This window comes from Hypomesus nipponensis, chromosome 13 (genome assembly GCF_054491055.1).
Source record: "Hypomesus nipponensis isolate SF chromosome 13, ASM5449105v1, whole genome shotgun sequence".
NCBI lineage: Eukaryota > Metazoa > Chordata > Actinopteri > Osmeriformes > Osmeridae > Hypomesus > Hypomesus nipponensis.
Window position 1 is genome coordinate 7,475,286 of NC_140373.1, and position 121,061 is coordinate 7,596,346.

The window sequence follows — 121,061 nt, forward strand, 5'->3', positions numbered from 1 at the left end:
CAGGCTCCAGTCTGTATGAAGAGTCCCAGTCCCTACTGTCTACATTCCAGACCCCACCCCCAGCCCCTATCTCCAGGCCCCAGGCCCCAGCCCCCCAGGCTCTATTCACCGTTCCCCAGGCCCAAGAGCCTATTTACTGGCCTCCAGGCACCAGGATACATTCACCAGGCCCCGGGCTGGGCTACCTGGAGGCAGGCCTACCTCCGGGCCAGAGAAGCATGTCCGCCGTCTCCCCGGACGACTGTAATGAGTTTTATCGGGCTGTAAGCCTGGCACTGAACAGAGAGCACCAAGCACCTCTCCTCTGCAGCAGGTGATCAGAGCACAGGGAGCAGGGATCGTACCGGACTCATTCCCTCTCGTACTGGACTTACACCGCGCTCATTCCCTCACACAAAGGCACGGAGGAATGGGAGCAAGGCCCCTGTGCTGCCCTCCCTCCCCCAGCTGAGGGGCTTTGGCCTGGCTGGGGATGCCCAAGACTATCAACCTGTCCTTCAGGACCGGGGAGACCTAAGACTATCAGCCGCTCTCAATTGGCGGAGCCTGGACTGGGCTTGACGGCTGTCTCTGTGGATCTCCTCCTCCTCCTCCTCCTCCTCCTCCCGCTCCTGCTCCTACAGGGCCTCCACATCCTTCTCCTCCTCCTTTTTTTCTTTCGCTCCCCCATCCTTTTCCTTCTCCCAGTCCTGTTCTTCCTCCTCCTTCTCCTCGTCAGTAATGAAAAGGGTCTGGAGGTTTGGGGTGGGTGGGGTTGGGAGTGCTATTCATCTGAGGCCCAGCCTCATTTATTGTGGAGAACGAAAGAGAAAGAGAGAGAGAAAGAGAGAGAGAGAGAGAGAGAGAGAGAGAGAGAGAGAGAGAGAGAGAGAGAGAGAGAGAGAGAGAGAGAGAGAGAGAGAGAGAGAGAGAGAGAGAGAGAGAGAGAGTCCACTCAGACCCCATCCTGCTCTGTTCAGGCCTCTGTTATTATATAAGGCTGTTTTTTTTGGACATGGAGTTACATAAGCGGGGCTGTAATTTAGATATGCAAATTGCACTGAGGGGTCCAATCCAAAAGCTCGGGCAAGGTGAGGCCTGGGGGAGTTCACCAATGAGAGCGCCACTCCCCTACATAACGCTGTGGTGGTTGCCCTGAACGGTCTATGACTGAAGCCCTTAGCAGAAGACTCATCACCATCAGCCAGGGTTCATCTATATTTCATGTTTGCTTGTTCTCCAAAGCACTTTGCTGCTCCTCTTTGATCTCACAATACAGAGTGCTCTATTCACATCCGTGAGACGCCTGCTCATCCAATATCAGCAGTGTTTAGAATAGAATAGGATAGGATAGAATGGGATAGAATAGAATAGAATAGAGACGGTTTAATATAACTTTTCTAAAGTTTAGCTTTCTTTCATGTGGACATTGTGGTGCTCTCACAGTTCTTAGAACATATTTATTGTAGCTATTCTTTTTAACATGACTTTCAGTCTCATTGTTAGAACTTCATGTTATTCCTTAGATGATGTTAGATATAATGTGACAGAAAATTAAATCAGTAACATCCAGTGAATTTCTAAAGATTAAAGTTTGAAATGTTGATCTTCTAAGCAAATGAGTTTGCCTGATGTGTTCTGATTCTGCAGAGGACACAGCAGGAGTTTTACATGGTTCAACACTGCCACCCTGTGGCAGAGTTAGTGGCACTCCATGTCAGCTCCCTCAGTATATTTAAATATTTACTGTGCAGTATGTATATTCATACAAATGACCATTAATACAACGGCAATAGAAGAAGATAAATTAGAATATAAATAGAAAAGCCAAAGCAAAGTTAGACCAAGGCCAAGTCACTTTGAGAAAAAAATCTACATCAACTGTGCACTGGAGGTGTGTATTTTTGTGTCTGTGTGTGCGTGTGTATTTGTGTGTGTTTGTGTGCAAACTAGCCAGGACGACAGTCTAAAGATCACCTGTCTGCCTTTGTCAAGTTAAAAGTCTAGAATGAACGCCATTTCAGACGCTGTTAAATTAGCACTGTTCCCAGAAGGGCTCAAATCAAATAAACCACCACCGTCGGAGTCCAAACAAGTTAAAAGAACGTCCTTGCAGGCTTTATCCACTAAAGCAATACTATCTGCAACAACCTTCTCAAAGGCTAAAGGCTCCCTGTGGAGAATCACTCAATACAGATTTGGCTCCTTAAGAAGCAAGAAGAAGCCCTGCAATTGGTCGACAGGACCCAGACACGGCCCAGCCTATCACTCACCCCGACCTGATTACCTTGACCTGATTGGCCCTGCTCTAAGGACACATAGCTGCGATTGGGTGATTTGCTTAGGCTAATGCAACAATGTAAATGACCGCCAGCACCATATATCTTCATCACACACACATACACATGTACACACCATGCATCTTTATCATGCACACACACACACACACACACACACACACACCAGGCTGGGGTCCTAACCCCCTGGAGACTGTCTCATTCAGTTTCCCAGCCCTCCATCTCAGGGTCTAGTGGGTCTGAATGCTGGCAGATTGTATTAGGGCCACTCTGAGCATTGAGGCTATTGATCATAGCAGAAGTTCTCACTTCAGCATGGTGATACAATCCTCTTTGAATCCCAGACTCAATACTGAGGTCATTCTTTTTCTTCATAGTGTTTTGTTGCTCCACCAGATCTCTCTCACACACATACACACAATACTGGCGGAAAGTATGGACTACTACCCCCATCTAGTGGTTCAAAGTAGACACCAAACAATAAGCAGTAAAGTACAATAATTCCGTTCTCAACTCAAGGACGCATGAGTTGCCTTCACACAAATTAGGACACAAAGTTTTACTATTGACAAAGCAGAATCTGCTCATCTCAACAACTACTGATGCATAAAAGTATTTACTATATATATAACATAACATACTTTTCCAATGTTGTAGTGAAACAACAATATGCTTTTACATCCACATGGTGGCAATGATTCCTAACTTTCAGTCAGAAGTTGTTGTAGTCAAAGTCCTGTTTTCCCCATGGGACCACAATTCCCATGAACACTTGCGGTTCTCCCTCATTCCCAAACGCTCTCCCTTAGTAGTGGAGGTCAGAAAAAAAAACTTTGGGAAAGAATCCCTGGAATTTGTTTCCTGTGAAATTTGGCAAGAGTAGCAGTGGACGAGCGGACGGCCAAGAACAGGGTCGCATTGAGCAAGGTCTGAGGAGATGGGAGCTCAGAGCAGCGCAATTACAGACGGAGTGGGGAGAAAGATGAGAGCGAGCAGAGTCTAGGAAAGTTTACTTCTACGGGAATTACCCACTTTCCAACCTCGCTCGGAGCGGACAGACTTGAGGGATTTAGACATGGCTGAGCCCTTGCTGAAGCGAACCTTCTCGCGGCTGCGGGGAAAGGACCGATCCCGGCGGAAAACGGACACCAAACTCAATGGTAACTTTATAGCCACATTTAAATCCCCAGGCTTTTATAGGTGTTCTGATGTATAAGACATGTACATAGTGTCGCTCACAAGCCGTGGATTGTGGGAATAAATATCCAACAGATATGTTGTATACATGGCAATACCGCCTATTCCGAGGTTGGGACATGATTTGTTCAGTAGCATTAGATCGTTTTTCACACATCAGTTAATAATTAGGCAAGAGCGGTTGGTGTAATTAATGGGCGCTAACCAGAGACGACCTTAGTGATGTAAATAATGTGGAATGTATTTGTACAGTTTTTGCAAAAGAAAAGTCTGTTCTTGCATTGTTTACATTCCCGACCAGACAGACGGACAAGGCTATCGGCAGAACGGCACAAAGAGGGAGGGAAGGAGGAGGGGATGCAACATGAGAAAGAAAAGGGCTACCGGTATCTGGGAACGGGCCAAAAGCAGACATCGTTTGCATAAGTGCGAGCATTACATAATTGATCCATTCAACTCCTGTAGCAATACTGAACTCCGACAGGGTGGGGCTGTCCGCTTCAGACCCGGGAACCCGGGGTCTTCCGCTTACCGCATGTGCCGGTCTGGCAGGTCCTGACCCCTGACCTCTTGGAGAGCGCTTGAGATGGTGTCCTAGACTCATGAATCCACTCCTTCCTCCTACTTAGAATAGATGTATGAAAACCATTGTGTGTGTGTGTGTGTGTGTCTGTGGTGATGTCCATGTTATCACCACTTATGGTTGGGTGTGAAAGGGGGCCTTGGGACTAAGAGTGCATTATTCACTGAGTCACTACTACAACACATGGAGTTGTGAATCCAGTCTTTCTGAATAGTTGGCTGGAGTTTCACCATGTAGGGCAGGGCCAGAAGTCAGCACCAGGCACTGACTTGGCACTGCACTACTGTTGGGTGGGCCTGGGACAGAAAGACCTGTGTTTGCCCCCAGGTTGATCGGGGCAGTGACAAACAGTAGTGGTGTGTGTATGTCTGTGTGTGTTTTTTCTCCTTCGTTCTCTTTAATTGCAGCTGACAGGCCAGACCAGGGAGTGACATCAACATTACCCCCAGTCAGGAAAGCGTTGGCCTGCCTGTCTATCTGCCTGTCTATCTGCCAACCTGCCTGTCTATCTGCCTACCTGCCTGTCTATCTGCCTACCTGCCTATCTATCTGCCTACCTGCCTGTCTATCTGCCTACCTGCCTGTCTATCTGCCTACCTGCCTGTCTATCTGCCTACCTGCCTGTCTATCTGCCTACCTGCCTGTCTATCTGCTCGCATTCCTGCCTGCCAGTCAGTCCATAGTCTTCTATAATTATTGAAGCATCCCAGTAACAGCCTGCTGAAAAGTTTTGTTGAAGGCAAACTTAAAGAATTCACAGCTGGCAGCATTTCTCTCTTTCTTTACTTCTTACTCTTTCTTTTCTTCTCCCCTTCTCTCTCTCTGTCTTCCTCTCTCTCTCTCTCTCCTTGGACTGGAAGCTTCCAAGACAGTTGACTGCGAAGTGCTGAGCTTACATATTTTTCTTTCACGCGTGTCACCGTCAGCCATGTGCATGTTTGAGAGAGGGGCAAGCTGTTTCTGCAGCCAGACCTGAGTGAGTTTTGTTAGTTAGCTGGTTGATGTGCTAGGCTGCCAGAGGGTCAGTGTTAAGGTCAGGGGTCAGGGGTTAGGGTCAGGGGTTAAGATCCGGGGTACTGTGAGGACAGCAGTCCTCGCCTCCGCAGTGTTCCTGACCCCAGAACTCAGGGGAATGTTAGCCTCTGTATCACATTTCTGCCCTCATCTCTCAAGTCTCTCCACCCCCCCCCCTCTCTGTCTCCTGCTCTTGTTGTTGTCTTTCCACATTCTAGTGTCCTTGCCTCCGATGCCCTCTATCCTCTCCCCCTGTCCTCCTGTCTGCCCTATGTCATTCCCCTCTGCCTCCCTGTCCTCCTGTCTGCCCTATGTCATTCCCCTCTGCCTCCCTGTCCTCCTGTCTGCCCTATGTCATTCCCCTCTGCCTCCCTGTCCTCCTGTCTGCCCTATGTCATTCCCCTCTGCCTCCCTGTCCTCCTGTCTGCCCTATGTCATTCCCCTCTGCCTCCCTGTCCTCCTGTCTGCCCTATGTCATTCCCCTCTGCCTCCCTGTCCTCCTGTCTGCCCTATGTCATTCCCCTCTGCCTCCCTGTCCTCCTGTCTGCCCTATGTCATTCCCCTCTGCCTCCCTGTCCTCCTGTCTGCCCTATGTCATTCCCCTCTGCCTCCCTGTCCTCCTGTCTGCCCTATGTCATTCCCCTCTGCCTCCCTGTCCTCCTGTCTGCCCTATGTCATTCCCCTCTGCCTCCCCGTCCTCCTGTCTGCCCTATGTCATTCCCCTCTGCCTCCCTGTCCTCCTGTCTGCCCTATGTCATTCCCCTCTGCCTCCCTGTCCTCCTGTCTGCCCTATGTCATTCCCCTCTGCCTCCCTGTCCTCCTGTCTGCCCTATGTCATTCCCCTCTGCCTCCCTGTCCTCCTGTCTGCCCTATGTCATTCCCCTCTGCCTCCCTGTCCTCCTGTCTGCCCTATGTCATTCCCCTCTGCCTCCCTGTCCTCCTGTCTGCCCTATATCATTCCCCTCTGCCTCCCTGTCCTCCTGTCTGCCCTATGTCATTCCCCTCTGCCTCCCTGTCCTCCTGTCTGCCCTATGTCATTCCCCTCTGCCTCCCTGTCCTTCTGTCTGCCCTATGTCATTCCCCTCTGCCTCCCTGTCCTCCTGTCTGCCCTATGTCATTCCCCTCTGCCTCCCTGTCCTCCTGTCTGCCCTATGTCATTCCCCTCTGCCTCCCTGTCCTCCTGTCTGCCCTATGTCATTCCCCTCTGCCTCCCTGTCCTCCTGTCTGCCCTATGTCATTCCCCTCTGCCTCCCTGTCCTCCTGTCTGCCCTATGTCATTCCCCTCTGCCTCCCCGTCCTCCTGTCTGCCCTATGTCATTCCCCTCTGCCTCCCTGTCCTCCTGTCTGCCCTATGTCATTCCCCTCTGCCTCCCTGTCCTCCTGTCTGCCCTATGTCATTCCCCTCTGCCTCCCTGTCCTCCTGTCTGCCCTATGTCATTCCCCTCTGCCTCCCTGTCCTCCTGTCTGCCCTATGTCATTCCCCTCTGCCTCCCTGTCCTCCTGTCTGCCCTATGTCATTCCCCTCTGCCTCCCTGTCCTCCTGTCTGCCCTATATCATTCCCCTCTGCCTCCCTGTCCTCCTGTCTGCCCTATGTCATTCCCCTCTGCCTCCCTGTCCTCCTGTCTGCCCTATGTCATTCCCCTCTGCCTCCCTGTCCTTCTGTCTGCCCTATGTCATTCCCCTCTGCCTCCCTGTCCTCCTGTCTGCCCTATGTCATTCCCCTCTGCCTCCCTGTCCTCCTGTCTGCCCTATGTCATTCCCCTCTGCCTCCCTGTCCTCCTGTCTGCCCTATGTCATTCCCCTCTGCCTCCCTGTCCTCCTGTCTGCCCTATGTCATTCCCCTCTGCCTCCCTCTCTACCAATCCCCCACCCGCTCTTTGTCCTCTCTCCTGTCTGCACCCCCACCCCTTAGAATGTCTCTGTGTTATGTCTAAAATAGGAAAAGTTGCATGCTCGACGGTTCACTGTGTGTGTGTGTAAACGCCATGCCACTTGAACACCATAGTGTGTGTGTGTGTGTCTGTCTGTATAAACGCCATGCCCCTTGGACACTAAACTCTGTGTGTGTCAGTGTGTTGATACCTCTCCATATCCTAAGAGGACTTATCAGATTGCGAGCCAAAATTAGAAGCATTACAGACCAGAGAAATGTGGCAATTTTCTCCAAACCTCAGCTTCGAACACTGACTGAGGTGTGTTTGTGTGTTTGTGTGTTTGTGTGTGTGTGTGTGTGTGTGAAAGAGAGAGAGAAAGAGAGAGAGAGATCTTAAGGCTGGTGTTAGCATGTTGACCTTGCTTGTCTGTCCAGCTGCAGGTCAGAGCAATAGAGAGGTGTAAGCATGTGCTCCACAACAAGTCTGCTGGCCTTGGTACTGAGCTTTTCGTGTGTGTGGTGCTTGTGATTCTTAGCTCACCAGGAACTGTCAATAGAACTCTTTATCTTTGACCATCTGTGAACCACATGAGTTCTGACACACAGAAGACTCTTTCTCTCCGTTCTCTTTCTTCTCTCTCTTTCTCGTCCTCTCTCGCACGCTCTCTCTCGGTCTCTCTAATGCTCTATCTCCCCCCTCATTTATGCTTGATATCCTTTTCATGCGTAGGGAGGGACTGTCTTTCTGAAACCGTTATAAGTCCAGATCCACAGCCCTCATAGTGGCCAGTGTCTCTCTATGACTCACATTCCCATAGTTCCTATGGTCTTTGGCCGTCACACTGGGCCATGAACTACTGTTGTCACTCAGCTTCTGTCCCCGCACTCCCAGTGTGTGCTACATAAGACCTCCAGCCAGGTAAATGGGGAGGGCTGAGAGTTAAGACTCTCTGCTTGGGATCAGAAGCTTGCTGGTTCCTTCCCCAGCCTTGTCACCCAGCCCAGTGCCCCGAAGCAGGGCCCCAGCCTGATGAGCTGAAGTGGGGGTGAGACCCAGCAGCAGATGTCAGGGTCCTGTCCCGGGTTTGGACCCATACACCAGGCTAAGGAAACAGGCTTACTCCACAGTAGAGCAGCCTAAGGCCCACCGCCATTATGCAATGAAAACAAGAGGACTGGTCAGACACAAGCTCACTTCCTCTACTCCCTGCTTCCCCTCTTTCACTATCGAAATATTTATATTTGCAACTTTTTTTTCTCTTTCTTTTTTTACTACTTCCTTTTCCTTTACTTCCTGTCGGCTGCTCTGTTATAGTCGTTACACTTTTTTTCTACCCCATTAGGGAGAGACAGACAGACAGGAGCACAGAGGAGGTGGTAAAACATTGTTTCTAACTCATGAAAAGGCACACATGTACAGTTGATGGTTTTGTTTGTCTGGTCAGCGAGACTTAGTCAAGAGACACTGACCATCATGTTTAGGCTTGGTCTCACGTGCTACATTCAGAAGTCTCTGGGTTGATATTGATACAGCTCTTGTCTGTCATCACTGACCTCTCTGGAGCTCCTTTATTAACCCCCCTGGGAGGTCAGATGACCATTTCTTTTTTCCAATAACGACCTGGCCTGGAGGAAAAACTCAGCAACACAACATCACATGCAACATCTTGGATAATGTACCGTATGTTCTTTTGGCAGGGGGGAGGTTCAAATGCTCTACCGCTGAGCTTTACCCAACCCCAGGAATCTGTTTTGTCCCCAGTAAAACAGGTGGAACAGAGGTTAAGAAGGTACTGTGCAGTCCTTGCACGCATGCAAGGTCAGAATGTTGTTAGTCATAAGTGGGTCAGTGTGTGCGTGTGTGTGAGGTTTAAACGTTGGGATGCTAGGGAGTTTCTCTGTCCTGTATCTGATGATCATCCACACGGTTCCTGTCATTTAGCCCGTACAACTTCCTCTCTAAGAGCATCCCTGGAGGGTGTGTGTGTGTGTGTGTGTTAGTGTATTTGTTTGTTTACCGTATATCTTTAGGATTTGGAACCAGGGCGTGACTGAATGCCCTCTGCCTGGACTAAGACAGAGCAGTGGGGCAGTGACTGAATGCCCTCTGCCTGGACTAAGACAGAGCAGTGGGGCAGTGACTGAATGCCCTCTGCCTGGACTAAGACAGAGCAGTGGGGCAGTGACTGAATGCCCTCTGCCTGGACTAAGACAGAGCAGTGGGGCAGTGACTGAATGCCCTCTGCCTGGACTAAGACAGAGCAGTGGGGCAGTGACTGAATGCCCTCTGCCTGGACTAAGACAGAGCAGTGGGGCAGTGACTGAATGCCCTCTGCCTGGACTAAGACAGAGCAGTGGGGCAGTGACTGAATGCCCTCTGCCTGGACTAAGACAGAGCAGTGGGGCAGTGACTGAATGCCCTCTGCCTGGACTAAGACAGAGCAGTGGGGCAGTGACTGACACAACTCACTTGTCAGTCTCTCTCAAACATGCACATGGCTGACATACTGTATACACACATTTATTGCAAGTCTAAAACACAATAGACATAGTATAGGGATTTAGTGAATGATACACGTAGTATACAGAGAATAAGTAGAAAAGTATTTATGATAGACTTCCATCTGACTGAAGCCAAATAAGGAAACTTTATCCAGCCAGCCAGCCATAAGGAGTTCTATTGTGGTCACTGTGCAATGCATTGTGGGAAGGCAGTAAAAGGATTTTGGTAGAGCCACCGATCTGCTGCAGGCTGAGAGAGATGTATGATCTCTCCTCTCACCCACCTCCATCTCTCCCTCTCTCACCAAAGCCTATCTCTGCATTTTTCCTATTGCTCTCTCTCTCTCTCTCTCTCTCTCTCTCTCTCTCCTCTTTTAACCACAAATTTGCCCTATGTTGAGATAGAGAAATAGAGCGAGAGAGAAAGAGAATCAACAGTAAATCCCTTTTTATTTTCCCTTCATTCGTTATTTAAGGCTTCTTACACAGGACAGGATGGAAACTTCCAGAACCCCAAAAAATCCAACCAGCATTTGGAAAGTGGCTCAGTTTCCTGGCTAGGTTGGCCAGAGAGTAGAACGATTATTACTTTACTGGTTATAGCCGGGAGGGAGAAATGTGGAGTTGAGAATATCATCGAAAGGGAAAAACAGAAGTTGGAGAGAAAGAAAAAGAAAGGGGGGAAGATTTTAAAAAAAAAAGAGTAGAGAAAGAAACATGGCTGTACTGTGGAGAGTCTAGGTCACCGGGGCTCTGCAGTCTGTGGGGACTTCAGTTCATGACTGCAGACCTTGTGTGTGTTAGTGGGACTTGGTGTGTATCTGTGTATTTTAAGGCACTGCCATGAATGGTGAATGGATGCATGTGTGTATGGATGTGCATTTGAGTGTGTGTCTGGGGGGATGGTGTGTGTTAGAATTTGTGTGTGTGTGTGTGTGTGTGTCTGTCTGCAGCTGTGCAGAGGCCTAAGCACAGAGCGGTCATTGACATCTGCAGGACGACAGCTGTTTGTTCAGCTAAGGCCTTAGACCCGTTCTCCCTCTCCCTCTCTCTCTTTCCCTCTCTGTCTCTCTCTCTGTCTCTCTCTCTGTCTCTCTCTCTCTCTGTCTCTCTATGTCTCTCTCTCCCTTTAGTCGTCTAGACCAATCTATCAGAGAACAAGAAGTGTGTGTGTGCACTCTGATAAGAAGCTCCACATTAGTTCCAAACCTCAGCACTTCGTGCCTGTTTGTTAACGACAGAGATCTATTCTTGGACTGTTTTTTTAACTTTTAACATCACCAAACACACACACACACACCCCTCTAAGGCCCTCTGATCCTAGCGTTGGCCCTGAGCACAGGAAGTGGTGTGCAGTCTTAGTCCCCGCCTCTCTTCCTGTGAAAAGGAACAGCCAATCGGGCTAAGTGTCAACCCAGGAAGTAGTCTTTTCCCGCCCATGTGTCTATATTTTGCTGGAGCTCTGCCTAGTCTGCACTAAGACTCCTACACTTATCCAGGTCTAATGAGATCTGTGGATTTAAGTCAACAAAAGCACATAGAACAGCAATCCTGGACCCCACTTGATTTCTTTTTACAATGATATGTTTGATTGATCTGTCATTTACATTTATTCATTTAGCAGACGCTTTTATCCAAAGCGACTTCCAAGAGAGAGCTTTACAAAGTGCATAGGTCACTGATACTAACAACAAGATAACCCCAAAGCATTGCGAGTAGCCAAAAAAAGAAGTACACATTGTGAACAACCAAAAAATAAGTGCTAAAGGGAGGAAACCATAAGAGCATGTAGTTAAACAAGTTACAATTAAACAACATGAAACTCTAAGTGCAAGTGTATCTGTAGGAAAGCAATAAAATTAGGATTAACTGAAATAGAAAACAGTTTAAATCAGCTACCACTAACAAACAAGAGCAACAGTCTAAGCAAGAGTCATTGTGATCCTTGAGGAAACCAGCGTTGGGTTCAGCAAACCATTCCTAAGTACCGTTGTACTCCCGGTTGTACTCCTGTCATTGAATGAAGACAGTCACAAGGTACACACACACACACACATACATGCACACATACACAAACACATACACACACACACACACACACACAGCCAAGAGGGAAAAGAAAGGGAGGATGAGGGCAACAGGAAAGAGAGCAGAGAAGAGGCAGGGGGAAGGAAGGAGGGAAGAGAAAAGAACAGTATGCAGAGAGAGAATTCCAGATGTGCAGGATGTCAGATGGAAAGGGAGAAAGAGGGAAAGACAGGGGAAGAAGGAGAGAAATGGGGTGAGGGTGGAAGAAATATTTATCCAACTAACCACTAAACTTCTCTCCATCACTCCCTCTCACATTCTCCCTGCCCCCTCCTCTCTTTCTTGGTTAGTGCCTCTTCATTCCCTGGCTCTCTTCTCCCCTGCTTATGGTCATCATGACTCACAGCAGAACAGCAGGCTCTGCAGCAGAGACGAGCATGTTTTTCTAGAGATTCAATCACAAAGATTCATCATCGTCATTTTCGCCCCTACCTTCATTTGACCAGTCCTGCCCTGCTCCAACCAGTTCTGCCCCCCCTAATGGGATGTGATTAGTTCAGCCCACATCTGGGCAACTCAAAACCAATCAAACGTGATTTCTCATCTTTCTATTCACTCTTGAGCAGGAGGATGATGATGATGATGCTGATGACGATTTTTGTGTGTTTATTCTACAGACATACAAGGGAAGAGCGACACCACTCAGACCTCGTCATCATCATCAGCGCTGGTGTCTGCACCCCCCCCGGCAGAGGATTCCCCCCCCCCTCGGACTCAGATCACCGTTGCCAAGAAACAGCAGTGGGCCAAGCAAGCTTGCTCCTTCAGGGACCCCCATGCCCAGGCCTCCGGTCTGGCCTACAGGTCTCAGGATCGGGAAAGCAGCTCAGGAAAGGCCCATGCTTCTCCACAGGCCTGGAACCAGAGGACAGTGACTGAGGATGGCTTGGAGAGGGGGCGTGCCAACTCAGGCTGTGAGCAGCCACTCTCTACGCCCCCCTGTGAGTCTCCCAGCGTCGGCACAGGCCTCCCAGAGCTCACCCCGCCGCTGGCTGGCATCCCTGAGATCTGTGTCCCCTGTAGCACGGTCAAGCTCTCTGGCCAAGGAGCCTACCTTCAGAGCCTGGACAGGAGTAGCCGAGCCTGGATACTGTCCACAGGAAAGTCCCAGGCCTCTGAGGAGGCCAGGTGGCTGCTGCCCTCTGGCTGTTTGTCAGAGGGGAGGCAGCAGGGCCTGGAGGGGGACAAAAACATCTGGTACAACCCCATCCCCGAGGAGGAGGACTCTGGGGGGGGGGCAGGCAGGATAGACAGAGAGAGGGACAGAGACAGAGAGAACCCCTGGCGAAGGAGAGGAGAGGCGGAGGGAGGGGGGGACAGTGTGCTAGACCCCCAGACCAGAGCGCAGAGGCGGGCAGGGCTGGTGGTGACGGCCGACATCAGTGGAGGGGCAGCGTGTCTGGAGCGCCATGCCACCCAGTGTCCATCAGGTGGAGCCAGTCCAGGGAGTGCCCACCGCACCTCTGACATCACAGCAGAGAACACAGGTAGAGAGAAATCACTGACAGTAACAGGATGGTAGTTAAATCGTCTTTAAGGTTTGGTTGATGTTGAATTTGTTTTTGTTTTGTTTTTCCATTTATGTTTAATTCCACCCTTTTCTCTCTCCTCCCCCCCCCCTACACTCCTCTCAGACCTGCTCCAGTGTGAGCCTATGGTGTCCGCGTCCTCAGACAGCCCCGCCTCTCAGAAGAAGGGAGGCGGGGCAAGCACCAGCGGAGGCGGGGCCTCAGAAAGCCCCGGCTCTCAGAAGCGTGGGGGTGGGGCCAGCAGCATGATCGACAGGATCAAATCTCCGGGCACCGTCAGGAAACTCTCCATGAAGATGAAGAAGCTTCCGGAACTCCGACGCAAACTCAGCCTGCGCTCGTCGCGCTCGGCCCGTCAGACCGCCTCCAGCGCCTCGGCGGCGAGGGATGGCGAGGGGTCGTCGGCGCCCCACTCTCCCTCCGGCGGTCACAAGGAGGCGTCCAGTAACGTCATCAGCCGCTACCATCTGGACACCAGCACCCCAGCGCGCCCGCAGAGACGATCCTCCAGGGGGCGCCACACCAGCAAAGGGGGATACCTGAGTGACGGGGACTCCCCGGAGCTGCTCCCCAGGCAGGCCTCCTCCTCCTCAGCCTCCCGGGGCAGTGGGGGGGTTGCAGGCCAGGAGGGAGGGGTGAGGGAGGTGAGCGGGTTCACCCTCTACAATGGAGCCGACCAGCCCAGGTGTGTCCACCGGGTGTCTGGCCTGCTGACTGTGCACCTGCTGGGGCTAGGCGAGCTGCTCAGGTGCCCTGTCTCCCAGGGCCCTGGTTCTGTTGTCCCCGGTCATGGTTCCACTACCCCACCAAGCCTTGCTCCTGGTTCGACTGCCCCCTGTAGGACGGAGGCCAGCAAGGAAGTGTTCTGTGCCATCCAGGTGGACGGGGTGACCCGCGCCCGCACCTCCCTCCTCACCTGCCGTGGCCCCGCCCTCCCTCTGAACCACACCTTCCACCTGGAGCTGGAGAGGGCCAAGCTGCTCCGTCTGGTGGTGCTCAGCCCACACACACCCAGTACCAACCAGGGCCAGGGCCAGGGCCAGACCCGCAACCGGGTGTGTGGCCTGGGGGCCATCTCCATACCTCCTCTGTTCAAAGGTAGGCAGGAGGTGTGTGTGTGCTGCTATTCATTTGGAAGTACTGCTGAAGCGTGCGTAGCTGAGGATGGGCTTAGTGACAGCAAAAATTCATCGAGGACTTTACTTCCAGAAATGACAAATAACCACTCACTCTTCTCTCCTCCCCTTTGTTCCTCCCCTCCTCCTCTCCTCCCCTCTCCTCGCCCCAGCGAGTCGTTCCCAGCAGCTGTGTGTGCGTCTGGAGCCCCGGGGCCTGCTGTATGTGAAGCTGACGCTGCAGGAGCAGTGGGACCCTCCGTCCCCCCGCCCCTCCGACCAGCAGCCCCCTGCCGTGTTCGGCCTGGAGCTGCGCCACCTGGTGGACAAGGAGGGCTCTGCCTTCCCCGTGCCACTCCTCATCCAGAAGTGTGTGGCTGAGATCGAGAAGAGAGGCCTTAAGGTAAGTCTGCACGGAAAGTGTGTCACTGTATGTCTGTCTTTGTCCATGTATATGTGTCCAATCAGTTGTGCGTATGCGTGTGTCTAGGGGGTGGGCCTGTATCGTCTATGTGGCTCAGCTGCCGTGAAGAAGGAGCTGAGAGACGCGTTTGAGAGAGACAGCGCCGCCGTGACCCTTAATGAAGACCTGTATCCCGACATCAACGTCATAACTGGTCAGCACTCACACACACACACACACACATCCTACATCATACACGAGCAGGATCTCCTTCCTGTATGAGTCCATGTGTTTAATGTTTCTGGGCAGGCATTCTGAAGGACTACCTACGGGAGCTGCCGTCGCCCCTGATCACCAGGACCCTGTACGAGGTGGTGCTGGAGGCCATGTCATTGCGTCCCTCCCGCGCTGCAGACCTGCGTGCTGCAGAGTCCTGGGCTGCAGATCCCCAGCTGTCCCAGAGCACTGTGGCCTTGCTGCAGTGCCTGCCCGAACCTGAAAGAGTGAGTTAGTCTGCGTGTATGTGTGTTCCTCTCTCTCTGCCTTTCTCTGTCGCTCTGCTTCTCTCTTTATATCTCTTTCTGTCTGTCTGTCTCTCTCTCCTTACCCATCCCTCAGGGAAACAGAGATGTCCTCTTCTTGTTGCCTCCTCTACAAATCCCCGGGGAGATCCGGGGGAGACGGCTCGTCCTGCTGGGCGGACGGAGGGGGGGCGAGGGGAGGGGCGGAGGGGTGGAGAGAAGGCAGAGAAAAGAGGAGGCATGTGTCTGGCTCGGGGCCACAGAACAGAATGTTTCTCCCGCTCTCGACCTCTCACTCTCCATGTCTCTCGTAGGCTCTCCCCCCTCTCTCTCCCCCCTCTCTCTCCGCCCTCTGCGAGCTCTCTGATGGCCGGTCCCTTGTTTGTTTGTACGACGCAGGGGCTGACAAGTTTCACCTTCTGTTGGCCACTTCCTTCCAAGATCAACAGAATGAGATGGATCCTCCCCCTTCTGTTCCCTCTCTAAGAGGAATGCTGCAGCTCGATCGCGGCTCGAACATACTAGAACAGTGTCCTCTCTGTGGTATTTCCATCACCCAGCGAGTGTTCTTGTTGATCCTCTTAGAAACTCTGAGGTCACATGTGGTTTAGCTTCCCCATCCATCCTGAGTGAGGTTCTGGGGTCAGAGGTCAGGGGTATGAGTTAGGGAGGCTCTGGCGGTGATAGTTGCGCACCAGAAGGCAGCTGTACCAAAGATACCACTACTGCTCCAAAGCATGACTCTTCCCCCCTCTGGTGATGCTGTGTAACCACCCCTTGGTGTCATCTCTCCTGGGTGAGACTGTGATGCCACCTGGTGGACAACCTGAGTAACGGCCTTCTCTCCTCTCTTTCCCCCTCTGTCCTCTCCTCCAGGCCACTCTGTCGGTACTGCTGGACCATCTCAGCCTCGTTGCCTCCTGCAGCCAGAGTAACAGGATGACCCACCAGAACCTGGCTGTGTGTTTTGGCCCGGTACTGCTGACCCCTACCCAGGAGGCCTGGAGGCCCTATCCTCCTGGAGGGCCTGCTGGGTCTGGGGGGTCTGTGGCGCCGGCGGGCCGAGGGGGGCGGAGCTTTGCACACAGCGAGGAGATTGCCAGTGCAGTGGACTTCAAGAGACACATAGAGGCCCTCCACTATCTGCTGCAGCTCTGGCCAGGTGTGGGAGTTGGAGGGGTTGCATGCGAGTTGATGATTATGTAAACCACATGGCTCAGTTTTAATCCTTGTTTTTCCCCTCCTCTCCCTGCTTTCCTTCTCTCCAGTCCCTAGAGCCAGAGACAGCAATGAGCCCCAACCCCCTCCCTCCTTACCCAGCCCTGTTACCCAGAACCCCTTGCAGCGGCATTGTCAGCGTCTTCCCCTGCGCCTCGACCTGCCGCAGGATGTAGTGGTGTCACGGAGGGGGCGTGGCCGCCTGGAGAGCCCGCCTTGCAATCGTTACGCTGGCGATTGGAGTGTGTGTGGTCGAGACTTCCTGTCTGGGGAGGAAGCTGATTATGACGAGGTGGCAGGTAGCGAGAGTGACCCAGAGGAAGAGGAGGAGGAGGAGGAAGAAGAGGAGAAGAAGGAAGAGGGATGGTCCTCGTATGTGGATGACTTTGCCCTGGACTTTGATGCTCCATTCAGCTGCAGACTAAGTCTGAAGGACTTTGATACACTGATCTCTGACCTGGAGAGAGAGCTGTCTAAACAGATCAATATCTGTCTTTGAGGAGAGGAGACAAGACAAGATGAGAAGAAAGGGGGCAGATAGTAACAAAAATATATATACTAGTCAAGTACCAGAGAAAGACGACAAGCAATACTCATTGCTTCAGTAATGTCCACACGATCTTAAAGTCTTGTTATATAATCTTATTAGAAATCTTACTCCCTGTCAGACTACCACAAACGAGAACTATTCTGCACCAATAGAGGGCAACATTCCAGTTCCCTTGGCAAACATCATGTGTGCATCAGCTACTTGGTAGACCAGTTTCTGTGCCTTTTGAACAGGTGCCAGTCAGTTTGACTTGCATACTGGCATTTGTTCAGTAAAGCTTGTACCAAAAAGTATTTATTTATTTGTCCAATCCAAAGAAGTTCAGTTGTTTATCCTTAGCAGAAGGATTTGAAGATGTAATTCTATGAGAATTACTTTGAGAAATCCCCAGGAATATAGAGGGCCGATAAACAATATTATTGTTCTAATTTCTGACTAAGAACATTGAAAAATCTGACATTTGATGATGTCAGAGATGCTGTGTGTTTCCGGTCTTTTGCACAGTAGATGAAAGCACACTCACACATGCACACACACACGCACCATTCCGTACCAAAGATCCCTGTTATGATCCAGGTTGAGTGTTATACCTGAATGATCCAGGTTGAGTGTTATACCTGAATGATCCAGGTTGAGTGTTATACCTGAATGATCCAGGTTGAGTGTTATACCTGAATGATCCAGGTTGAGTGTTATACCTGAATGATCCAGGTTGAGTGTTATACCTGAATGATCCAGGTTGAGTGTTATACCTGAATGATCCAGGTTGAGTGTTATACCTGAATGATCCAGGTTGAGTGTTATACCTGAATGATCCAGGTTGAGTGTTATACCTGAATGATCCAGGTTGAGTGTTATACCTGAATGTGAATTGATGTGAGTTTGATTGAAACGTAAGCACAACACTCACTGTGGACACACACACACTTCTGCTTTAGAATCACATGCTCTGACCAAAAGCTCCATTTACAAACTGTGTTGCACTTGAAATTAGAAGGAACAAAACACCCATCTGTTGTTTAGTGATGTTTTGCTGCTTACTGTGTTATGATGCAGTACACAAGGTAGTCAGCGTTTAGTATGTTGATGTGTGCACGGTACAATATTTGATCAACTGTGACATTTGAAGCCACATAAGGAATGCTATGGCCATAAATTGGAGCTGTCGCTCCAAAAAAAAAGAGACAGCTTCCTTTGTTTGTTTTTGTACTTTGTTATTGAGTTGCATTGTTGTATGAACAGTATTACTTGGTATTGCACAATTACAATAAGCACTTATGTTCTTTTCTATGCATATCTGTAACCAAGGCTTCCAGTTCACTTTCTGCCTGGGCCTTGGCAGCAAGCCAGTGTTATATCAACCCCCAAAAAAATAAAGCACATTGCAAACCTCCCATGTGTATTTGTTATTCGTGTGTGCATCTGTGTGTTGAATTATCCTTGAGGGGATATTGAAATTGTAGGCTATGGAGAACTATTTAAAATAATGTCCATTGATCAAACAGCTGCCATGATTGTTTCACCAGACTTTAGATCCATGGGTCTTAGCAAATCTTAATAAAGTATAAATAATGCCAGAAATAATTTGAAAATTACCATCAGAATAATGTAAACATTCCTCTCTAAGATTAACTTAAAAAACAACCAGCAGAGGTCTCTCCAGTGTTGATTTTGCACCACTGCAGCCAAAACTCACCAACAGATGGCAATGTTGAGCAATAACATGATTAAGGGCCAAATACAAATTTGTGAAATACGTAATAAAGAGGCCCCTCATCCACTAAGATGTTTTTTTTTTTTTTTTTTTTGCGACGATTAGCTGTGTTAACGATAGCGTTAAACTCTGCCACCTTCAACCACCACCCGCTGTACCTATCTAAGTGGTTCCGGTCTTGTGGCCCTCAGCGGTGTTTTATGGAAATGACAGAGGCGGCGTATTTTTGCTCAAGTGCTAACATTCTGTGGAATAGGAAGGGTATGAGCCACTGTGTTTGCCCTCTAGCGGTCGCTTCATGTTTGTTTTTTTCTGCTGGTTTGAAATGTTCTATTCTAAGTCATTCTGCAAGCTACCTAGCTAGATGAACTCTGCGTTTCTCCCTTGCCTGCTCCTCAGTCGTTACGGTATGCCTTTACTCAAACTGCTACCTTTTCTGCAAAAAAATCTAATAAGTTGTCAATTATATATTTTGTTTTGGTACATTGTTGCACAAATTCTTGTTTAAAGCTTATTGTTATGTGTATTGAAATGTTATGATCTCGCGAGTTAGGCTAACCATAGCAGTCGATAGGCACTTAGTAGTGCATTAAATGTTTTCATGACAAATCAATTCAATTTCGTTTAGTTTGTGTGATTAGGTAGGGGCCTAAAATAAATTTGTGCTAAAGGACTGCCACACTGACACTTTAAGGAATGAGAATTGTAGGCTACTTTAGGGCATTTAATTTCTGACGTGCATTTTGGAGTTAGCTGTTGTGCACTGAATATGGGTATTTAGCAACTGCTAACCTAATTGGAGTTGCGCACGTACTTGTTTCTTGGTCACAAAGATGCATCTGGCAGTGGCAGTGTCCTATCTAACTATAAACATTTTGTGGTTTAATCGCCACTGGTTGTGACCCTTAAACGGAATGTATGTCAAATGTTCATTCTCTCCCCTCCCCCATTCTGCAACGTATAGCTCAGCTGAGTCCTATACACAATAGAACATGTTAGACGGTGCTGATTGCTTGCAGCTCCTCCATTGGATGTCATCCGTGGCGCACGTAAAAGCATGCAAATCGACCGCTAGGCTACTGGTCTCCAACTCAACGCGTTGTCAGTGGGGCTCAAGCAAGGAAACCAAGGGGACGGGGGCAAGCAGTGCAATAATCCGGTTCTTCAGACAGAATAGAAGTGAGATGGCGTTATGAATGTTTTCTTTCGTTACCACTTCATCAAGTCAGTTGGTTTAACATCATACAACATTCCAGTTTCTTGGAACTTTTGAGAGTTTCAACGTTTTCCAATGAATTGTACCAGGTAAGCTTGCCCGTAACGAGTGACAGTAGTTGTCTTTAAATGCGCAGTAGGTAAAAAAAAGATTGTCAAGTGTCAATTTTAGACAGTTTTAAAAGTCATCTGCTGGGCATTGACCATTTTGTCATTTGAAATAGTCATTTTAGTTGGACAATTGTTCCCAATTACGTTTGTTTTAATATGTTGTAATCTTCAAATGCATGGTAGGCTATATAATACCGATTATATTGGATTCGTCGGTGCACATATATTTACACTTGCAACTAACAAACTTAAGATCGGGATATGGCTGAAATTGTATTTCTTATTTGTGCAATACGCCCCTTTTTATAATTAAATGTATAGGTCTTGAGTCACATATAATGAGCGATTGGTGTTGTTTTCTTGTATTGTGGAGACATTTAAGTCATTACACAACCTAATAATTACGTGTGACCTTTCTGTTTTCCTACATCCTTATAGAAAGCAAATATTTGTAGTTTCTTTGGGGTCTGATGTCCTATAGCATTGATTGCGTGCAAGCAATTGTGTTTGTTTTCCTCCCTGCCCCTTGCTCTCTCGCTGTCACTTTCTTTCGGGCTATCTGTTCTTCTCCAGGGTATTTTATAAGCTAGACTTTTTGCCAATGCATAGACCTACCTTTGAACTCACATCTCTCCCTGTCTGTGTCTGTACAGGGTTCTCCACATACTGAACCCGAGACCCCTCTCAGGCCCCATCATGCCAGTGGACATGGCCATGCGGTTCTGTCTATCGCACTCCCCGCCCGTCCGCAGCTTTCTGAGCTCCTACGAGGACTGCCGCTCACTCTCCAATGCACCCCACGCCACCCTGCGACCCTGCATTAACACCCGAGGAGGGGCAGCGGCTGCCAGCGACCCCCCTGGTAGCCCCCGCCAGAGCAGGGGCAGCCCCACCACCAGGCCCAGGACCATGCCCAAGAAGAGGGTGGTGTTTGCAGACTCCAAAGGCATGTCCCTCACGGCCATCCACATTTTCAAAGAGTTTGAGGAGGACCCTCTGGCTGAGCTGCAGTTTGACCTAGCAGACCTGGAGAAAGCCACCGCTGGCCTGAAGATCTCCATGGAGCGCAGCCTGGTGTTGGACTTCGCCCAGCCTGCCGCGGACTACCTGGATTTCCGGAGCCGGCTAAAGAAGAACCAGGTCTGTTTGGAGAACTGCACTGTCCAGGACCGCACGCTCACCGGCACAGTCAAGGTCTGCAACGTCAGCTTCGAGAAGTCCGTCTCCGTCCGGATCACGCAGGACTCGTGGGCGAACTTCCAGGACGTGGAGTGCAGCTACATGAACAACGTGTACGGTGGGCCTGACACCGACACCTTTGCCTTCTCGGCGGACCTGCCGGCCGCCCCGGCAGCACAGCAGTGTGTGGAGTTCTGCGTGCGCTACCACACCAAGGAGCAGACCTACTGGGACAACAACGACGGGAGAAACTACCGCTTGGTGGCGTCGGATGGAGACGGAGAGCAGGCCAGCGGAGGGCTCTGCTCCGGCCTTGCCTCCTCTGCCGCCATCCCCGCCCCGTCATCGCAAGAGTTCAAGCGGGACATCAAGCAGCCGGAGATGGAGTTTGATCAGTTTGGATCGCCCAGGACGTCCAGCGGCTTCTTCCCAGAGTGGCAGAGCTGGGGCCGGATCGAGAACACCACCATCTACTGGTGAGGAGGCCTGGCCACAGGCGTCCTTAACATAACCACCTGACCCTGCAGCATCATCGACTCGAGGAAAAGAGGGGGTGTTGTTTGAGTGCTAAGCCCTCAATACCCTTGCGTTATCCTTACCACCACCCTTCCTAAGGATAAAGTGATGATACAAACCGTCAAGTTCAAGAAAATCAAGACCTCCGACTCAAGGACACTCCGAGTTGAGTCCTATTCACTTGGGGCCCCCAGTAACAGAGATCAACATGTTGTTCATTTTTTTTTCCACTTTTTGTAAAGGAAAAAGGAATGGACAAGTGGATAAGAAGAATGGGCCTGTCTGTTCATGTTGAAGGTGAACAGAACAGTATGTGTATGTTAATATGCTGAGAGATCTTCAACAGTGGTTAGATCCTCTAACTATCCCTGCCTCACAGTTACCCTGCCGTCACTTTGAGCTAAAAACCACAACCACAGCAGTGGCAAACAAAATGGTTGTGACACAAACTGTTATAACTAAAAGAGATTATTAGGGCATTGGGAGTTTTAGAAATGTCAAGACAGTGGGGTTTAGGCTTTAATCATTTTCCTAAATTTATGTGCGTGTACTAAATCATTTTTATAGACTTAAGATGAATCACAAGTCTTTATAACATAGCCTAGATGCCTTCCTTTGTAATCTGATATTGATTGTCAGTTTAGCTGTATGTAATATGCTGGCAATACTGCTACACCTGAGCACAAAAAGCAAGTTGTTTCAGGAGGCCAGCTCTACACATGGGAGTTTGCACTTAAGTCAATCTTTTTCAAGGGTGTTTGTTCAAGGAGGTTTAATCATGTTTTGTATGTGGAAACTGTCTATGGCAGATTTCCATCACTAATTCGAACGTGCCGTTTGTGCCACAAGTTGTTTTACTGGCCACAGTCGGTGTGTGTCGGCATGTAGTGTATGTAATGTAGCCCTATCATGGGTGGCAGTCAAAGCAGGTGGCTTTGCACTGACAGTGAATGATGGAAACCCTTGATATGTGAGAGAATGAATGGAGACTAATGTAATGGATGGGTTCTCGTGGTGCAAGAAGAGGGAGGTGCTTCATATTGAAGTTGGCATAGCAGGTTGTACCAGTTTTCAGGAGTTCCAACAGAGATTTAGGTGAAATCGCTTGATGGCAAAGCTATCCCAGTCACCAAATGAGAGTTTATTTGCTGTGAAACTGAAGAGCTCATGTTTTCTTATGTCAGCCATAATTCTGTTCAGCCTTCTTTACGTGCAAGCTTGCACTCCCTTACCTTCCTGTCTATGTTGCTGCTGGAACATGTCCGTGTGTGTATGTGTGTGTGTGTGTGTGTGTGTGTGTATAAGTATGCATCTAGACTATAAGCTGCTTGTCTGCAGTCACATTCATGGACTCAAGGAAGGCAGAGCTCTTCTCTGTGTGAAACACTGAAATCTGTAGATGGATGGGGAGGGGGGTGAGGGATGGGTTTGAGGAAAGAAGACAGTGTGGGAGGTGACAGACATTTTAAGTATAAGGGGAGGAAGGAAGACAATGTAATGGGGAAGGATAGTGAGTAGATGGGGGGGGGGGTGCGTTGGAGGGAGGAAGTAAAGGGGGGAAAATGTGAAGTGGTTGGGTGTAAGGAGACGAAGGAAGAAAGTGATCGGGGGATGGAGAGGGAGGGAGAAGGAAAAAATGTTATCTGAGGAATGCAATAGCAACTACAGGAAGTTGGAGAAAGGAAATGACACGGGACAGTGTTCAGGACAGAGGATCAGGGTCTCAGTCCAAGTCTGCGTGTGGTTGTCAGGGGCGACTGCCCGTAAGGATTGTGATGTAAAGAGTAGGTGTGATGTAAAGGGCTATGACCGGACACCTGATGACAAAGCATTTTTTGTACAGAAAGCAGATGTCTTTGTGTGAAGAGTTTTAATGTAGTTTTCTGTTTTTCAAAAATAAATACATCTGAAAATAAAGAATGTTTATTTTGCGAGAGAATTGTGTCTTGATCTTTCAGATTTGTTCAAAAGATTTCTGAATATGACATCCATTGAAGCAAGGCCTATTTACAAGTGTTCATGAAAAATGTGAATACATGGGTGAGCTTGTAAGCACACATGGACCATAGCTAAACACAATTATTAAGACAGGTGGTCTAGAGTAAGACTGGAGGGACTAGGAGGGCAGACAGGTGGTCTAGAGTAAGACTGGAGGGACTAGGAGGGCAGACAGGTAGTCTAGAGTAAGACTGGAGAGACTAGGAGGGCAGACAGGTGGTCTAGAGTAAGACTGGAGGGACTAGGAGGGCAGACAGGTAGTCTAGAGTATGACTGGAGGGACTAGGAGGGCAGACAGGTAGTCTAGAGTAAGACTGGAGGGACTAGGAGGGCAGACAGGTGGTCTAGAGTAAGACTGGAGAGACTAGGAGGGCAGACAGGTGGTCTAGAGTGAGACTGGAGGGACTAGGAGGGCAGACAGGTGGTGTAGAGTAAGACTGGAGGGACTAGGAGGGCAGACAGGTGGTCTAGAGTAAGACTGGAGAGACTAGGAGGGCAGACAGGTGGTCTAGAGTGAGACTGGAGGGACTAGGAGGGCAGACAGGTGGTGTAGAGTAAGACTGGAGGGACTAGGAGGGCAGACAGGTGGTCTAGAGTGAGACTGGAGGGACTAGGAGGGCAGACAGGTGGTGTAGAGTGAGACTGGAGGGACTAGGAGGGCAGACAGGTGGTCTAGAGTAAGACTGGAGGGACTAGGAGGGCAGACAGGTGGTCTAGAGTGAGACTGGGGGGACTAGGAGGGCAGACAGGTGGTCTAGAGTGAGACTGGAGGGACTAGGAGGGCAGACAGGTGGTCTAGAGTGAGACTGAGACCACATTCAACACTGCTGACTTGAAAATATTGTCCTGCCTTGACATGGGAAGAAGAGACAGTTGCTAGCAAGGTCACATCTTCAAAAGGAAACCTAGAAACCTGGATGTTCTGTGACAGCCTGTGGACGGTCTCAGGGTCACCACATGTACACACATGCTAATATATGTTTTTCTGCCAGTTCAAATACAATACATTGATAAAACACAGAACATCTGTTCAGGGCAGGGCATGTCCTGAGAGGTACCTTAGACTGGTTCCAATATTCTGTTGTCATGTTTTGATGGTATCTCACTGTACAATATAGAATGTATGCATACTAAATATTGCTCTATACTAATAAATATAGATACAAGAAGCAGAGAATGAACTCAGACAGTAGATTGTATGTGAGCTAGACTGTCATGGTCACACTGTGAAGGAAGACAGACTACATTTTCTCCTCAGACCTGCAAGTCCTGTGGTGATGTGTGCACGCGTGCATGTGTGTGACTCATGTGGTGCTAATGGTCCTGATGCTTCTGAAAATAGCCCCTCCTTTTTGGAACAACCCCTCCAGGTCAGTGAGCAGAACAAAGATAATCCTCTGGCACCCTCGGAATCGCAACACTGCTCTACGCCACAGCCTAACATAGCTACCTGACATACCTACCTGACCCTACATTCAATCCCAACAGGTAGGTAGTTCTAGAACACCCAATGTGACACATGCGGGGTTCAACCCCTCATTTCCTTGAATGTGATAGAACATGAAATGAGATGAACATGTTATGTGCATTGTGATAACAGTGCTGACACATGACAAATCCGTCTGTTTTTCATGTGCCTACCTCTTCTAATTGTCACGTATTTCCCTGTTAAACCATTACTTTTTAAACATGCTTAATTTTCCTCTTTCTTAAAGATCAGATACAATTCCAAAGCAAAGTTTTCTTATATTTACAGTCCGGTTTGCACCAGTTTGACTGTGCATGTTTGGGCCCAGACCACTGGGGACTGAGTACCAGAGTGCGAACAGCTGTCCAGTCACCCCACTAGCCCATGCTGTTACGTCAAACATTCCAGCTAACTGGAGCCTGTGTCTTTGCCTCCCTAGCCCCGGCCCCGGTCCCCATTTGCAGACACACACACTGGCACATACATAGGGAGATGCACACACACATAAGCAAACGGTCATGGAAGCCAACTTAAGGAGATCCACACATGCGCGTACCCATTGCTGTCCCCTCACACATCCGTATCCCTGTCTTACTATTATTAGATTGGGAGTCAGGGGTCGAGCGGGTCTGACCACAATCTCCAAATATGTAGCTCACTGTGCGGAGGAAGAGGAAAATATGTAGGCAAGAGCTACATGTCTTAGCTGAGTCTGCTGGTGTTAACCCTGGGCTAAACTAGGTTAACCCGGGTTAGTCTGGACTGTGGGTCTGTATATGGGGTTTACCTGGGTTAGTCTGGGCTGGTGTCAGAAATATTAATCTATCAAGCATTGCACTGTCAGTCGGTGAACAAGTTTAAGAAAGCTTTATTGCTTGCGGCCGGCCCACAAGGAGACAAAAACATCACACGCCATTGTGCCACAAAGTTTGTCTGCGAACATGTTGTGCTAGCTAGCTATTTAAGCAGCCCCGCTCTTTACAGTCATTGGTTAAGACAAAGGCATGCAAATGTCCCATGACTCTTCTTCATTGGCTCCCTTGCATAGACCTGGTGTGCGTGTCTGCATGCGTGTTTGAGTGTGTGCGAGTGTGCACTCTTTGACCCTTGCAAGCTTGGCCATATGATTCACCCAACACAGATAAGACCAGACATGTTTTATGGCCTCTCCAGTAAGAGAGAGTGGTCAGCCCAGGTCACCTTGTTTACATATGCTTGTGTTACCCAAAGTTAAGATTTAGGGGTAGGCCTCTCTCTACACACAAGGAATGCTGAACACAGAATCATTCTTATACAGGATAAATGTGTTACATCTTCAATTTTCCAACAGATGTGAATCTGTATAGAGGTTTACCTGGGTTAGTCTGGGCTATGGGTCTGTATAGCCGTATATATAAATCTGTATATCTGGGTTAGTATGCAGGTTAGCCTGGTTTAGTCTGGGCTGTGAGTCTGTATGTAGGGTAACTTGGGTCAGTATGTGGGTCTGTATGCAGGGTAACTTGGGTCAGTATGTGGGTCTGTATGCAGGGTAACCTGGGTCAGTATGTGGGTCTGTATGCAGGGTAACCTGGGTCAGTATGTGGGTCTGTATGCAGGGTAACTTGGGTCAGAATGTGGGTCTGTATGCAGGGTAACCTGGGTCAGAATGTGGGTCTGTATGTAGGGTAACTTGGGTCAGTATGTGGGTCTGTATGCAGGGTAACCTGGGTCAGTATGTGAGTCTGTGTGCAGGGTAACTTGGGTCAGAATGTGAGTCTGTATGCAGGGTAACCTGGGTCAGTATGTGGGTCTGTATGCAGGGTAACTTGGGTCAGAATGTGAGTCTGTATGCAGGGTAACTTGGGTCAGAATGTGAGTCTGTATGCAGGGTAACCTGGGTCAGTATGTGGGTCTGTATGCAGGGTAACTTGGGTCAGAATGTGAGTCTGTATGCAGGGTAACCTGGGTCAGTATGTGGGTCTGTATGCAGGGTAACTTGGGTCAGTATGTGGGTCTGTATGCAGGGTAACTTGGGTCAGTATGTGAGTCTGTATGCAGGGTAACTTGGGTCAGTATGTGAGTCTGTATGCAGGGTAACTTGGGTCAGTATGTGAGTCTGTATGCAGGGTAACTTGGGTCAGTATGTGAGTCTGTATGCAGGGTAACTTGGGTCAGTATGTGAGTCTGTGTGCAGGGTAACTTGGGTCAGTATGTGAGTCTGTGTGCAGGGTAACTTGGGTCAGTATGTGAGTCTGTATGCAGGGTAACCTGGGTCAGTATGTGAGTCTGTATGCAGGGTAACTTGGGTCAGTATGTGAGTCTGTATGCAGGGTAACTTGGGTCAGTATGTGAGTCTGTATGCAGGGTAACTTGGGTCAGTATGTGAGTCTGTGTGCAGGGTAACTTGGGTCAGTATGTGAGTCTGTGTGCAGGGTAACTTGGGTCAGTATGTGAGTCTGTATGCAGGGTAACCTGGGTCAGTATGTGAGTCTGTATGCAGGGTAACCTGGGTCAGTATGTGGGTCTGTATGCAGGGTAACCTGGGTCAGTATGTGGGTCTGTGTGCAGGGTAACTTGGGTCAGAATGTGAGTCTGTATGCAGGGTAACTTGGGTCAGTATGTGAGTCTGTATGCAGGGTAACTTGGGTCAGTATGTGAGTCTGTATGCAGGGTAACTTGGGTCAGTATGTGGGTCTGTATGCAGGGTAACCTGGGTCAGTATGTGAGTCTGTATGCAGGGTAAACGAGGAGGCTAACAGTGGAACTGCTCGGTCATGAGTGGGTGGGGACGATGACAGAGGGTTTGACACAGACAGTGAGACACATTTGAAATTCAGTTTCTCACATACATGGCGAATTCGTCACTCGGCTAAACGATACTGAATGACATTAGTACTGTATTGTGTGTGGGCGTCATCTGAAGAACATTGAGCAATAAGTACAGTGTGGTTCTGACTTGTATCTTCCTGCCCCTGGTCCTGCCCCTGGTCCTGCCCCTGGTCCTGGTCCTGGTCCTGGTCCCGGTCCTGGTCCTGGTCCTGTCCCTGTCCCTGTCCCTGGTCCAGTCCCTGGTCCAGTCCCTGGTCCTGGTCCTGGTCCTGGTCCTGGTCCTGGTCCTGGTCCTGGTCCTGGTCCTGGTCCTGGTCCTGGTCCTGGTCCTGGTCCTGGTCCTGGTCCTGGTCCTGGTCCTGTCCCTGTCCCTGTTCCTGGTCCTGGTCCTGTCCCTGTCCCTGTCCCTGTCCCTGTCCCTGGTCCTGGTCCTGTCCCTGGTCCTGCCCCTGCCCCTGGTCCTGGTCCTGGTCCTGTCCCTGTCCCTGTCCCTGTCCCTGTCCCTGTCCCTGTCCCTGTCCCTGGTCCTGGTCCTGGTCCTGTCCCTGGTCCTGTCCCTGGTCCTTTCCCTGGTCCTGGTCCTGGTTCTGGTCCTGTCCCTGGTCCTTTCCCTGGTCCTGGTCCTGGTCCTGTCCCTGGTCCTGCCCCTGGTGCTGCTCTCACTCGGGGTGAGAGGAACGTCCAGGATGACTCAGTGTTGCACAGCAGGATGTTTCCTCATGGTTCACTCACTGCCAACGTTGGGACACATTCCTCCTTTACTGTAAAACTTTGTGTCATCTGAGCTTTCTCAACCCTGGGGCTTGCAGTTCTAGTGTAACACATCTACCCCTGGGTTTACATCAGTGACTTCTCATGAGTGTAGACAACAGTGGTTTTCTCCTGAGATGATGGAAGTCTGCATTCTGCTACTAAAAAGACCATTGTTGGCTGTTGTGCTTTGTACAGTGGTGTTGTCACCTGAATTGCTACATTGTGTTCCTAGTCTGTTTGGTCAGAGGAACATACAAGTTGTTCTATGAACCTAAAGTTGGGCTCAAGTGACGATGATGTTCTTGCTGTACCTGTGTGTGTTTACCAACCAGAGCCCAGACTGGTAATGGTGAGGTTGTTTGATCAAGCAGTGAAAAAGTGTTCAACTGTTCACATAGCATCAGCCTGTCTCTTGCACATCCTTTCCCACACCTCTTCTCCTCCCACCCACCCCGCCCCTCCCCACCTGCTCCCACCCTCCTCTGATGAGAAAGGAGGGTTGTTGTGGTGATTGCCTAATCAGACATGACACCCTGGCAAACCGAGGCTTGATCAACATTCCGTTCCATTATCTCCCCATTACAAAGATGGCTGCCGCTAGGCAAGGAAATCACCCCGTCCAAATACCAGCTCTGATCTGTTGAAATGGGTTCTGAGTGCTCTATTTGTTGTCTGTATTTGCTGTGTTTTTGGCTCTGGTTTGTAGGCCAATGCTGACAGCCAGACAAACGGCGTTGTGTTGTGGTGAGGGGCTCAGTGTGTTCTCTCCTCCTCCTGGGATGGAGGATGTATGCGTGGGAGGCCTCTCCTGCCCCTGAAGGTGTGGCTGGGAAGCCCTGTGTTGCTGACCCGGGGATGGTAATAATGTGTTCTTTCAGCGTCAGGGCATGCCTGTCTGGCTCAGTCTGGACTGGGTTTACAAACTCAATTTAGACCCAATTTAGAACTATGTTTAGACAATCGTACTATGACCTCCATTAGTCTAAGTTGGTGTGCGTGGAAGTGAGGATTGAATCCCTGTCACTGTGAAGGGAATCAAATCTCAACCTGTTGCGACATTGTACAACCCACACATCTAACACAGAGTGGTTGGCTGATGGGTGGAAGTTGATAAGATAGGCACGTCACCATGAGAGGGACATTTCCGGCCTTCACTCGTAATCTCTCGTTAGCAGACTAAAAATCCCCATGGCCTCAGCCAGCAACCCTGCTTTAGCTTCTTTCCGAGCTTTGATCCTTGTTTCTCTTACACTATTTCTGGACGGCCGCTCATGCCAGACTTGAACCAGAGTGGCAGCCGTCCGTCACCTGGGTCCAGCTCCAGGCTGCAGGAAGCCTCTACATGGACCCACCACTGGCAGTTACAAACAGAAAAATACAGGGAGAATGTTTGTGTAGCTGTATGCAAGTGCTGTCCAAATTCGTTTTGTATTGCCATGTGGGTCGTCATTGTCCTAAATGGGTAGGATAAATAGTTTACTGTAGGTTTACTGTATACGGTACAGGCTTTTAAAACACAGGAAGTGACGTAAAGTCTTCATGAGGAAAGTGGAATAGAACATAATAAAACGTTGCAATGTTAACTATGGATGATATAAGAAAGTGCCCAGCAGCAAGTGAGCAGAAGAGAGAGACAGTAAGATAGAGAGAGCGAGATAGAGTGAGACCGTAAGAGAGAGTGAGATAGAGAGACAGTAAGATAGAGAGAGCGAGATAGAGAGAGACAGTAAGAGAGAGTGAGATAAAGACAGTAAGAGAGAGTGGGATAGAGAGAGACAGTAAGATAGAGAGAGCGAGATAGAGAGAGACAGTAGGATAGAGAGAGCGAGATAGAGAGAGACAGTAAGAGAGAGTGAGATAGAGAGAAACAGTAAGATAGAGAGAGCGAGATAGAGAGAGACAGTAAGATAGAGAGAGCGAGATAGAGAGAGACAGTAAGATAGAGAGAGCGAGATAGAGAGAGACAGTAAGATAGAGAGAGCAAGATAAAGAAAGACAGTAAGATAGAGAGAGCGAGATAGAGAGAGACAGTAAGATAGAGTGAGCGAGATAGAGAGAGACAGTAAGATAGAGAGAGACAGTAAGATAGAGAGAGCGAGATAGAGAGATACAGTAAGATAGAGACAGTAAGATAGAGAGAGACAGTAAGATAAAGAGAGCTAGATAGAGAGAGACAGTAAGATAGAGAGAGCAAGATAAAGAGAGACAGTAAGATAAAGAGAGCTAGATAGAGAGAGACAGTAAGATAGAGAGAGCGAGATAGAGAGAGACAGTAAGATAGAGAGAGTGAGATAGAGGGGAAGAAAGACAGCCTCAGAGCAAGAATGCAGCCTTGTTGCTATGAGGAAGAAGACAGCAGCCAGAGGAGCAGTTTAAGCGTGGCATGACTTTGCAACTCGGCAACTCAGCATTCCCTCATCTGCCATGGATAGCCACTTAAACTGCATCCATGGAAACAATAACATCTCACATTAACTATAATATGGTTTGTCAGATCAACCATGTGGATTCACATCAGTGTGCCCAGTCAGCTGTCCTGAGAGGGGGAGGAAGTCTGGCTGGGGGCACAGTGTCTGATCAGAGGGTGACTGGTGCATGTGTGCATGCATGTGTGTGTGCTGAGAGAAGAAGGACATTCTGTGTGAGACAGGGACTTCCTTGACTCCATAGAACTGTCATCAAACAATGTGATGTTGAAGAGAGGAACTAATGTACTATTTCTTGTCTTTCAATGCTCTGACATGTTGTGTGTGTCTGGTGTGTGCGTGTGTGTGTGCGTGCGTGCGCGTGTGTGTGTGTGTGTGTGTGAAAGAGAGTGAGAAACTGACAGGCAGACTGACCTTTCCTGTGATGCGTTCCACAGAGAGGGAGGCTCTGTAAGCCACATCAGAGTGGGCAGAGGAGAGTGTGTGTATGTGTGAGAGAGAAAGAGAGATAGAGAGAGAGAGAGAGAGAGAGAGAGAGAGAGAGAGTGTGGGGGGAGACAATCAGGAAAACAGGAAGGGATTAATCCCTATTTCAGATGAACATACATTAGCTTTTTAGATTTGTTTATCTAACTGTCTACAAGCCAGAGAGTGCAGACTTGTTTATGTACAGAACATGTATGTCAATGTATCCTCTGTTTGACCCATGTGCTATGTGCAATGTGTTCATATAGCAGACACTTTCATAAAAAAAAATAATCCCAAGAGGGATGGTGTCATTGTGTTGCACAATGAGCCGGAAATCGAAAAGCTTGGCATGCAGTGTTGGACAGTACTAGTGACCTTAAGTATGAGTGTGTGTGTGAGAGAGAAAGAGAGATCCTGGGCAGGTTCACAAGGTGAGGGGTCATGTAAAGAACGACCTTCCTGACCAGCACCCAGGTGTGTCTTAGTGATGGTCGGTTTGATCACACAGCTTTGGCTCAGAGTGGACATGGAGCCTTACATCAACAAGGGGAAATTGAAACACGTCGTTCAAAGACTTTGACTTATTAGTTTCTGTGAAATAGCACGCTCTCTTCAGACTCAGTCTCATCCTCTCACGATGATACGCTTATAACTGCCTCAGGGCATCACTGCCCTCTCCGCACATCCCTCCATCCGTTTACCTGCCATCTATCCAGAGCTCAATCTTTTTCTCCCCTCCTTTTGTCCCTCCTCCTCTCATCAATGAGACGACATCCCACCCCATGAAAGAATAACAACGTGTTATCCTTTTAGATGTTGGTCTTTATGACAAAGTCCAACAGCCCTGGAGAGATATACAGTACAGCCAGAGAAAGGAATGAAGATATGGATGGAGATATGGACAAAGCTGTACAGACCCCTGGAAGCCCCTCGATCTGCTTTGACCTGAGGGTCAGAGGCTGCAGGTATTGAGGTTGAGTTTGCCGGAGCGAGAGCCTGTGTGGTGATTGGCTGATAGGCCTCAGGGTGCCACTCACCTCCTCTGTTGTTGAGGAGAAGAGACGAGGAGAGAGGAGAGGATAAGGGTGGAGAGGAGAAACTGGCCCAGCACCCTCCACATTGTGTACATGAGGCCAGCTTGTTTACAAGATGAGTGGGCATGATGCCAACCTGGCCACAGTGCCACCTGGACATGTGATTTACCACTTTAAGACCAGGGACACGATAGGAGGCCGTTTGTACGTGTTCAAAAGGTATCTGATGTGAGCTGAAGTAACTTCACATGCCTGCCAGCCTCCAGCCTCCCCTCCGTTAAGCCTGTCTGATAACAAAGCAGGGAGAGAATGAGGGATGAATTATCAGTCTATCCACTGTAACCAACGTCTCCTTAATGATGGCTGACGCTTGAATGGTCCAGGGTGCTGAGCGGTCAGCTGACAGACTGGATCTGTATCTGGCTCTCTCAGTGACTCCAGGGAAGCACGGTGTCACAACACTGTGACAGCAAATGAAAACACTTCCTCATTTACCTGATAAAATCCAGTGCACACATACATACACACACTATTCCAAGTTGTGCCTTTTTTAAAACCATTGTAGGGGGGTAAATATTGTCCAAACAACCTAAACTAATTCCCCTATGGTTTAAAGGAAGATGGGAAACTGAACAGTGTATTAGCATGAACCAAATAATGCCAATACCAATAGAATTCCAGGTATTTGACTCTATGGGTTAAATCAGAGCAAGAATGGTCAAAGTACGGTTAAGTGAAATACGCATTTAATAACTTTTCAAATGAATGAAATCAATTACAAGGCAAACATGTTACAATATGAAAGTTTTCAATCTTACCTACTCTACCATGATCATTGTAAATCAGAGAGAAAGAAAGAGGTGAGGAAGGAGTAGGACAGTAGGACAAGGCAGAACTGAGGAGAAGGTCTCAGGAGATGAAGAATCCAAAGAACAATGCATTACAATTCCCTTTATACACAAGAACAACCAATCAGACCACATCTTGAATGGGGTGTGAGAGCCATCAAGTTGAGACCGTCCAGAAGACTTTAGCATATGAGAGGTGGGGGCGGGTTTGACACCCAGCCTTACACCATACTGATGGTTCACCAGTTAAGCAAGTATAACAAAATATGTTTTTCCAAAACACTCTGGCCATCTTTTCATGCAGGTGTGGTTGGTAGGAAAGTCAAACAAAACAATGGAACGGTGATGAATTATCTCAGCATCATGGTGTTGTGTGAGCGAAGGTCAGAGGAACAATGGACTGTTGATTGTTCTGGCAGCCTACCAGAGCCACTGACCTGCCACAGCTGAGCGGACCAGAGAGACAGACACCGAGACACTTTTATGTACTGCACGTTCATTGGCTCTCCCGGCTGGCCTTTAATTGGCTGACAAAGCTTGGTTCCTCAGCATTCCATCCATGTCTCTGAGTACTGGTCCAAATCCAAATTAGGTCAAGAACCAGGGGCTGGTTGCATAACAGAATGTTCAAATGTTTGAGTTCAATGTTCGTCAGTGCCTTGCTTTAGGATTTAGGATTGTTTTGTTGGTTTTATCTATTATGCATACTATACGTAAGTCTGCAGGTCTAACAAGATATTTATTGTATATTCTAATCTGCTTCCTGTTCAGCTTTATTAAAACAGGAAGAGGAATGTAAGATTAGACTGAAACACAGCCTCAAGTTCAGATGGAAAGAGAGACAGAAAGAGACACAGACACAGAGAGAACTCTTACCTAATCTCATTTTAGATGTTCTGGCCTGTCTAGTGAGTTCCCGTCTACCCAGATCTGTGTGTGTGTGTGTGTGTGTATTCATGATATGTATAGAACACCATACAGGCATGAGCCAGCAGAGTCTATCTATACACCCCCGCTGGTGATGAGCTGTCGCTTAGCCTAGCTGGTGGTTAGAGTGGTTTGTGAACGTGCTCACTGCTTCGTACAGAAGCAGAGAGAGAGAGAGACAGGTCTGCTGCTCTTGTATGACCTGCTGCTGCACTGTTTGGAGGAGGGGAAGAGAGAGAGAGAGAGACAGGGGACAGGGAAGAGAGAGAGAGACCCGGGGGGGAAAGAGAGAGAGAGAGAGAGAGAGAGAGAGAGAGAGAGAGAGGGAGAGAGGGAGAGAGAGAGAGAGAGAGAGAGAGAGAGAGAGAGAGAGAGAGAGAGAGAGAGGGAGAGAGGGAGAGAGAGACAGACAGACAGACACAGAGAGACAGAGAGACCCCGGGGGAGAGAGCGCATGTGATGACTTTTCAAAACTGAATCTGAGAGCTTTCTGTCTGCCCCTTGGGTCTGCCTGTGTGTCTGTCCTCGTGTCTGCACAAGCTTTTGTGTTTTGTGTTGTTGTGTGTGCCTACCTGCATCCATGTGCATGCATGTGTACATTCCTGTGCATGCATATGTGCATGCATATGCATGAGATTGTATGTGTGCGTGTTTGTGTGTGTGTGACGGTGCAGCAGGGACAGAAGCTGGAAAGTGTGTGTGTGTGTGTATGTGACATTGCAGAAGGGGCAGAAGCTGGGGCGTGTGTGTGTGTGTATGTGTGTGTGTGTGACGTTGGAGCAGGGGCAGAAGCTGGGGCAGACGAGGCCTCAGTCAGACTGATGGATGAAAGCTGACAGCTTTGCTTCCCCACCTCGTCCCTGTGAAAGACATGCCCCAGATGCAGTCAGAGAAGGCCCTCTGCGTTCCATAAACACACCCACACAGACACACACACACACACAGACACACACACAGACACACACACACACACATGCCATTCTCTCTTGTCATTGAATCATCCTGTTTGGGCATGCTGAAGGGAGGCTCTCTTTATTAGCTGTTTAGTTTCAGTAGGATTCACATGATGTGGTTTGTCAGAGAGAATACCTACCTCTGCCTGTGTAGGCAGTGTGGCATATATTTAAAATGAGTTGTTGGCAGCATGACATTCCATAGGTGTCTCATGCAACGTCCTGACACCCTGGTCACATGACTTGTGTCTAGTGTAACAGTGGAAATGCTATGGGTGCGGCAGGCAGGTTCCATGCCACGGATAAAGCTTGCTCAACATGCGTGTAGCTGACTGTATGCAATCTACCTTGCAAGTGAAGGGTCAGCTGGATTGTGCAATACTGTCAACTTATCTGCGAGCCAAGTAGTTAAACAGGCAAAAATCAGGAGACAAGAGTTGAGATTGAGCAGAACCAATCGATCTGTTTTCTCTATGCTTCTCCCTTCTTTGTTCCTCTCCTCCCCTTTCCTCTCTCCCCCTTTCCTCTCCTCTCCTCTCCATCCTCTCCTCTCTTCTCCTCCTCTAGTTTCACACAGGACCGATTCCTCTTCCACCAAATGTGGCTTATATATTATTATTATTATATTAATCTCTCTTTCTCTCTCTCTCTCTCTCTCTCTCTCTCTCTCTCTCTCTCTCTCTCTCTCTCTCTCTCTCTCTCTCTCTCTCTCTCTCTCTCTCTCTCTCTCTCTCTCTCTCTCTCTCTCTCACTGTCTGAATCTCTCACTCTGTCTGACTCTCCCCCCTCCCTCTCTGTTGTTTTCCACTCTCCAGTTATCATGGATTATGCTGTTATGGTCATCGTTTCAGGGAATCCTCCCTGTGACAGATGTGTGTGTCCCATGGCATGACTCAGAGCTTTTCACGTTGACAGGACTCATGGCATAACATGTCTGGAACACTGGCTACCAACCTCACTGTCCCGCAGCAAATCACTAGGAACTGTGTGACAGAGACCGAGAGATGAAGACAGAGTGAGGCAGGAAGGAGGAAGCAGCCATTTACACACGTATACGATATATAGCATATTGTAAATGCCGTAGTCTTGTTTGAGTTGGTTTTTACTGTGTCTGTACGATGGCCATTCCTACTTGACAGCGATCAAATCATCTCTAAGACCAAACTCCATTCATTAGACCAAGAAGAGGCTTGACCGTGGTATTTGATTTAGCCATGCTAGCTTGTCATGATAGCATGGTTCCACACATAGTACTTCACATTGCTTCCCTACGTTTCTAAAGGGAGGTTGATGTACCCGTGTGCCTGGTTTGTCAGCTTCAGACTTAGAATGTTGTCAGTACACATGTAGCCAGTCATCTTATATAAGAATACTGAGAGAATGGAGTGGAGCGTGAGGTGGGTAGTTTTTATATTTCCTGTCACATTCTCCACTTGTAGCTGGGGTCTAAGACGGCATGTAGGTTGTAAGCTGTAACTTGTGACAACAAAGTAAGTGGTAAACTGGTAACTTCAAACTGTTCCAACCCCTCTCATTCTCCCTTGCACCTCTCTATACCTCTCTTCCTCTTTCACTCTCTCTTTCCCTTTCACTTGCTCTCTCTCTCTCTCTCTCTCTCTCTCTCTCTCTCTCTCTCACACTCTCTCTCTCTTTCTCTCTCTCTCTGGCTCTCTGGCTCACCCTCTGTCACTTTAAAATAGATCCCATCAAAGAACATTTTGTCTCGAGCCAAGGTTCCACAGTTGATTTACTGGATCTCTTCACCGTTATGTAAAGCATGGGAAGATCACTGTCCCTGAGAAGCAACAGTGACTGTTTAAGGGTAAACTCTGAGGTTCCTATATATTTGTAGCATTTGACATTGTGGTATTTCTGTTTGTGCAGACTGATGGGAATCTTGTTCCTGATGCCGCAGTGCAAATACTCACATGTGCATGGGTTAATTACCCAGGTCAACAAGAATGTCCTGTTGGCCTGATGTTGGATGTTTGGGTTGATATGCAGGAGACCATGGTTTGATATCCGGTCAGTCAGATCAGCATTCTCTGTATTATGGTCTGGCCATGCTTCCTGACCCCAATCGCAACCCCAGGATATAGATATGCACAGGGCTATGTACATCTGAGAGTTTAATTTCCCTTTCTCCCTCCAGTGCCCCTCCCTCCCTCCCTCCCTCCCTCCCTCCCTCCCTCCCTCCCTCCCTCCCTCCCTCCCTCCCTCCCTCCCTCCCTCCCTCCCTCCCTCCCTCCCTCCCTCCCTCCCTCCCTCCCTCCCTCCCTCCCTCCCTCCCTCCCTCCCTCCTTCCCTCCCACTCTCTGTCTCTCTCTTCTGATATCCTCCACTCTTCCCGCCCTCTCGCCCCACTCACCCCTCTGCTCCCGCTCACCCCTCTCTCCTGCCCCCCCCTCCGTCCAGCATGTGGACGGCACAGAGCACAGACGGCAGGTTTGGAGACGGGGGAGGTGTTGTATTTTGGAGAGGATGGAATTTAGAGTGAGAGAGTCAAAAGAGAGAAGACGTGGGACTGGTGGAGGTAAAGGAAAGGGAACGAGAGATATTAAAGTGAAGAGAGAGAGAGAGACAGACAGACAGATTCAGGCCAGGCTGCAACGCGTTCTTTGTCGGCAGACAAAGACAAACAGCCAGACTACATGGTAGCTGTGGAAACCAACTGTCGATCTAGAAAAAAAGTATTTGAGAAAGGGCAAGTAAACTGCAGATGAAGAAAAGTGTAGATAAAGCCCACAAACTGTTCTGTGGTTGTAGTGTTGGCTAATGAGGAACAGGTCAGGAACCAAACTACTCAAATGTATCAGCAACTTTATTGTCCATGAGGGGTGATTGTGAGGGGTTATTGTGAGGGATGATTATTAGTGCAGAAGGAACAGCCTTCTTCTTGCACAGAGAATTGAGTGCCATAAATCAGGTGATTCCAGCTGCTCTGTAATAGGTTGAACTCTGCTACCATGGGAAATGCAGTAGACTCCGTTCTGTCCGATTCCCTGAGAAAGAATGGATGAATCAGCACAATTTTTTCGCAGATCCTTTTTTAAATATAAATGTATATTTACTTTATAAGACATACAAATACAACTATAATTCATTGTGTATAATGTATACACAGTATATTTATATACTGTACTCAGTAAGTATGTGCTTTACTTCATCTTTGATGACAAAATATATGCAAAATATATGCACTGCACAGCTAACCAATCACACCATTTCCTGGTTCTTTATGCAATGTTTAGTCATGACCCTCAGCACACTCTGGGCCGGTCCTGGCTGTGTTCTGGAACAACATGTACCCAGAAGCATACGGAACATATAGAGTTCATATGAAGCTGCCTGTTGTTGGCTGGGCGGGCAGGGGAGCCCTGCAGCAGTGGAGGAAGGAGAGCTTGGAACAGTCCTTGTTCCTCCGTACAAACACACTTTAGACCTGGTGCTGTTTGCAGGACAGGTACTGGGAAGCATTGCGTGGAACGCTCCTCTTGAGACGATTATAGACCATGAGAGAAATGGGTTAAACCTGAACAGAACGTTTATGGACATGTACTTAATAGTAATTTGTCAACAATGTATGTTCAGCCCCCCAAAAAATGCCTTTAAAGAAGTGTATGATCAGAAGACAATGAACAGCATTGTGCAGATAGATTTAGTCAACAAAGTGGGCTCTTTATGTCGGTATCAGGATTATATTTCTGTTGGTCCGTTGTATCCGGCAGCCCTACCCTGCTATAGACCTGCTATGTTCTACGTGTGTCTCTTCTGTTAGGTGTGCTGGGGCCAGATCATGGACAGCATACAAGCACCAGTGTTGAGTCAATATGTGGCCCTTGCCCCACAACCAGCCTTAAGCACAAATACTGGTCCCTTCCTTGTTGTCTAGTCTCAGCCCCAGCCTTCACCCCCAGTCCCCAGGGCAGCCAGCTGCCCACTACCCCAGCCAAGAGCCCATCTTCAGCTTGTGGCAGGGGCCTCAGCCCTCCCTCCACCCCAGGTAACTTCATTGGGACATACCTTTCTGTCCTCCAGTGACCTTTAGACGGGAAAGGCAGTATCTTGTCACCACACATACCTGCCAATCCAGCATGTGATGAACGACAGCAGTATTTCAGAGCGTTCTAAACTTGCCTCTGGAAGAATGTGGTGTGACAGACATGGTCAGTCGGCCAAAGATAAGAGAGTCTGGCTGGGTGTCCAGTTTTTCTTGTCCACTCTCACACTGGCCAGAAATAACCTTAGATAAGGAATAACTGCATTGTATGTTCCAGTGGTTGGCTTCTTTAATCTTCTTTCCCTTGCAACAGCACATGATTACACACTTCTTAGACCAACTACTAAATGTTACTACATGCAAATCACAACTAGCATGGAAGAAAAAAAAACGTTACTTAAAACCCACAAAAGATTCTTACACAGGACAAGTAAACAAAGAAGCTTTTATTAGCTTGGAAACTCTTTCACATAACCATACAGTTTAGGATGTGGATAACCTGAGAGTGGACGCCGCAAAAGATATTACATATAGAACACCAAGATGCTACATAATAACATGGCTAATAGCAACATGACTGATAACTACTCTATCATGTTCCCATACAGAATTACACATTTGGTGCCCAGTGACTATCAACAATAAATGTTACAGGAACGTTTATATGGCACAACCTTCAGTAACATTTCATATCATCCTGTTTAGCATGACAAACTACTGAACAACTTGGGAGAATAATTTCCCTCTCTGGTCCCAACATTTAAAAGCCAGAAAGGATCGTCAGATCATAATACTCTGGCACACAAACTGCCTCTTTCAATATGGTCCCAACATTTCTGAGGCCAAGAAAATATATATTAGTTTAAATATGTTAAGGTTTATTCTTTATAATTTACCAGCATCAGAGCGTGACTGAGTTTCTTCTTCCAGGCATGCAGGCCTTGGTCAGGGAGAGGCATAACTCTGGTTGGGTAGCTAAGGGTTCTCTGTCTCTTTAAGAAAGTCACACCACCCTCTTGCAGAACGTTCTTCAAACTACTAACACACACAGTTATTCCTACACACACTCACACACCCTCCTACCGGCACACCCACCTACAGTACACACACACACATTCCTATCATGTCCCACATTTAGGTAATGTCTTTAAAAAGCCACGCGGCAGTTCTATTACAACGTGCACCCCCTTCCCTGGGTCCAGTCTGGTATCAATGAGCCAGAGCTTAGTGGAACAGTAGTTAACTACCTGGCAGGGCTGCCAGTCTCTGGAAAGTGTGACCTTGATATGCCTTCGGGGTCTTATGGTAACAGGTGACTTGTTGAGCAATATCTCTTTGTGTCGTGGGTAACAGACAGGTGACCCATGGTATGTCTGGACAAACACCTGCCTGTGGACAGATCTCTACTGCAATCCCTGGCAGTCTCTCAAGGTGTGGAAATGTCTGTGTGCACTTGTGCACGTGTGTGATTGTGTGTCGGTGGGGGTGTGTGTGTGTGCCTGCGCATGGGAGGTTACTCCAGGCCGAAGCCCTCTGAGTTGGACATGGCGATGGTTATTTTGTGCTTGAGCTCCTTCTTGGTCTTGTACGGAGGCAGGCAGATCTGGTTGAAACAGGTGTGAGAGACCGGCAACCTGGGGATGACAGAGGGATGATAAACATGACAGACAGACAGACAGACAGGTGGACAGATCAACGGACAGACAGACAGACGGACAGACAGACAGACAGACAGAGAGGTTTCCTTCCTCACCAGTCCGTGGAGACGTCCATCCGGGAGATCTTAAAGTTGAGGTCGGCCACACCCCCTACTGGCACGCGGTCACTTCCTGTGGAGAAGTGCAGCAGCTTCTTCTGCATCTCGGGCGGAAATGCCAGCACCACTTCCCAGAAGGCCCTGCAGTGTGTGTGGGTGGGGATGGGGGCAGGTGTTACAGAGGCCTTAATTGTCTTGATATCCCATGTATCATTAGTCGTTTCTATTCCTGTCTTGGGCATCAGTACAGCAAGGAGAGTATAGACGTGATGGTGTGATACCTGACAGTGGGATCAGTCTTGCTGTAGCCCTCATACTGGGCCAGTCTCTGCAGGGTGCTCATGTCCAGGTTAGGACTGCCACACACCAGCACCTCCACCTCCTCTGGACGCAACAGCTGGTAGGAGCACAAACGCAATCTCTGTTACAATCTTGACCACACCCCAACCACTATATAACCATTGTTAAAGTCATACAGGTTTAGGTGCAGTTCTATGGGCGTGTGTGAAGCCCTCTGTGACCAATTTTGTAAAAAGGTTGACGCAAATAACATTTGATTTGATTTGATACTCAGACCTCGTGCATGCAGCAGAATGGAATTCAACTTCTTGTTCAGTTTTAGACCCTATTATACCTTAGTCATGCCTCCTCATTAGTAGAGACTCTCTCCATGTAACCTTCACTCTACAAAATATATATATCCTGGCATCAGTTCACTTCGCTAAAGTGGTTAAAAATGGGAGTTTATTTACATTTACTACAATGTATTATGCATCAGATCAGATGAATGCATGGATATAAGATGTGCTTGGCTTTGTGTTCCAGGTCTGATCTGATTGAGTTTTTCCTGTGAGGCGCCACAACGTCCTTGACCAGTTTCGACCCAGCTAGGATGATCCCAACCTGTTATCACCTCCCAGCCCTTAGCCTTATCACTGCTCGGAGCAAGGCTCCGATGGATCCCAACACAGACACGCGCTCTGTCTCTCACCCTGTCTCTCACTCTCTCCCTCTCCCTCACCCTGTCTCTCTTTCTCTCTCTCACTGTCACTGTCTCTCACCCTCTCTCTCCCCCTCTCTCTCAGCCTGACTCTCACTCTCCCCCTGTCTCAGCCTCTCAAATAACTCTCCCCCTCTCTCTCCCCCTCACTGTCACCCTGTCTCACCTTCCCATCCACTCTCACCCTTTCTCTCACCCTCTCCACACAATCTCTCACACTTTCACCAACATACGTCACCCTCCCTCCGCTTACCTTTCCTTTCCTATCCCTATTCCTGTGCCTTGTACCCTACCCCCTCTATCTACCAACCACTTCCCTATTCCTCCATTCCCCTGCCTCATACCCTACCCCCTCTATCTTCTATCCACTTCCCTATTCCTCCATTCCCCTGCCTCATACCCTACCCCCTCTATCTTCTATCCACTTCCCTATTCCTCCATTCCCCTGCCTTGTGCCCTTCCCCCTCCACCTTTGCTCCACTTTCCAATCAAACCATTCTCCTGCTTCAACCCCCACCCCAGTTCCCAATCCCTTACAACAAGGCTTGTTCAGGCCCTAGGATTGCCTATGGCAACATCCCCCCCAGTGGAAGGTCAGAGCAGGCTAGGGTTACCAAACCACCCTTCAACACACCTCCACCTCTCCCTGACACACCCATCCCCCAACCCCTGCCAATTCCCCTCCCCCAAACCTCTTCTGCAGCTGACAGTCGGGTGGATTGTGGTCGCTTATGTCAACACAGAGAGTTTAGACAACTGTTGCATGAGAGGAGGAGGGGAGCTAATTGCTTTCCCTAGTGCTAAAATATGTTCAGCCCTCTATGTCTTGTAACTGACCAACCTAGGTGCTGGTGCATGCCACATGCATATACACATCGATACACACCGCGGAAACACACACATGCACCTCCGTTCACACATACATATACAAACAAGCATAATGCACACTCACACAAACACACACACGTCTGAGAATCAAGGGTATAAAGATAAAGATCCTTTGGTGTGGTTAAACTGATGACATTACAGGCTACCTAATACCAGCAGAGCTACAGGATCTTCTGTCAGGGCAGATAGATGGCCCTGGGGCTAGTAGCCATAACAACAACCCCACAGAAGAGCTCCCCCACCCCCTCATGTCATCTGGTAACAGTGAGGGGGATTAGGTTCTCATTAACCCTCCAAGAGAAACCCTTTTAAACCCTCCTGAAACTCCTTAAGGCTGCAGCACTGGAAACGCTGACTGCTGTCCGTCCAGTTTAGCTGAGCTACTGTGGCACACTACCAAGTGCTTCAGTAGCAGACCCAATAGTGGGAGGGGAGGAATGCTGCTTCACTGGACACTGTGCACACGCACACACCAAACGTTACTTTTCTTACTTAAGGATTCGGTACTTCTGGATTTGCTACTTCTGTACATGCTGGTTTGCCGAAAACCACTGAGACATGAACTGAAAGACACACATGCACACATACAAACAAACAAACTGTGGAACGTTCTCTGATGTTCTCTGAGTACAGCTATAATTAATGTTTAACAGTGCAGGTTTGAGGTTGAGATGGCTGTGGCGCAACAGACAGGCACTTCATGGCGTCTGTCACGTACACACACCAACGCTGAGGGATGATCTAATATTGATCTCTAAGGTGTTGCTTCGAAGCAAAAACCGACAGGAGACTTCCATCAGTCTGACTTCCGTCATCCCTGAGTTAGGTTTATAGAGCGTCACACTGCTGGACCACAGTGAACTGAAGGGTTTGTGTGGAGGAAGAACACCCGCAACACTCATTTCTAACCACACGTTGTGGCAAATCACTTCTCTACGTAGCTACTTTACTCTCACACAAAGCATTATTATACAAGTGGTACAACAACACCAGCCTACAGTGTGTCTCCATGTACAAACACATAGGAGTCTGCTCCAACAGGCAGTCGAGCTGCAGTTCATTAAACAGCGGTCTGACCCAGACCAACCATATGGACAGATCATAGACAGGGCCCGGGCGTAAAACTCAGCAGGGTCGTGTGAGTGTTGAGGCTGTGGCTCTGTGGAGCCTCTGATTGATATGCATGGCTGGGAGTCCTGCCTCTGTACAGTGGGGCGGGGAGCGCAGAGGGTTTCTATAGGGCTCCGACTCTCTCGTTGCTCAGGCCTGCCTCTGTGGTGGCTCCAGCAGCCTGGATACTGATTGGAGACAGAGCATAGACAAACACGCACATGCATGCAGACGCACACACACACTCAAACACTTACCCACAGTTTGCCCACACGATTGCAGTGAGTGAACAGGCATGCATACACACAAGCACATACACCCACACAACTTAGTCACACAACGCGCATGCACGCACACACGCGGGGGTAATGGAGAAAACAACCAATAAACACCCAAGCACGTACACACAGATGCACATAGACAAGAATGCACACGCACAACAGATACACACACCCAATTACGCAGACAACTTCAACCATTAGAAAACGGTGCCAATAGAGGGGGCGGGGTACCCCTGTGAACACATTTAGCACGCCCAGAGAAACAGTAGGCTCTCTCACACACGTGCATGAGCATGTGCGCACGCACGCACGCGCACACACAGACAAACACACACACTGAGTTTCCACTGAAACGAACATGCACGAGTGGTTAGGCACACTCAACACACCCACAAATCCACAGAAATGCCCGCACGCCCTCACTCCCTCACACGCACACACTCACACACAGTCCCCAAGCTCTTTCCCTTCTTTCTGTTCGTCCTACCCAGGCCTCCCTGCTGCTGGATCTGGAAGTTTCAAAGAGCTCTGAGCAGCTAGAGACATGACACCACCTGGCCTCTGTCCTGGGAACGTCCCCCACTCACGGAGAGAGAGGACGGACCTCCACAGGAACTCCTCTCCTCCTCACATTCCCCCAGCAGCCCGTCCCTCAGTAACAAACAAACTATTTCTGTTGTGTTTTTTTGGCTGTTGGATTATATAGTATGCTATATTGTATTGTTTGATATTATATGTAATGAATCTATGATGAATTCACCCAGTATGCAAGAACTCAAATGTTTCCCAAAGTCCCAGACTCATCCAAGCCCTCACCATGAGTGCGTCTGAGGAGCAGACACTGTGGAAGCCGTGGTAGAAAGCAGCAAACTGGCGGTAGATGGACTTGTTCAACAGGAAGTCTATGTACAGCTGAACAAACTCTGCAGGGGCGGAAGACACATCACCACATCATCATCATGAGGAGGTCTATCAGTCCCACTGTATGTCATGAGGCAGTGATCTGAATGAAATGGTTGAGGGATGAGAAATCGCTTTGCATGCAACTGGTTGAGGAGGTGCTTGAGCTCATGGTGAAGCCACCAGCATGGTCCACTTACCTCTCCTGTTCTGGTTGGTGACTGGGATCTTGTCTCCTCCAGACTTCAGGTTGTAGGACTTGACGATTCCCAGTTCCTCATGGCAGACCTGTCACATGATTGTCATCATCACCATCTTCATCTTCACCATTGTTACCATTGTTATCATTGTCACTGTCAACTTTAACTAACACTAGATACAGAGCTGTGTGTGGGGGTGTGCTCCTACCTGGAAGTTCATACAGAAGTCCTCCTCTATGTTGCCTTCATAGTTGAGGAGCTCAGCCAGACCTCGAGCTAGGTCCTGAAACCCATCACCACTGTGTCACTGACATACTGCACCTTTAACCACATCTATGTCCTTGAGCATGTCACCACTGTGTCACTGACATACTGCACCTTTAACCACATCTATGTCCTTGAGCATGTCACCACTGTGTCACTGACATATTGCACCTTTAACCACATCTATGTCCTTGAGCATGTCACCACTGTGTCACTGACATACTGCACCTTTAACCACATCTATGTCCTTGAGCATGTCACCACTGTGTCACTGACATATTGCACCTTTAACCACATCTATGTCCTTGAGCATGTCACCACTGTGTTACTGACATACTGCACCTTTAACCACATGTATGTCCTTGAGCATGTCACTTTAACATTTCACTATATACCCATCAGACAGACATGGACTACATGGAATAACAGTGCTGTCCTAGCATCATGACTTTCTGGATATGCCTGTAACTAGACGCCTGCATCTCTAGTCTACTATTCAAACACTTGCTTTTTATCTTTCTATAAGAACTGTAACAGCACCAGAGTTTTAAAGCATGAGCTGACTTCATAAATCAAAGGAGTTTTAACACACTATGCTAATGTTGCCAGTGGAAACCCCAGCCTGCGCAACATCACCTTTACAGTTTTAACGAAGGGAAAATGTGACTAGCAGATTACTTCACTTATTTCTCTATTCATTAATTCCCTTTTTCATCCCCTGTTCCTTGTTTCTTTGCTGGATCCTACAGCAAAATGTTCCTGGCAGTGCAGTGGAAACAGCACAACTAGAAGAGTGGTTCGTTCTCCCGTACAGTAGCCATGCATAGGTATGTGGGATGGACTGGATCTCGTGAGTCATTACAGTGACTTGGCTTTTCAGAGAGAGGTGGAGAAGGCTAGCCCTTCTCATCTGAGTCAAATCCAGTCCAACAGTCGGTTCACAAAGCACAAAGTCAAACTGACATTGCACTATTTAAAACGTAGTTACATAAGAGTTTCTTCCTAATAAGGTATTTCCAGTGGCAGCTTTATTGTTTTAAATAGTAAGTACAATATACATGTTCTGCTATTTTTCCATGTGATATAAGTTTGTTAAATGACTCCAACTAGAAACCTAATCTAGTGGGATCACTGGACAGACAACTGTTTCTCATACGTAAGAAAAGCTTTTTAACAAAATCATTTGTTTTGGGAATTGTGTTCCAATTCTAGTGGAGAGAGCGTATGCCCAAAAGAGAGATAAACACATGTAGAGGCTGTTATATAAGCCTGGAGGCCCATGGCCAGCTGCCCAGCTACACACACAAACACACACACCAACATCTGGCCTCAGCAAGACTGACTTGACAAATCCCACAATTTGGAGACAGAGTCATACTCTTGTATCATATACAATAAATATGTGACGCTACTCAACGACACAAATGAATAATTAGTATAAGTATCTGGCTTTGTTTAGATAACATCATTGAATCCAGGAAAGCATGACACAACAAATTGTTGCGTGTTCTTAGTTTGTCAAGCTCGGTGTGCAGTTTAAAAGTTAAGCATCAGAGCCCTCTGCTGGTAAGTAAAAGTTAACATACACTATTTATTAATGTATTCATTTATTAAAAGTGATATAATATTAGATGCTGTTTCATGACAGCGTCTGTTTTTATGCTGACTCAGCAGTGAGAGCTGCGAATCTGACACATCAGCCTCAGTGTGTGAGTGTGTTTATGTGTGTACCTGTGTGTGTGTGTGTGTGTGTGTGTGTGTACCTGTGTGTGTGTGTGTGTACCTGTGTGTGCGTGTGTGTACCTGTGTGTGTGTGTGTGTACCTGTGTGTGTGTGTGTGTGTGTGTGTGTACCTGTGTGTGTGTGTGTGTACCTGTGTGTGCGTGTACACCGGCAGATTGATCCTATCTCACTCCTTTGCCATGCTCATACTTCAGCATCTCCTCATGAGTCATCTGCACGTCCCCCAGTCCTATTACCAGCATCACACTCTGCTGTGGCCAGGGACTAATCACACTGCCAGTACAGAACTCCTCCCAGCACCCCCCTCTTGACACCCAGTGGATAATTGTTAACAAAGTGGGGAGAACTTGACTGACTGTTCTACCTTGGGTCAAAACCGGGATCACCCTCTTCCCTTCAATATATTAAGACCAATGATATAATCTCAAAATGACACTGCAACTCTGACCAGTCAATGCACCAACCCAGATACATCAAGTATACTTTCAAGTCAGTATGTTACTCAGAAGTACAATTTGACCTAGGTGGAGCTACATACCGGCATGACCTGCAGCAGGTCATCCAGGGAGAGTGTTGCCATGCCAACAGGAGCGTCTGGATTGGAGGGTGGAACCGGTGGGGTTAGAAGCTTCTTGTAGACACAGGGCGGAAAGCGGATGTCCAAAGTGATGCTGTTGTACACAGCTAGGCCCATCAGCTGTTATACAACCAGTTAAGGTTAAACAACAGTGGCAATGCAACTTGCACACACATACACACAGGAAATAGGGAGGCCACGGGGCAGTTAGGTGGGACTGGGAAGGAGGTGGGAAGGAGGAAGTTAGGCCTGGGAAAGGAGGAGGGGAGGAAGTTGGGACTGGGGTAGGAGGAGGGACTGAGAAAGGTGGGGAGAAGGGAAGAGGTAAGGAAGGGGAGAAGGAGACAGGGGAGGAGGGGAGACTGAGGGAAGGAGTTTGGGACTGGCAAACGTGGGGGTAGGGAAGGAGGTGGAAAAGGAGAGACGGTAGAAAAGGAGAGACGATGGGAGTGGGGAGGGCCTCTGGCAGCTGCTACTGTCTACATGTGGAGACCAGATGGAACTACAGACGAGAGGAAGGGGGAGGAGCTAGTGCTATATACATAGCAGTACATTCAGAGAGAGAACACACTGATAGATGGAAAACAAAAGAGAGAGAGAGATAAAGGAAGTAAGAAGAGACAGACCAAGATTGGAAAGATAGAGAAAAACAATGGAGAGAAAAAAGAGAAATAGAGAGAGGGAAAGAGAGAACGAAAGAGAGAAAGAATATAGGGAGACTCATATGGGAATGAGAAAGAGAAATGAAGGCTCTCCCTTGATTTCTTAAAGCCCGGGGCAGTGTGCTAGCTAGGTAGACAGCGGTTTAGGAACAGTCTGAGGGTTCCTGGCATGGCCATCTGGAACATTCCACAGGATCTGAAGATGAGACTGAGCAGCGGCAGACGCACAACTAGAACTCTCCTTCATCTCTCCATCACACCACAAGCCCCGTCAAGCCCATCCAGAAAAAGAGCACAAACACACAAATGCCCTATGACATCACACGCTGTGTGTTTCTGTCTGTCTATCTCTGTTCACTCTTTCTGCAACTTTTTTTCTACCATCCTCCTTATCCTCTCTCTCTTTCGTTTCTTCTCTCTCTACCCTCTCTCTCTCTCTCTCTCTCTCTCTCTCTCTCTCTCTCTCTCTCTCTCTCTCTCTCTCTCTCTCTCTCTCTCTCTCTCTCTCTCTCTCTCTCTCTCTCTCTCTCTCTCTCTTTCCTTCTGTCTGGCACCCCTCTGACTTTTATTCTGATCTCCCTAAAGTGACATGGCACTTTTTTATTTCTTCACATCATCTGTGTCCCAGACAGTGTGTTACAGACACAGACTGACAGGCAGACACACACACACATTTACACACACATAAACAAAGAGACAAATTCAGAAACCAGAGAGGGATGGACAGAGCCACCTCTGTGAGGGGTGAGGTGGAAGGGAAGTGGGCAGGACAACGTGTCCCAGGAGAGGAGACAGTGAGCAGGGTGATGGCAGGACAGGAGCCCTGCTGGAAGGCTGGTTCCCTCCCTGCCCCTCATCTCTTCTGTTGGGATTGTGCAGCGAAGCAAGGCGGGTCAGCCGCAGAGAGAAACACTGCCACGTGAACACTGCTCCACAGATGACAGGCTACCGCAGAAGACCAGATATACACACACACACACCACCACAGCTAAGATGAGCTCCTGTAATGTTAACATAGTGCCTTTCATCACAACATTTCTCTGTTTACAGTTAAATTCAGTAGGACCATAGACTTGGCAGCATTTAATCTAAAGAGACAGGAACTGGATCTATACATTGATAGGCTGTTAACACTTCCTCCCTCACTGATAGGTTGTAAACATCCCACTATAGAATCAAAGGATACAGCACCAACCAATCGGAACTCAGAGTTGTTGTCACACTTCCAGCTGCTGAACCAGTGACAGTGGGAGTCCTTCTGGAATGTAAACATGCCTGGAGAGAAGGACACACAACAAAAACACATAAAGCTGTAAAACATATGTCCAGATATTACACAGAACCCACACACACAGTCACACACGATCTCTCTCTCTCTCTATCTATCTCTCTCTCTCTCTCTCTCTCTCTCTCTCTCTCTCTCTCTCTCTCTCTGACACACACACAAACACAATCTCTGACCTGGGAGGGAAGACTAACACTGTCAGAGAGCACTAGTTTCTTTTTCCAGAGTCCCTGAGAGAATGAGTGTGTCTATTAATAAAGTAGTCAGCAACGGCTGGACTTCTCTGCCATGGGAACCTTCAACAGGCATGAGAACTAAGTTGTGTGTGTGTGTGTGTGTGTGCCTGTTGAGTGAACAATGTGTGGGTGTGAGAAAGTGAGAGAGCAAATGGGGAAATAATGGCTATTTGTATTCTTATAGAAGAGAAAGAGCAAACATTGTATCGTCTCTCGTACCATAGTCCATGTGAAAAATCTGACGTATGAGGAGGAGGAACCACTCCTTGGTGAGTCCGCCCATGTCTAGCCCCGCCTCTCCGACAAAGGTAACTCTTAGCTTCTTCTTCAGGTCTGCACGGTTTCTGGTCAACTGATAAATAACAAAGCAAGATGGGGGTCAGATGACACATTCAACTCAAACATGAAAACATCACTGTGACAAAACTCGGTAAAGTGGCCAAGATTATTTAAGGTTCTGGTACATCCAAGAAGGGGTTTCTCTGTGAGAATCTAAATTTCCTCTTTGGTTCCAGCCTTCAGAAGACTGATAGAACTGAAGACATGATCTCAGGACAATGGAATCCTCCATGATTCACAATCTGTCTTAGCGTCACTGCTCAGCCCAGCTACAGTTATCATGACATCATTGTTAGCTCCAGACCTCAGCCCCCGCTTCAGGTCTAACGCTCTGGCAGACAGGACCATGAGTGTGCTGCTGTTACCTAATGTGGGTTTATGTGTGCGAGGGTGGGGGTTGCACGTGTGTATGTGTGTGTGTGTGTGTGTGTGTGTGTGTGATTACCTCATCAAGTGAGTCTGCTACCAGCTGCAGCCGCCTGACCCTGATGTTAAGGAAGAGAAGGCTCATGTCCACTCTCTGTCTACGACTCACCTTGTCCACCAGGCTTTGCTGAAACACACAGCAGAAACACTGCTTTTAGCCAGTTGTAACCACAGTGCATACTGTGTGTACAGGTGTGTGTGCGTGTGTCTTACCCTAGCAGTGCTGATCATTTGTTGTTCCGAGTCTCTCTGGATAATGGCTTTCTTCACCCCAGCAGACAGGATGAAGGGGAATTGGCAGAAGGTGAACCTTGGGGACAGATCATGAACACATTGAGACTCAAGACCCTATTTTGCAGGTTAAGAGCAATGAGAAACCTGGAGTACAAGTAATAGTAGAGAATGTCTGAAACAATAGGAGATGCCTTCAATAGGAGAGGCCTTCAATAGGAAAGGCCTTCCTTGTACAGCTGGCAAGAGGCTGCCTCCTATCTCCTGGTGGAGCTAGCAGGAGAGACTGACCTGGTGGAGCTAGCAGGAGAGACTGACCTGGTGGAGCTAGCAGGAGAGACTGACCTGGTGGAGGGGCCCTGGGCCTGCCAGGAGCGGTAGTCCTCCATGTAGTCAGTCAGCTCCAGACTGGGGTTGTAGAAGTCTGCGTAGGGCAGCAGAGGACGACTGGAAAGGCTGTTGGCTGCATCTGCAGAGGCAAAGAACCACGGGGTCAGAGGTCAGGGGTCAGAGTTAGAATCAATGAGCTTGGGGTGGAGGTGGAGGTGGTTCTAGGGACTCACTAAGCAGAGAGAGGACTTTGGTGGCGGAGGGGATCCACCAGGAGCACTTGGCCAGGGGCGGAAGCTCCTCCGGCTTGGAGGGGAACAGGCGAGTGGAGATGAAGAGATGCACACGCTCCACAAGGTGCTTCAAGCGCTTAGAAGACAATCTGGAGCAAAGCACAGCTTGATCAACACTCCTCATCAGCAGCAGAAACATATTACGGACAGGCAGAAGGACGGACAGACTCACTTCTTCAGCCAGTGCATTAAGACATGCAGATCTGCCTCTGCCAGTGCTGCCACCTGTCTCAGTAGATGAGCATAGATGACATAGGTGGCTGGACTGGTACACTGTGGGTTCTGGAAACAAGGGAGGAGGGGGTGACCGACAGTAACAGAGAGAGGCAGAGCGAGAGAGAAAGAGAGAGAGACATTGACAAAGGGTGATAAAGAGACAGAGAGAGCAAGAAAGTGGGAGTAAAAGAAAGAGAGGGTTGTTTAAATAGAGCTCCGTCAGAAAGGAAATATGTGTTTTTCATTGCGAAGGGGCAGAGAGACGTCTGGTTTGTAATAAAGAGGCTGAGACAGATTGCCATGACCGAGCAAACCAGACTGCTCTGCTCCGACATGACCTCATCTGCTACTGCAGGGGACGGGCAGAAAGGGAGAGAGAAAGAGGGGAACATGAGGAAAGGAGAAAAAATAACTGGAGAGGGGGAAGAGAGTGGGAACAGAGAGAGGGGACAGAGAACAGGAGAGGGGGAGATAGCGGGGGTGATTTGACACGGAGATGGGGGAGAGAGGAGTGTAGAAAGTGGGTAGCGGGGGAAAGAGGTACTGGGGTAAAACGAGAAGCGAGAGAAAGAGAGCAGGAGGGGAGAGAGAGACAGAACCAGAGAAGAGAGGAGAGAGACAGAACCAGAGAAGAGAGGGGAGAGACAGACAGAACCAGAGAAGAGAGGAGAGAGACAGACAGAACCAGAGAAGAGAGGAGACAGACAGAACCAGAGAAGAGAGGAGAGAGACAGAACCAGAGAAGAGAGGGGAGAGACAGACAGAACCAGAGAAGAGAGGAGAGAGACAGACAGAACCAGAGAAGAGAGGAGAGAGACAGACAGAACCAGAGAAGAGAGGAGAGAGACAGACAGAACCAGAGAAGAGAGGAGAGAGACAGACAGAACCAGAGAAGAGAGGAGACAGACAGAACCAGAGAAGAGAGGAGAGAGACAGAACCAGAGAAGAGAGGGGAGAGACAGACAGAACCAGAGAAGAGAGGAGAGAGACAGACAGAACCAGAGAAGAGAGGAGAGAGACAGAACCAGAGAAGAGAGGAGAGAGACAGACAGAACCAGAGAAGAGAGGGGAGAGTCACACAGGCCCATACATCCAGATGGAGGGGGGAAGGAGGACGCAAGCTTGAGAAAAAGGTCCGATTTAATAGGAAAAGCAGGTTTCTGGGTGACATCACCACCACACACTTCCACGCAGCCACTGCCCTCTCTGCCTTTTAACATCACACAGAATCGGCTGCTATGTGGGTCAGGCAGACCATCAAGGGCCCACACATCAATGCAGCAGACCACCATAATCACCGTCAGACTACATCTAAACCAGAGAAAGGGAGAGAGAGACAGAAAGAGAGAGAGAGAGAGAGAGAGAGAGAGAGAGAGAGAGAGAGAGAGAAAGAGAGAGAGACAGAGAGAGAGAGAGAGAGAGAGAGAGAGAGAGAGAGAGAGAGAGAGAGAGAGAGAGAGACAGAGAGAGAGAGAGAGAGAGAGAGAGAGAGAGAGAGAGAGAGAGAGAGAGAGAGAGAGAGAGAGAGAGAGAGAGAGCTTGGAGAGCTCAGTTAGAATCACAGTAAAATTGTTTTTACTATTTAACTCACTGCCCTGTTGAATTAAAGGAAACCATGTCTTTTAAGAAACAGAGAAAAGTAGTTTCCATCCTGTCTCCCAGACTCTGAGGCTGACGTTTACGTCCATATTTGGATGTTGCCAAGCCTGCCTTTCTAGCTCATGTGTGAAGTAAACACTTAGCTATCATTATGGAGAGTGTGGTGTGTCTGTATGTGTGTGTGTGTGTGTATGTGTGTCTCTCTGTCTGTCTCTCTGTCTGTCTGTGTGTGTGTGTGTGTGTGTGTATGTGCGCACACGCCTGAATTATGACTGGAGCAAATGGTCCATGTGGTGAGAGAGGAGATCAAGAGTTTCTCGAGTTTCTGACTGCCTTGCCAGTGACTCTGTGACTGCTATACTCAACACTGAATTTCTAAAATGACAGGGCTTAACTGTACAGTACAAAGAGGATGTGTTTAAGTCTGTGTGTGTGTGTTTCATGAAAAAAACGATGTAACTTCTCTAATGAGAAAATTGCAGCTGTTTAAGGAAAGTACTCCATGTTCTACAGTCATAATGGCCTATTTATAGTCTGGCATGTGCTATCAGGCATCAATTTGTCTGTGAGTGTGTGTGCGTGTGTGTGCGTGTGTGCGAGTGTGTGTGTGTGTGTGTGTGCAAGTGTACATGCAAGAGAGTGGTTACCTGAACGAGGATGAAATAGGCCCTGAGATCATCTTTCGTCCGACGCCTGAAACAAAGGCCAGATATTTAAAGAAGCCCTGTCTGCTACTCTAAGTACCCAGACGAGTGTCTACATTTAAGAGTGTAACGATGATCGACGCCCTCACCCCTTCCATTCTCTCAGCAGACAGTTGATGATGCCCTTGAGCACAGCCTTCTGAGTGTCAGGAGGCTGGAGAAGCAGCAAGAAATGTTCTCTGTTATTTAGACCCAGAGTGTGCTTTGCATTGGACATCGAATGCATCGTCGATGACCGAATTCTTACTTTCCCTACCATACGTCATAGCAATCGGTTATGTTAGTGAACGTACTGTGAGAGGTAGTGCATCGTAGACAGCATTGACAAACTTGGTGTTGATTCCTGAGTCCTCCGTCGTGTTGAAAGGAGCATTTGCTTCTTTCTGAAAGGGAACATAAACACATGTTCAGGCAGACACATGGCACAGCCATTTTCTTTACCAGGCTGACTTCTTTACATAGTCCACACCACAGTCCCCCATTCACCCAGTCCAAGTCTCTGCCATTAGACGAATAGTGCATTCTGGGTTTACAGACAGATAAGTCAGCCTCATGGTATAGCTCCAAAACTCCCAGTGTAAATGTCACATTCACTTCCTGTCTGTAGGACTCTGACGGTTGTTAAAGATGTTCTGACATCTCGACTCTCATGACCTCCATCAACTAACAACTACCGCCTGTCACCATAACAAGACATTTTACTAGCTATTACCTGCCCAACCCCCCACACTGCATGACCATCCACTCTCTCTATACCTCTGTGCTTACAAGGAATGATCACCATGGAAACCAGGCACAGGTGCTGTTTTTTTAACGGCCTCCTGAATGACTTCATTCATTCATCTGCAGACTGAATAACAACTCGCTAAATGCCCCTTTTCCTGTGCCTCAGAAAGAGCCCATTCACACACTTAGCCCCAACCGAAACAATGACCACCTTCTGTTCCACCTATCAGCAGTAGATCCCATTTAAAGAAATAATACTGAATTGTGCTATTCCAATTGTACTGTACATCATATATTAGGTCGTATTAAGGTAGGATAAAGTAGAATAAAGCATGGATTAAAGCACACATGATAACTGTCCACTATTACACAATCATGACATGCAGTCAGGATGGACCCGTTCACAGCCAACCAATGGTTTCATCCCACCTTGAAGACAGCATTGAGTTCCAGGAAGGAGCCAAACGTGGTCCTGTAGAACTCATGGACCATCCTCCAGTCTCCTGAGACAGTGGCCCTGTCCATGTCCTCCCTGGACCGAAACACACACACTGTTGGACTGGATAGATCTGATGTGATGATGATGATGATGATGATGTGTGTTTGTGTGCTCACAGGAACTCTTTGGTGGTCTTGGTTCGTAGAGGGATGACAGGGTCGGAGGAGATGCGTGCCTTAACCTCTGGGGACAGGATGTCGATGGTGATGCGGTGTTTCTGTTTGACCTCTGGACAAAGGGGGGGCAGCTCTCTACCTGCAATATAACCTACTGTACATCAGCCACGTACTAAAGACTAGACAGCTATATCATACAAACTGTACTTGACTTTGTATCAACTGCTCCTGTACGGTTCTACACAGTGCTGTATCACAAGCTAATACATTAAATCACAACATCAAAACAGGCTGTGACACTGAAAGGCAATGGGTCCAAGTATAAGTCTCCATGTCTCCAGCAGTTTTCACAACAGCTTGTGTTGTGAAAACACTTCAGTCTGACTCAGCTACACAAGACACAACTACAGATGCAAACACACATTCTGTGCGCGCACACACACACACACTCTCACTCTGTTCATTCAGCTGCCACTATGCACAACAACAGACTTCTGCCTATTGCATCCAGAGCCACTTCCCCTCTGCAAAGAAAGGCCTGCCATGATAGTTGTCCTTAATCCTCTAGTCTCCCTCAGCATCTTTCATCTGAGAGGAGAAGAGCAGCTAACACACATCTGCCTCCCAGTTATTGTCAGTTTATTCAAACCAGACGGCCGCCGTTCACTTTGAAATTCAATAAGACTCTTTTGTGAAACACAGTGAAAGAGATTCATCTTGAAAGCTCCTCACTGATGTTTCTAAATGTCAAAGTGTTCCTCTAGCACATCAGTGTTGTCATTGAGTGGAGCCCAGACAGTTGATAAAAAACAGAACATCTGAATATGAATAAGAGGTGAGTGACCCCGCAGACAACACCTGGAAGGTTCATTAGCTTTAGAAGGAATTAGCCTCGTAACTAAGGCTTCGTAACTAAGGCACCCTTTGTAACTAAGGCTGTTACAAGCCCACAAGCTGCATCCAGAAGCACTTCTTACATCTAATTCCCACAATATAGTGGTGGTTTACTAAAGAGTTTGAAATCCAATAAAGATGTTACCGCCAGCGTATACAAAACCAAGACACATAGAAGAACTGACATGCCATGTCTTGGGTCGTATAAGGGTTTCAAAGTACCTTACTATGTCGGCCATTACGAATGTGTTGTAAACATGTTAACCTGTAGCTACAACAGATGGAACATACCATGTTTGATGCTGGGTAGGATAAAGGGGGAAGAAAGACAGCGACCAGCAGCATCTCTCTTCTGATTGGCTGAAGACATGAGACTGCTGATGGAAGGGTATGGCAGCTTTGGCCCTCGCTCTAAAACCTGTCAGAAAACGCATCAGTAATATCTGATCATTTATCAATTATAAATCAAGATTTTTCTTCTTTATTAGAAGCTCACATTTTATAATATGTTTTGCACTGTCTATAATTAAAACCTGCCATGGCTTTTCCACCATTGGCATGGATAGGTGATTTATAACAGTGATAGATTACCTCATGTGAACCCCCTGGATATACTCATATTTATGTAATATATATCATATATTATAGTATATCATATACTCATATTAATGTATTATTATAACTGCCTTCAAAACTAGTCACCATACTCTAAATTAGGCTACTCAATTAGAAACCACATTAAAACCACTAAAACCACAGCTATTTAGAGACTATTTGGCCCCTTTTATAGACAGCAGTGATAATGTTACTTCATCTGGTAGAAATGATGACTCACACAGTTCCAACAGTATATAGTTAGAGAACACAGAAAGAAGAGTTGGCCAAAACGTCCCACCCTAAAGTTTCAACACTGACACATTCTCCATAAGGCAAGCTCGGATATAATAAGGGGACATTTTACACAGGGTTAAGAATGTCTAGCTCATATTTGAACCTTTTCCAAGAGGCAGCAAATTGAAAGTGAATGCATTTCCATACATCCTGCACTTTAGACGATAACGTTAATTGGCCAATAATATTGCTGCCAATGACACAAATTAGTTAGATTTTTTATTTATTTATTGTTAATCGGATGTCATATAATGTCTTCAAATAGTTTGTTGTCTTATAAGTGGATGCTATAGCCAGGCATCATATATCTATAGTCTTGGTAGGTATGCTATACTTACAGATGTGGAGTGATTGAAGATCGGGGGAAGTCTGTCTCTCTCTTCCCTCTGACACAACGGCGTGTTATTCTCCCTCATATTCAACAGCATTTCTTTTGCTTGTCTCGTTTAAGTTGCAGTCACAGACATTTACGCTAAAGCATATGCCCTAACAAAAAAGATACATAATACCCGCATACTCGTTAACAAAACATTCAAGAATCGGTATCTGTTATAAAGTAACGGTTATGGACCGAAAAAGGTCCAAGTCTTCATGGCAAGCAGGTGAGTACTGTAGGCTCGCTCAAAAGTTGTCGAAGGCGCGCGGGCGGTCTGATGCTGCGAACTAGTATTAAACTCCGACGAGTCCGCGTCCAAATTAAATTATCACTATTCTAACGAATTCTCTATACATACATCATTTCCAATGCAAGGAGTCTTATCGTCTAAGTCTGTAGCGCAGCTGTACACATGCGCCATATTGTTTGAAAAGTTCATAGTTACAAGCTTGGATACCAGAGTTGCCCTTACGTAAGCGCCCGACCCTCTCCGCGCCTCTGTAGTTGCCGTGTATGTACTGAACTTGAGTGAGAACTCAGCCCCTCCTCAGTCCCTCCACCCTGTTGTACTGAGACGGCGAGGAAAATACTAAGAGGACGGACATGTTAATCTGTAGGAAGGTTGGCGGCTGGTAGAGATCAGAGGTCAAAGGCAATCATATAATATATCAAATATTGTTTCTCCCTTACTTTAGACTGTGTAGTGGAAATGTATTCTGCAAACAATTCTAAGAAATTAAAAGCAATTCAACCACTGGATAAGCAGGATGACTGCTCTTGCAAACATATATTAAACTTGGTTCCAAACGTTAACCACTGGTGCTGTGACAGTGAGATCATTCTCAGTTCACATTGCATTTTGCTGATTTAAGTTAATAAGGACACCTGCCTAGTCTTAAGTTGCTCAACTGTGGTCTGTTGGACTGTCTGATACAAGTGCCAGCATTCGTTATTTTGCATTTAGAATCACTGTCTACCTTGGTTCTAGACAGATGAGAAAGTATAAATACAGCCATGGAACAGTCAAACTGGACTTCCCAGGTCCGTAAGGATCCTAGGTCTGTGTTAGGGTCTGACTCCAGCAGGGGGCAGAAGAGACCTCTTTAGAGACAGCCTTCCACCAGTCCAATCCGCGCTGCCCCACAGTGCAGTTTTGTACTGTTCCAAATGGGGCTGGTAGTGTACCTTGAGATAATTCAGTCAATAATTATGGAAATTATTGATGCGTATCATCATCTGAAAAAGAAACAGAAGGTCAAATCAAATAGGACATTGAATTACATTTCCAGAGCACAACACACATGCTGTGCATAGTTCAATCTGGTCCCCTATGGTGAATCAAAACACCAAGGGACATACGAACCCTTAGCAGTCAAATGAATATACCGTTTCTCCTGGCCTCACTCCTGTCAATCACTGCAGTCTCTCACACACACATACAAGCGGGTTTTCAGGCATATGTGTATGAGTGTGTTTGTATATCTGTCTACATTTGTGCATTGATATTTGTATATGTGTGTGTGTGTGTGTGTGTGTTTATTAGTCCTCAACACTGGTTATAAAGTGGCAGCTGGTGCCCATGGGCTGTCTGCAGTCCCCTTGACCGTAGGTCTATTATTCAGGTTGCCACCATGTCGCTAAGCCTAACGCCTAAGGTAACACCATGTCCCTAACTCTAACACTCAGGTTAACACCATGTCCCAATTCCAACTGTGACACTATAAACCATGTCCATATCGTCGGCCTATCTGACAGCGTCCAACACGTTTTCACAGTTAGAAATGTTTATGGATTCAGATTACCGGGGTTTATTAACTTTGCTCTCAACGGCAACCAGACCCTGAAACCGGATCATTATGTTTTAATGAACAAGACCAGCGTTATGGGTTTTTCCATGAAGACACCTGAGAGGCAAAGGGTGTGCTAGTCCATGTTTAGGATCTTCTGTTTTTTAATGAGGCAAGAGGCTGGAGGGTCTCCGCCAACATGTCTCACACGTTTACTTGCCAGGGAGAGAGAGAGAGAAAGAGAGAGAGGAAAAGGGAGAAGGCGAGACCGGACTGAAATCCACATTGGGGCAATGGAATGTGCCATCACTGCACAAAAGTCAAAACAAGGTTTGAGGACAAAGAGAGAAAGAGCGGCTTTCCTTCACCCTGAGAGAGTAGAGGACAGGAGGCACACACACCAACACCTCACACACACCAACACCTCACACACACCAACACCACACACACACCAACAACTCACACACACCAACACCTCACACACACCAACACTTCACACACATCAACACCTCACACACACCAACACCAACACCACACACACACACACACCTCACACACACCAGCACTTCACACCCCAGAACACCCGCTAGTCCACAGCCTATCTGCACCTCATATATCATATAAGCACACCCCACACTCATCCAACACCCACTAAGACTTTTTCATATTGGCCTTCCTAATATATGTGTTTATTAATTACCACCATCAGTGCAACAGGGATTACAGCTAATTGTTACAGTAACTAACTAACTAAATCCTATATTATTTTACAGCATGAATTGTACACAGTTTACCCACATGCTCTGCATGATGTACACCTGTGAATAATAATCACCTCTGGCTCATGTATTATTTATTGTTAATTATGATCATCCCCTGTATGGCTTATTTGTGTGTATTGCTGGTTCTGCTGCCTCGTGTCCTGTCCTCATACTCTTGATGCTTAGCAACCGTGGAACATCACATGACAGATGAATCATGCTCATCACCCCTGAGAGGAGAGGTATGCATGTGTCTGTGTGTGTGTGTGTGTGTCTGTGTGTGTGTGTGTGCCTGTGTGTGTGTGTGTGATAATCTCCACCTATACTTGGCACAGCCATGCCTCAGTATAATAGGCTGTTTTTCTCTAAGTAGGTTGTGAGCTCTTAGTTTACTAACTGTTTTAAGGCTGGGTTTGCCACTGTTTTGTTATGTTAGGTTTGCCAGTTTATGGCCTTGAACTGCCTCTGATGCATATAACAGAATAAGATCATACTGTAGCTCTATGGTAAACATGTGGTTCAACAGGTTAACAGGAACACAATTCACAGTCTGGTTACTGTAACACGTAAATGCAGAAATCAAACCATCACATGTACGCAGATGGTAAGACATGAACAGAAGTCTTTCCTGTGAAAAAAGTAAAAGCACATTTAAAAAAGTAAAATCTACAGGTTTTAGTTTAGAAAAAGAATCTCTTGTCTACTCCGAGGAGAATATTCCGGTATGAGCTACACCCTGCTTAGTTACTCGTCCCTAACCAGGTGTAATGTCGAAACTGAGTGATAACAGCTAAAGGGGTGCGACAGAGAGGAGGGGAGAAGTAAGATTGAGAAAAAGAAAGGCGGGAGAGAAAGACAGAAAAGGGGTAAGAACATAGAGTAAAGGGAGCAGAGGAGAGTGCAGGGACAGAGAGAAATCCAGAGGTGACGTCCTGCTTCTGAGCAATGCTGGTGTCTGGGAGCTTCACTTCAGCTTGGTAATGAGCTCTATCAGTCAGAATCCATCCAGCAGGAACTGACTGATTTACAGTTTTCTTAGTCAAACAACCCTGCTGCGACATGCATCAGCACCAGATTCCATAGCTAATGATAATGTTTTCAGAGACCAGACCTTCCCAATGCCAGGAACCTGATCCATAAGGCATATCAGATGATAAGCTACCATGAACATTCTTTATGATCGATGGTGGCTACCTATAGAAGTCTGAACTTCCTGATGTCATCCATAGAAATGTAGCCTCTGTGTTTTCACTTCTGACAGACGGCTTGTTTATCTTTGTTGCTACATAAAGAGCTCTTTGAACCACTTCCCCTGCCAGCCCTGGCATATAAGAGTGTGTGTGTGTGTGTGTGCGTGTGTGTGTGTGTGCGTGTGTGTGTGCGTGTGTCTGTGCCAAATGTACAAAGCTTTTCCTTGGCTGGCAACCTCATTGCAGAGAGAAAGAGAGAGATCCCTCACCCTCTCTTTTTTGCTATCTCTCTTTCCCTCTCTCTTTCTTTATGAGGCCTAACTTCCTTTTAATGACTTGCATTGTACCTACATGAATAAGATATATGTGATGGGATGGTCATGTGTTGACTTAGTTTGAAAAGTTAACCTATTTTCTGAACTAGCCTACTGCAGTAAAAGAAAAAATCCCCCCCCCCCCCTCTCTCTGTCTCTCTGTGTCTCTCTCGCTCAGGCAAGCATGATAAGCTGCATCAAATACTCCATACATCTCCCTCTGTATCACTGTGACTGGACCTGCCATTCAGCCTGTAGGAATGAGAATATGTCTTTCAGCAAGACTTAAATCTGTCTGCGGGCAGGGAGTGATTGATCTGAGCAGTCAGTCAGCTCAGTCCCTATCCCAGCTGGATCTTAGAAACTGGCTCACTTCATTCGATCTATTGTTCACACTATGATCTATAGGTCTACAATCTCTCTGGGAGCTGTCGCGTGTCGTGTTCTCAAGTTCACTCTGCCTCTACTGTTGCCGCTGGAACGCGCCGCCGCTATAAATCGTCGGTCTAGAGTGAAGGGTCCTGAACTCTTAACAGGCTACTGTGCCTCTGAGGCGGGACAGAACGAGATGTCCTGCAGCCAAGCTGTCATTAATCAGTCAGTTAAGGAGTGTGATGCTCAGAGAACACAGCCTCTGTCGGTATGATGACACCAGGGTGGCATTTTGTCATTTTTGACATTTGACTGACTGCTGATACCGAAACTAAAACCTGATTTTTGGCTGACTTCACAACCTACTCTGTTTTCCCACTCCCACACGTTCACTCTCATACACTCCGACACACTGGCATACCCTCACGTTTTCTCTCTCTCTCTCTCTCTCTCTCTCTCTCTCTCTCTCTCTCTCTCTCTCTCTCTCTCACACACAAACACACACACACACAGACAGACTCACAATCTGCCACAGACATTCGCACATCAAACAGTATGTTAGGTCCCTGGTGGTATATTACAGAGAGATGCCTTTCGATATGGTCCTTTGGGTGATGTACCATGAAGCAGATCCATAAGGTCATCTAATGACTTGTTTTGGAACTGCATCACTACAGTTTTTCAGTAAGGCTAAGATGCTTTCAATGACACTGGGATACCTAAACTGGGGAACCTAAACCTAAGCACAACAGTAATTTCCCCATTGCTTTCACATACACTGCAAATGCTAAGCACATTTTAGACATTTTGTTGAAAACATTTCTCAAATGCAAATCACTCCAATAACTGGAAACCTCTTCTGACTGTGTTGTTCAATCAGAAATCAGTCCTGATTCATGCAAGTACACGTTACTCACTGCATTGCAAGGGAAAACATCTAAAAACTAAAATACAAGGAAAAACTGTCATCATTTAAGTCTGTATACCAGTTTCCTGTTCAGAACTAAGGGAACTGGAACTCCTCAGTAGAAATAGAAAAATGGTAATGGAGAAATACAGGGACAAAGATAGAAAGAGAGCTGTTGGAAACTGTGACGGTTGGTCTGCAGAGCTAAGTGGAAAGGCAGAGCCAGGGTGGGTGAAGGAAAGTGACTGATTGTTAAAGAGATCAGAAGTCAGAAAGCCTCATCCACCACAGCAGGCATTCCAGGCAGAACGATAAGAAACTCCACCTAAAGGTTAGTATGGTTCTGACACCACAAAGCATGTGTGTGGGTGTGTGTGTATATACTGTGGGTGTGTACATTCGACAGCTGTGATTATGGAGACCTTTCATAGTCCTCCATTTAAAAAATGAATCCCTGGCACCTCCTTCCCAGAACATTCCAGCTGCCGTGTGTCCAGCAAAAGGAGGCCCAGGAGGCCCAGGAGGCCCAGGGCCTAGGAGGCCCAGGAGGCCCAGGAGGCCCAGGGCCTAGGAGGCCCAGGAGGCCTAGGAGGCCCAGGGCAGAGCACCACATAATGCAGATGGTTGAACAGAGCAGGCTGAACAGAGCAGGCTGAACAGAGCGGCCCTCCCTCCCTGGCAGCTGCGTAGCTTCTGAGATCATGATGGAACTATAAGCTCCTGTCTTACGGCCTCCTTATACAGAAGATTATTCAAACATGCGGAAAGCTTTATTGTCCATACAGGGGAATGTTATTTGTCCTAAAGAAGGAGGTGTTTGTTTAAGACGGATCAAAGACATGCAGATGGCTTGAGCCTTGCTGATTCCTGTATTATAAACAATTCGTTATTTAGGCCAAGTTCTTTCAAGGAATATATCAAAAAGGTAAAGTCAATAAATACAGTTATCTTTCTGTACAATTGCGACCTCCTTTCTCCTTCCTCTGGAGAAACAACCGATCTTCAACAGCGAGATTGGCAACAAGAGAAGCACGTTTTCACCTATTTCATTATGGTACATCAAAACCCAGAGGGAAGGAAAACCTCAAAACCTCAACACGTCATATACATTTGAACTAAAAAGAACAATCAATCCAAAGACTCAGTTTAACTCAACAACATCTGTATTAATATTGTATCATGTATCACATTTAGAACAGCTCTTGCTTACACACTTCTACTGTGTCTAGGTAGGCAGATCAGGCACGTTGACATTGAAAAATAGAATAGATCATTATAAGCAGCATTAGTTAAATATACACCATACAATTTCATTTTTAAAGATAAAATATCTACAAGGGATTATTCTCATTACAAAAATACATATATAGTCCATTGCAACACAGGAACATACATGGAACTATCCAGTCTAAAATGATCAAGTGACATTATTTTACATTCCTACAGAATGGTCTTTATAGAGCAAAGTTCCTTTTCGCATACTGTTTATGACCCCTGGACATTTGGACTAATCAGAAAAGTTGTGGAAATATTTGTAGAAGGACAACATTACCTACACTGTCATGTTATTACTGTAGTTGCATGACAGTGTTTTTGTGTTGCATTATGGTTGTAACATCAATACAATGTTACCTACAATGTTACAGCATGACTGTAACATCACAACAGCGGTACTTAATACAAAACATTTCATAAAATGACCAAGGAGTACAGACAGCAGCAAGCGTTTACATAAAAGGTGTTAGCACAGTACGATGCATTAGTTAGACTGGATGTATGAGGACCTACACTCCCATTGAAAGACTTGTGTCTAAATTGGGTGTACAGAATAGAATGCACAGAACATTGCTGTCAATTAATATCCACATTTGTTACATGTTCAGAACATCTTCTAAATGTTTGTACATGTTATACATGCTGAGTCTGAATTATTCTACAGCACACTGTTTTGCTTGATCCTACATCAGTTTCAGTAATAGTTCATGGGTGTTCAAACACAGGGACTGCAAAGGAAATACAAACCAGAATTTTTGAGATGATCCAATTTTGTTATGATCCCATTTCTGTCACGCATGTCCATCTGTCTGTCTCTGTTCAGATTTGTTGGTGTTGTTTGGAGAGTGAGAAAACACAGAGTCAAGGCGTGGCTAGACCTACATGTCAAACATGTAATTTCCTGCCTATATGACCAGGCTTTCACATATAAGGAGGTATGGAGCATGTAAAGTGTTTGAACCCTAATTGGCAAGCGGATAAGTAGGACCCAGTGAAGCACAGACAAAATAAAAGGGCAAAGGCAATAAATAAAATAAATTCTTAAAAGGATGCTGGAGTTTGAAACCAGTCTTTACACATCTCTTAACGATGTACAAGTCTAAAATAATGCCCGTAACGTTTCAACAGTGCACAAACCAACAGCTAGGCCAGTCAGACTGTAGGCAGAAGTCTGGTTTCTTCAGTAACCCTTGTCTCATAGTAGGCTACTCATATTGCATTATACAGTCTATATGAGGACAACATCCATACGGTATGAAAAAAAGGGTAAATATAACTCCATAACAACCCATAAATATGCATTATACATGGTTTAGCATGGCTGACACTGACCTCTGAAACCTGGACCTGGCAACAGGTGAAAAGCAGTCCTTAGTCACACGTATCTACCTTTTGTAAATTGACTTTTTTCCATAGTATTTGACATGTAAAAGAGCAGACCCAGCCTGGTCATGGCGAAGCTACAACCAGTGAGGCCGACAGAAGAACCAAGGAACATTTAAAAGAAAGAAGTGTCCGATAAATCTCCCATGTGGCCCTGACATTCACAGAGACTCACTGAACTTGATCAATTATCTGACACTTCTTTCTATGTTCCCTGTGTAAAACCAATGGCAGGTATGACTGATATGAACCCCTTGTGCCTTCCAGAATTTCTATTGGATGAGATTCGACTCACTAACCATGAGGGAAAGGCACTACAAGTTGAGGATGACAAACCAGAGGTGGGGCAAGGGAGGAGAGGAGTAAGACACTCAATCCAGCATATAGAGGGGTCTGATATACAAGAGTTCTGTCTGCCAGTGAATCTCTGTCCTTACACCTCTGTTCTTTTGCATAACTGGCCTACAAGACTTACTGCGAACTACATTTCCCATACTGCATGTTTCTTAGAGTCACTGCACTGTTGGCTTAAGTCAATTATTCAGTATGTCTGATACAACGGCATTGTAGTGATACATGGTCAAATCATGTATCAAGCAGGTAGGTTGGCAGGTTCTTGTGATCCTCACAGACGATCATAGAAAAGTAATACGAATACTAATGCCACCAAATAAGAGCTGAATCAGAGGTATAGCCGTAGTACTGCATGCAGATGAGAGGAGATGGCATCCATGTTTAAGAAACTCAGTACATCCATTCACTAGTCAATCAGTCAGGTCTGTCTCAGATTTGAAGATCTGTATGTGTATCAAAGGGCTGTGAGTAAGTGCAGGCTTCCCTCCCCTCCTCGTCAGCCAAAGTCTATCCGTGGACGATACTCCAACACCATGGGATAGGCCTGAAACACAAGGAACACCATTGTCACCTCCACTGCTGAAACACAGGGAACACAGCTGTCACCACGTCTGCTCCCCAGCCCCTCGGAGCACCAGGCCACATAAAGGGGCATGTCTGGAGACCCTGCTGGGGAGGCTGCTTCCCTGCATGTCCTCGTCCATCTTGTCCTTGCACCACCACCGCGTCACATGCCATGTTGCCTCAGCCTCCCCCGTCCCACTAACCCAGTCAGAGCTCACTTGGACACATAGACACACATGCTATTGAGGAATGTGAGCGTGAGCATCTGGCCCAGGGGACAGAACACTAGTGCAGAAGGGACTGTGTTTGCGATGGCAGCACAGGTCATATGGGTGAAGACAGAAAGAGATGGGGTGTGTCAGGGGTTTGTCTCTCCAGATATATCCAATATAACACAGGGCTATTTATGGGTTGGAATAGAAGAGAGGAAAGTGGGGATATTTTAAACTAGTTTCTGAGACCAATGTCTAACTGGTTATAGCCCTGGCCAAGTCATTAATAAAAGTCTCTACAACAAAACCTAAATTCAGGGGCTGCTTTCAGAAAGCTTAGCCTGATCTTGGATCTGGTCCTTATACACAAAAGTAATCATATTCAATGTGGGGCAATTGATCCATCAGCACTCTGAGATGGCTGGTGAAGATGTGTTGAGATGCAGTTGTTTTGCAAATCCTGTCTATGTTGATGTTTTTGTTTACAGAAAGGCTACATTTACAGATGTCTGATTGGACAACGGGAGCAGGCATACGTACATTTTCTCCACGGAGTCTCCAGCGAGTCATGTAGATGAACTCCATGGTGTGGTCCTTCCCCATGATCTCCCCATTGCATAGGACATCTAGCTGCAGGGCAGAGAGAGAGACAGGCTGGGACATGGGACAGAGAGAGAGACAGCTGTAGGACAGAGAGAGAGACAAGCTGGGACATGAGATATCTACCTGTAGGACAGAGAGAAAGACAGGCTGGGACATGAGATATCTAGCTGTCGGTCATAGCGAGAGATATGCTTACACTGCCATACCTCATAAGAACTTGGAAGCTTTAACTTGAGGCTGAGGAACTTCTTGATGGTTCCCACAGTAACTCTTGACGAACAGCGTATGAACCTCTTCATCAAGCCCTGCAAGTTCACAAAAAACAGACAATTACAAAACAATTACATAACCCTGCTTAAGACCTTGGCTTAACTGAATCTCAAAGTCTAACCAAAATGTTTACAACATAGCAGTCGGTCTGAATTGGATTCAAATACGGTTTACTTGGTAGACAAAAAACAACGTTTTTACAGTTATTCATTTAATTATAAACTAAACCTTTTCAGAGTTGAGGCTCAAGGCTACCATTAAGCGAACTGATTCTTTAAGTTTCATAACTGGATGAACATGTGAAGTACAGGTTCAAAATGAATCATTGCTTTTTGAATAGATGAAGGAAGGGAGAGGTCCAAGCTAAAAGAAGCAAATTCAACCAATGAGTGTGGATGCAGATGTATAGAGCCTGACCTTGACGATGCTCTCGCCCACCATTGCATTGTTCCGGAGACAGTCCAGACAGATAGCTATCTGAGGGTCGCTCCGGTGGTAGTCCCCATCTCCACCACCATCATCATCCTCATCTTCACCACCCAGCCTGGCCCGCTTCGACCTAGGGCCATTGTCTAGAGGAGTGAGCAGGATGTGACATCACAATCTGCACCTTAATACGTAACCACCTCCTAGTCCTGGGCCTAGTCCCAAATATGAGTCCCGAAGTCTCGACTCGTTGACCTTTCTCCCTCTTCTCAATCTTTCTCTTCTCATTTGTCCCTGCCTCCACCCTATGCCTCTTTTTCCTGCCTTTCTCCCTTGTCCCCTCCTGTCCCAGCATCTCCATATTCTTGCTTTATCTCCCAGCCTTTCACCATCTATTTTTCTCACTCAGTTTTCCCTTTCTCTCTACGTCTCATTTCTTTCTCTGTTCCAGCAGGCTATGACTCACCTCCACCTACAGTTCTGGGCAGCAACAATGCGACCAGAGTCGCACACAGCTTCATCTAGTCACACACACGCACACACACAGATTTCTTCCCCTCTCAACAAACAAATACACTTTTTGTCCTGTGCAGCCTTTTATCGTGCTTCCCCTCCAACGTTACTCTAATCCCTTCAGCACAGCACAGAAAAGTTTTCTACCTTCTCCATTCTCTTTCGACTTGTTCAGCCTCCAGAAGTCTATTTCCTGTTGTTCCTCCCCTAGTCAGAAAAATATAAATGTATGCAAACACACACACACAGTATGAAGTATCCACAAGGGTCCTATTATATTCCTGTAACTGTACATGGGGGTGTCATGTTCTCCACTCATTTAGCATGAGCGGGAACAGTTTGCTTGGCCTTTAGGCAAAACTTCAAAGTAATGTGCAATTGCAGGATACTATGATGACATCACTCACTTTCTCTGAGGCCAGGCACCAGTTTAAATATGATCTCCTCTAAAGTGTTGTCCAACCTGAGGAAAAACATGATACTGAGTTAAGCATTCCTCTCCCCCGTCTTTCTCTCTCTTTAAAAACCGTTATTTCTGTCAATGACACTCTCTCGCACACACACATTGTTTCTGTCATCCGCACACACAGCCATATCGCTATCTTGACCCAGTTCTCTACGACTCTGCCATCTCTCACCTAGGAAGGAGGATCTTACCTCAACATCTCCAGAGGATTGGTCTCGTGGACCTGGATGCCACACTTGGGGCAGTCATTGCTGTCTTCAAAGTGCTGGACGATGCAGCTCTTACAGACTGGAGGAAGAGGAAGAGGAGTTCAGGATAGTCAGGTTACCATTTCTCCAGTGACGTTTCTGTAAAATAGGCAATTGATGCTCTTGGCCAGCTAGAAAATGGTCAAATTAAACCGTACAGTAGTTTGTACCTGCCTGCAAGCCTGTCTATCCTCCCCCTGCCAGTATACCCACCCCCTGCCTGTCTTCCCTCCCCCTTGCCTGTCTGGCTACAGTGTCCGTCTACTAAGCTGAGCTTCATCACTATGAGGGATCACATCCCCACCCACATCCTATAGCGTGATGTCATGAAGCAGTCACAAACAATCAGGTCAGCATTATCAGTTGAGATCAGCCACAGAAGCAGAGATAATAGGACATGCTCTGCCCTCTGGCCAAATATACACAAACACACCAGGGAAGACTATATGCTACATATACTCTACACTTGCATGCACAAACAAACCCACACACTGAGACACTAGCACACACATGCATACATAAACACACAGTGGAGAGCTGTTGCCAGACTGAATCAGCCATGGGTGCCATACTAGATAATGTAAGTCATCGGAACGACCGACATAACAGCTTCTTTGAGACCTACGGCTGATCACTAGCTACTCACAGGACACTAATGCTTCAATACATCTTTATATTGCACCCCCCCCCCTTAAAGCTGGTACATAATAATGAGAGAAGGAGATGGCACAACAGAGAGAGCATGGAGAGAAAGAGAGATCAAGAGAAGAAGCTCACAGGTGTGCAGACACTCGGTGACAGTCGTGGGTTTGATCAGATAGCCTTTACACACGTAGCAGGTGATGAAGTGGTTAAAGTCCTTCACCAGGTGTTTCCTGGGTGAGGCGGTCATGGTGGGCGCAGTCTGAGAAGGGGCCAGGGGTGTTGTCGGGTAAGGTGGATGTGTGCAGTAAGTCAGAGGTGAGAGTTCAGGGGTGGTCGTGCGACGCTCCACGCGGCAGGAGGGAGCTCCTAGGTCGCCTCATCTCACCCCTGGGTTGACTTCCAACCCCTGGTCAGGTGAACTGCATTGTGGGGCATTTGTCTGGAGCTGTAGGAGGAGAAAGGTGTAAGTATTCTGAGACAGGGGGACTATTGCACTCTGTATAACAAAACTAAGTGACATTTATTTAATCTTCTCTTGAGTGGTCATAACATTATACAGTACAGAATGAAAACAGAAATGTTATTGAAAGTACACAAGTAAACCTTTGCACGACTTAACAATAATATGACAAAATATTGCGGATCATTCGGTCTTCCAAGATGTATCCTGATCAATAGAAGACCATATCTTTATATCAACTCTTAGGAAGTGACATGCAGGCTGGAAGACAGGTGCATGTCGCGATTCACCTTTATGCCCCGCCCCCTCTCTGTCAGGAACGAGGAACTTTAGTCCCTATAGCAGACTGTTGTGACACGGTGGACATTTTATTATTTTCCCAACATACCCGAGGCTAAGGAGGCGACGTTTCGCCAATCGCTATTGAATGAATTTGCTACGAAATACGATAGCCAAATTATTTCGGCAATATTTTGTTCAGATTGTTGGTCGTTCAGTGCTTTCGTGCAGTCCAGTCCGTGTTGGTAACATAGTAGATATGATCAAACTGTCACATGATGAGATCCGCAATGTATGTGTGTACAAATCTTCAGTAGGTTACGCAGTAGAGAAGTAAGTCGTGCTATCGGTGACATAACCGTGGCTTATGCCCATCACCATCACCAGGAAATCAAGAGCGTCATACTATGCGTCACTCTCGGCATGATCCATTACGCAAATAACATTATAGATGTTGCGTTACAACATGTACACAGTCCCTGATCTAAAAGAGCGACTTCAGAATCAAGTTGCTGCCCTGGAAGTCATGTGGGCAGCGGCGGGTACTGAACCCCACATACCATCACCACTAGTTACTGAGAAATATATCAGACTAGCGCCACAACACACTTGACTATCACTAAAACGCACATGTCCAGAACTTGATCGCCGAAACGACACATGATCGCATTCCCAACCCACCCCAAACTTTACTATCACTGAGTGATGTGAAAAACGACACACAGCCGCATCGTTAGGTTATGAATAGTATACACCTTACCATTCAGCTACGAGTCCATCGCCGGGCCGGTGTTAGCAAATGCAGTTCTAGGATCCAGCGGTAAGCTATAACGCGAGCGGACGTTACTGTAAAGTAGCGCCGAAGACGGAACTGGCTAGAACTGAGATGAACGGGGAGAGGGGCGGAGGAGGATCCCAGGCAACGCTTGTTTACGCATTGCTGCTATTCACTCCACTGTAGATAGGCTCTGATTGGACACAAACTAGGGCGCAGCCTACAGTTACCAACTACCATAGTATACATCCAGCCATAAACATCTCTAGGCCCAGCGCTCTGACAATATTTTATAATATCCACTGTAGCCTAGTTCTCTAATTGTAGTGATGCATCTCTTGCCGAAGGTACTGTATGAGGTCCAGTTCTCAGTGTTTTTGTTTAGTCATACGTGTATGCTGACTGGAGGTTATGCTGAATCCTCTGAGTAAGATAGCAACAATAATATATCACACAAAAGTCAGCTACAGATTTTAACAGGTCAATCAGCCACCAGACTCAACCTGTTGTCCATCCTATCCTGGGGCGTGTCACATATGAGAAAATCATACTCCCCTTAAACTATGTTGTAAAACAGCTGAATCACAGATATGACTACCCTCAAACAGCTGAGTTGGAAGGGTGGATATCCTAGTGCGCCCATCTGTCTGTTTGGTGACTGTATGGAGCTCCACAGTTGGCCCCCCTACTTCACGGCTGCAGGGTTGCCAGGTCTGACCGAATATGATACCCTGACGTGACAAAAAAGGAGAATTCATTTTTAGAACATAGAAATGGGGAATGAAACAAGGACAGTTTCCACCTATGCAGAGGAACTTTATGATGCTTTTGCGAGCCATAAAAAGCCACGTTCACAGATAGTGTTGATGACCAGATAGAGACAAAGCAGCAACCGGAATCTCCAGGCTGTAATTTGCAGGCCTGTGGATTGACACTGTGGGAAGCATGACATACAAGTGTCATGTTTGAAGTTTATGTCAATGGTGGTGGTTGTGGTGAGGTGGGGGTTCACAGGGTTAAATCCCACAGAATGAGTGGGTGGGAGTCTTCTATATAAACTTCTATCCTCTTCATGGAAAGCTAGACTACTGTCCGCAGAGCTGTCCAGTCTGCCTGACCACTACTTAAGCAGATCTTCACAGCCCAGACTCCAGCCACTTCACTCCACACAGTTCCACACAGACCTGAGACAAGTCACATCATGACAGAAACCTTTCCCTCCATGGAGAGGCAGAAGTGAGATGATTACTTGAGTGAACAATCTCTACCAATATTCACCAACAATTGTTGATGGCTATGGATTAGAAAAGTTCAACTGCTTCTGCATGTAAACGTGGTTTCATTTGGTCTTGGTGACTGTCAGTGGCTGAAGGAGGCATTGCTATACCTCAGGGTCAGTTCTATTCACATGGCTCATTCTGTTGGAGAGGAGGTTATCCTGGACTCACTGGTAAAGTGTTCACCAGGACACATAGCGTACATTCCTGCTGTCTCTTTCTCTGTGTCTGGACCCCTCCCGGCTCCGACACATGCAGCACCTCTGGCCTGCCCAGGGAGCCAGAGTGGCACAAGGGCATTCCACACACACACACACACACACATCTCTATTCTCTATGACACACATGTATATTCATACATATGCATTTACACACAAAGTCTCTGTTTAAACACTGAAAAATATCTAAAACCGTGTCATTTTGTTCATTACCAAATGCATGCACATACTCACACAAGCATCTTGGCCATGCCTTTGTCCTAATGTGACTTTCTATCTCTGCAGGTCAGACTTGGCTTTCACACACCTGCCCACTCGCTGGAATGTGCCATGTGACAAAGAGGATGAGGAGATGAGGGTCTTTATTGTACGACTTTTATCATCTCATTAATATAACCGCTATGTGTGTTTGTGCATGCGTCCATATCTGAGTGGATGAGCGTATTTTAATGATGTCACGGGTCTCATGTGACTTCAGCCTTCTCTCTGTGGTTTGATGTCCCCACTTACCCTTTAACCCTTCCCCATGTGATGTGAGAGAATGTGACATTATGACTGACAGCTACCCACCAGTTGCTTTCATGTCTTTTTCCGCACCACACTCTTTCCCCATATATTTGGATCTGTCTCTCTGTCTCTCTCTCTCTCTCTCTCTCTCCCTCTTTCAAAGTTATTGATTAGATCTAAATCAGTAGATCAGACACAGCTGTGTTTGGGTACGCTAGTGGCCTTGCCCAATAATGATACTCTAGTGACCCAATAGCATAGGCGGAAGTCCCGGGGGGACAGGTTGACACGACCCCCCCATCCTGTGAAAAATATGATTTGTCACCAACAATAAATCGCTGTAAACATAAGGACATTTTAATAACATTAATAATGTTCTTTTAACATATTACAATGTACGCTATGTTTTACAGCTGTAATTTTGGTGTTCCCCTCAGAGATTGCTCTTGAGAAAATGTCATATAATTGTCCCCCCCAAAATTGATAACAGATGTTCGCCACTGCCCAATAGGCTCCATCAGTGTAGGAGGATTAAGGTGCACGATATCAGTGCAGAGAAAAATGTGAGATGAAAAGAATACCTGCACACGGTAATAATTGTTATAAGCTTTTTGTCCTGCATGTTTGCAGTGAAAGAGGTGTGAGTCTGCCTTGTACTGCTCTGACATCCACAGAGCTGAGTGTGTGTGTGTGTGTGTGCGTGTGTGTGTGTGTGTATTTGTAGGGAGGGAGGGTTGGTGGGTGGGTGGGTGGTTGCAGAGACCAGTAGAGAGAGAAATGTGTGGTGGAGACTGATATCTACATACAGATCCCACAACATCAGAGTTACAGATTTAGTTTTACAAGATGTCCTTGGGATGTCTGGAGGTCCACGAGGACTAGGGACAGGGACAGGGTGGTAAGAGAGACAGAGGGGTGGGAGGGACGGAGGGAGGGAGGGGCAGAGGGAGGCAGAGGTCAGGGACAGGGTGGTAAGAGAGACAGGGGGTGGGAGGGACGGAGGGAGGGGCAGAGGGAGGCAGAGGTGAGGGACAGGGTGGTAAGAGAGACAGGGGGGTGGGAGGGAGGGAGGGAGGGAGGGAGGGAGGGAGGGAGGGAGGGAGGGAGGGAGGGAGGGAGGGAGGGAGGGAGGGAGGGAGGGAGGGAGGGAGGGAGGGAGGGAGGGAGGGAGGGAGGGGCAGAGGGAGGCAGAGGGAGGCAGAGGGAGGCAGAGGTGAGGGACAGGGTGGTAAGAGAGACAGGGGGGTGGGAGGGAGGGAGGGAGGGAGGGAGGGAGGGAGGGAGGGAGGGAGGGAGGGAGGGAGGGAGGGAGGGAGGGAGGGAGGGAGGGAGGGAGGGAGGGAGGGAGGGAGGGAGGGAGGGAGGGAGGGAGGGAGGGAGGGAGGGAGGGAGAGGGAGGGAGAGGATAAAAAGGGATAGGACATGGCTGTAGAACTTGATCCCACACCCCACCAGGTCATCAACCAGTAGTGCTTAACCCTGATCCTGGAGCTGAGACCTTTTACTTACCAACTTACTGATATTGTCTTTCTACCTCTCCTTCCCTCCCCTTCACTCAGATAGGTGAAGTGTTCTGTTTCTCTCTGATTACTGGATTTTCCACAAAGGCCCTGACTCATGGCTAGCTGCATTTTAATTTATTTATAATTTTCCAAAGTTTCTAATGAGAAAATTTCTGAGGAGTCATTTATGAAATTGTATAATTGTCTCAAAGATAAGAACTCTCGGCTCGCCCTGATGTTGTCACAGGTTGAATCTATGAATTGTACCATTAGAGATCTGAAAGTAGTCCCTAATAGTAAGGTTAAACAATCAGTCTTAAGGTAAGGCAGCTGCATTCAGATTCCTATGAGAGGGAATGAACAACAGTGTATGTATTTCTTTGTAAGTAAATATCAGCTAGCTCTTGTGCCACTGTAACACCATAGTTACTCCCTATTGTGTAAGTGAATACACTGTGTTAAAGTGATAGCTTAGCAATTACATGGTTAGGGATGTGATTGGGCTTTTTAACATGGAGGAATGTAACTCCTGTATGCTCTTTTTTGTAATTAGGGTGTTATAGCTTAACATAAAGTGCTTCCTAGCCCATCTTATCTCCTCCTGCTCTTCTTCCTCCATCTCCTCATATGACTGTGAGTTATTCCACCAATGCCCTGACATATGACTTACAGGATTTTACAACTTGACAACATGAAAATATGTTATCCTCTTACAAGTTGTCCTGAAACTGTATCCCAGTCTTTATGCTTTAATGTTGATAGCTCATTCCCCCCCCCCCCACCTCATGTATATGGCATCTTGTGGTGGTGGTGGTGTGTGCGTGTGCGTGGGTGCATGCATGTGTGTGTGTGCGTGTCGGTGTGGGGGGGGGCACAATTTAACACAAAATTATCAAACAAGTGAAGGACGTATAAAAACTGATATTTGATGTGGTGATTTGAAATATCTGGTTGACACTTGTTTTTTCTTGAGTGATACAGAGAGAGGGGGAGAAAAGTGGGGGGGGGGGTGATATTTACCCACCCATCGTTAGAACACCTAGGTAAACTGTTCGAGTGTTGTGATTGGTAGAGAGGGGGAGATAGGTTGTGAGCTTTGTTGTGAAGAGGATAAGAGACCAACCTGACAGCCCGTAGTTCACATCAAACTCTGTCTCCTGTATACTACCTGATCTGTGGGTTGAGAACTGAGCTACTGAAGCAGAGACCAACAAATTAAAGGCTCCATGGATCCTGTGCCCACGGAACAAGTAAATATACTAGTCACCTGTGACTATATAGTACAATAATGCTGGTTATAGTGAGTGTGTGTGTGTGTGCATTTAAAATGATAATAGTTTCATGGCATTATGATTTATAGTTGTGCTGATTCCGAATTTGAAAGAAAGTTACACAGTTTCACCTTTTGCAAAGGTAGTGACTTTACGTGCCTCTCTTGTCAACATATGAAGCATACTTGTACTTACAGTGATAAAAGGTGTGGAGTGTTTTGGGATGAGCTTTTCAAATGGTATTTGTCTGCTGTGTTGCAGATGCAAAATTCCACATCAATAATTTACAAATGAAGTATGAAGTAATATTACTTGCTCTGGTGGTGGTGATGAGTGAACTGTGTATCTCAAATGTATGCTGTATACCAAATGAACCAGAATGCCTACAGTTTATCTGTGATGTCCTTGTACAGTACATTGTAGGCTTTCTGCTGGATTATCTAGCTCTTCTATGAGAGCAAAAGATAGCAAGAGAGAAAGAGATAGATGACAATGTGTGTGTGTGGGTGTAAAAGGTTGGAGAGAACGAGGGAGAAAGATGTGGCTTTCCAGACAGTCTCGGTGCTAGTGAAGTCTCTTATTGAGAGACTTGTTGCTCTTGTTGGTTAGTAGTAACTGATTTAGATTGTACTCGCTGTGAAATATTTTACTGTTGTTTGCTTTTCTACAGGTACACTCTTGCACTTTTTGAGGTTCATGTTGTTTAATTGTAACTTGTTTAACTGCATGCTCTTATGGTTCTTCCCTTTGGAACGTATTTGGTTTTTCACAGTGTATGCTTTATGTTTTGGCTAATCTCATTGTTATGATCAGTGACCTACGCCCTTTTGTAAAGCTCTCTCTTGGAAGTCGCTTTAGATAAAAGCATCTGCTAAATTAATACATGTAAATGTAAGTGTCATGTCAGTTCTAGGAAATCAGATAACCATGTCCAGATAACGGTTATGTCTTAATGTGACTCATCATAAAGACGTTTCCCATGAAACATGGCTCCCTGTGGACACATGTGGCACAGCTAAAGATACATTCTGTAGCCTTTACGAGCTGTCACTTTTCCAGAAGACCATTAGAAAAAGGACAAGGGGAGGATTTCACTGGGATGACTTCTGTACGGACAGGGACAGACTGTGAAGTCTTACCAGATCAAACTCAGTGTGTGTGTGTGTGTGTGTGTGTGTGTACTTGTGAAACCTGGACAGCAGTGAAGTATGCATGTCTCCAGGCCTGTGAGCCATTAGAGAAGATGATTTATTACAGTTCCTTTCTAATATAAGCTCAGGTAGTAATATCTTTATTAGCTCATACAATTCATTGTGACTAGAAACCCTAGAAGAAGAAAACAGGCCAGTAAAGACATCCATGCGGTGAGCTAACAATCTGGCCAACCAGCCAGATAGCTAGACAGCCCATGAACCCCTGCAGTGGTCAAAACCAACCATCTTTTCACCTCAGTGTACCTCATAGTTAATCATCTGAAACTGGCAGGACAGACAGTTAGCTGTTATAAATAAGTGTTATGATGTTGTCAGCCTCTCATGTCTTCCTGTCCACAGGGTGCTGCTACAGGAATGGTTTAGGGTTGGGTTTCTTACCTTGAGCCAACTGCTATTGGGAAGCATGATGATGGTGGTGTGTGTGTGTGTGTGTATATGTGTGTGTGTATGTGAGTGTATGTGTGTGGAGGGACGGGGGGTAGCTGAGTGTGTGTCAGTGACGTTCTCAAGTTTCACCTCCAGTCTGGGCTACTGAAAGGTAATGGCAGCAGCCACAGGCATCTCCCTTCCAGCAAAAAATATTCTTTAGCTGACACACACACACACACACACACATTGCTGTACCCTGTCCCAAACGTGTTCAGGATGAGAGGAAAGCATACTATGTCTCAGCAGGGGGGTCAGAGGACAGCAGTTATCCTGTTGGAACATGAGCTCAGCCTTGTAGAGCTCCACACATATATAAGAGGCAGGACAGGGACATGGCATCATTTCAACTGGAAGCTTCGGTAAGCTGCAACTTCCAGGCCTGACCATGATGAGAATGAGATTCCAGAGTATGGAGGAGCTGGTATGTTTACTACTTCATCACTGGATGACCCTGACTGTGGTTACGATAGAGGGATATGGATGAAGAAGGAAAGACAGATAAGAGTCTATTCCCTCTATCTTCACACTTCCTCACCCTTTCTCTCTCCCCCTCCTCTGTCCAGGTGACAGACAAGAGAGGTGAGGGGAAGAATCCAGGAGAGGCAGGTTTCTCAGAGAGCCAGTATGAGACCTCCATCGACCAGAAGCAGGACAACCGCAGGTCTCACAAAGACCGCCTGACCGACACGGAGGTCCCTGTCACACTGAATGTAAGTCCACTTCAGAGGAATGTGTGTGAGACCTACCCTTCATTTTAGTTTATGGCATTAATAACCTTGTTTAGAATACTACTAATATATGGGGTCCTTGTTCAAACTTGTTATTTGTTATGTGCTCAGTTGCTAGAGAGAGATGCGAATAGCCCTTTCTTGGGCCGCATGTCAGTGTACTATTTAATAAAGTCAAATCAATGAGATGAAGTGCTGTTTCTTGATGATCAGCCCTTTTTACTGGAAAACCAACTATACTCTGGCTGTTCATACCCACATGCTACTGCTCTATGGGTGTGTGTGTGTATGTGTGTCAGCCAGTCAACCTCTACTACCCTTCCTGCCTTACTATGGTACACAGGTGGACAAAGCTGGGCACCTGAAACTGGAGAACCCGGACAATCTCCAGAACTCTCCAGATCTCCAGATTCTCCAACTGAGGAAGAATAAGAAGGCGAGGAAAGCTCCAGTCCGCAAGACTCCTCCCTCTCCAGAGGCTGTGGTGAGATACTCTATGAGAAGATGGTTTAATCTCAATCAGACAAACCTGGTAAAATAACAATAGGTCTGATTGGCTGTATAAGCTCCTCATGGCTGTCATTGTGAAGGTGGCAGCTTAGAGGAGAAAGTGACGTAGCCCAGCTGTTAAGCTGTCTGTCTGTCCTGTTCAGCCTTACTATGTGGACGAGGAAGACTTCATGAAGGCCTGTGAGGAGAACAAAATGCCTCTGATCGAGAGATACCTCACTAGAGGAGGGGACCCCAACGCCTGCGACAATGTGAGCGTGTGTGCTAATAAGAAAGAAAGCACAAGAAAAAAAAAAAAAAAAGTGACATGTGAAAGTGATACAGTGAGTGAGAGGGAACAAAATTAGATGGATAAAGTGATAGATGGATGATGGATGGAGAGAGTAAGTGAAAGAGTCATGAGCAGGAAGATAAAAAAAGATTGACCAATGGATGTGTTGTGTCTTCCCTCCCCTGGTGTCTCAGTTTGGACGCTCTGCACTTCACAAAGCCAGCGCCCACGGTCATGTGGAGGTGGTGAGCAGACTGCTGGAGGCAGGGGTTGACATCGAGAACAAGGACAAGGTAGTCAAGAACCCCATAGTGCACACACATACAATGGGGGGGGGATTAAGAAGCGATTAAAGAGCTACTCTAAGCTGGGATGATTGAACTGTGTGTCGACCTCTGGGAGCAAAATGTGTATTTATTCACTGTCAACCATACCTCCTCCTCGTCCATTTCCAGCTGCAGGCCACAGCAGTCCACTGTGCCTGTCGGGGGGGCAGTCAGCCTGTGTTAGAACTTCTGCTCAACCACGATGCCAGCTTCTCTACCAGAGACAAGGTGAGAAGCTGTAGGACATCGCAATGGATTTTGTTTAGGTAGTGTTGGCTATGCCTAGACTAATTTACCTACAGCTGAATCAGCTCTAATAAGTTACTTTAATACAAAGTTTACTTTAATACAGTATTATGTCGTTGTCATTACTGTTTTTGAGAATGTTGTTTTGTCCTCTCAGCTGCTGAGCACCCCTCTTCACGTTGCCGTGAGAACAGGTCACTACGAGTGTGCAGAGCACCTCATCGACTGTGGAGCTGAGGTCAACGCCAAAGATCGAGTGAGGACTCAAAACACACACACTTTCACAATGACAAACTACAGACTACCAGTAGGACTGACTACACCACAGGACAGTAGTGTTAACCTTCCACAGTATCCTCAGACCCGCGTGTCAGCTTGGTGTTTTGTGTGTGGTCCTGTCCAGGATGGGGACACACCCATGCATGACGCCGTCAGGCTGAACAGGTTCAAGATCCTCCAGCTCCTGCTGCTGCACGGAGCCAACCTCAAACTGAAGAACTCTGTACGTCCCTGCTCTCACACGTGCTACTGCAGCTCCTCGGGATCTGCCACAAACCTACAACTTGTCTTGACTGTTTATTAACATAGATATTATACTACTAAGGGACTGTTGGAAACCTAATTGATCAACTTTTATCATTAGAATTTATAATGTAATTTGGAATTGTTAGCACACGTAAATACTTTTTGTAGTGTAAAGCATTCAAGACAGACAAAATACAAATTTCCTGGGCAGAAGTGCATCATGCACACCCTCTTGTGGTGATCTGATGGCTTAAAAAAACAAAAAAAACAAAAAAAAAATGACAAACATGACATCGGTCCATTTTTCCCAGTTAGGATCTGATGTGTTCGGTAGTGAGGAGATTCATGGAGTGTAACAAGTATTGTTTTCCTTTTGGCAGGTGGGCAAATCCCCAATGGACTGTGTCTTGGAGTGGCAGAATGGTGCCAAGAACATCCTGAGCAAAGTCAAATAGAACCTGCAGGAGCTGAGGAGCAGGAGATACATGAAGATGTAGAGGACTTCAGGGTTTGAGAAATGCCAGGTGCCATGCGACTGATATTGACGCTTCTGAGTTTACCGATATGCTACTCTGATCACCTCAAGAGAACTAAACCAGCTAACTTGAAACTGATGACAGAGAACCTATGACAGCCATCTTAATGGAACTTGCATCTCACAGCAGATATAATGTACTGTGTGCCTATGAACCTGATATTGTCACTCTTAGTATTGAAACCATACTTTACAATCAGAATTTTTGATCACAAAGGGAGGGGGACAGAAAGGGATGATTGGAAGGAACGCTATCTCAGGAATGTGATATGAATCTGATTAGGTACATTACTAAAACTAGCTTTGTTGAAGAACAACTGAATTTTGATTGCTTTCTGTTGTAAAAAGTTACAACATATTCAGTGAATCCCAGCAGGTTGCTTTGATTGACAGTGTACTAAGCAAAAACAAATTATATTTATATATATATATATATATATATATAAATATAAATAAAAGACTTGCATACACTTGTGGATTTAAATTGTAAATATTCTACTATATATTCATCTGTACATTTGCATGGTTTTTACATGATCATAAAATAAACAGCAATGTTATAACTTTCTGCGTTTGTTAAATGATTTAAAAAAAAGAATACTTATTGTCATTTACAACCATAGAGATAACACTAAGTTGAATACCTATTAAAAAAAAGAAAACATAATAGAAGGCTCTGTGAGAAAATCAGGAGAATCTGAGTGTATATCTGACTATACAGTGTCTGTCTTGGCTCTCTTAGAGGGAGGGGCTTCCCCCTCTGCCACCTCCTCCTCCTCTGGTCTCTTTTGGTCTTGTATCTCTGTTTGCTCATCTTTCTTCATAGTGTGGATGATTCCCATAGCAGTTTTCCTGGTCTCTGCAATGAAAATGATACATCGACATGATGACCTTCCTTTATCATGTCCAACCATGTATAACTAGTATACTGTATTCATGTTAAACTCAGGGTAACTCTATGCTGCCTATTTGTTGTTGGTACAGTGAGTTGGCTCCCCATTCTAGAGTGTTTCAGGTGATGCCTTGCCTACCTCCATGCAGATACACGGAGCGGCAGTTGGTGGAGACGGCAGATTTGGCATCTCCCTCGGAAAGCCCAAACAGCAGGCCTCTGGATCACTCTCAGGACAATAGCCTCACCACAGACGTGTGACACACACACACACAAATAGTATAAACAACAAGTTAAGAAGCCCCTGAGGGAATGACATACAGATATTAGAATCCTAAAGGATACAGGTTAGCGATGTCATATGGTCCTCTCAGATCCAGGACCTAAACAAGAAAGGAACATTTTAATTCAAAAACAAAAACCGTGTTTTGGTAGTCTAGTTTAACGTGGTCTACTTTCACACTCACGTTTTCTGCTCCACTAGATACAATGACATTCTGAAGAAAGAAAAAGAGATACACATATATCAATTAATAAACCAAGTAAAAGTGGGTTAGTAATGCATCGTTTTGGTATAGTCAGTCATTGTCATCAGATTACCTTTCCCTTGCAGGTCTCCATGAGGCTGAGGGAGTTAGAGATGGTGTACCTCCTCATGGTGGAGTCTCTGATTGCGGGCGTGTAGCTGATCTCAAAGAACACACCTCTCTCTATGGCCTGACACGTAGAGAAACACGCACAAAGGGTTAGAGAAACACACACGTACCTCATATCTCACAGTTACAACCTCTGCCCATAAACAACCAGTTACAATCAAGAAATCTTGGATGGAAGTCAGACGACCTATCCTACCCCATTAACTGGAGATCTCTTGAAGAAGAAGGGCTGTCTTTCTGTCACCTCCACACAGATTATGTCAACATCGTATGTCATGCAGGCTGCCTGTCAAAACAGACAAGTCAGCATCCTGTATAACTTACACCCGAGGTTGGGGAGTAACTACAGTGAATCGCACTCAGCAAAAGCAATTCTCTCTTATCCACCTCCATCTGTGTTGATGGCAGTTAAACTGATAGAGCCAGTGTGGAACAGAACAGGCCAGGGAGGAAGAGAAGGTTCCTCAGGACATTGAGATGCAGTGAAGGAAGGACTTACATGAAACAGCTTTTCTGATTTGGGGAGGACAGCTATGATGTCGTAGAATTTGTATTCCCCCGTAGGCCTCTGATGTAACATAACAGACAAAGATCAAAAGGTGTGTCTGTTTTACTATCAATACTGTCCCACAAACACTAACAGATCTACTGTGCCAAGACTTACAAAGTGACTAGCCTGCGTTGCCACAATCGTCAATCGGTTCAGCACTTTGATAGGCCTGGATTTACCCTAGAGGAAAAATAATGAGGAGTGGGAGGCAGGTGAGGTGAATATCAGCCCAATATGGAGATCAGGTAACCATTGCTCAAGTAGACATTAGTGGGTATCTCATCACAGCAGTCAACGTTTATCTTGCTTGTTTAAAATGTATGCTTACCTGTATTATGGGCATCTTGTCAAACAGCTCAGAGATACATGTTGGTTTAGCAATTTTCTGAAACCAAACAGAAATCTTTGCTAGACAGGGTGAAGGAACATCCTTGCAACAAATGTAACTTATAGGGACTTCTTTTCAGTAACCTACCTCTTTCTTGTTTTGCTGCTGATCATAAACATAGTTGATGGCAACTGTGGAGTATCCAACTAAAAATATGGAAACGTTTTTATTTGATTGTCGGCTTTCTTGCAACATGTTTCAAAATATGACAGGTTTGTTGATGACATATTTAAATCTAGATACATATCTAGATCCTGTAAATCTGACGTGTGATACTGATAGGAATGAAAATGGGTCTTACGATGAGCTGCTTTTTCAATAACACTCTGTAGTTTCTTTTTGTCTGTAGTCCAGCTAATGTTTAAGTCCATGAACACAGACATGTTTGCAGATGCATGTATTGAGCTAGCTACAAAAGTGCCTCTTCCCATGCGGTTTGAAGATGGCGGATGTAGCCGTTTGCGATGTATTGTGGGACGTGTAGTTATTTTTGACGGAAGGGTGAGACATCCGCTTCTGGTAGTTCTGTGCTATGGGCTACCTGATTGGTCAAATTTGAAAACACAGAAGGGTAATGCGCTAATGAATTGGAATCCAACTTCCGTAAAACAACGAGAAGAACAAACCAACCAGAATCCAAAGAAGAAAAGCCACAGGGCGGTATTTTTAAATGTGTGTTGAAAACGGGATCAATGTTGAACAACGCTCGATATAAACATTTATAAAGTGAGTGTTCGTCCATTAATACTATTTTACTTAAGTGTTTGTATATACTCCTGATTTAATTAACGCTACATTGCGGGCTTCTATTCACGTGTATGGAAAAACAAGAAGAAAACATGCTACAGTATCTAGCGACTAGCGGAGTATATCGATATAGCGAAATACATACTAGTTAGCTAGTTAGTTATATATTATTTAGCCTTGTTAGCTAAATGACATGCATTTCGTCCGTAAATGTAAAAAAAAAGTTGCCTCGTACTTTCAGAATGATGGATTCGTGCTTCAACAACCAAAAACCGGGGAGAGTCGGACCGGTGGTTGTTGATGATTTAAAGAGGGATCTGTTCGCAGATTTCTCTGCCATCCCCTCCCTGCCCAAGGTTGGATTATTATCTCTCTATTTATAAAAGCATAGCTCATCTTATGCCAGGCTTGTGTTCTCCCATCCAGTGTTCAGTCAGACAAAAACAAAGCTCGGTAAAGTATGTTTAGTTATGTGTTGTTGTCTATGCTTCCTCCAGAACTCAGTACTGTTAGAAAAGGAGCATTTACGGGTCTACCTCCGCATACGTCCTTTCACCTCTGCGGAGGATGAGAGCGGAGAAGCTCAGGTGACTAACCAGACTGCAAAATACGTACTGCAAAATACTTAACATTAATTGAGGATCATTTATTTATATTATATTTGCCTTCTTTGGACTGTCAGTCTTAGCCAATATGTCCTGTACACTTTCTCACATTATGGTCTGTCTCCAGGATTGTGTCACCATGGAGCCACCTGACAAGGTGGTTTTGAAGGCTCCCAGCTGCTCTCTGTCATCCAGGCTCAGTGAGAGACCTGTCGCACACACTGCCCAAAAGTTCCAGTTCTCACATGTAAGACACACATGCTAAACAGAGCTACTGCTAGCGCACACAAACGTACCCTGAGTAGAAGGTGAATGGTCCAGTTGTTGTGTTGCCTATCCTGTACAACTGTTGTTAACATTGTTATTGTATTTCCAGGTAAACATCCCTGACTGATCTTGACATGCTGTTATCGTTGTTGTCTCTCCAGGTGTATGGTCCAGAGACCACCCAAAGAGAGATGTTTGACGGGACAGTGAAGAGTCTGGTCAAAGACGTGCTTGAGGGAGGGAACTCTCTGGTATTCACCTACGGAGTCACCAACGCTGGCAAGACCTTCACCTTCCTGGGTAAGGATTCTTCTGTCCTCCTCTCCATCTGTCTCTCTTTGTCTTTCTACTTTTCTGAAACAGCTTCAGCACGTGTCATGTCAGGTGTCATTTAACAGTGTGAAAGCCTTGTAAGGCCGGGCACAATCGGTTTCGCTCATCTCTAATCGGAGGACAGTTTGCTATGAAGGCAAGGAATCAACTCATTACACATGACATTTAAAGCTGTTCAGAACAACAGGAACACAGCTTTTAATGATCATTTCCGAACCTTCCTCATTTCAACCCATGTTATTTGGCAGGTCTTTTTTTTTTTTTTTAAGTATAATTTTTTTGCTTCCACAGGTGAAGAGGGAATTCATTTTTTTTTTTGCATTTTGTCATAAAGGTGTAAATGATCAAATGTCTTGATTGGCCAGTGAGAAAGGGATGTGATTATTCAGATCTCTACCAATACAGCCATACAACCTTCTAATAACGTTGCTGCTCTCTCCAGGCCCAGAGAGTGATGGAGGCCTGTTGCCCAGGTCTCTGAACGTGATCTTTGGCAGCATTGAGGGCCATGTGTTCACCCAGAACCACATCAAGCCTCACCGCTGCCGAGACTTCACCCGCCTCACCAAGGACCAGCAAGAAGAGGAGGTTACCAGCAAGCGGAACTTATTCAGGCTTCTAAAGGAGGTGAGGCTGGGATTGAGCTCTCAAGTGCTTCTTTCCTCGATACTGACCCAAATTACATTTCCCACAATCCCCATAATGCAATGTATTCCCACCATACAACCAGAAAGAAAAGTGAATTGTCATGTAAATGAGTGTATCGATTTATTTATCTTTTTCACTCCCCTGCACACGTCACATGACTTGTTTCTTGTATAAAAAACCTCCTGTTCTCTCTCCCACCAGAGTGACAGCCAGAGGAGCACATCAAGTCTGAGCAGTTCCAACTGTAAGTCAACCATACTCGAAAGTCAGACAGATTCTCCCCAAAATTCTCAGACACGGGTTAACCACATTATGGATGGTTGGTTGATGGTGACCAGCCTGTTCTGAGGCCTCTAACCTGCTTTGGTCTCCATGTCCAGGTTCTTCTCTGAACATGAGTGACAGTCTGGGTGAGGACAGTTTCTGTCTGGACATGGACACGCACACTAAGTTCTCCGTCTGGGTGTCGTTTTGCGAGATCTACAACGAGAACATCCACGACCTGCTGGAGCCCCTCCCCAACGGAGCCCAGCGCAGAACCGTGCTGAGACTCTCTCAGGACATCAAGGGAAACTCCTTCATCAAAGGTGTCCCTTCAATACACACTAGGAAGGAAACGTCTTCATTCAGGGACACTGTCATGACGGAGACTGGGTCATGTCCTTGCTGTCTGTGTGGAATGTTGAACTAGTCGGATGAGAGCTCTTCTGTTTGGGTTGCAGATCTGAAGTGGGTCCAGGTCAACAGCTCAGAGGAGGCCTACAGAATCATGAAGATCGGCAAGAAGAACCAGAGCTTCTCCAGCACCAAGCTCAACCACGTCTCCAGCAGGAGGTCACTAGTAAAGCCACCTTTCACACCACAGTTGTAGAGTTCAAAGACGGGGACGAGCACAGTTTTATTGTGTTGGCATTTTCTAGAACAATCTACAGCTACACCAGCCTTGTAGAGTAGGCCTGTTGAACTTTATCCAGAGCCGTCCATCATCCCTGTACTTGGCGGTTGACAGCTTACTCTAACTGTGTGTTATTTGCAGCCACAGCATTTTTTCCATCCGCATCCTGAGGATAGAAGATGTGGGAGTACCCAGAGTTCACACCATCAGCGAGTGAGTTATGTGTTTGTGTCTGTTCTTGTGTTGTGTTTAAGGTTGATTCGGTGTGACGTAACTGTGTTGTGTTTTTTCAGGTTGTCCTTGTGTGATCTGGCTGGCTCAGAGAGGTGTGCCAAGACTCAGAACAGAGGAGACCGCCTTAAGGAGGCAGGGAACATCAACACCTCTTTGCTGATCCTGGGGAAATGCATCACTGCTTTAAGACTCAACCAGCAGGCCAAGTAAGTGGAGCCTCACCTCTTCTGGATGGACTCACACACACACATATACCCAGACTCACTTGGATGCATGCTGTGCACACACCTGAACACGCACAGAGAACCAGGACGTTAACACAAACGCATATCAAACTTCAAAAAAGTTACGTCTAAACATATAATACTTTTGGTACTAATTTCACATTAAACTGAATATTTAAAACTCCATCTCGTCAACAGCCAATTTTAGAGCGAACTATCCCTTTAACCTCTGTCTAGGTTCCAGCAACATGTGCCCTTCAGGGAGAGCAAGCTCACCCACTACCTGCAGGGCTTCTTCTGTGGCCGGGGCAAGGCCTGCATGATCGTCAACATTAACCAGTGTGCCTCTATGTATGATGAGACACTTGGCGTGCTCAAGTTCTCGGCCGTTGCTCAGAAGGTAAGGAGATGGACTGTGGTATTTTCACTTCTATCTTTTCCCTCTTCCATTCTTCTCCATCTCTCATTCTCTCTCTCTCTCCCCCCCACCACCCTTCTCTCTCTTAACACCTGTCGCGCTATTTACTCTTTCCATCTCTCAGGTGGTGGTTGTCAACCCAAGGCCATTACCCATTGTTGCCCCCAAGAGGTCGGCGAGGGAAGTGTCTCTGATCATAAACAACGCCGACCGTTCCTGGGGTCGTAGGAAGAGCTCGCTGGTTGCCTGGGAAACCACACTGGAGGATGTCCAGGAGGATGATGATGATGACGAAGATGATGATGAAGAGGAGGAGGGGAGCTGTGAAGAGAGCATGGCAGAGGAGACTATTCTAGAGGCTGGAGAGGGGGAACAGACAGCAATGGAGGAGGACTTGAACCGGGTGAGTGTTACTTTAGAAGCAGCTGTCCCTATTGGCTTGTGTGGCGTGTGTGTGACAGATGTGTTTGTTTCTGTGCCAGCAGTGTGAGGTGGCAGAGCTGAGGCAGAGGCTTCAGAGGGAGGAGGAGGACAAGCTGGCTCTGGAGTCTCGTATCAGAGAGGAGGTCACCAACGAGTTCATGGAGCTCTTTTCCAAAATAGAAGAAGATTACAAGTAAGTGCCATGCCTAGACAGTCTGAGTGAGTGTGGGTGTATGTCTGTGTTTCTGGCTCTGTATTTGCGGTGAAGCCATATAACAAGGTCTATTTCCCCTCCCTTTATTTCCCCTCCCTTTATTTCCCCTCCCTTTATTTCCCCTCCCTCTCTTTCCCCTCACTTCCTCCCTGTCACCAGTGAGCGCTTGCTGAAGGAGCGTGAGATCATGGAGGAGCGTTCGGACAAGCGTCTGGAAATCCTGAGGAGCCTGGTCAACAAGAGTGTCAGTGAATGTTCTAGCGTCACCTCCGACCTGGACACCACCAAGGTGACACTCCCCCATCCCAAGTCCCTGTTGTACCATCACTCCCTACAGCCTTACGTGCCATTTGGAGCAGAACTAATACTCTATCCTCCACTACACCACATCGATACATGCTGTATGTTATCATGTAGGCTTCCAGCCATCTGTTCACCAGTGGGCTCATCCATCTCCATGTGTTGACTCTGTGTTCCAGGAGGATAAGGTGTCTCTGTTGGAGGGCATCATGGAGACCATGAGGCTGGACCTGGGCCGGATCAGACGGGAGGCGGAGGCCGCCCACACCTATCTGGCGGAGGCGGAGCCAGCTGCGTCTCCAGGCATCCCGTCCCGCCTCCAGGCCCAGGTGGAGCACCTGTCCGCCCAGCTGCTGCACGCACAGCAGCAGCTGCACCTGCAGACCAACGGTAGCACACACACCCACACACACACACATCTGGAGACACGTTCGCTGGCCTACCTCGTCAGAACAGCTGTTGTATCAGCGTCGGAGACGCACGTCGCTATCCAGAGCCAGCTGGCACTCAGTCCCTCTGTTCCTCCCTGTTCCTTCCAGAGGTGGAGCAGATGGCTGTGGAAAAACAGACGATTCAAGAGCAGTTCCAGGAGACCAAGCAGGTACTGTAACTGAGCCTCCCGTTGAAAGTTGTAATTTCTGTATGGATGAGCTGCTGTGTGGCTCAGTAAAAAAATGCTGTTGGTGTGCTTATTATCGACAAGCGACATCTAATAGCAACGGGATTAGTGAAAACAAAGTCCAATATCAATGGAGTATTGCTACAAACCATGGTGTCCACATGCAGTGGATATCGGGTAGACACAGTAATAGAATAATTTTGCCTGATGTTGCAGAGTGTGGAGCGACAGATGGGGAAGGTGCAGGAGCTGATGGAGATCTGTCTGCAGAAGGATGAGATGATCTCAAAGTTGCAGACAGCCATGGGCCTCACTGTGGAAGAGGCTACCCGAGACGTAAGGACTGGACTTGCATGCATGACTCTCCTTGTGGATCCTGTGCCTGGCGTTCCATTCATTAACTGTCTGTGTGTGTGTGTTCTCAGAAGGAACTGGTGGAATCCATCAGACTGGAGATCCTGGAGCTCAGAAAGACCTGCAATTGTGTCAGAAACCACGATGGAGTGATGCAGAGGAGGATTGAAGATAGAGAGATGAGGAAGAGTGAGAGCAGGAAACGCAGTGCGGACACTCTGGAAGAGCCCTTCCACCTGCCGGCCTTGAAGAGAGGTAGGATGCTTAGATGATTTATTCAATGGTTGGCGTGAGTGATGTGTTTTTAGTCTCGGGACACCAGATGTTGACCTTCCTGTACATGTTCTTTCTCTCCCTATCCTTATTTTCGCCCCTCTTCCATCTTCCAGGTGTAGCGATGGAAGAGTGTGTGTCTTTAGGCCCGGAGGAGCTGAGGAGTCTGCAGGAGGAGTGTGGTCGTAAGGACCAGGTCATCTCCCAGCTCCAAGCTCAGCAGCAGGCCCTACAGGAGAGGCTGGAGAGGATGGAGGCAGAGGCTGGGAGGACCAGTGAGGATCAGAAGGAGAAGGGGGAATTGAACATGAGGATGAGCGCAGAGGCCAAGCAAGCGCGTGTGGCACTACAGCAGACCGTGGACAAGTTGACCTCTGACCTGGAAGCTCAAACGGAGGAATGGGAGGTGCTGGCGACCTCTCTGGAGAAGGAGAGGAGGGACACAGCCCGTCTGACTAAGGAGAACAAGGCACTGGTCAACGGAATCTTCCAGCTGCAGGTTACCTCTGAGAAGGCGGGGTCGGAGGTCACTGAACTGCAGGCTAAACTCCGCCTCCAGTCCCAGACAACCAATCAGCTCTCAGAAGAGCTGGCCAACGCCAAAATACTCCAGAAGGAGCTGGAGGACCAAGTAGAGGATAAGACCAAGACTGTGGAGGCCCTGACACAGGAAGTGGACCGGCTGAAACAGGAAGGAGAGAAGCTGAGCAAGGAAGTAGTCCGAGTTGGACAGGAAGCCGAAAACAAAGTCGAAAAGGTGTCATCAGAGCAGAAGAGCGCCACCTCTGGTTTCCACGCCACCATGGATGCTCTGAGAAAGGAGTGCGAGTTCGCTGTTGAAAGGTCGGCCCAGAGGGGTCGGCAGGTGGCTGACCTGCAGCTGGAGGTCACGGAGATTAAAGGTCGTCTGTGTGAGAGGGAGGAGGAGTGCAGTCAGCTGAGACTGGAGCTGGAGACCCAGCGGGCCCTGACCCAGACCCAGACCCAACTCAACCAGGCTGAGACACAGACCACAGCCAGGGCTCTGCAGAACTCCACCGCACTGCAGGCAGAGGTGGGTCTCCTGACGGAGCAGCTGAGGGCCTCTGAAGCGAGCTGCACCAGAGGGACTGAGCTGCAGAGGCAGCTGGCTGAGAGAGAGGCTGAATGCACAGCTCTGCAGGAGAGACTAGATGAGGCCAAGAGAGAGATGGACAGACGAGCAGAGGAGGAGAAAAACCAACAGAATCACCGTAAGTGAGAAGAAAAAAAAAATCCCAAATGTATTCATTTTCATTTATTCAAATGTGTGCTCAACATACAATTTGAGTTTGGTTCATTTTTACATGTTGGTGTTCCATGTTGTGGTTTTAAGTGCTCGCATGGGTTCCGTCCAGCAGGCACCCAGGCTAACGGGCGTCTGATAGCAGGCATGCGAGAGGCTCTCTCGGAGCAGGAGAGGACCCAGAAGGAGCAGGAGGACGCTCTGGAGGACCGGGTCAGGGAGATTGAGACGCTGACCCAAGGTGACAGTCTTCCAGTGTCCCTTCTGTAACCAACCCACTAGTTCACTGTATGGGAGGGATCCAGTATGTGTGTGTGCTGATGTTGTTTTGGGTTCCAGAGCTGACCAGCCTGAAGGATGGCTGCCTCCAGAAGACCTCTGCCACAGCTAATGAGGTGAGATTCTGGGGGATAGAGAAGAGGTTGGAGGGAAAAGTGGAAAGAGGGAAGGGGAGGATAGGACGGCTGGCAAGAAGAGATGGAGGGATGGAGAGGAGAGAAAGAGGGAGTTTTAGAGCAAGGTCGTTAGTGATCTGCTCTGATCAGCCAGCACTCTGATCCTCACCTCCGAGCATCTCTCTGTAGCCCAGTCCTGTCGCTAGGGCCCCCTTAGTAACTAGGAAACACGCGTGTGTGGACGTGTGTGTTCCCAGGTTGTGCATGTACAGTGCACAGTGGCACGCTCGTGAATGTGGTGTGTGTGTGCGTGCCTATCGGGTGTACTTTGGCAGCAGCCAAGGACAGTTGGCAGGCAGCAGAGACTCTCCTTCAGTGCAGTTATCTCCAGTAACAAGGTGTTTCTCCCCACAGCTCCCTGGAGGAGAGGAGCCTCTGAAGAGAAGAGAGGAGGAGGAGAGGGCTCGTAGGGCGGAGGCCCTGAGAGAAGAGGACAGGGCGAGGGCGGAGGAGCGGTGGAGAGGAGAGGTGGAGGCCCTCGGCGAGGAGGTGAGGAGGCTCCAGCAGAGCGGTGCTGAGAAGGAGCGCAGGCTGCTGGAGCTGCAGGAGCAACTCCGCCTCCAGACACCAGAGGTCAGCGGAGAGCACACTACATGCTTGATTGTGTGTGTTTTATGTTTTTGTACTTGTGTGATATTTATGGTCTTCCCCTATTTCTCTCTGTCTGTGATTGTCTAGGTGTTGGAGATGAGTACAGAGGGGGGCCGAGAGTCTCGGTTCCCCAGACCGGAGGTAGAGATCCAGTTCTCTACCCTGCAGCCCAACACATTTAACCTGCGTCGTCAGGGAGACGCACACTCCACCACTGTCAAGGTCACACACAAGAGAAAGAGTGTTGAGATGGTAAGTGTACTGTGTTTGTGTGTGGGACTTCAAATATACCACAGCCAACGTCACACACTCATACTGAAGCACTGTGCGTGCTTGTGCCTGTCAACCCCTAACCTGATTGGTCTCTGTGTTTCAGGTCTCTGTAGGGAGTGAGAACAGGAAGAACAAGCGCCTGAGAGGAACCCCCAAGGTCAACCTGCAGGTCAGGAGAGCGAGCTAGCACAGAGTGCTACTCTTGGACCCTACCATCTCCGCCCCTAGCTAGACCCTGGTCCCTCACTGGTCTATTAGAGAGTTGAGAAGAAACAACTGACCTGGAGTGTGTTTGTGGTTCCTGTTCCCAGTCTCCTACTGTGCTGCGAGTGAAGTCGGAGCAGAGGAACCAGCAGTCTCCTGCCAGCCTAAAGGCCAAAAAGGACAAGACTCTCCAGAAGATCGGAGACTTCCTACAGAGTTCACCCACTCTGCTGGGGAGCAAAGGTCAGCCAATCCTCTGTCCCCCTCAACACACCTCCCACTCAACCTACACTGTATATCATTCATCTGTAGCACAGAAACACACTTCGATTCTGCATGTGGATGAATTCCAACTTTCCGTTACATTTATATATTTCCACATACATCTTGACTGTCGACTTCTTTCTCACTGCGTGTCTACCTTTTCTCTCGTCCCGTCTGTCTGCCTCTACCTTTGTCCCTCAGCCAAGACCATCATGGGCATAGTGAATGGCAGGTCTGCAGATCAGGAGAAGCCCTCAGGCCCTCACACCAAACCCAAGAGGACCAGGAGGAAGCTGTACAAGACTGACATCTCATCTCCTGTGGACATCCTCTCCCACCCGGTCAGTACACTATCTCTTTCATGTCATCAACCTTAAGGGTCAGCTGTTAAATGGATTAATCAGGCCCATACACCAGGATTATTCCAATGGTTCAATATTCCATGGTTCTGATCCAGCTTATCTGATTTTTTTTAATTATTGTCTGATTCCAGATCATCGGACTAGATCAGGAAGAGAAGGAGAGCGAGCACCTGATTATCAAGAGACAGCTAAGGTCCAGGACGATCAAGAAATGAACGAAACAGCAAGTGATGACACATCACAAGCAAGAAATTGTCTTTAACATACTCAAGTGGGGTTCTTGCTCCACTTTGGCTCAAAGTGCAGCTGTATTGTCTCGCCGCCTTCATACACTTGACCACAACCAAGATATAACCAAGCAATCACCAGGACATGGCAAGACTGAAATTTGGAGTTTTGAAACTGAGAGGTCTGTGATATAAAGACTGACTCCTCATTAATACTGGCAGGGAATTGATATGTATACTTGCAGTTTGAACATTAGAATAATTTTTCGTGTGTGTACTATTTTTATAAATCGCATTTTTTTAACATCACAAGTTTGCTTCATCGGACTCAAATGGGGAATCAAAATGAGTGTCAGCTGCATGCATTTATATTTTAGGGGAAATCTGTCTTTGTAAAACAAGACAGGCTGGGTTTGTCAGACCATGGGACAGTCGGAGAGAACTGGTGTTTGTAGTTTTATACAGTTTTTTTTCTTGTGCTGTATATAGTTTTTGTGTATGTCAAAGGCCAAGTGTAGAATGTCACTGTCATCTATCTTTTGTTGTCAGTAGTCAGACGGGGGGGAGGAGATGCACTCATTTGTCAAACACAAGTTCGTTCTGTCTACACTCTCCCCATCTCTCTTTCTCCCTCAGAAACGCTTGTGTCCTGGACAGGTCACTGGTCTAGCCAATCAGAGCTAGTCTCAGGTGGCCTATTAGCGTGCCATTGGCCAGTGTTTGTCTTTGTCATTGCAACTGTCTTTGTCTTTGAATGTGTCAGTGATGATTAAATACTTTGATCTCCTGCAGAGATTGGCTTGCTGTCTGAATGCCTATCTTTAAATAGATTTTATATATATATATATATATATATATATATTTTTTTTTTTGTCTGAGGTTTGCTCTGAACAGCTAATTTGCTGATTAAGCACGAATGGGTTTAAGGTAAGAGAGCTAATGTTCTCTGTTGCCTCCTTGGTGCCATTAGCTGCAGTGGGCCCTGTTATGTCCTAATTTAACAAGGACCAAGAGTTCTCAAGAGAAGATGACCATCTGTTCAATAAACGTGGGATAGAAAAGATCAAGAAAGTCAGAACTCTGAAGAGACATTATTTTGGGTCGCACAAGAAGCTTGTTAAGACAACATTGGTGGACAACATCCAGTTGAACCAATATTAGGCCTCTTGTATTTGGACACAAGCAAGAAACAGGACATGTATGTGTGGGGTGAGATTTGTTTACTTCTGAAAGATGAAACAAGTGACTTTCTTTCCCAGAGGAGCATCTATCAGCATGCATTATGGGCTATAGCCTGAGGCCCCAACGGTTCCCATGGCAATGGGGATCTAAAATAAATACATGGATGTATAGCTACCTGGTGTTTGTGTATATGTGTGCAGGTGTACACGACAACATACTCAGTCTTACCACTGAAAACATTCCAAGGAAATAGTTTGGTCAGCGTTGGTGTGTATAGCCACGTGGGTGGGTGTCATCTCGTAATTAATCAAGGTCAGATACTGCAAAACAAGAAGACAAACCGGCTTATATTTACTACCTCACCCTTTCCTTCCAATTACCTGGAGAAAGTAATGGATTCATAGGAACTTTAGTTGGGCTCAGAGAGTGTGAAATACCTGAGGCAAAGATAGATGAATGTTTCATGCTGCCTCAGCAGAGGGGAGAGGAATGGAATATAGGCCATGATTTGTGTGTCCCTGAGTCCCCTGGTGCATCCCTAGTGTGTATGAACAGGGAGATGCAAACCAGTAGCTCTAACATGCTGGTTCTCTCTGATGTACTCTAAATATTCTTAATTTAAAACATATGCAGTTCAGTTTGAGTAAATAACATTATACCAGGTGAACAAACTTAGCGTCCATCTACAATCTAGCTGCATATTGATGCAGTAAAGCATGTGTGGTCGGTGATTGATACCCCCCACCTCACTTGACCGATCCAACGCCACTGTGTCAACCAGCCAATCAGAAAGAAACATTGCTCATGCTGCGGTGGTTATTGATTTGGTCGGTAAGGGCTTTCAGTGCAAGGTATCGACGTGGTTGTCTATGCTGATCTAGCTTTGATTTAAACTATACACAATCACAGTCATTAACAGACCAAAAGCATTCATCAATATGTGTGTGATGCTAAGGTGTTTCACCAGCCGTGAACCAGATTTTGGATACAAGCTGGACACATTGTTTGGATACGTGACGTAGTGGTTATCGATGCGGTCATTAAGGGCGCTCAACAGCAAGTCAGCATGTGGTCAGATTTGCTTAGTTAATTGAAATTAACCTTATTTGCTCAAATGAAAATACATTCGTTAGTAGGCGCAGAGCTGTCGACTTAATCGTGACTGATAGCCGTGTGTTTCATTAGCCATGAACAAGTGTTTTCCATGTATTAGAGGTTCCCATAGCGGTGCTTAAACTTGAAAGGAGTTTATTTGCCTATACTCTGGTTCGTGTAGGTATTCGACAAGAAAGGAATTTCAGTTTAACTCAGGAGTGCATTCAAGTTCCTTTTTATTTATCTTTCTGACTTTGGACTTCAATCCAATGTGTAGGCTATATTGGATTGATAAACAGTATGTTAAAATCGTTTTGCCCCAGTCTGTAATTCCTGAAATTGATTTGGGTGCGTTTTTAAAATTGGCCTTCCAGGTTAATTCCAGCCTTGGTGAGCAGACAGATCCGTTAGAGAGTCACGTCCTCTCACGGAGCTCCGTGTACCCTAGTCTGATTGTCGACATAAAATAGCTGCTCGTCTAATTCACCGAGTCATTCAGTTTTATAATTGAAAATCTGTCAACGGCGAGGAGCGTCAGGCATTTAACATCTTAGCTCATCTAAAAAAACTCAGGGATAAACTCAATGTAACTGGGGGAGGCATATTCGACATATATCCTTCACACGTCTGAGGACAAGACTTGTGAAGTGTTTCTAAACAGGTACGCAGAAACATTGAGGTATTTGATGACTCTCATCCGATAGGCTAAAATGGAATGTTGCTTGATCAGAAGGTTATTGCCATATCTCCCCAAGGAAACAGAATGACCTATCCGAGAAGCTGTTTTTATCATTAGCGCATCGCTCGCCTCTCAAGCATACAACATGTAATTTCTGTCAGCTTTCTTTCCTATTCCAAATCAACTGCACGTGGAAGAAATGCTAGTGAGAGATATGAGATACAGTCTTAAGACAGTAATTACTGTGTAGATGTTTACCCCAAGATCACACTCTTTGAGTCAGACAAACTCAGAATGCACCCCTGAGGGATTTTCTCATGGCTTGCTGTATTCCCCTGGCAGCGAGAGTCAGGTTCATGTTTTGGATCTGAACAGTGTTTGTTGATCTTGATTTGACTGCACTTATCATCCTTTGCTGCCCTACCCTGACTTCCGTGTCACATTGTTGGGGCCTGTCCACATGTTTGGCAGAAGGGCTTGGTCATTTAGACAGACCACCAGCATGGATGGGTCACTGCTGGAACCTCCATCTCTCCCAGCTTTTTGAAACCAGTCTATGCCAGAGGACAAGTCACGACAGTGAACGACACAGCTGTACTTTAGATGGTATACCATAGCTTCTCCTTTACAACTAGCACCAGCACACCAAAAGGACGTCCATCTGGTCTGAGAATAACACACACTGACCTTGTTACAAGACCTCACCACAAATGCAGAGCCTAACAGCTGCAACGTGTTTGTCCTGCTGAAGAAAAGCTTTGGGTCTGTAGAATGGATGTGAGTAGAATAATATGACCCCCTGCTTCGCACCGCTGCATGAAAAAGAAAGAAAGAAAGAGGAGGACTGTTTTAAATGAGGTCCTTGTGCTATAAACCTGGTAATAGTAATCCAGGGTATAAACCCTTCCACCCTCCTTTAGGAGTCCTTGAGGAGCCCAAGGTGGGTAACGAGTGCACCTCACCTCTAACAGCCACGGTTTCTGCAAATCCACTAATGTTCCTAGTCACAGATGGGGCCTAACCAACCTTGGATTGATCGTGGTATCCAGAAGGGACTATAATGATCTGTAGCAAGTGATTTTGTTAATTACTCATCTGTTGTTAGCGACTGTAGACATGTCTCTGAGGAGGCGTTACAACCATAATGAGGTCAATGGATATTCAGACAACATTCCTACTAAGTCACACGGACCCAGGGACACAGAGACAGATGTAAGTTGCATTAGAAAGGGCCAGTCTTAGTACACCAGTCACTGATGTTGGGTTGGGGCTTGATTTAACCTGAGTGATGGTGGAATTAGACCCAATGGGGTCGTTATGATATCAGGTCAAAAGCTTTTCCTGGTCTGTGTAAGAAGGATTTCAGAGCTTTCTTTTCCTCGCTTCTCCTCTCCTGCCCTGTCCTCTCCTGTCCCTGCAATATTCTTTCCTTACAACCTCATTTGAACCACAGGCTGATGGGAGAAAACATGTCATCCTACTTTACAGTCTACACACATTCATTGTTCGGGATATATCTGCATGTCCTGCAGAGCCAACTTGTAAAATCTCACAAATTAATTACATTTTTAATTGGGAGGTCAATTTTATTACTGAGATTGTGTGAAATGTGTCTGTTCTACCTAGCCCCTGGACAGACTGTGATTGGGTAGGATTAGATGAGTACTTTCTCCTGATACAGTGCAGATTCACAAGGGCTTGTTTGAGTACTCAGGATGTCTCCTTCCTTCCTGCTGCTTCTCATCCCTGCTGGTCATTGTACATGTTGGATCAGTTGGATCAGGAAACAGCATAATGATGAGATTATTACAACTGAACATCTCTAGAGCCTTTCTAAAGCTACAGTAAATGGCGTTGAAAAGCTGTTTTACAGATTGATCAGTTGTGTTTGGCAGCTAATCTCATGTTCTCTCAGGATCTGATATCCTGCTTTCCCGAAGGTGGGGATCCTCTCTGTGAAACATTAGAAGAGAGAATGTGTGTGTGTGTGTGTGTGTGTGTGTGTGTAATAACACTGTCTCTGACAGTGGCGTTCATTACATGTCATTGTCTTTCAGCTCAAAGGCTGTCTGTGTGTCAGACCAGTCCAACACTTGGTCACCAGTACCCTGTGCATTAGAGGGGAGAAAGGAGGGGGGCAGACTGCTGTATTTGTCTTTTGACTTGAAGTTATGCAAATCCAGCAGTTTAAATTCAATGTCATCTCAAACTGAGCATGATAAATCCCAGCCTATTGACTGTGTTATTATCTTCAGCAGGTGCAGTGTGAGCGAGAGAATAAGAGTTAATCACAGAGGACACCGATCCTTTTTCTTTCTAAATTGCTGTCATCTCTTTATCCCTGACTTATGTCCAGAGGCATTAATTACAAACTTCCTTTTCTTTCCTCCCCAGTCTCCCAGGTGCCCTCCCAGGTGCCCCTGCTCCAGACAGAGAGTGCAGGGCAGGGACATGCCATGGGTCCTCACAGCAAGTCTGGGGCCCAGGATCAGCCGACCAGTGTCCGCCCCGCTCTGTCACCCGGTGGGGACCCAGTGAGGTCAGACCAGGTGCATGTCTCTGTGGAAGCGTCGGAGGATTGTACTGCTCTCACAATAGCTGTGCTGTGTTTTCCTGTACAATACTGTGCTCCATGCATCATACTGTATTGTGTTTTTGCTGTACACTAGTGACTAGTATAGCATGTCTACACTGTGGCACCAGACAGAGCACTTTGCACAATAGCAAGGAAACAATATAGAAGGATGAGTAGCAGCTGAATAAAGAAACATTGACATTCCCACACAGCATGTACATAAAGCCGCTTACAGTAGGCCAATTTGATGTGGGCTATTAGGTCACTCCCCCCCCTACAGTGATTGTATGCGCAGAGGAAGTTGCATGGCAGAAACCCTCCCACTCCTCTGTAATGATGACCATGATGGATTCATTTTTACTCTCCTCCTGACGCTCACAATGCCCAGTGTCACCTTTTTCGTTTCTACGAGAATTGTCCGGCGGGCTTGCGTGCCCAATTTGTGTCAAAACTCCTCCAGTGGCGGTGGGTCTATTAATATGGAGGCTTCTTACTCTGGTAGCACCAGGGAATATTCTGCTGGACGGAGTGATTTATGCGTGCAGAGACTTTCGTGTCTCCGAGCTGAGCTGGTTTGCCCAGGTTTAGATCACTCAAGATGAGGCCAAGCTAAGACCTGTGGTCCTTGCCACCAGGCAGGCCACTCCTGCTTATCCCAACATTCTAAAAATGACTCTGTGCCATATAATCAAAGTCTGACTCTTCTTACTAACTCTAAGTCTGGTTGTATTGCAGATTGCTTTGGAATGATAATCAGAGCAGAAAGAGATCCAATCTTCCACATTCAAGGGACAATTTCTACCCAATCAAGGTTTCTAGTTTTCACCTCAACTAACAATATTCTTAATTCCACAGAATAATGCACAATAGGCTAATACAGAAGGTGCAAGGGAAGGCTTTCCAGTGATGAATAAGCAATGAACCAATTGTCTCATTATTTTTCCATGCAAAGGCAGAGACTAATAACACGCCATTCCAAGCTATACCATCCACCTGTTCCTAGTTATACCTGACACACATACACACACACACACCATGTGTAAATGCCATATGTGAATGCTCTTTAGGGTATGTTTAGCTCTTTAATATTCGACTCAGCTTTTTTTTACTTTATTAAAAACTGAGATCTGCATATATTTATTGTATGCACCTCTCTGCCACAGTACATTCTGTGTTTGTGTTAACCTACATGGCAATAAAACAAATTCTGATCAATTAGACTGGATAAGAAAAGTGGCACCTGAACGGTCCACATTGATCTTTGAACAACTTACTACTGAATACATAGATGTCATTTGTCACTTGTGTGACACAATTATTACACTTATGTGAGACAAAGAGCCTGTGTATGTGCATGCATATATTTGCACTTGAGTGTGTATTGCAATGTCTGTGTATACCAGACATCCCCCTGTCCTTTAACATCTCTGGGGAACCCTTTGGTCTAGTGGTTAGATGTCTGGGTTCCCAAGCGAGATGTTGAGCAGGTGTGTGTGTGTGTGTGTGAGGGGGGGGGGGGGGGTGCTCTACTCCATGGTAGAAGAGTTATAAGACGACCAATTGAGAGGAAAAGCTGTGTGTTTGATCCTAGGCTATGCACTTAAATGTTATGATTCCAGATAGATCTGTTGGAATGTAGAATACACCATTGTATCTATTGGATGTCTCAAAGTTAAAATTAAGTTGAGTATCTTTTATGAAAAGAGTATTATGATAGCTATGTCCCTTTTTGTGAGATAACCTTGCTTTGTTAATGTGTGTGTGCGTGCTCACGGGCTGCCTTGCGATGGTTGAAAGGAATTTTGCTGTATTATTATTATACGTCAGCAAAACACCTGGACCCTTACCTAAAGGACGCTCAAGGTGAAAGTAAGCCCAGGAGAATAGGAACATGCTAACACTTCCTAACGTTGTTGCAAATTTGAAAACAAAGCACACACCAGCTCACACCCACAATGTATCTCTGTCTATCTTTCTCTCTTGTTCAAAACACACACACACACACACACAACCAAGTGCACTCTGACAGATGTGGACCACCCAGACTGAAAAGTGTCCATGGTGATTGGGATAATTATTTGCAGGAGTTGAGGAAAACTTTCAGACCCACCAGGTAGAACAATTACCCTGCAGGAACACCACTTTACCCTAGCTTCCTGAAACCTTCCTCTGAGCAGCTGAGGAATGGTGAGAAGAGGAGAGCCGAGGAGAGGAGAGGGGGAATAAAAGAGTTAAATAGAAGAATGGAAGGGAGGTGGGAACATCTCTTCCCCTTCCTCCCTCAAACCTACACCCTTACTCCCTCTCATATTATCAATCTGGATGGAGTTGAGCTGTTTTGTAGGACCTTCCCAAACTGTATCTGTTTGGGAAGGTCCCCCGCATGTCTGATTTATGTGTTTTACATGGACTAATGTGAAGGTTGTAGTTCATACTTACTGCTTCTATGACACAGTCTGCCCCTGCTCCAGTGATGCCACAGTGTGTCTGGATGCCTTCCTATCCTCTCATCTGCTTGCCTGTCCATCCCTTTGTCTGCTTGTACCCCTGCCTGCCTGTCTGTCTATGTGTCTGTCCTCCAACCCACCAGTCCACTTGTCTGTTTTGTGTAAGATCTCCCTCATAGATGAGCACATTCTACACCAGCCTGGCACCCAGTAGACAGGACATCCATTTCCTGTCTGTCATTTCCTTCTCTAAATCCCAAATCACTGGGAATTATATCTGTTCAATAGGCGTAGTCTCGACACTTCAGGGGTGAACTACAGGATTAGAAAAAACACTGTGGATCTGCGGAGCGTCAATCCTGTCATCACCTACTGGTTGTAGACCAGTTCTCAGTCTCTGAAATGTGCCCTTCCTTCCTGCCCTGATTGGATACATCACTGATCTGACATAAGTGGATTGGTAACAGCTGTGTAGAGAAGAAATTCATTTTCAGCCATTCAGAGTAGTTAGATCAGTGATTACCTTCAGTAGGGAAAGAAAGTTGCCTTTTCAGAGAACTCAAGGGCCTAGTTCAGACTGGTATCCTTCATAATACATTGACACTAAAGCACAACTTGTACTCTCCTCCTTATAGAGGAATGACTGCCAATACCCTATCATGACATATGGGCAGAGAGAGCTAAACAGAAGAGATGCATCCAAGACTATTTAATGTATTTATTCAGAGTCAGTGCCCACGCTGTTTCAGTCACACTGCGTTAACCCATATGTTGCACCATGAAGGTGGTCGTTTTTCTTGTGGGGTGTCCGTTATGTGTTGTGTCTGAACAGGTCAAAGATAAGTAGCTGGATTGTATGCCACAGACTGGCATGCCAGACAGAATATCTGCAGCCAGACAGAATACCTGCTGCCAGGGAGAATTCCTGATGCCAGAGAGAAAGAGCCCACTCCTCACTGGTACAAGACAGCAGGACTCGGTCATGTTGATCTATGGTTTGCCATCTGTTAGCCGAGCCCACAACTAGGCAGGGGGGTGCAGTGGGGTGCAGTGGGGTGTTTGGGGTGCTTGCTTAGCCCCCACCCCCATCCCTGCCACTGTCTCCGTCAGCCCAGATGCCACTTTAATTTATCATCCCTCACCATGTTTCGCCCTGTATTCGTATTCTACTTCCATCTGATCCCCTGCCTCCCCATTTCTCCTCTAACTGATTCACCTCCCTACCTTCCCCTATTCTTCCTCTATCTGATTCCCCTCCCTGACTTCACCTCCCTGCCTTCCCCTATTCTTCCTCTATCTGATTCCCCTCCTTGACTTCTCCTCCCTGCCTCTCCGTATTCTACTTCCACCTGATCCCCTACCTCCCCCATTTCTCCTCTAACTGATTCACCTCCCTACCTCCCCCTATTCTTCCTCTATCTGATTCCCCTCCCTGACTTCACCTCCCTGCCTTCCCCTATTCTTCCTCTATCTGATTCCCCTCCCTGACTTCACCTCCCTGCCTTCCCCTATTCTTCCTCTATCTGATTCCCCTCCCTGACTTCTCCTCCCTGCCTCTGTTCTTCCGGCACAGCCACCCTGTCCCCTGTCGCCTACCATTTCTTTCTGACCTCTCTTCCCGCTGCCTCCCTACCCCCTTCCCCCTCTTCTCGGCCTTCCTCTCCACAAGACAATTACTGGCCTGATTCTAATAATAATACTGCTCTCCTCAGGTGCGAGGCAGCCTGTGTGTTTCTCCACATTAGAACTGCTAATCACCACAGCTACCACAGGGTTGTCTGAAGGAGACCCACACAGAGGACTGCCCACCTGTAGAGGAAGCTCTGTCATCCACTAGTCTGGTTTATTCAGTGAATCACCTCCCCATGGCTCTTCAATAGGGATATGTGTCATGTGATGTGTACTGTACACACAGTGAAGGCAGAATAAACCAAAATATTGCAAAAACATTATACACTTTTACTTTAAATAATACAAGAAGACATGTTATCTTGCACACAAATGGACATCTCTGACTTCTCCTTCAGTTTTCCATCTTTACATTTAGTATCCTCCTCCTTTAGTATCCTTTACATTGAAAAACATCTACACATTACCAGCCACCTTGACAACATCAGTTACCTACATTTCTCTCTCCAAAAGACCCTCAAAAAATATATTTTAATGACATAATGTTCTACATTAAGCTACAGTACCTCTTCAAATCATGTGAATTTACACCACTCAAATTATGCTGTACAGTCCTGTACAGGATTGGCTTCATCAGATTTTATCACTAATAATCAACATTTCACTTCTACTTGTTTACGCTTAGAGCAGGGGAACATTGAATTTGACCAAATATGTCAGTGTGACCAGCTGGAAAGAATATTCACAGGATAAATATAGATGACTGACATAATGCTTCTTCTGACCTACAGATTTCTGTCAGAACGCCATTACTCACACATGAATAATACATTCACATGCTGTAGGACAGGTTAAAGTGGACTGTTTACAAACCTTTGAAGGAAAGAAAGTCCGCTAATTCTTTATATGCTGTATTGTTATTTGAAATTTATTATTCAGATCTAGAATATGACTTTTGACCCAAAGTGGCAAATGGTTGCATGATATTACTGTCATAAATTGTTCATAAATTATGTAAAGGGTGACAGTGTCCTCATTAATTGTTCGTGGAGTGAGTCATACTTCACATGCGTGTGCAGTGTAATTTTGCATGCATGTTGGAGTCATCTCAATGATATCTTAATGTCATTGAAAAAATCATTAGAGGTGACCTGTTACCCTTGCTGGGTACAGAACAAATTCAGGGGGTGGGTCCTCAAAATTTATGAGGGAGCGGGCACTTTTTTAATCTGGCGGAATGACTGTATCTGTCTAGTCATCTACATGTCTGTCTGTCTTTCTGCCTATTTATCTCTCTTGCTGTCGAAGTCTTTGTTTATCCGAGTGTATCAAATATTGTATGTGGATGTCCTGGTAAGATCTTTCCAGTCATACTTTCTATTCATAGCTTGGGTTATCTGGTCATGTTAACATGATGAGTAATCCAGCCTGAAGTCAGGAAGTGTTCCAGACTCGTGAAAAAACTCAAGATGTTGGCTCTGCACATGGATACTGGAATGCAGATGACCTGTACACAAAACCCCAACTGGTTCACATAATTGTCTCAGAAATAGTTATTTTAATGTACACGTATCAACCACTAAGACCTCTCCCTCTCTCTCTCTCTCTCTCTCTCTCTCTCTCTCTCTCTCTATCTCTCTCCACAGTTCAAATAAAAATACATTTGAATCACTCCAGGTTTCTCTCTTGTTAGGAAAGAAACCAGTCTCTCCCAATTGTTGGTCTCACTTTGACCTTTATGACCAATATCTGTCTATCTCTCTCTCTTTAGGCCTAAAAGGACCGTACTGACCCTCCCCTCTCTCTCTCCTACATAACCTTAATGACCAGGTCATGTCTCTCTGTCAGTTTGAGGGCCTCCTGCATGCTGGCTGCAGACAGTTTACGGTTGATGTTGCGGTAGCGGCAGAGGAGGATGTTGCGGTAGGTGGTTCTCAGGTCGCGGTTGAATAAAGCGTAGATGAAGGGGTTGATGAGGGAGTTGGCGTATCCCAGCCACAGCAGGATCCTCTCCACCCACAGGGGCACACAGCTGCACTCCACCCCGCAGATGAACGGCCGGGCCGTGGAGAGGAGGAAGAAAGGCAGCCAGCAGACACCAAAGCACCCCACCACGATCCCCAGCGTGGCCGCTGCCTTCTGCTCCCGCTTGAAGATGGAGATGTTGTTCTTCCTGTCATTTCTGAGGAGACGCGAGAAGCGGGCGCACTCCTCCACCTCCCGCTGGAGCTTCAGGGCTGCCGCCACGCAGTCCACTCCCTCCCCCGCATCGCGCACGCCCTCTCCCCCACCCCTGTCTCCTTCCCCCGGCTCCCGGGGAAAGCCAGCGATGGTGTGTTTGGCCGCGCTGACCTTGGCGGCTCGGTAGATACGATAGTACATGATGAGCATGACAGACATGGGGATGTAGAACGCCACAGCGGTGGAGTAGACGGTGTAGCCAAAGTCTTGGCTGATCAGACACACGCGGTCGTCATTGACGTTCTGGGCCCAGCCAAAGAGAGGGGGCAATGTGATAGAGGCAGAGAGGAGCCACACCGACAGGACAATCTTGGCCATGCAGCGGCCACTCTGGCGGACAGGATAGGTGAGCGGCTTGGTTATACCCAAGTACCTGAGAGGACGAGGAGCACAAGCGGAGAGACAGATCAGATCGATACTCAAGGTGTAAATAAGAGCACACAACATTTTCCTCCTGTATTCATCAAAAGGCTTCATCACGGGCTAGGTGTGTTTTGGTAGCAAGTAGTTCTCTGGTCTGAGAGGGATTTTTTTTTTCTATAAGGACGCATTTGGCAGGAAAAGGAACTAGCCTGATCAGTAGCAGGTGCATGTTGTCTCACCTGTCTATGCTGATGACACACAGAGTCATGATGGACGCAGTGCAGCACATCACGTCCATGGCGATGAAGACATTACAGAACACCTGTCCGAAAATCCACCTGCCACCGATCAGGTCCGTGATGCTGACAAAAGGCATTACAGCCACCGCCACCGACAGGTCCGCCACTGCCAGAGACACGATCAGATAGTTGGAGGGCTGCTTAAGTTTCTTCACAAAGCACACAGATATAACCACCAGTAAGTTTCCGCAGATGGTGAGAAAAGTGAGCATGGTGAGGACTGCTCCGATGAGGACCTTTTCCATGCTCCCGTGGCTAAGAATCTGCTCACCGCAACTCGTGTCGTTTTCGGCAGGGTACAAAGTTGGTAAAGTTGCGGCGGTTGAAACTGGAGATCTGAATAAGCGCACGTCCATCATCTCCGTAGTCATGCTGTTCCTTACGAGGTCCTTCATCTGTCCAACAATAATCTTTGATGATCAGTTTATTGTATTTGTATCCACTGAAGTCAAAATCTCTTTCATTAGCAATTCTTTATTGTAATCGTCTTTCCAACTTTACTTTAATCAACTGTATTTTCAATGTAATTAGCCTACCTGTACACCGTTATCCGTGCCCCAGCGCCACCAACGCATAATAAGGTTAATAAGGATGGGAGGGAGGATTAAAGGGATAACACGACTCCGGTTAACAAGCTTGAAGAGTGATACAATGCGTGAGGCGATTCAGTGATAGTTGGTGGCAGTCACTCTGTGGAAATCTGTGGTTTGGTTAGAGAGAAATACACCGGGATGACGTCAGAGAACGAGGATTCGATTTTGGCAATTGCTGTACTTTAGCTTATAATAAAAGTAGATTGCACACATTATTTTATATTTGCTGCTTGCAGTTTTATTAATTCATTATTTTGTGTAAATGGATGAAGATAAATCAGAGAAAAAAAATTGGCAACTGTAAAAGATGATATTCCTCTCTTTCTCTCTCCCCCTTCCCCCCTTCCCCCCGTCTCTCTCTCTCTCTCTCTCTCTCTCTTTCTATCTCTCTCTCTCTCTCTCTCTCTCTCTCTCTCTCTCTCTCTCTCTCTCTCTCTCTCTCTCGCTCTCTCGGAATGGTAATGTCTTTGAATCCAGGCCAGGGTATTTCACTTTTAGGCCAGCGACTATGTGGCGCCATCATGTGGTATCATAGGCTATAGCACACAGCGAGAAAGGAACAGCCTTACACTTATGATCACAACACACGAAAACAGTCGCAATAAAAATAATTGTTTAGCCTTATGAAGATAGACCTACTTTTACAGTGTTTTGATAGTTCAAACGAACATTCTGCACGTTTGCTTCAATTCCAAATAGTTTAGGTTACTATAATATGCTTAGGTGGTTATTGTCGTTTTATCTAGGCAACAAAGGACAGCAACATCCTTGCACGAATAACGGCTAAAAGCTGTAGAGAATACTAATTAGGAAATTACTGAAAGATGGATACATTATTAGGCCACTAGTTTAAGGGATGTTCCATTCGAAACCTGAGCTGTAGATACAATGACGTAGGCTGCCGGCTGTTAAACTCTCGGAAGCTGCCGCAAGGGGAGAATGAAGAAGATGACCGACAGTGACCTCAGTTGAACGGTTAGCAGTTGTTATCAAATTGTATCACCTCACACGTGGAGCTCATTTTCTCGAAAAGGCAGTTAGATTTCTTTCGAGAGGTATTAGAGAAAGATAGGCTACGTTTCAAACCATTTTGAAACGTTCTTAACGCGGACTAATTTCCCCTTTCCAAGGCTTCCTGCTGCGCTGCCGCTCTCCTTCCTCATTGAACATGGATCATAGCAACACACCGGACCTGACAAGGACGGGTGCCTGCCACGGAAACGGTCTAACAAACGGATTTCATTCTACGTCAACCAGCAACGGGAGTTTAAATGCCTTAAGTTTAAACGGAACGAGTTGCAGCGGTAGTGGGGGCGGTAGTAGCAGTGGAAGCCATAATGGAATTGAAAATTTTCGCCATCTTCAGGAGGATGTTCAGAATAATGGGTCGCCAGCCAAACGATGCAGACTTCGGAGAAGAATGGATTCGGGTAGAAAGAACAGACCACGTAAGTCGTTGTTGCTGTTGGAACTGCTGTCAACCTCGCAGTTCTCAATTTGACAGCTGTCAAAGAGCAGTCGGCTTCAGTGGAAACCATGGTCATTGTACTGATTATGTAAATTATAAGACGCTTTCTGAAACCCAAACTAAATTGGCCCCAGGTAATGATCTCTCAGATCAATGACTTCTCGGGAAATAGAGCATTGCTTGAACATCGCAATCCAAGCATTACACTAAAAACAGTTAAACTGGCCGGCTGCAGGGGAGAATAAAGCTTTGTACGAGAGCCTTGGCAGAGAATGTCAGTAAACCCACTTTCTCCTGTGTTCAGTTGTCACAGCACAATACCTAAGCTGTAGGCCTAATACTAATACTTCAGGAATTTAGATTCCTACGAGTCTTATCGACTTTAAGATGCTGTCAGCAACATTTCCAGCACATTTCCAATCGTTACTCTCGCGATTTGCATTGTGAATAATAATTTGCATCGTGTCTATATTGACATAGTGGATAGTATCTGTTATAATGTCCCACCAACATTAATGATGCCATTTTACATTATATGTTATTTTATCCCCGGAATGAGGAATGTATGAGGAATAACTCTCCTCCCTCTAGTGTTTTTGTGAGGCCTTTGACATGCTCTGGTATTTCATTGGCTTATCCAGAGTCAGGCGGTGTGCAGAGGGCACTGCTGTTATGATAGACAACTGTTCATAGCCAATCACAAGTCAGTACTTTCCAGGAGGGCGGTCTGAAGGAGATGCAAGAGCCAACCCCTAAATAGCAGAGGGGTCTCCCAGCTTCCTCCTTTACTCCCCCAGGCCACTAGATACATGCGACAATGTCTGAGGGGTAGAATAGTTTACTGCCTTGACACCCTCACACCAACAGATCATAAGCTCTGTATTTGACTACTTATGTCTTGGATGGTGGCGTAGACTGTCCAAGCATCTGAGACTGTGTGTCAGGATGAAGCTCATAGTCAAAAAACCAGGTAAGACAGCACTGTCTTTCATTGGTATGTTCCCACAGATGCGAAATGCGGATAAGGTTTAGTTTTGTGTTTTTTTTACTGTGTGTGTGTGACACACACACACACATTCTGTCAGTGTGCATGAATGTGTACAAATGTGAGATAGATAAGATGTGCTCATTCTTAAAACCCAACCTTGTGTCCAAGAGTTTGCCACAACAACTCTAGGCTGTCTGTCTGCATTCCTCTGGCGACTGGAACGCAAACAACTCATTGCTATTATGGTCTGGAATTGGAGAATATTGGGAATCAACAGATGGCTGTAGATTGTTAAGAAGCTGTTATCAAGATGATATCATGACATTCATTTGTTTGTGATCCATTAGATAAATAAAACATATTTTGTTGTTGTTTTTGTTTGCTATCCTTTTTATTTAATGTTGTCTGAAATTATTCTTAGTATAAGTTTGTGTGTGTGAGTGAAAGAGTGTGACTACACAAGAAATTGAACACCGGGAGTGTTAGTGTGAGAGTGGACCTAGGGTATATAAACTCAACAAATATACTGGACACTCCTGTTGAGTGAACGTGAGAAGTGAGTTTGAGAGAATGAATGAGTGAGAGTGAGAGTGAGTGAGTGAGAGAATGAATGAGTGAGAGTGAGAGTGAGTGAGAGAATGAATGAGTGAGAGTGAGTGAGAGAATGAATGAGAAAGAGTGAGAGTGAGTGAGAGAATGAGAGAGAGAAAACCAGCCTAAGCAGGGCTGTGGCAGAGGAAAAAAAACTTTGCCTCTGGCCTAACCTGGCTCTACTGGAGCAGATAAACAGGACTACACAGACCTTTAACCCACATGCGGCTTTCCAGTCAATTGACTAGTCAATGAAGTAGCCATTTAATCAGCCAGTGAACCAGCATGACAAACAGTGAATCAGCCGGCCATGGGACCAGCCATATCTAATCAGTCAGATAGCCAGTCAGTGATTTATTTAGCCGACCCCCACCAAAAGTTGCACCCTGACCTGCCCTGCCCTGCCAGGCCCTAACCTCTGACCCCTAATTGACCCTAACCTCAACCCCTTGTGTGTGTGTGTGTACATGTCTTTCAAATATGAAAAATAATATATATCGGCTCATACAGAGCTGTACAGAATGTGTATCCTTGATGCTGTAGGGACAGAACATTTCAGTCTGCTGGACAAGAGGGGGTTAACAGAGGGTTGGTTTGGATCTCCAGGCAATCTTCTCTCCATTGCCATGTTTCCATGGCAACAAAGCCCTCTGCTTTTGTTGCTGAACTTGGCTGCTCAGTGTGTGAGAGCCCTGCCCCCCCCCCCCTTTCCCTTTCATTCTTGGCCCCCACACTCTCTCCTCCCCTCCTCCCTCTCTTCGTTCTCCTTATCCCTTTTTTACTTCCTCATACTCTCTCCCTCCTCTCCCCTGTCTCTTAGCCTCTCTTCACCTCCGGTCCCCCTTCTCAAGTAAAATAACCTACAAACATTTAATTAGAAAGATCTGTGCATCATGTGACAAGTCCTTTGCTCATCTATACTGTGATAGACTGGTTTGGATGCATCATACAAGGAAATGCCATTGTCATCCCACACACCTTACAGGTGTTCTGGGACTGTGTAGATACCAGTGGGCCTTTTCCTAGTGTCTCACCCAGTACCTATTATGACCGGTGTCCATCTGTCCCTCCCCAGCCTTCCCCTGGTTCGGCATGGACATCGGGGGCACCCTGGTGAAGCTGGTCTACTTTGAGCCCAAGGACATCACGGCGGAGGAGGAGCAGGAGGAGGTGGAGAACCTCAAGAGCATCCGCCGCTACCTCACGTCCAACGTGGCCTACGGCAACACGGGCATCCGCGACGTGCACCTGGAGCTCCGCAACCTGACCATGTGCGGCCGCACGGGGAACCTGCACTTCATCCGCTTCCCCACGCACGACATGCTGGGTTTCATCCAGATGGGCCGCGACAAGAACTTCTCCAGCCTGCACACCACGCTCTGCGCCACCGGGGGAGGGGCCTACAAGTTTGAGGACGACTTCAGGACGGTGAGAGAATGGAGAGGGCGAGGTAGAGGTTAGGGATCCCTCACAGAAAGAATCAAAGACCGACAGAAAGAGAAGAAAAAAAACGAAAGAAAGAAAGGGAGAGAGAACAAAAGAAAGAAAGAAAACAAACAGCGAAGGGTAATTACTGGGTAGGACTCAGGCCCGGAGTGGCCATCCGGGGAATCAAGAGTTCCCAGTAGGCCGCTCTGCCCACTCATAAATTGGGCCAGCAATTTATGAGTTTATGAGCTCAAATTGTTTTTTGAGCTTTATGTAATATAAATGGGTAGGTCAAATACGTATTCTCAAAAGCCCAGAATCTTTCAGGTAAAAAATTGGGTTGTAATTTCAGGCAAACATAACAGTTTGAGTCCAACGTAATGTTTGTATTACATAAAGCTCAAAAAACTATTTTGCACTGAAATGAATGCAAAAAATCTCGCTTGCGTGCAATGCGCCCTTGCATTCCTGTAAAGTTCCGATTTTTGCTTACATCAAAACCTGGACTAGGTCCTAGGTTCGGGTTAAGCCCCGAATATTTACAACGCATGGCTCGACCCCTGGTGGGGATAGGCTGGTTTTGGCCATTACACTCCCGGGCCGAAAAAGCTTCCCACTCCAGCCCTGGTAGGACTGGGTCATATTCTGCCACCCAGTCTGACTAGGCTTGCATAAATGAGTGATCTGAAATAAAGCCTTTTTGAGTTAATTGAAAGTCACATCCTGGTTCTTTGTACCAGATAGCCGACCTGGAGCTTCAGAAGCTGGACGAGCTGGACTGTCTGATCCACGGCCTGCTCTACGTGGACTCGGTGGGCTTCAACGGTCACCCCGAGGGATACTTCTTCCAGAACCCGTCTGATCCAGAGCACTGTGTCAAACAACCTTGTTGCCTTGACAACCCCTTCCCCATGCTCCTAGTCAACATTGGCTCAGGAGTAAGCATCCTGGCTGTCTACTCCAAGGACAACTACAAACGGGTCACAGGCACCAGGTACACACACACACACACACACACTTGCACACACTGCCATGTACTTCACTATTGCTGGATCAGTGTACTGAGGGTAAACAGAGATTGCACTGTTGTGAAGTAGACCATCATATGTGTGTTTGTTTTGATATGGTGTTGATACCAGTCCAGTTTGAATACCATGCTCCCTAAGGACTGGGTAGGTTGTGCGGGTTCATATTGTGGAGTACAGATCGTGATGTTAGGCTTTAGGCTAACGTTAGGGTTTATCCTATACCTTTTAAACACCCCCTGTTGTTAAGTCGCACTTATAAATAGTTGACGTGGCACACAAGGATGCTTTTTTGTACATAAAAGTGACCAAGTGACTGGTTACATTTAAGTGACACCAGACCCTGTACACACTGGGTATACTGTAGAGGACTTACAGAAGATGGTTCCTTCTCTCTCAACCCCCCTGTTAGCCTGGGAGGTGGTACGTTCCTGGGGCTGTGCTGCCTGCTGACTGGCTGTGAGACGTTTGAGGAGGCGATGGAGATGGCTGCCAAGGGGGACTCCACCAACGTGGACAAGCTGGTGAAGGACATCTACGGAGGGGACTACGACCGTTTCAGCCTGCAGGGCTCTGCTGTGGCCTCCAGGTAAGAAGCAGGGGCACACGGACATGAACCACTGAGGCGGCGAGGGCTGTTTTTCCTGAGGGCTCTTTGTGACGTCATTGATTGATGGATGCGTGGGTGGATGAATGGGTGGGTGGGTGGGTGGGTGGATATACTGATGTATTGATTGATTGCAGCTTTGGTCACATGATGAGTAAGGAGAAGAGGGACAGCATCAGTAAGGAGGACCTGGCCAGGGCCACGCTGGTCACCATCACCAACAACATCGGCTCCATCGCACGCATGTGTGCTGTGAATGAGGTACTGTCACGTGTTCATTTATAGGATTTGTATTGAACTGGTGTTTTACCAGTTGTATCCTGACATGTGTTGTGTAGTCATGAGCTCGTCTGGTAGATTGAAGCCAATGGGCTTGTTCCAAAATCCCCTTCCACTCACCTGACAGTCACACAGACTCAAGTACATGCTCTGTTTTTGAAAGGATTTGAAAAACAATTGGACCTCAGCTCTAGTGGTAGAGAACTCATGTGTCCGGATGTCCCTGGTTAATCTCAAACATGAAAAAGGAGGAGATACGTTGATTAAAGCCATTTAGAATGATCCATTTTCAGCTGGTTAAGCTGCAAGGTTAGTTTGAGGGGTGCTCTACGCTGCTGGTCAGTCCACTCCCTGAACCCTGAGTTTGACCCCACCCCTATCAGACACAATGACAAGACAGTGCTTAACAATCATGTCTACACATGTCACAGCTTGGCTTTTTCTGGGGTACGTTTTCCAAAGCAATACTTGACTTCCTTGTGGAGGTGTTAACAGCAGAGGAGGTGTGTGTGTGTGTGTGTGTGTGCTCGTGGAGGACTGGAAGAGAAGAGCACTCTGTGTGCTTTCAGCTTCTTTACAGTGTTGCCTTGTGGACTGGAGATCAAGCAGCATTGTACAGGGCTATCAAAGCACACAGTACAACAGCATTGACAGCATGAACACACACAAACACACGTACATAGACATGTCGAAAGATTTCTTGACCTGTAGGTACCCTGTCAATATTGCATATTGCTCTCTTTAGCTCTGTGTCCACAGGCCTGCCTGACAGCCACCCCGCTCAGTTTGTTGTTGTTTGTTGTTGAAGTCTTTTATTAGAACGACAGATGGAATTGTGATGCAGTTGGCAGGAGCGTAAGTTCCATTGACTTGCGCTGACATGGGCTTTTGGCGGTTGCTTAACCCTAGGTTTCCTCTGCTGAGTCACCATGGTCAGCTAGGATTCAGTTTGGATTCTCATACTGCAGTGACATGTTCTCTCCACCAGGTGGCAGTCTAATCTCACTGCACATAGTCATAAACTTCTGGCTTTTGTAAATTCCTTTCGTATTATCTTGCTTTTGAAATGTCGATCTCTTATCTGTTGTTTTTTTTGTGCTACAGACATTGTGGTGAACCTTCCATCTGATGTTATGTTTCAGAAAATTGAGAGGGTGGTGTTTGTGGGGAACTTTTTGAGGATCAATACTGTGTCCACCAAGCTGCTTGCATATGCCATGGACTTCTGGTCGAAAGGCCAGCTCAAAGCCCTCTTCCTGGAGCACGAGGTCAGTCACAAACTTGAATAACGCACGTGCACAAAATACACATTCACCTTTTACTGATGTGATGGTATGTGATGTTGCTGCTGGTCCACAGGGTTACTTTGGAGCTGTGGGTGCCTTCCTGGAGCTCCTCAGGTTGTCAGATGACCTCTGAGGGGCACCTTGAAGACCTATGAGGAAACCACAGAATGAAATTTGAATCCCTCTTAAACCTGAGATGCTGCTGGAGTACTGTTCCACTACAGCACCTGACCTAGCCTGGGTCTAACCTGGGTCTAACCTGGGACTCACCTGGTGATGGGGCCATGGGGCAATTATGTACATAATTTGAAACTGAACTTTTAAAAGGTTACTAATTATTCTAATCAACACCCCGTCATCGTCAGCCTTTCCCCACAGAGGTTTCCAAATGTTATTTCCACACGATGCAGGTCGATGGAGAGCTGTGTGGGTAGGGGTTGTGGGTAGGTAGGTGTTGTGGGGTTATATCAACCGCTGAAAATTATCAGCTTCCTCCTGGTACTGTTTCTATATCCCTACCTGCACATAGACTCAAGCCAAACACTACTGATCCTCTCATAAGTGTGTGTGTGTGTGTGTGTATATATTTAAATATTTTTGTTTCAGAATTAATCTAATATTTTTAATGACGTCTGTATGCTTCCCCCCCCCCCTGTCATTTAAAAAATGATTAACCTAAAGTATATGTTGTAAGGGGCAAATCGCTTTAAAATGTTGCAGCATTAACTTTCTCACTCAGCCTTTGCACTTTCTACCAAACAGTCAACATGACCATCAGCATTCTCCCGTGTGACTACCACATATGGTAGACATGGTACCAAGCATGGTTTAGAAGCCTTTGTCCCACACAAACACCCTAGAATAATGGATGGTTGTATTATGCCAGTTTACAAAACAAAGACCATGATTCAGTATGTGAAATATGACTGGAAAGAATGAGTGTACCTCCTAATATATGAGTGGAGACCTCTGGAACCTGCTAGATCTGTATGACCAGGGATCTAGCCTCTCCTGTGTTGGCTGTTGGCTGTCCCCCAATCTCCTGTCCTTTCTCATCTGTCCTTCTGCCTTATAAATGGCCCTGTTTGTGTGTGTGTGTGTCACTGAAAGCGTTAAGCAGGGACCAAGTCTTGATGAGTTAGTAATGACCCTGTCAGCCCACTGTAACTAGTCCACGCTATTCTAGTTCTGGACGGAGGAGATACTTGACCACTCGGACACCTTGGCCTGGTCCAAAACAAAGCCCTGATCTGGTGCTGAAGCAGATCTCACAGGAAATGGTAGGCTTCATCAAGAGGCTGTCGCTCAGTCTGACAAACTGTTAAGCGTAAACCTACTCAATAACCTATTACATCTTCTCAGATCTACATGTCAGAGGTTGTTTTTGGATGACCAGTATTGCAATCTTAAGTTTTTAGTTCATAGACCAGTTTCTATGTGGCACTACCCACAAGTAGTGAGTTATATTTGTATGACTGCCTTCCTTCCTTCCTGTCTTCCTTCTTTCCTGTAAACTGTGTCTTATGTTTATGATTTGGGGTTCTACTGTGACTTTGTTGAAAATCCTATTTTGTGATTTTGTTTTATTGTAACCATGTAAATATGGCATGGTGTTGTGTGTTGGAGCAGCGTCTGTGGCCTGTGTGTATTGTCACCTTCCTGACTGACTCAGACACTCTTCCTCTCTGTCTCCATCAGCCATCCTATCGCCCCATCCTGGAAGACTCTGCTCTTCTTTAATTTAATGTGTATGAGTTCAAATGATTCAAAATGCTGTTTAGTATCAGCCATTTTCCTGCACTATGGGGTTTTCCTGATGCGATGACGTTCGTAAAAAGTGTGGCCTTTTATTAAGTCAGTTGGACCATTCTCCACTTATGCGCAAGTGATCACATCTGTTCTGCAGGAGCAGTAAGGCATGACTGAAAGGGTGTCAGTGGTTCATCCTGTGCTGCTTGCAAACTGACAGAACGAGCTGAAACCTGTAAATAGTCCAGTTAGCTTGACTGAGCCACAGGCCATTACCACACCCTTCTAAATCAACACAGTGTCCTGCCTTAAACTCTAGCATTATTTGTTATGTAGGCAAACAAATTCCTCATCTTCAACTTGTTTTTGGCTGCCTTGTTAACTCAATTGGGTTTCAGTCAAAGTTCAGTCAAATATCATTCAGCCTGGCTTTCAGAGACGAGCTACACAGGAAACTATGGCATTCCTGCGCCACTGTACCGCCCTATAACGACACTGAAACTCCCAGACAGAATGGGCTGACAAGTGATAGACACCAGGCTTAACTTCTTTGTGTGTGCATGTGTGCAGACAGGCATGCATGTGTGTGCATGGGTATGGATGTATTCTGCTGTTTTTAATTTAGAGTTAAGTAGGGCATGCAGCCACTGAATCCCCTTGTCCCAGTGTCTACTCTGCTCTGAAGTAACTCTACACTTGTGGAGTTGGCCAGGGTAGGTGTCTGTTAAATTCACTGGAAATGTTCAGCATTCACACCCTGTGTAATAAAGTATTGAAACTGAGAATGTGTCCTGCTATGTCTGTCAGCATCAGTCAAACCAAAATGTTGGTCATTATTCTCAGTTTTCGCCTCTCTGGTCATTAACATATGATGTCATCTGGAATCACTGCCTTTCAAATTAATTTACATGTATTCATTTAGACGCTTTTATCCAAAGCGACTTTCATGAAAGAGCTTTACAAAAATGGCATAGGTCAATGATCATGAACAAGACCTAAAAACATTGCGGGTAACCAAAAACATGAAGCATACATTGTGAAAAGCAAATAAGTGCCAATGGGTAGAATCAGAAGAGAATGTAGTTAAACAAATTACAATTAAACAACATGATCTTTGAAAGTGCTAGATTGTACCTGGAGGTAAGCAAGCAACAATAATATATTCACAGCGAGTACAAGTAAATAAATCAGTTACAACTAACCAACAAGTGCAACAAGTCCCTCAATAACTGTCATTGTGTTCCTGGGGGAAAAACTAACATATGATCCAACAAATCTTTCTTAAGTACTGTTGTACTCCCGGAACAAGTGCGTCTTTAGCTTTTTCTTGAAGGTGGAGAGACAGTCAGTATCTCTGATGGAGGTGGGGAGATGATTCCACCATTGGTGGGCCAGACAGGAGAAGAGCTTGGGTTCGGGGCGGGCGCTCTTGAGAGGTGGGACCACCAGAATTAATCTACATTATACAAGTGTATTATTTTCAATAATTGTCCATTCATCCATCATCTGCCGCTTATCCGGGGGTCGGGTTGCAGGGGCAGCAACCTAAGCAGGGAGGCCCAGACTTCCCTCTCCCCAGCCACTTCCACCAGCTCTTCCTGGGGGACCCCGAGGCTTTCCCAGGCCAGCCGAGAGACATAATCCCTCCAGCGTGTCCTAGGTCTTCCCCGGGGCCTCTCCCCAAAAATTGTTCCCATGTTATATAATTATGCGCTAATGATTTGTTTTTGTCCAATCCCAAGTGTATCGTATTTGGGTGCTGTATAGTGTGAGAAACATGTCAAACATGAAAAGTTACTGCATCTGTTTTGCACATTTAAACAGATGTTGAAACAATACCAGACTGTGTCCATGTGTGTAGAGGTGACTGTGTAAAGACTGAGAAAGAACTGACCTTCAGTTGTTGGGTAAAGTATATTCCATTGTCTTGGTCTGTTGTGTGTCCCTTCCCTTAGACCATTATCTCCATCCTTCCTTCACCCATCCAGGTCTTGATCACCAGATTCAGGACCGATATTGGGCCTAACCTCAGCAACTAGCCATGTTTCATCATCCACAATACATTCATGACACCACACCATGATGTTGGAAGTTAGGATTGGGCAAAGGGGCCTTTTCACACTCTTTACCCTCAGAGCGAAGGCCTCAATCCAGAAAAATATTTGTGATATGTTTATGTATGCAGACAATTGATAGCAGAGGGTAATGCCTGTTGCTTTCATGTGTTTGCTTTTATTTGTATCTAATATTATTGCTTTAACTGGCAGGCCTTGCATATTGTATGTGAATGCATGTTCCTGGTTAGGAGCTGTGGGAGAAAACACATAAAGGCGTTTTAAAACTGGCTGTCATAACGGTTATTGAATAGGCCAGGGCACATGTTGTGTACCACAGAGAATGGTTTACGCCGGTACATAAAACTTGTTGGAGAACGTTAATTAAGGTAGTAAATGACCACCAGCCAACAATCTCTAGTTCACTGACTCACAGTAGCCAATTCCGAGGTGTCCCAGTCTCCCATTCACTGTCAGTTAAGAACTGTACATTTGGGTACATTTGCTCACGATGTTAAGACGTGTATAATTGCATAATTTATTTTCACGTGTTGGGAGGAGTGTGTTAGAAAAAGTGGGGGTTGGCGAGTTTCTGCCCGGCCACTTTCGTATGCTAACTTCAGCCATCCTTATAGCGCTATGAAGTTCAAAGACAGGATCAAAGGTTCGGCACAGGGGAATCGAGGTTCGTCCTAAATGCTACCGCGAACAAACTGGTATTTGGAATTGATGAAGCTGCTGAGAAGAGGCTTAACAAGTGACGAAAAGCTGGGTTGGCTGAGAGTGACAAAGAAAAGGTAATCACGGATATAATCCACAAATCAAAACGACTATAGTCGGGCTTAAACGTACAAATTTCTCTGAAGTCATGCAAACTTTACAGTAGTTTTTTTTAATGCTGCATTCCTTTTCACACATTTATGTTTCAAATGTTTTTTTGTCCTTTCTTTCTGCAGCCGGCTCTTTCAGGTGTTGATGAATGTTATGTTATCCTAATAAATGGTGTTCCAGTGTAAAGCTTTAAAACTATCGAAAAAAGGTTCACTTTTTTCAAGTACATTATTTATAATATAATCAAGTCGAGAAACATTAAAATTAACATTACATCTTTCCCACATGTTGCACGTCTGCACGTTGTACTTCATTGACAATTGAACGTGTTCCACTTACAGTTGCTACTGTACTGTATTTGGAACACGTCGGCTAGCCCGATAGGAAAAGATGTAGGCCTACGACTTCGATTAAACAACAATTAGGCTACCGAATTTTGCATACAAAAGTGAGTCTTTCACAAGCCTAAAATAACGCAAAGAAAAATGTCTCAGTTGGACATATTTTTGCAATGTTCAGACCCAAGCCAGTGGTTAAGCTGCAGCCGCGTGACCAGTCCAGTAGGCTACAGTATGTTGGGGTCTATCAACGGACGCAGAACAAAGTATTCTTATCATGTTATTACTAGCCTGCTTTTTTTTTAACAGAATCTTTCTGCATTATTGATCATACAACATCAGAGACATAGTACAGCAACTGCACTATTCTGAAATCATACGCGCCCACAAAATACGGAAAAGGTTTTGACACCCTGGTAATTTCAATTATCCATCAGAAATAATATTTTAAAATACGATATTAAACTAAAAATAAATTTTCGTATTAACCAATTTAGTTAATCAGATTGGACCCCACTGCAATTTCTGTAATAAATCTCCAGGTGTATGGCTATATAAACTAGATATACCCTCAAAGTTGTGCTGGACTCTTTGAACCCAGACTGTGCAGGCCCCCTGCAGTGCAGCAGTGTAACTGCACCCTGGGAGACTGCCTGGGGTTGCCACGGGCTGGCCAGCTGGGGCCATGCAGATATGCAGTTCAATCATTCACACTCTCCAACTGCCTGCAAACCAGCCTTTAGGATAGCTTGATTAGAGAGTTTAAAGTAAAGGAATGTTGTAAAACTGTATGCTAATTTTATGCATATGTGCTGAGTGTTTTTGAAACAAACAAAAGTCAGAAAGGGCAGTAGTGTGAGTGTCTTTTTCCTCAGTTAACATGTATTTAATGATAACCAATGCAAGACTATTATTGGAATGCTTTATATCACAATTGACTGGTTGTTCTTTAGCATCCTGTTGTTATGCTTCCTTGAGGTGAAGGAGGATGTTGTTCTAACGTGTTAGAGCCAGGCACATGGAACATGTACCCCAAAGGGTCTCATAGAATGACAAGGTCAGAGAGTAAAACTGGATCTCTGGAGTTACCACACACATAGGTCATAAACACCATATTAGGACCATCTCTTCTTAAAGGGGTGGGTGTGCATGTTTGTGAGTGTGTCTAAGGACATGTCAGCATACACCTACATTCATTGGCTGACTTAAATTGTTAGGGTTAGGGTGGTGGTGTCACTTGAAGAATCAGACCAGACTAGACCAGACCAGAAGAGACCTTTCAGTCACTGCCAGCACACTTAGTAACAGATCACATTTACTGGACAACTTTGGGACCTAGATTTTCCCGCAGACGTTCGAAAAGATCTTGGTGGTGTTGGTTAATGCATCATCATCATCTTTCAGGTCAGTTAATAATTGCTGTCCACTTTGTGATTTA

General features: G+C 46.6%; 9 protein-coding genes across 17 annotated transcripts; 5 read left to right on the top strand and 4 right to left on the bottom strand.

Annotated features, from left to right (window-relative positions):
- The first annotated feature begins 3,086 nt into the window (after window positions 1–3,086).
- On the top strand, window positions 3,087–18,263 carry syde1 (synapse defective Rho GTPase homolog 1). The gene is made up of 8 exons (XM_084670950.1): window positions 3,087–3,436; window positions 12,152–13,021; window positions 13,169–14,161; window positions 14,352–14,581; window positions 14,669–14,795; window positions 14,891–15,084; window positions 15,979–16,264; window positions 16,371–18,263. The coding sequence occupies exons 1-8, from the start codon at window positions 3,352–3,354 to the stop codon at window positions 16,817–16,819; spliced, it is 3,234 nt and encodes a 1,077-aa protein (XP_084527076.1). The 5' UTR covers window positions 3,087–3,351; the 3' UTR covers window positions 16,820–18,263.
- Window positions 18,264–18,810: 547 nt separating this feature from the next.
- Window positions 18,811–23,124, top strand: ppp1r3cb (protein phosphatase 1, regulatory subunit 3Cb). Of its 2 annotated transcripts, XM_084671112.1 has the most exons (3): window positions 18,812–18,991; window positions 19,549–19,889; window positions 20,564–23,124. In XM_084671112.1, the coding sequence occupies exons 2-3, from the start codon at window positions 19,876–19,878 to the stop codon at window positions 21,567–21,569; spliced, it is 1,020 nt and encodes a 339-aa protein (XP_084527238.1). In that variant the 5' UTR covers window positions 18,812–18,991; window positions 19,549–19,875; the 3' UTR covers window positions 21,570–23,124. The 2 variants fall into 2 exon arrangements, with proteins under 2 accessions (XP_084527239.1, XP_084527238.1); XM_084671113.1 differs by lacking the exon at window positions 19,549–19,889 and having other exon boundaries at window positions 18,811–18,991.
- Window positions 23,125–39,722: 16,598 nt separating this feature from the next.
- hectd2 (HECT domain containing 2) lies at window positions 39,723–58,336 on the bottom strand. Of its 3 annotated transcripts, none has more exons than XM_084670881.1 (21): window positions 57,796–58,336; window positions 56,858–56,984; window positions 55,673–55,811; window positions 55,487–55,589; window positions 54,625–54,714; window positions 54,421–54,485; window positions 54,275–54,320; window positions 51,985–52,094; window positions 51,753–51,901; window positions 51,535–51,658; window positions 51,172–51,268; window positions 50,978–51,085; window positions 50,413–50,545; window positions 49,859–49,947; window positions 47,972–48,130; window positions 45,635–45,709; window positions 45,427–45,514; window positions 45,143–45,249; window positions 41,329–41,444; window positions 41,045–41,188; window positions 39,723–40,925 (listed from the first exon to the last, which is right to left on the bottom strand). In XM_084670881.1, exons 1-21 carry the CDS (start codon window positions 57,883–57,885, stop codon window positions 40,805–40,807), a joined length of 2,280 nt encoding a protein of 759 aa, XP_084527007.1. In that variant the 5' UTR covers window positions 57,886–58,336; the 3' UTR covers window positions 39,723–40,804. The 3 variants fall into 3 exon arrangements, with proteins under 3 accessions (XP_084527007.1, XP_084527006.1, XP_084527005.1); XM_084670880.1 differs by having other exon boundaries at window positions 55,673–55,823; XM_084670879.1 differs by having other exon boundaries at window positions 55,673–55,826.
- Window positions 58,337–64,309: 5,973 nt separating this feature from the next.
- Window positions 64,310–71,752, bottom strand: pcgf5b (polycomb group ring finger 5b). Of its 3 annotated transcripts, none has more exons than XM_084671064.1 (9): window positions 71,623–71,752; window positions 70,256–70,568; window positions 69,422–69,518; window positions 69,172–69,227; window positions 68,912–68,971; window positions 68,243–68,397; window positions 67,762–67,860; window positions 67,493–67,582; window positions 64,310–66,720 (listed from the first exon to the last, which is right to left on the bottom strand). In XM_084671064.1, the coding sequence occupies exons 2-9, from the start codon at window positions 70,368–70,370 to the stop codon at window positions 66,673–66,675; spliced, it is 720 nt and encodes a 239-aa protein (XP_084527190.1). In that variant the 5' UTR covers window positions 70,371–70,568; window positions 71,623–71,752; the 3' UTR covers window positions 64,310–66,672. The 3 variants fall into 3 exon arrangements, with proteins under 3 accessions (XP_084527190.1, XP_084527189.1, XP_084527187.1); XM_084671063.1 differs by having other exon boundaries at window positions 67,493–67,606; XM_084671061.1 differs by having other exon boundaries at window positions 67,493–67,634.
- A 6,453-nt stretch (window positions 71,753–78,205) lies between these two features.
- LOC146259753 (ankyrin repeat domain-containing protein 1-like) lies at window positions 78,206–81,760 on the top strand. 2 transcript variants are annotated; one of them, XM_084670151.1, is made up of 9 exons: window positions 78,211–78,476; window positions 78,619–78,765; window positions 79,127–79,267; window positions 79,437–79,544; window positions 79,759–79,857; window positions 80,020–80,118; window positions 80,294–80,392; window positions 80,540–80,638; window positions 81,042–81,760. In XM_084670151.1, the coding sequence occupies exons 1-9, from the start codon at window positions 78,441–78,443 to the stop codon at window positions 81,114–81,116; spliced, it is 903 nt and encodes a 300-aa protein (XP_084526277.1). In that variant the 5' UTR covers window positions 78,211–78,440; the 3' UTR covers window positions 81,117–81,760. The 2 variants fall into 2 exon arrangements, with proteins under 2 accessions (XP_084526276.1, XP_084526277.1); XM_084670150.1 differs by having other exon boundaries at window positions 78,206–78,476; window positions 80,294–80,638.
- Window positions 81,675–84,142, bottom strand: rpp30 (ribonuclease P/MRP 30 subunit). Its single transcript, XM_084670152.1, has 11 exons — window positions 83,984–84,142; window positions 83,770–83,828; window positions 83,623–83,679; window positions 83,409–83,474; window positions 83,244–83,312; window positions 82,941–83,030; window positions 82,689–82,805; window positions 82,556–82,585; window positions 82,434–82,471; window positions 82,228–82,307; window positions 81,675–82,055 (listed from the first exon to the last, which is right to left on the bottom strand). The coding sequence occupies exons 1-11, from the start codon at window positions 84,111–84,113 to the stop codon at window positions 81,910–81,912; spliced, it is 882 nt and encodes a 293-aa protein (XP_084526278.1). The 5' UTR covers window positions 84,114–84,142; the 3' UTR covers window positions 81,675–81,909.
- A 110-nt stretch (window positions 84,143–84,252) lies between these two features.
- On the top strand, window positions 84,253–95,141 carry kif20bb (kinesin family member 20Bb). Of its 2 annotated transcripts, none has more exons than XM_084670148.1 (28): window positions 84,253–84,408; window positions 84,671–84,785; window positions 84,927–85,016; window positions 85,162–85,281; window positions 85,463–85,601; window positions 86,077–86,261; window positions 86,484–86,526; window positions 86,663–86,869; window positions 87,005–87,116; window positions 87,319–87,390; window positions 87,471–87,617; window positions 87,873–88,035; window positions 88,178–88,456; window positions 88,536–88,669; window positions 88,850–88,979; window positions 89,170–89,380; window positions 89,530–89,591; window positions 89,826–89,945; window positions 90,035–90,218; window positions 90,353–91,468; window positions 91,616–91,741; window positions 91,840–91,895; window positions 92,310–92,528; window positions 92,634–92,798; window positions 92,923–92,988; window positions 93,131–93,266; window positions 93,489–93,628; window positions 93,781–95,141. In XM_084670148.1, exons 2-28 carry the CDS (start codon window positions 84,672–84,674, stop codon window positions 93,862–93,864), a joined length of 4,620 nt encoding a protein of 1,539 aa, XP_084526274.1. In that variant the 5' UTR covers window positions 84,253–84,408; window position 84,671; the 3' UTR covers window positions 93,865–95,141. The 2 variants fall into 2 exon arrangements, with proteins under 2 accessions (XP_084526274.1, XP_084526275.1); XM_084670149.1 differs by having other exon boundaries at window positions 88,539–88,669.
- A 9,626-nt stretch (window positions 95,142–104,767) lies between these two features.
- htr7 (5-hydroxytryptamine receptor 7) lies at window positions 104,768–106,782 on the bottom strand. Its single transcript, XM_084670355.1, has 3 exons — window positions 106,658–106,782; window positions 106,327–106,492; window positions 104,768–106,097 (listed from the first exon to the last, which is right to left on the bottom strand). Exons 1-3 carry the CDS (start codon window positions 106,779–106,781, stop codon window positions 105,293–105,295), a joined length of 1,095 nt encoding a protein of 364 aa, XP_084526481.1. The 5' UTR covers window position 106,782; the 3' UTR covers window positions 104,768–105,292.
- Window positions 106,783–107,890: 1,108 nt separating this feature from the next.
- Window positions 107,891–117,185, top strand: LOC146259757 (pantothenate kinase 3-like). 2 transcript variants are annotated; one of them, XM_084670768.1, is made up of 8 exons: window positions 107,902–107,954; window positions 108,110–108,427; window positions 111,102–111,454; window positions 112,195–112,448; window positions 112,892–113,068; window positions 113,224–113,347; window positions 114,508–114,633; window positions 114,725–117,185. In XM_084670768.1, exons 2-8 carry the CDS (start codon window positions 108,148–108,150, stop codon window positions 114,782–114,784), a joined length of 1,374 nt encoding a protein of 457 aa, XP_084526894.1. In that variant the 5' UTR covers window positions 107,902–107,954; window positions 108,110–108,147; the 3' UTR covers window positions 114,785–117,185. The 2 variants fall into 2 exon arrangements, with proteins under 2 accessions (XP_084526893.1, XP_084526894.1); XM_084670767.1 differs by having other exon boundaries at window positions 107,891–108,427.
- The last annotated feature ends 3,876 nt before the right edge of the window (window positions 117,186–121,061 follow it).

Bases quoted from the DNA above. Each gene is read 5' to 3' on its own strand.
- htr7 (XM_084670355.1), bottom strand. From the start codon at position 106,781: ATGAAGGACCTCGTAAGGAACAGCATGACTACGGAGATGATGGACGTG. The intron at 106,493-106,657 runs GTGAGCAGATTC...TGTCTCTGGCAG, and splicing joins CGAAAACGACACGAGTTGCG to TGGCGGACCTGTCGGTGGCG. The intron at 106,098-106,326 runs GTGAGACAACAT...TCGTCCTCTCAG, and splicing joins TGTGTCATCAGCATAGACAG to GTACTTGGGTATAACCAAGC.
- kif20bb (XM_084670148.1), top strand. From the start codon at position 84,672: ATGATGGATTCGTGCTTCAACAACCAAAAACCGGGGAGAGTCGGACCG. The intron at 88,980-89,169 runs GTGACACTCCCC...TCTGTGTTCCAG, and splicing joins CCGACCTGGACACCACCAAG to GAGGATAAGGTGTCTCTGTT. The intron at 91,469-91,615 runs GTAAGTGAGAAG...TCCGTCCAGCAG, and splicing joins GAAAAACCAACAGAATCACC to GCACCCAGGCTAACGGGCGT.
- LOC146259753 (XM_084670150.1), top strand. From the start codon at position 78,441: ATGATGAGAATGAGATTCCAGAGTATGGAGGAGCTG. The intron at 78,766-79,126 runs GTAAGTCCACTT...TATGGTACACAG, and splicing joins AGGTCCCTGTCACACTGAAT to GTGGACAAAGCTGGGCACCT. The intron at 79,268-79,436 runs GTGAGATACTCT...TGTCCTGTTCAG, and splicing joins CTCCCTCTCCAGAGGCTGTG to CCTTACTATGTGGACGAGGA.
- syde1 (XM_084670950.1), top strand. From the start codon at position 3,352: ATGGCTGAGCCCTTGCTGAAGCGAACCTTCTCGCGGCTGCGGGGAAAG. The intron at 3,437-12,151 runs GTAACTTTATAG...TTTATTCTACAG, and splicing joins AACGGACACCAAACTCAATG to ACATACAAGGGAAGAGCGAC. The intron at 14,582-14,668 runs GTAAGTCTGCAC...GCGTGTGTCTAG, and splicing joins TCGAGAAGAGAGGCCTTAAG to GGGGTGGGCCTGTATCGTCT.
- hectd2 (XM_084670879.1), bottom strand. From the start codon at position 57,885: ATGCTGTTGAATATGAGGGAGAATAACACGCCGTTGTGTCAGAGGGAA. The intron at 52,095-54,274 runs GTAACCACTCTC...CCTTGTTTCCAG, and splicing joins CCTATTTCATCCTCGTTCAG to AACCCACAGTGTACCAGTCC. The intron at 50,546-50,977 runs GTAATCACACAC...GTTATTTATCAG, and splicing joins TAGCAGACTCACTTGATGAG to TTGACCAGAAACCGTGCAGA.
- pcgf5b (XM_084671061.1), bottom strand. From the start codon at position 70,370: ATGACCGCCTCACCCAGGAAACACCTGGTGAAGGACTTTAACCACTTC. The intron at 67,861-68,242 runs GTCAGGCTCTAT...GTGAACTTGCAG, and splicing joins TGGGCGAGAGCATCGTCAAG to GGCTTGATGAAGAGGTTCAT. The intron at 66,721-67,492 runs GTACGTATGCCT...CTTGTGTTTCAG, and splicing joins GGAGACTCCGTGGAGAAAAT to GCCTATCCCATGGTGTTGGA.
- rpp30 (XM_084670152.1), bottom strand. From the start codon at position 84,113: ATGGGAAGAGGCACTTTTGTAGCTAGCTCAATACATGCATCTGCAAAC. The intron at 83,829-83,983 runs GTAAGACCCATT...CCATATTTTTAG, and splicing joins TATTGAAAAAGCAGCTCATC to TTGGATACTCCACAGTTGCC. The intron at 82,056-82,227 runs GTAGGCAAGGCA...TTTTCATTGCAG, and splicing joins CTCCGTGTATCTGCATGGAG to AGACCAGGAAAACTGCTATG.
- LOC146259757 (XM_084670767.1), top strand. From the start codon at position 108,148: ATGGATCATAGCAACACACCGGACCTGACAAGGACGGGTGCCTGCCAC. The intron at 111,455-112,194 runs GTGAGAGAATGG...TCTTTGTACCAG, and splicing joins TTGAGGACGACTTCAGGACG to ATAGCCGACCTGGAGCTTCA. The intron at 112,449-112,891 runs GTACACACACAC...CCCCCCTGTTAG, and splicing joins AAACGGGTCACAGGCACCAG to CCTGGGAGGTGGTACGTTCC.